Source organism: Triticum urartu, chromosome 7 (genome assembly GCF_003073215.2).
Source record: "Triticum urartu cultivar G1812 chromosome 7, Tu2.1, whole genome shotgun sequence".
NCBI classification, from domain to species: domain Eukaryota; kingdom Viridiplantae; phylum Streptophyta; class Magnoliopsida; order Poales; family Poaceae; genus Triticum; species Triticum urartu.
The window spans coordinates 27,917,067-28,061,245 of record NC_053028.1 but is presented as its reverse complement, the minus strand read 5'-3'; the positions used below and the strand labels follow the sequence as shown (position 1 = coordinate 28,061,245).

Below are 144,179 nucleotides of genomic sequence, written 5' to 3'. Positions count from 1 at the left end.
CCCACCATGGCGATAGTATACACATTTGTCAGCCTCATTAACAACGAAACCAACAGATGTCAGAGTTGTATTAAACTTATCATGCCATTGCTTAGGTGCTTGCTTCAGGCCATATAAAGATTTCAGCAACCTACACACCTTTCTTTCCTGACCATCTATCACAAAGCCATCTGGCTGTTGCATGTAGATTTCCTCATTTAGCTCTCCATTTAGAAAAATTGTCTTAACATCCATCTGGTGGACGAGAAGACCATGCGAGGCCGCCAACGAGAGTAATACTCGAATGGTGGTCAGTCTAGCCACAGGTGAATAAGTGTCGAAAAAATCTTCCTCTTCTTTCTGGTCATAGCCCTTGGCCACAAGCCTAGCCTTATATTTTTCAATCATACCATCGGGCCTAAGCTTCTTTTTGAACACCCACTTACATCCTAATGGTGTGCAACCATAGGGACGCTTAGTGATCTCCCATGTCCCGTTAGCCATGATGGAATACATCTCTCTACGGACCGCATCCTTCCAGTAGTCAGCTTCTGGAGAGGCGTGCGCTTATGAAATAGAAGTGGGAGTATCATCCACGAGGTACACGATGAAATCATCACCAAAGGTCTTTGCAGTCCTTTGTCTCTTGCCCCTACCAAGGGTTTCCTCGTCATCCTCCTCAGGATTTTCATCATGTGTTTGTTCATAATAATCCATAGGAATGGCAGGCTCAGGAGTCTCCTCAGATTCCTGTCTAGAAGTGCTTTGCATATCTCTCATAGGAAAAATATTCTCAAAAAATGTAGCATCCTTAGACTCCATAATTGTACCAACCTTCTGGTCAGGTACCTCAGACTTCACTGCTAGAAATCTATAGCTAACGTTGTTCTTAGCATAGCCCAAATTAACGCAGTCCACAGTCTTGGGTCCAAGCTTAAGCTTTTTGGGGATCGGCACATTGACTTTTGCCAAACAGCCCCAAGTACGCAAGTACAAAAGTGTTGTCCTTCTCTTCGCCCATTTCTCATAGGGAATGATCTCATTATCCTTTGTCGGAACTTTATTCAGGACATGACATGCCTTCAATATAGCCTCCCCCCACCATGCCTTGGATAAACCCGATGTATCTAACATGGCGTTAACCAAATCAGTTAGAGTACGGTTTTTCTGCTCGGCAACCCCATTTGACTGAGGTGAATAGGGAGGCGTCCTCTCATGAATAATTTCATGTTCTGCACAGAAAAATCAAACTCATTAGAGAAATACTCTCCACCACAATCTGACCGAACTCGTTTTAGTTTTTTCAAGTTGATTCTCAACTTCCGCCTTATAGATTTTAAAGTAGTGTATAGAGCCTCATCTTTAGTGTTTAAAAGATATAAACATCAATATCTAGTAGAATCATCTATCAGTGTCATGAAGTATCTTTTTCCACCTTTAGTCAATACACCATTCATCTCACAAAGATCAGAATGTATGAGTTCTAACGACGCCAAATGTCTCTCCTCCGCAGCCTTATGGGGCTTGCGAGGTTGCTTTGCTTGCACACACGAATGGCACTTAGAACCTTTGGCTAAAGTGAAACTTGGGATTAACTTCAATTTTGCTAACCACGTCATACTACCAAAACCAATGTGACAAAGGCGTGAATGCCAAACTTCTGTTTCATTAACACTCGAGTGAATATTGTTCACGACTTTATTACAAAAATCAGCGAGGGAAAAGCGGAACAGACCTCCGCATTCATAACCTTTTCCAACAAACAGTCCATATTTCGTAACAACTACTTTATTAGACTCGAATACCAATTTAAACCCTTCTCTACATAGAAGGGAACCACTAACGAGATTCTTCTTGATGGCGGGGACATGCTGCACGTTCTTCAGTTGCACGATCCTTCCCGAAGTAAACTTCAGATCGACCGTGCCAACACCATGAATAGAAGCACTCGCGTCGTTCCTCATCAGTACGGACCCGTTCCCTGTGGCCTGATAAGAAGAAAACAATAAAATGTCCGCACACACATGAATATTTGCACATGTGTCAATCCACCAATCGATAGACTGACAAACCACTACTACAAAAATAACTATAGCCAATATGGACACTAATGGCGCATTGTACATGTGGTGCGCCATTACTAAATACTAATGGCGCATCATGTGTTGGTGCGTCATTAGTGTGCAAATACTAATGGCGCACCACATCCACGGTGCGTCATTAGTAAATTTGTTTTTAAATTTTTTTCATAACTACTAATGGCGCACCGTGGGAGTGGTGCGCCATTAGTAATTATGTTGCACACATAATTTTTTTTATTTTTATTTTTTAGACTACTAATGGCGCATCGTGGGAGTGGTGCGCCATTATGGCGCACCATCCCACGGTGCGTCATTAGTAACTTGGCCACCACTTCCACCGAATGCACCCCCCCCCCCTGCGGTGGACCGCCTTTTCAATTTAAAAAATATATAAAAATGATGGAAATGCCAAAAAAATGTGATATGTGGTCTAGTTGTTGTGAAAATTACAAATATGAATTTTGACTTTATTTGCGAATTCTCTCGAGAATTTGTAAAATGGACATAACTTTTGCGTACGAACTCGGATGAAAAAGTTTTTTATATGAAAAATCATCTACTCGAAAAGTTACATCCGAACCGTTAAACATTTTCAAAAACCTAACAGAAAAAAAGATACGGGGCTTTTAAGATCTGGAGAGGCAAAAAAATTCAAAACAAAATCAAACTTACTAATGGCGCACTGCCCATGGTGCGCCATTACTATCTTCCCGCCTTCAAAATTCAAAATAAATCAAAAAAATAAAAAATAAAAAGTTACTAATAGCGCACCTGCCCATGGTGCGCCATTAGTATCTTCCCGCCTTCAAAATTCAAAATAAACAAAAAATAAAAAAAATTAGTAATAGCACACCTGCCCGCGGTGCGCCATTACTATGCCGTATATATGGCTGGGCATGGTCCTCTCCTCCTTACCTCTTCATTCTTCTCCTCCACTCCACCTCTCCTCCACTCCATCTCCCCCTCTCCTCCATTCCATCTTCCCTTCTCTCCTCCACCATACTACCCTCCTCCTCTCCGGCGATCTCCTCCTCCTCTCCGGCGACCTCCTCCTCCCTCCTTTCCTCCCCTCCCCTCCCCTCACGGTTTCTCCTCCCTCCTCTCCGGTGAGCTCCTCCTCCCTCCTCTCCGGTGAGCTCCTCCTCCCTCCTCTCCAGTGAGCTCCTCCTCCCTCCTCTCCTCCCATCCCCTCATGGTTTCTCCTTCCTCCTCTCCGATGCTCCGGTGAACTCCTCTTCGGCGACCTCCTCCTCCTCTCCGGCGATGTAGGCGAGCGCCTCTCCGGTGACCTCCTCCTCCTCGTCTCCGGTGAACTCCTCTCCGGCAAAAGAACATGGCAAAAGAATGTACAAGATCCAAAAACAGGAACAAAATTTGAAATAATATCGTGCCAAAAAACGAGCAAAAAAAGAGCAAAAAATGGGCAAAAAAAATCACGATCCAGATCCAAATTCAAATTTCAAAAATAGCAATGGCGCACGGTGGGGGTTAGACGGTGCGCCACTACTATTTTCCCACCTTCAAAATTCAAAAATACTAATGGCGCACCGTGGCCTATACTAATGGCGCACTAGTGGCCTATACTAATGGCGCACCATGGTGCGCCATTAGTAAAAAATACTAGTGGCGCACCAGTAGTGCGCCATTAGTAGGCAAAATTGGTGCGCCACTAGTAGGCCTTTTCCTAGTAGTGAACTAAAAATACAGTAAACAAATTACTGTACCCGGATGGCCCACTCTCATCGTTGCTCACAATCATGTTGGCAGTCTTGGAGTCCTGTCCTGGCTTCTTAAACTTGTTTGGGCACTTGGCAGCCCAATGTTCATCTGAACCACAAGTGAAACAACCACCCTTCTTCTTATCTTTCTTGAAGGTCTTCTTGCCCTTCTTCTTAAACTCGGTATTTTGTTGGACACCAGTCTTCCCCTTAGGCTTGTGGGGGTGGAAGTTCTTCTGCACCATACTGGCGACAGAGGTCCCTTCGGTCCCTTTTCCGTGCGAGTCCTTTGCCCTCGAATTCTGCTCCACACTCAGATGGCCAATGACATCCTCAACTGAGAATACACGCCTCTGATGTTTTAGAGTAGTGGCAAAGTTCCTCCAGGAATTGGGTAACTTAGGATAATGCAACCCGTGACAAATTTGCCCGGCAGCACACACTTGAGAAGCTCAAGCTCCTTAGCAATGCACTGTATCTCATGAGCCTGTTCCAATACAGAACAGTTTTCGACCATTTTGTAATCGTGGAACTTCTCCATAATATACATCTCACTTCCAGCATTCGTTGCGCCGAATTTAGATTCGAGCGCCTCCCACAAGTCCTTGGCAACCCGCATATGTAAGTATGCATCAACCAGCTTATCTCCGATCACGCTCAGAACGCATCCAACAAAGACGACGGTGGCCTCCCTGAACGCCTTCTCCTGTTCAGGAGCGATCGTTCCTGTGGGAGTAACACCGGCGACCCAGAACACGTTCATGACCGTGAGCCATAAGACAGTTTTGGTCTGCCAACGCTTAAAGTACGTCCCCGTAAATGGGGTTGGTTTCAGTGCAGCAGCAAAACCATGGATCGAAAATTGCCTACACATATTAGGCTTTTGGATTGTTGAGAAATTAAGCAATTGTTCGATTAATTTAATCCAATAATAAATCATGAACGTGACATAGGCAGTGCTAATGACATACTGAATTTTGATGATGTACGCACGTACTAAGCAGATAGTAGAAACATCTATGCAAACCACTAGTACTGCACACATAAAAGTAAACAAGAGCGGTGTAAATGTGTTATACCCTCCAGTAGGTCAGTCGCTTCTCGGCAACCGCATAATCGGAGTCAGTGCTCATCAGACGTTGCATCAGCTCGGCTCATTCCCGCGGCGCGCGCGCGCGTCGTGCCGAGGCGGGCGGCGGAGGAGGACATCTCTCTCAACTAGCCATGTGGGACTAAACTTTCCACCACTCAATTGACAGCATAGGCCCTTAGGAATTTTCTGAAATTATTAAATGGACCTGTAGCTCAACTAATATTCAGCAACAACGCCAAGGACTCCTTTACCACCGTCAGCCCCAGGCAAGAACTCCCCGGCTCCAGGTCTTGGGGCAGTCGATCGCCATATCAACCGACGCACCACACTCCCGCCACACGCTCAAATCGCTAGTTGCCATGGAGCCCTCGCCACCGACCAGCAGCTAAGCCATGACCTCCACAATCACATCACTTCTTCTTCGTTGTCTTTTTCATTATCATCGTTGTCTTCCTCGCTATCACAATGAATGATAAAATGTTAAAGATAAACTAATACATAAATGGATCCAGGCTTACACCCCAATTATATGGACACGTACACATGGTGACTAATTAAACGTGCTGACTGGCGTCTTTGCTGGATTCAGTCACTGCTCCTGGAGCCATTGAGCATGTCCATAACTAATCAAGCCACGTCATGGATAGGATAGATGGGGGAGGGACTTGCAAATGATGGCGAAAATAAATAAACAACCCGGCCGCTCATCCCGTCGCTAACGCCATGCCGGTTAGGTAGATGGATTATTTTTAGGTTAGAAATAGATTATTCCCATCATTTTCTGAAAGCAGAGATTTTTTTTAGGTGAACTGAAAGCAGAGATGCATAACCAAACCGTGCGTACGTTAGCTTCTTCTTTTGGGCCGTTGACCTGCTACAGTGGGTTGGGTTAGAGCGACCGAGCACTACTTGAGCGACCGAGCACTAGCTGGGAGTATATGTCAGCTGGATGAATAGTACTGGTACCACCAAATTTTGATGTTTGTTCGTTATTGTTCTATACTGGCCTAACCCGCGCGGCGGCACGCCGCGCTCGATGATCTCTCGCAGATGTGCAATCTATTGATCTAAAAGTGGAACAATGCATGCTCATTTGATGTCAAAATGACATATAGAGATAGTAAACAAACCAAGCATACGAATATATTGAAATTTTGCAAACGCAGGGATACAAAGATACAAATTAAAAGTGGCACACTCTTCAGACAAACAAATTATTCAAACTACATATTCAAACTACATACAGTTTGCTGCGGACAGAGAACTGTATATAAAGACACAAACACATTGCATAGATAAGCTAGAAGTAGCTGCTAGTGGATTAGATCATCCTAGTATATCCTCCTGCAGGATTGGTGCCTGTGGTATAATGATAAAGTGATTTTGCAAGTTCTTGCATACGTCCGACGGAAGGGTGCGTGCCTGTATATGTGATAATGGGATCGTCGCTGTCTGGGGATACATACGAAGTGGTAATATATCAAAGAAGCCATTGCATATCTTTGCCAAAATCATTGTCTGTCTTGCAAACTCGTTTTGCTGTGTGTTTACTTGCTGGCGGGCCATATTGAATTGCCATTGTTTTGTTTGAGCCTTCTCTCTTGCTGTAAATAGCCTTTCCTTTGTGACTTCAAGAACATAGTAATTATGATCATTGATAGAAATATTATAGTCTGCACAGATGCATTCTAAGGCCACCTGAGCTGATTTTTCCATTGCTTCATCTTCTGTATTAGCTGCTTCTCCTTCATATGTAATGGACGATTCTCTGAAGCTATCTTTCTGACGTGGTAGAGCAATTAGTACGGACGCTTGTATCATACCTTCATGAACGTACCAACAGGTGTACCCTTGTACTTTTAGGCCAATTGTTTAACTCACTGTTTCAAGCATTGGTCGTCTTGGAATATACACTATAAGATTCTCATCCTGCATGGAAGAGGTCGTAATATAATAAATTGCTTACTTGTAAGGAGCAAACAGAGAGAAAAAGCTAGGTGAGGCCAAGAGCTTACCGAGGTACTTCCGCTTCCATGATTAGAATTCAGTGCCGGATGTTTACCCTTCTTCTTAACTTGCTTTGCCATGGAGGACGCTCTCTGGGGATGATAAGCTTCGTCCATTGCGGTGTACTCAGTTGATATTGGTCGAGAGTGTCCAACTGGTAATATATAGAGCATATATAGATGAATGAGTCACCGTTGTGTTTCGTTGAGGCTGCCAAATGGCAAGTATTTTCTGCACTCCATTCCAGTAGGTGTCACACTCGGTTCTACGTGGAGATAGAGGGAAAGATGGACGGTTGCATGCCCAGGCTGTGTACAGAAAGCAGCCGGGTCAGACTGCAACCCTGCTAGCTAGTTCAAAGCGGTGGTCTCGTATGACTCATTTTGTTTCCAGTAGCATGCATGCAAATGATGAAAATAATTGCAAGGATGTCATATCGTACAACATAGTGTGCTCACATATGGGAATGGAAATATTATTGTTATTAAGTAAAAGAGGGATACATATTGCTGCGAAGCAGACAAATAAAGGACGGGCTTAGAAGCTCTATTTTTCTAGGAGACAAACAAGAAAAACACTTCTCTGAAAGTGGATACTAAACTTAATAAAAAATAAAGAGACATGTAATTAGGCTAAACTGATGCTGCTGTCGGCCTAGTAGTCTTGATGTTCAGATGATCCTCCAGCGGGCCGGCCTTGGGACGTGGTCGTATACCCAAACAGGAAGTACACAATTGAACCCCAGCAAACCTTCATCAAGCAAAAAAACACGACCATCTAAAGCTCTGGCATCAAGTGATTCCCAAAAGACCACTAATAGATGCATCAACCATCTGCGCCCGAACGAAACTCGTATAATTAAACAACTAAATAGAAAAAGAAACGGACACATCAGCTGGACCCCATGCCACGAGTATATTCATCAGGGTGCACGCGTGCACTGCATGCCGCAAGTATATTCTTCGAGGTGCACGCGTCCACTGCATGCCGCGGGTATATTCATCGGGGTACACGTGTGCACTGCAGGCCGCGAGTATATTCATCCGGGTGCACGCGCTGCACTGCATGCCGCTATGTATATTCATAGAATTGCATGCATGCACTGCATGCATCGGTGAATTGCCGTTCCAGTGCATACGTGCAATGCATGCCCCCGTGTGTTTCCATTCGACTTATCCTTCATCGTTTGGTCGCACATGCGGGAGTCTCGTGCGCTAAGGCCTACACGCTAGTGGTTTCTGCACAACAATTAGGCCAATAGTGCCACGTACAACCAGTAGGAGGTCGCATAAGCGCTAGCCAAGAAAGACCAAAACATGTACAGAAAATAAGCAGAGAAAACAATCAAGAACTCACCAGTTCGCACAACAGAGAGCCGACCAGCAGAAACAAAGCCATCAGACGAAGAAGAAGAACCAACAACAATGGTCGACCGAAGGCACCAGCAGCACGCAAGGGCACCACTCTTAGACGACAGCAGGAAGACGTACCACCAACCAAAGAGGCATGAGGATAACCACCAGCAGAAAAACCGGAAGGACAAACATTCAAACCGTCGACAGCTTCGGCAGATAAACTGTCTGAAGCAAACATTAGACGGACCACATTAGAGTCCTGAAAATGAGCATAAGATTGAACGGCTAGACGCAACAGCAGCACAAATATAAAATAAGTAGACCGATAGAGCAGAAAGCCAACAAGATCGCCCACTGACAGACCGAACAGCAGAAGCGAACCCGTCGACCGCTGAAGAAGAACACACACTGACAACAGAACCTACAGACAAAAAAAAAAAGCAACGATTCAGTAACCACAACAGTTAAACCACCAAGAAGAAACGCAAGAAAGCAATCATAGGCACGCACAGGCATTCACATACATGTAAAAAGAATTGAATACACTCACCAATGGTACAATCTACAGGTCGATTCCCTAATGAAATCTCCCGACGACGACTATCAACGTCCACATTAACATCTTGACATGAATCCAATCGATGAACACATACAACATGCATCAACCAATTAAGACAACGACAACCTAGACGAAGGAGCACAAAATCAGTACAAAAGGAAGCACAACCAGAGAAAGGCAAAAGAACTAACCAGGCCGAGAAGAACGAAACGGCCGGCGAGTAGCAGACCGGAGGCGGCAACCCGAATCAACTACAGCTGCCTGGCCACACCCACCAGCGAATGCCATCGTCGACGACGAATCCACGGAAGAAACGCGGCCGGCAGCGCGGCGCACACGGACAATAAGGGCCGCCCGAATCCCAGGAGGACGGCCCCGACGGCGTTGGCCGGATCGAACCGCAGCAGGCCCAGCCATCGCCGAACAGAGAAGCGGCACTACTGCTGAAAGAAGAAGAAGAAAACCGGAAGCGAACGCAATGAGCAGCGGAGGCACAAGGGCACCTGTATTTATAGGGGATGACAGTACAGAAGAATTCAAATCGGAAACGGGAAGCAAAGGCGGCGGAGAAATACCCAGAGGCTTTCAGCAGAGCGGCAACCGCCAGCGCAGAAATACGCAAAGACTTCCACCGAAGCGGCAACCGCCAGCGCAAAAAGTGGAGAAGATGCAAACGGCAGCCAACCCAGGCAAGCATACGTGGCAGAAAGCAAAGATAAAAAAAGGAAGTAGGCAGCGGCGCATGCGGAAAAATCCAAAACAGACGATAGGCAAATTGGTCTCCCCCATGCAACCAATACGAAACTGAACATGGACACCCAATCGTCAAAGGCGGTTGTATTTTTTAATGATTTCCAGCGACATGCGCTCCGCTCACCCAGGTACGTACCCAGCCAGATCCCCCACTATTACACGTGTTGCACACCCATTGGACGATTTGTTATGATAGAAAAAATTCAAAAAAACGTGGTAAACTAAACCTGGCCAGGTTTAGTATATGTATAATGTACTACTGCTATGTCTTTGGGGGTAATTTGTTTTGGAGGTTAAGTCTTTCTTGTCTCGACCCTCTTGTATAGTGATTTATCGTGTCAAGATTCTAGGCTTAGTCAATTAGGGATGGGTTTGTTTGAATTGTTCTAGTTCACCTGGTTGGTTGGCTTATACACTCATCGTTTGAAAATACTTGTCGTGGTCTTAGAACTAAAATCACGATAAGTATTTTGAAGCGGAGGGAGTAACACATTTAGGTCATCTTTACTTGCATGATTGTAAAAATGCAGGGATAAAAAAAATGAATGATTGAAATGTCATGTTCACTGAAATCCTAAGGTTTCGAGTTTGTTTGATTGCATCAAAAGAGAACTTTTTCCAGTAGGTTTGAGTAGGTATTAAATTTCTATGGAATATAATACAAATGACTGAATCGAACGACTAGTGTAGGAAAAAAAACTTACAAATTTGATTCCTCCAAAATTCTATGGAAATCCCTTGAGTCGAAGAAGCCCGGCTATATATGCACCTTTCGTCAGTATAAAGACGCCACCGATGGATACGGGAGCTTAACTTAGGGCATCTCCAACACCAACCCTTAAACCGCCCGCAATCGTCCGGACCACACGGTCCGGACGTGTTGTGTCATCCAACGCAGGTCTGTATTGGTCCGCTCGGTGGTTCGGACGTGCTTTCTCCCGAAAAATGTAAATAAAGTGGGGGGAGGGGTGGGGTTGCGGGAGTCCGGACAGCATACACGTAGGACTGCGACATCCCTGGCCCACCCAATCCCCTCCCTGTTCCATTTCCTTCCACTTCGCCATTTCTCCCCCTTACTTTGTATCCGCACCCTCCACCTTCGCCATTGTCATTGTACGGCCGCCATAGAGGCATTGCCGGACGTGTGCAACCAGCACCGACGTGTCTGCTCACCTTTACGACGACGTTGTCCACCCTGGAGCCGTTTGTACCCAGGTACACTCCGCCCCCCTGCGACGCCCTTCATGACACCACGCCGGACAGGTGCTTGGTGAAATGCCATTTAACTTAATTTCGGATGCCACCTTCTATTCGAATAAGAATGCTATTTTCTATCCGAATTTTGATAAACTCTGGCCGGCTTGCATGAATTTTGTCCGGCTAGTTCAAATAGTTGATGAAATGTATGCAAGTAACGTTAGATGACGGCCTCCAGAATCAGTGTATGTGGACATATGCCGAAACAAATTTGCAGGGCAATGTTGCAGATGCCCTTAACTGCTACTAGTAATTTGCATCTCCCTCTCGGTCGAGAAACAGAGCGTGGGGCTGGTAGTGGTTTGCTTGGGCAGGAGTGACAGTAGTCGCTAATTCCACGCTGGTTAACTAGACGGACGGACTAAGCCGGATCATCGCCTTCTTTTTCTCTTCTAAAACCAGCTAAAGCTAGTGGCCGCAGCGTACACTAGCTTCTGCCTTTCGGCCGTTGACCTGCTACATGTGGTGAAGGTCTGTCAGCCTCTGGACATATGCCAAAGTACTACTCCTATATGGCGTTGGATTTATTATACGTACTACTATAGGTCAGCATAGGTCAGCAGCATGTTGGGTTGCAGTTGGTGAGCACTATGAAATGAATATCAATATTTTGAGCAAGTTGAGTGAGTAGAGCAGAGAGCACTAGGTGTAGGTGCATGCATAGCCGCATAGGTCAGCTGGTCTTGGTTTCGGAGCCACTCGTTTGGCCGTTCCTCCCTGGCCACGGAATGGCTGAGCTTGGAAGTCGCCGGCGTCGTCGCAAGCGAAAGGCGGCCGGGCAGGGCAGGGCAGCTGCAACTTGCAAGAGAGAACGTGAGACGGCCATAAACAGAGGCAGCCTCACAAACTTTGATCAAGAAATTTTTTTTTATATAAAGTGCGAAACATATATCACTAGATTTACCATAAGATGTAGTTTCACATTATATATTTTTGCTATTGTAGATATAAATATTTTTCTCTACAAATTTGGTCAAAGTTTGCAAAGTTCGACTTCTCAAAAAATTTATAGGCACTGCATTATGAACCGGAGGGAGTAGTTGAGAAGTATTTCTTCCAAAGATCACTTTCATCTTCACAAATTATGACAAGTAGCATATGCTGCGTGTGCGTCATTTATCGTAACCTTGAAGTTCTCTTTTTCGTATATCCGTTCATTTAAAATGTTTTATCTCATAAACCATGTGTTCAAATTTTAAACCGTTTTCATCGTTGGATTCCTCGCGTCGAGATTTTCAAAACTAGATCTCATATTAATTTTTTTGACGAACTTTTTTAACAAAAAAAACAGATGGAAAAAACCACACTGAGAGCACGTTTTCTTTCCCTTTCGGAAACCCATTTCCGAGAGGTACGGTCGTGCCTCGCGCAGGAGCAAAATTGTACTTCTCGCGGAGGAAAAACCAGGCCTCTTGCTGAAGAAAAAAAGCACATGTTTTTCGTTTTCGAGAGGCACGGTCGTGCCCCCGTGCCTCTCACGGAAGAAAAAAAACCAAAAAAAACACATTTTTCCATTTCCGAGAGGTACGACCGTGCCTCTCGCGGAAGCAAAATTATGCCTCTCGCAGAAGCAAAAAAAAAGTGCGGTTTTTCGCACAATTTTGTTGTTGAAAAACTTAGGAACCCCGTGCACAACTGAACAACAAAAAACCGAAAAAACATCTAAAAACCCGAGAACGCTTGCAGAAAAATAGAAAAAATCCGGAGGGCGTGCTCTCAGTGCACCCCAAGTGACCCCTGGGGAGGCTCCCGAACAAGCGCTCCTCAAATAGTTGCTCCCGGTCTAGTCCTCTGGAAGAGATTGTGTGTGAATGCTATATCTTGCTTATAGCGAGACTAGCATCTGTTTCGCCTGTAGGGCTCGTGCGTAAGGGCGGGGCCGTTAACACTGTCACTCGCTCGCTCGTTTTATATCATGGTGTTATACATTTTAATCATTTTTCATCATTTCTTTCACCGTCTTAATCAATTTTTTGCTTTTCTTTTTAGTATTCCTTGCTTTTATTCTTTCCTTTTCGGTTAATATTGTTTCTTTGTTTTTTCATACAACTTTCATATACACCTGGAACAATTTTTATATACATGTTTAACATTTTCTAAATATGTGATTAACAGTTTTGACAACTTATATGTTTAATATCTACTTTTTCACTACACATTGCACATTTTATGTATACATGCAGAGCAGTTTTATATACACATTTAACATTTAAAAAATATATGATTACATTTTCTAAACATATATTTTAATGTATACTTTTTCATTAAACATTTCATATTTCCATATATATAAGGAACATTTATACATAGTCCCTTCGTTTCTAATTATAAGACCCTTTAGAGATTTCAATACGGGCTACATACGGATGTATATAGATATATTTTAGAGTGTTGATTCACTCATTTTGCTCTGTATATAGTCCACATTAGAATCTCCAAAAAGACTAATATTTAGGAACGGAGGGAGTACATGTTTAACATTTTTCAAATTCATGATTAACTTTTTTGAACATATATTTTTTGATGTCCACGTTTTCCATACACATTATACACTTTTTGTATACTTCAAGAACATTATTTATATACACGTTTAACATTGTCCGAATACATGATTATGTTTTTTTACATTGATATTTTTTATATCTACTTTTTCCCGTGCACATTGTACATTTTGTGTATACATTGGAAACCTTTTTCTATACACATTTAACATTTTGTAAATGCATGAATAAAATGTATAATAAATAAATATATTTTTGCTTTCTGCTTTTTTCCATAGGCATTGTATATGTTTCGTATCCGTCAGAAACTTTTTTTCTATACACATTTAATATTTTTAATGCATGATTAACATGCATGGTTAACATTTTTCAACTTTTGTATATAAAGTGAATTTTATGATGGACGTACTCAGAATATTTCCAAATATTACCAAAAATAAAAAAAGAATGTAAGATAGGAAAAAAAATATACACAAGCGCTGAAGGCCTGAGTCCGCACTGGGACGGTCCAATCGGGCGGCTGCCATCAGCGAGACATACTAGTGTCTCGCTTGAAGCGAGACATAGACGTGCCCAGGACTCTCCTCCTTTCTGGCCGTCACTATAAATGGCCGGCCCAGGTAACTTCTCTGTTAGTTCGTTTTATTTTCCTGTTTTTAATTTGTTTTTGGACCCTGGTAAGTACATGACACGTGGCACGAGCACATGACAACTCCAAACCCCTTTACGAAAAGTTTAGTGACGTGAGGATGTCAACTTTAGACAAGCATGCCAACTTTTGTGCTTCAGTTTATTTTTGACAGAAACTTGCTATGTGCCACTGGAAATTGACATCCTTGCATGACTAGAAATTGCCATCGAAAACATCAGGGCCGGCGTGAAACGTAGCTGACGTGTGGCACTTATCATTTGAGTTGTTTTTTAGTTTTTATTATATCCAAAAATATTGTAAATACATATATACCAAAACATATTATTAAATAAAATAAAAATAAAAACCTGAGTTTGAAAAGAAAATAATGCAGTGTAAAACATGAGTAAAAACACTTGTTTCAAAAATGTATGCGACATTTTTTTAAATGAATATGCAATGTAAAGATAATATTTGTGTAATTTAAAAATGATTTGTAATATGCATAAAATAAAATCATGTTGTATTTAAAAAAAATGTTCACGTGTTACGAAAATATGTCCTTGACATTTTTTAAAAATGTTTCCACAATCTGCCGAAATGTTGGCATAGTATAAAAAATGTTTTAGAACATTTGAAAAAAATGGTTGTATTTGAAAATTTGTTTAAGATGTATTTGGTTTTTTTCAAAAACATTTGTTTGAAAAATGTTAAACGTTTATAAATCAATGTTTTAAATGTATACAAAAAATGTACAATGTGTATGAAAAAAATGAAAATCAAAAAGACGTATTTGAAAAAGTGTTAAGCATGTATTTGAAAAAATATTCGTGATGTACACAAAAATGTGCAATGTGTATCAAAAATATAGACATGTGTTGAAAAAGGAAAAAAGAAGGAAAGATAAAGGAAATAAATGTTCCCGTAGTTTAGAAAAGGGAACTACCCCAACCAGGCGACCAACCGATGCTTCAACCTGCCTCTCGCATGTGAGCTGCCATGTATTATAGATCTATTGGCATGTCGGAGAGGAGGAGAGGGGTTACCCCTCTGCTCTGCCATGTCTATATATTATATGACTTTGTGTCCCTAATGACTTTTGGATTATTGATAGGTAGATCTTGGAGGAGACTTTCAGTGCGGAGGCACCATCATCTCACATTCATCTTCCTCCTCAGCTTGGGCATCATTTTCCTCAATGGCTGCTCCATGGAGGTGTGGTTCGAAGCCTCTCAGGTTAATAGGCTCCTGGATGCGGCCAGAGCCATCGTTCTCCTCTTCTCTGTTGGAGTTGGGGAAGATGACTATGTCGGCTGGTCCTTATCTATGCATTTTATCCTCTATGTCTCAATAAGAATTCTCGTTACACATTCTTGGTCATACCGTTGCTGAGTTATCCAGTTGAGTATATCCCTTATCCTCATTCCTAGTTCTTGCACTCTTTGTGTCGCTGCCTGGTGCTTAGCACAGACTTGTTGGGAGATGATCCATGTTTTCCTCCATATGTGGTGTTGGTTCCTGTCGGTGTCAAAACCGGCGGATCTCGGGTAGGGGGTCCCGAACTGTGCGTCTAGGCCGGATGGTAACAGGAGGCGAGGGACACGAAGTTTTACCCAGGTTCGGGCCCTCTTGATGGAGGTAAAATCCTACGCCCTGCTTGATTAATATTGATGATATGGGTAGTACAAGAGTAGATCTACCACGAGATTAGAGAGGCTAAACCCTAGAAACTAGCCTATGGTATGATTGTTGTTCTGTATGTTGTCCTACGGACTAAAACCCTCCGGTTTATATAGACATCGGAGAGGGTTAGGGTTACACAAAGTCGGTTACAATGGTAGGAGATCTACATATCCGTATCGCCAAGCTTGCCTTCCACGCCAAGGAAAGTCCCTTCCAGACACGAGACGAAGTCTTCAATCTTGTATCTTCATAGTCCAGGAGTCCGGCTGAAGGTATAGTCCGGCCATCCGGACACCCTCTAATCCAGGACTCTCTCAGTAGCCCCTAAACCAGGCTTCAATGACGACGAGTCCGGCGCGCAGATTGTCTTCGGCATTGCAAGGCGGGTTCCTCCTCCAAGTACTTCATAGAAGATTTTGAACACAAAGATAGTGTCCGGCTTTGCAAAATAAGTTTCCACATATTGCCATAGAGAGAATAATATTTACACAAATCTAATCTGCTGACGTATTCCGTAGTGTGACACACCACGACCAAGACTTTATCCAAGTCGTTTTATTATCCCACCTCAGCACGTCATGCGAGGCGGTTTCCTTGGCACGTCTTGTTAAAGCAAAGATCGTGTCCCCCTATTCCAGGATTCTCATCAATACGGGCGTGGGTAACCCAACCGCTTCTAGGACTCCTAGATTATAGGCAAGTCCAAACGGACACGGAGAGGATGCTTGATATTCACCCTCTTTATAAAGGGACACGGCTTTTATTTTTCCCTCCCGTGCTCAATCGAATCCTTCCCCCACCTCAAGCTCAAACGCCCAAAGTTCAGGTCAGGTACTCCGAACCTTCAGTCATGTCCGAATCTAGCCTTCAAGGCTGATGGGTGCCTTCCTCCGTCACGGAAGAAGACATCAAAAAGTTGAGGGAGGCCAGATATCTGACCGCCGAGATTTTGCATCGGCTGCCTCCCCGAGGGCAGGCCGTCCCCTCCCCCGAACCCAATGAGAGCGTCGTGTTCGTCTCCCACTTCCTCCGAGGTCTAGGCCTTGCTCTGGATCCTTTCGTCAGGGACTTGATGTTTTATTACGGGCTAGATTTCCATGATCTAGCTCCGGACTCCTTTCTTCATATCACGACATTTATTGTCGTGTGTGAGGCCTTCCTCCGGGTTACCCCTCACTTTGGCCTGTGGCTCAAGACCTTTGAAGTAAAGCCGAAGGTGATCGAGGGGCAACATGCAACATGTGGAGGTGCCTCAATACGCAAGATGATGGGAGCTCCGTGGCATAGAGGTTCCATCCCAGAGGTGTCTGAATTGTGGCAACAGGAGTGGTTCTACATCACGGCTCCTAGAAGTGCCAAGTGGGCGGCCGCCCCTATTTTCCGCTCGGGGCCTCCACCACAACTGATGTCATGGATCAGCAGAGGTCTGAGCTGGGGTCTAGCCAAGGACGTGCCTATACTGCAAAGCCGCATTCGAGATCTCTTCAATGGAGATTTCAGTTTGGTTGCGTTAATACAAGTTATGCTGGTTCGTCAAGTTCAGCCTTGCAAACGCCGGCCCCTTCGCTTGTGGGAGTTCAATCCCGAGGGACCGCGTGTCATTCAAAATTTTCTCGGCCTGACGCACGACGAGATGTACAAGTCATTCTTCGGACCTCAGGTAGAGTGTCCGGAAATCACCGAGGACGTGGGCCTGAGTAGTAACCGCGCCGCCGAACAGGTAAGGAATCTTCCGGCCGAACATACTATCTCTCCTTTGTTACGAAGTTATTTCTGAGAGTTCGCTTCTTGACCAGGACTGGCTAACAAAGGCGAAGTTGGTTCGGTGTTCGGCCCCCCTCCCTAAGGGTTTGGAAAATCTGGTATTGGAAAAGATGCTCCAGACCGCACCTTGCCCGGAGCCCTTGAAGGAAGATACTGTGGAGGATAATACGGGCGGACGCGGCCCCCAACGCTGCCCATTCTAACCGAGGGAGCGAGCGTCTCCATGAAGGAAGACGACCAGAAGAGGAAAAGGGCTGCGCCCGGGGATTCGGAAGCCGAAGCTTCCAAACGGGAGAAGAAGTCTCCCGCAGAGGGTCCTACCTTGGGGGGTGCTGTTGCCGCACAAAGTCCGCGGGGGGATCAATTCTCCCGCGAGTCGTAAGTGACCCGAAATACTTTAATAGTACAGATATGCCATCTTTTTCTTCTGAGAAAATAACCACCGCATATATCTTTGCAGTTCGGGCCTTAGCCCCTCTCAAATGAGCTCGTCTTCGGGGAATCTTCTTCTAGAGATGATGGAGAGCGAAACGCCTCCTCCGGACTCCTCCGCTCCGGAAGCGGGCGACCCCGAAGTGTCGTCGCGGAGGGCCTCTCCGAGTCCGGTGAGGCCAGAAGATAATCCCATTGACCCCCGAAGCTCCAAGTGTCTGGCTCCCGAAGAGAGCAGACAAAAGAGTCCGGCACCGTCTAGTGTGCGATCGGATGTTCTGAGGGAGTTGGTGGGGCGAGCGGCCATCTCAGATGAACACCGTGTGCTGATGAATACGGTGATGAAGAGAATCTCGTCTGCCAAAAGCGGATTGCATGAAGCTTTTATGAGTCTACTGACAGGCTTTGAGGTACGTAAAAGAATGTATGATAGTCCTGCACATGCTAGGTGTGCCCTGTGTAGATAGTAGCCCCTGAGACTCTGGTGTTCGTCGGAAAAGACGACGAACAGAGGATCATATTCCCAGGTAATAATCATACTGCCTCTATGTGCAGGTGATGGAAGCTCCGGTGGCTAGCCGGACTAGCGAGTTTGCCCATTTAGAATGGCAGTTGGATGCGACAGACGCCGACATCGAGCTTGTTAACAAAAGGCTTGACGAGGCACAGGGTAAGTGTCATTATCTAGTAAACGCAACATAGGAAGAGAAGCATGATGCCAGTATCTTTAATATGTTGTGACTGCAGATGGAGCTGCCGCTGTTGAAGCCTTGCGGGCAGAACTTGCCCGAGCCAAGGAACAAGCGAGGTTGGGTAATGCGGCTGCTTTGAAGGCGGCCGAAGAGTTGCAAGCCGAGAAGACCGCGCATGGCGAGAGCCGAGATAAGATGGCCAATATGGCCATAGAATTAAAAGCCGTCGCCGACCATTGCCGGGTTATTGAAAAGGAAAACCAAGTGAAGGCATCGGACCTTGAGAAGGCTGCTGCGACGAGAAAAGACCTCCGCTCTGCTATGAGGGCACAGAAGGAGGAGCTGCGGGAAGCCGGGGATATTGTAGCTGGGAAATCCTTTATGCCGCGGAGGAAGTTCGGAGATCCAGGGTATGCCCCTCTGGATCGGCTGTGGAGTTCGGAGGATGTGTATATGGATTTGGCGGCGAGCGCTGCCGATGCGGCCAAGTACTTCCAGGGTCATACCGACCGTGAAGTAGACCAGCTGTTTTGGAGACAATTCCATTCTCCCACGCATCCGCTTTCATTGACTGACCAATTAGCCGAATGGGCCGAACTGAATAGGTTGTCCGGACTCGCCATGAGGTCTGTTGTGGATCAACTATGGCCGAAAAGGCCAAAACCGAACAGCTATTTCAGCTTGGTGCAGCAGTTCCTTGATGTGGTGCCGCGCATTAATGCGATGAAGAGGTCGGCGTGCATAGAGGGCTCACGGATGGCCTTTGCCCGTGTTAAAGCATACTGGGCGGAGATGGATGCTACCACTGTTGCAGCGCGGGATTCGGCCATAGGTCGAATGGCTGCTGAGCACTACTTTGAAGAAGTTCTTGAGGGTGCTCTTTTGATAGAGACCCAGTGCTCAAAAAATATTATGTTTGAGTGATATGTAATCTCATTGTAAGCGAAATGCTTGTATAAATTTTTATAAGGCTATTTTTATACTTTTGCCTGAAAGTAATATGATGCCTCCTGGGCGGCCGTTTATGTATACATGTGTATAACCTGAAAGATTGCAGTCTTCGGCTTCAACCCCCACGCATATAATGCGGAGGTGCTCGCAAAAACACACGTTCACACTTAACCCAACGTCTTGGTCCTATTAAGGAGGTGATAGCGGAGCGAGCGAGGCAACCAGACTATAATGCTTTAGCACTTTCACTTAGCCATAGGAGTTTGACAGTGGTGGCTCCGCACTCTCTCGATCCCGGGGTGCGTGCATGCCTGGCCGGAAAACGGCCCTTCGTTAAGGCGGAGGAATTCTAACATTCCAATAGGTCATCGAGTAGTTGACCAGTCTCACGCTATATCATGACAGTCAGTTTTCGGCTTTCTCTACCGAGGTGCTCGTCCGGATGAACCAGGGCACAATCGCAGTAGTTCTCCTGGTGCTACCTTAGCCGGTAAAGCGGAACGTAAGGCACCAAAACACAGGAGCCGAGCAAACCCAACATTTGACCAAAGACAATGATTCGGAGCTGATGCATATACGGCCAAACTCGCGACGCCGGACACTCCCTAAGGTATTCGGTCTTTATGGTATAAACTGGGCCTAAATAATGGCCTTTGTAAGAAGCCTCTTGTGTCCAGGTACGTGCATTGTTCTGGCGTGGCCACATGCCAAGACGTCAGCATCCTTCTCAACGGTGGATATGTATCAACAAGAGACAGTAAAAAAGGTTTACGCAGGGTCTTAATCTAAAAAGAATCCTTGGAGCGGGTCCCTGCTGCACGTCTGCGCCTGTGTCTCCGTTGTGCCGTTTCCTGGACGGGTGTAGCACGATGATCGTCTGTAAAAGAGAGGAATTTAGGTGAAAAAGTTGTCGTGCAAAAAGATAAATTTTTAAAGAAACCATGTATAATTCAAGATGAGAAGAAATTGCCACTTGTCTGCGCGCGTTGAGCCCCTTGTATTGACAAATAGGGGTGTGACCGTCTATTCGGTATAAATAGTGGCGCCGGACTTGATTAGTTGTGTCTGAGGTCTTGACGACCTATTGGATGCTTTCATTGGTCCGGGCGCCTTTAGTGTGCGGCTGCCAAGGCAGCCGCACTCTCTTCGGCGCGCAGAGATCGCTTGATATTTCCATTCACTGAAATGATGCCGCGTGGACCGGGCATCTTGAGTGTGAGGGAGGCGTAGTGTGGTATTGCATTAAAGCGAGCGAAAGCTTCGCGTCCGAGCAGTGCTTGATAGCCACTTTGGAACGGAGCGACGTGGAAGGTTAAATGCTCGCGACGGAAGTTATCGGGGGAGCCGAATATAACTTGTAGTAGGAGGGAGCCCGTACAATGAGCCCCTGGGCCTGGCGTTACTCCTTTAAATGTAGTATTGCTGTGGCGAATTTTTGTTGGGTCTAGCCCCATCTCGCGGATTGTATCCTGATATATTAGGTTTAGATTGCTGCCACCGTCCATCAAGACTCGTGTGAAGTGATATCCGTCAATTACTGGGTCTAATACCAGGGCATCCCATCCTGCGTGTCGGATACTTGCTGAGTAATCGCGATGGTCGAAAGTGATCGGTTGAGACGACAAGTGGCAGGACTTCGTGGTGACAGGCACTTGGGTATGTTTTCCTTGGAGTGCCGTGTTGTTTTTTCCCTTGATCACGTGTAACGCGTTTACTGTTTTGACTTCTGGTGGAAATTTCTTTCGTTCCCCATTGTCTTGCTTGGGAGGCTCGTCCTCGTCTTCACTTGGTGTATATCCTCCCCCTTGTGTACGGCGTTGAGCTTGCCGGACTGCTTGAAGACCCAACATTCTCTGTGGGTATGATTAGCGGGTTTACCAGGGGTACTATGGATCTGACATACCTGGTCCAGAATTTTGTTGAGGCTGGACAGTTCATCCCTGGTGCCTTTAGAGGGCGGCTTTTGAACTGGCCGAGAGCTTTTGAATCTGGCGTGTACTGCCGTGCTCTTCGTGCTGTCTTCTTTATTCTTGCGTTTGTTATTGTTGCTGCGCCGTGATTTCCCGTTTCCATCTCTAACTTCAGATGTACTGGGGTCACTGGTGCTGCATCTGGCTAGCCAGCTGTCCTCGCCCGCGCAAAAGCGGGTCATGAGGCTTGTTAATGTGGCCATCGTTCTCGGCTTGTTTTGGTTGAGGTGTCTGGCGAGCCATTCGTCACGGACGCTATGCTTAAAAGATGCCAAGGCTTCGGCGTCCGGACAGTCGACAATCTGGTTCCTTTTAGTAAGAAACCTGTTCCAAAGCTTTCGGGCTGACTCTCCGGGCTGTTGAGTTATATGACTCAAATCGTCCGCATCCGGAGGTCGGACATAAGTCCCTTGAAAATTTGCCCGAAAGGCGTCTTCGAGCTCTTCCCAACTTCCAATGGAGCTTTCGGGGAGGCCTTTAAGCCAGTGACGAGCTGGCCCTTTGAGCTTGAGGGGTAAGTACTTAATGGCGTGGAGATCGTCTCCTCGAGCCATATGGATATGAAGGATGTAGTCCTCAATCCAGACCCCAGGGCCTGTGGTTCCGTCGTATGTCACTATGTTTACGGGTTTGAATCCCTCTGGAAATTCATGGTCCAGCACCTCATCGGTGAAACATAGAGGGTGTGCGGCGCCCCTGTAGCTGGGTGTACCGCGTTGTTCGGATGTTTGTTGTGTTGCATTGTATGCTGGGGCGCGCTTGCGTGGTCCATAGATGGATCTTGTTGCGCCGTCCTTTGGGTGCAAGCCCTCGCATGGGTCGCGTGTTGTATTGTGAGTGGCGTTGTATGCCGCTCTGTGTTGGTAGAGGGGTCATCTATCCGGCCAGGTGGCTGCTTTGATATTTGGTTGTGGGGGGTCTGAGGCCTCCTCATCGAATTCAGGTAGCAGTTTTCGCTTTGGGTAGCTCTTGGAGGGGCGATTGTCGCCGTACCTCGCCGCTGTGTTGAGTATTTTACTCCATCTGATTTGGAGTGTGTCTTGCGCAACCTTGAGCCTTTGCTTCTGCTTTTTAAGACTCCTCGCGGTGGCAACAAGCCTTTGACGGGCATTCTGCTGCTCCGGGTGCCTGTCCGGCGTTATGTCGTTCGGACCATTATCCTTGATAGAATTTGTTTGTTCGGTTTGATTATCCGGATTGCCGTTGTCCGGCAGTGGTTCGCCCTGCTCCAGCGCTGGGTCTGTGTGATCGTTATTTCTGTCGAGACGGGATTTGGGGCGGCGCTTGCGTCGCCGCTTTGACTGCTTCTCGAGGGAACAAGCCTTCGGTGCGTCCTTTCGCTCCTCGTCGTCATCTTTTGGTGCATCCACCATGTATACGTCATATGACGAGGTGGCTTTCCAGGGCCTAATAGGCGCTGGTTCTTCATCGTCTCCTTCATCGGCATCCATACCGTCGATGTCTTCGGAGTCGAAGTCGAGCATGTCGGTTAAATCGTCGACAGTGGCTACAAAGTGGGTGGTGGGTGGGCTTTGAATTTCTTTATCGTCAGTATCCCAACCTTGCTGGCCGTAGTCCAGCCAGGGCTCTCCTGATAAAGAGAGAGACTTTAGTGTCTTCAGAATATCGCCGAAAGGCGAGTGCTGAAAGATGTCCGCGGTAGTAAACTCCATGATTGGCGCCCAATCGGATTCGATCGGCAGGGGCACGGAGGGTTCGGAGTCCGGCTCCTTGGAGTCACGAGTCTCGCGGAGTGCGGGGCTGGTGTTCGGCTCGATTTCCGTTGGGATTGCAACCCCCAAGGCGGCGTCCAACCACCCGTCCTCGATCAGCGCAGTTGGCTCCGAATTAAGGGTCGAAGCCGATACGGGTGCGGCCTCCAGGGCACTATTCGGCGGCAGAGCTAGATCATGCTCGTCGTGACAGTGCGGCGCGCTCGGCAGTGGCTCGAATCCGTCGAAGATCAAGTCCCCGCGGATGTCAGCCGTGTAGTTTAAACTTCCAAATCTGACCTGACGGCCAGGGCGTAGCTTTCGATCTGCTCCAGATGGCCAAGTGAATTGGCCCGCAGTGCGAAGCCGCCAAAGACGAAGATCTGTCCGGGGAGGAAGGTCTCACCCTGGACTGCATCGCTATTGATGATCGTAGGAGCCATCAAGCCTGACGGCGATGACACAGAGGAACTCTCAGTGGAAGCACCAATGTCGGTGTCAAAACCGGCGGATCTCGGGTAGGGGGTCCCGAACTGTGCGTCTAGGCCGGATGGTAACAGGAGGCGAGGGACATGAAGTTTTACCCAGGTTCGGGCCCTCTTGATGGAGGTAAAACCCTACGTCCTGCTTGATTAATATTGATGATATGGGTAGTACAAGAGTAGATCTACCACGAGATCAGAGAGGCTAAACCCTAGAAACTAGCCTATGGTATGATTGTTGTTCTGTATTTTGTCCTAGGGACTAAAACCCTCCGGTTTATATAGACACCGGAGAGGGTTAGGGTTACACAAAGTCGGTTACAATGGTAGGAGATCTACATATCCGTATCGCCAAGCTTGCCTTCCATGCCAAGGAAAGTCCCTTCTGGACACAAAGTCTTCAATCTTGTATCTTCATAGTCCAGGAGTCCGGCTGAAGGTATAGTCCGGCCATCCGGACACCCCCTAATCCAGGACTCCCTCAGTTCCTTCAAACTCTGACGATGTTATTCCCACTTCTCATGTGTCTGAGCAAGTCTGCACATTCCTTGTAGTCTTTGTCTCCTCCCTTCTTCAACTTTTCCTTGCCTTTCTTGCTCCCACTGTGTTGGGGAACGTAGTAATTTCAAAAAATTTCCTACGCACACGCAAGATCATGGTGATGCATAGCAACGAGAGGGGAGAGTGTTGTCTACGTACCCTCGTAGACCGTTCGCGGAAGCGTTATATCAACGCGGTTGATGTAGTCGTACGCCTTCACGTACGACCGATCCAAGTACCGAAAGCACGGCACCTCCGAGTTCTTCACACGTTCGGCTCGGTGACGTCCTCGCCTTCTCGATCCAGCAAGAGGGGCGAAGTAGTAGATGAGTTCCGGCAACACGATAGCGTGGTGACGGTGTTGGTGAAGAACAATCTTCACAGGGCTTCGCCTAAGCACTACGGAAACTATGACGGAGGATAAACTAGAGGGGACGGGGTTACCGGCACACGGCTTGGTGTTTCTTGATGTGTCTTTGGTGCTAGCCCTACCCCTCTATTTATATGTTGAGCCCTGGGGGTCGAAACTTGGAGTAAAAGCCTCCTCAAAGTCGGTTTGACCCGAAAGGCAAGAGTCCTTCTCGGACTCCAGGGCTAGACGCCAGGGTTCCCGGCGTCTAGCCCCTAGACGCCAGGGTTCCTGGCGTCTAGCCTCTGGTCTCCTCAAAACTTCCTTTTGCACTTTCCAAAAGCCTCGTGGGCTTTCCCCTTTGGCCCAGATAAAGTGTTCTCGTGCCCAAACATTTCGGGAAACATCCGGAACCCCTTCCGGTGAATTCCGGAACCCTTCCGGAGATCAAACACTACTATCCATATATCAATCTTTACTTCAGGACCATTCCGGAGTTCCTCGTCATATCTGTGATCTCATCCAAAACTCCGAACAACATTCGGTCATCAACATACATAACTCATAGTACTATATCGTCAACGAACGTTAAGCGTGCGGACCCTACGGGTTCGAGAACTATGTAGACATGACCGAGACACCTCTCTTGTCAATAACCAATAGCGGGACCTGGATGCCCATATTGGCTCCTACATATTCTATGAAGATCTTTATCGGTCAGACCGCATAACAACATACGTTGTTCCCTTTGTCATCGGTATGTTACTTGCCCGAGATTCGATCGTCGGTATCTCAATACCTAGTTCAATCTCGTTACCGGCAAGTCTCTTTACTCGTTCCGTAATACATCATCCCGCAACTAACTCATTAGTTGCAATGCTTGCAAGGCTTATAGTGATGTGCATTACCGAGTGGGCCCAGAGATACCTCTCCGACAATCGGAGTGACAAATCCTATTCTCGAAATATGCCAACCCAACAAGTACCTTTGGAGACACCTATAGAGCACCTTTATAATCACCCAGTTACGTTGTGATGTTTGGTGGCACACAAAGTGTTCCTCCGGTAAACGGGAGTTGCATAATCTCATAGTCATAGGAACATGTATAAGTCATGAAGAAAGCAATAGCAACAAACTAAATGATCAAGTGCTATGCTAACGGAATGGGTCAAGTCAATCACATCATTCTCCTAATGATGTGATCGCGTTAATCAAATGACAACTCATATCTATGGTTAGGAAACATAACTATCTTTGATCAACAAGCTAGTCAAATAGAGGCATACTAGTGACACTCTGTTTGTCTATGTATTCACACATGTATTATGTTTCCGGTTAATACAATTCTAGCATGAATAATAAACATTTATCATGATATAAAGAAATAAATAATAACTTTATTATTGCCTCTAGGGCATATGTCCTTCACACTGGCCCTCTTGGTAGCAACCAAGTTGGGAGTGGGACTTCTTTTCCCTCCTTGACACTTGATGCATCATCATCGTTGTCAACTTGTAAAGCATGTCCAACCGAGTTGCGTCACTTCTTCTTATTTTTGATTTTCATTGCATTGGAGGTCTTTCCACCTCTCGTCATTACAAATCTCCATCCAACAATGGTGCAAACCAAATGTGTTGTCTTTCCCTCCACCTTTCTTCTTTCCTTTGCAACGCTGACCTACAGACAACAAGTGGGACACCAACACGTACGAGAGATGAAGGAAAAATTGATCAATGATCGATGGATTCCACTAGCATTGTGTGGCTTGATGTACTCATAGATATACTCCCAACGACTTGAATTTCGTTGCTCAACCCGATGATGAAACAAGACCAATATTCTTCAATGCGTCACACAACATCTTGTCTTCTTTGGCACTCTTCCGTATTGAGTTGGAACAACAAAGCCCTCATCTTCCATGTCAAGAATTTGATCTTATGATGCACATTGTTGAGATGGGAAATCTTGTGATGGAAATTCCGGTTCAACATAGATGTATTGCAAAAGAAGTTTCATCATCCACACTACATACATCAAGTGTGAAAACTGAAAAAAAGAGCACATGAAATTTAGTGAAAACTGAAAAAAAATCTATCTCCAGTCATTTCACCGAACAAGTTGGTGGTCCTAGCGGTGGTGGCGATGGGAGACACTAGCTTGACCTTGGACGGCGGCGGGAGGGGGGGGGAGAATGGACCATAGGCGATGCTGGAGGAGCCGGTGGCGCGAGGGTGGGAACGCCATCAGTGCAGCCGACGCCTTCTTTCTCACGCGAGCCGCAGCCAGGACCGATGCATCTTGCGGTGACCACTTCCCGACGGGCTTCTTTGCCTTCGGGGGAGCCTTGGCGCGATGTTCATTGTTTTCCTCATTGTATTTTTATTGTTCATCATTTTTGTGATATCTTTTTTTTTTGAGGCAAAGTTTTGTGATAGCTCATCACTCATGTCGAACGGTACCCAAATTTTTACCAGTTCTGAGATACTGGGCTTATGTTTTAGGCTGGCTCGGCCCACTTTTCATTCGAGACTACTGCGCTCGTGGAGCCGACGGTGTGATCCAGCCGCCTACTCGTCCGAAAAAAACAGAGCTCGACACGCTCGCCGGGCTCCCCCCCACCACTCTCTCCCTCCGGCGGCATCCAGAACCTTCGGCCGGCCGGCGCGGCAGCCATGGCGGACGCGTACTGGAGGTACGCCGACCTTCAGCGCCAGCAGCAGCAGCAGCACATGCCGCCCCCCTCCGCCGGGGCCCCGCAGTCGTCGCTGGCCGCCGCCGGGCAGCAGCCCCTCAAGCGCCCCCGCCCCGGCGACTACTCCGCCGGTTCGCTCCCCTCCCTCTTCCTCCCCCGCACCCTCCCGTCTACCCGATCCGTTCCTTCTCCCGCCCCTCCGGATTCGGATGCCTAGGGTTTTAGCGCCGCCGCGTCTGGTCGAATCGATCCGCTTCGCCCTGGCCTGCGCCCGGGCCGACGCCGTCCCGGAGCAGGCGCGGCGCTCGCTGCCTCCGTTCGAGTCGCGTTCGGTTGCCTGAGCTCTGCGCCGACTGTCACTGCCGCGAAATCAAGCGTATTTTGCGGGAATTTTGCATCCAGGGGCGTAGATTTCAGGCCTTCGGCCCTTGAAAAAGCGGGTAAATTTGCGCGATCTCTTGGTTTAATGGTGCTGAAATCGGTACTGTCCAGGTGGATTCATGCGCTAAGCCTCGTCGACTTTTAAAGGCGCTGCTGTGCGAGTGCAGACTGGGATTTTGCATGCTTGCGTTTCGATTTAGGATGAAGTTGGGTGAAAAGTGCAGATTTTGTTGTGAACTTTTGATTTGATTGCTTGGTTCTAGTCGTTGTTTATTACTGTGATGACGGCAAGCTGTACTGTGAGCCAACACTTCTGTTGATTAGAGTTGTCCATGCCACACTGGTTTCAGTATATCTTCTCGGCCAAATTCACTGTTTTGACCTTGCCAGAAAACTTACACAAAATGCTGTGGCTTCCAGCGTTTCTGGCCCACATATAGAAATGGCAAACCGCCGGGCGTTTCTGGCCTGGTCACGACCTGGCCGAGTAGCATTTCACCTCCTACGTGGCAGGGCAGAAACGCCAAACCACAGCGCGTTACTGGAAACGCCGTGGCCTGTGGCATTGCTGCCCCAAGAAGAAACGCCATTGCTTGTGGTGTTTCCAGCAATGTGTGCCTGTGGCCACTTGTCTATTTAGGGAAGAAACGCTGGCCGGTTTGGTGTGTCTAGGTGGGGCAGAAACGCCACAAGGCTTGGCGTTACCAAAAGGGTCAGATCGTGCTAGAAAATCTGGATGGGTTCAGATCATGCTAAAATATCCTGACAAGGTCAAAATAGTGATTTTGGCCTATCTTCTCAACCAATATCCGAATCCAGTACATTAAACAGACGGCTTGACAGAGGCAGTCAGCACTGTCTCTAATTCTATGGTTGCTATAAACCTATAAATGTTCTGGGAAAAGCATCCCGACAAGGTCAAAATAGTGATTTTGGCCTATCTTCTCAACCAATATCCGAATCCAGCACAATAAACGGACGGCTTGGGAGAGGCAGAGAACACTGTCTCTAATTATGTGGATGCTATAAAACTATGAATGTTCTGGGAAAAGGTCTGCAAAAATATGTCTTGTGACCTGTATTTACTGCTAGCTTTCCTCCCCTTTGTAGATGGACCTGGTGCTCCTGAAATGGCTGGCTATTACCCTCGTGATGAAGAAAGGCCAGGATATGCTGCCGTGAGAGATACACAGGCTCTTAATGCTTCCTATGAGCGTTTTCTGCGTACTGGGGTATATGTCATCCTTTTTCCTGATTACTCATTTTGTAAACAATACTCTCAGCTAATTGTTTTCTTATCTTCAGCAAATTCAGTCCTATGGCGCTGGACCTGCTGGTGGATCTGTCAGGCCTACCGCGGGAGCCAGTGCTGGTGGCTACCAAGCTGATGATCGTCCGGGGATGGCTGCTGGGGGCATGAATGGCAGGAATGTTGGTTTTGGTGGTGGAATGCCAGAGCCTCCCCTTCCCCCAGATGCCTCAAACACCTTGTTTATTGAGGGCATCCCTCCTGATTGTGAACGTCGAGAAGTTTCTCGTATCCTTAAAACCTACACCTTTTCTGTAACTCTCTGCACTTGTTGTCCTTCGTAATATGCCTTCATTTTTTAGCTGTGGGTCCTTCACTTTTCCACCCAGATATCTTTCGACCATTTGTTGGTTTTCAGGAGGTGAGGCTTGTAAACAAAGAACCAAGACATGTAAGTGAGCTATTGGGCGTTTGTCAGGTCTTGCCTCACATTTGATTTTCATTTATTTTTCTAACTCTTCGCTTCTGACAGCCTGGCGGCGATCCAATCGTCCTCTGTTTTGTTGATTTCACTAATGCTGCTCAAGCAGCTATTGCCATGGAAGCTTTGCAAGGTGAAATCGGCGAACTTGGCATGAATAGATACTCATCAAACTAAATTCTGTTTGCTCTTAACTAGTACTCCCTCTAAAGAAATCTAAGATCATTTAGATCACTAGTATGATTTCTTTACAGAGGTATTATGATTTCTTTTCTTTTCCTTGGAGTGCCAATTATCTCATAGTTCTACCATACACATAAATTCGAATAATTCATGTCCCAAAATTCGCATAGGTGTTTGTAACATTGTGAGGAATTGTGGTTGTTTGAATCCTTTAGCCAAAAGCCAATATTGTCAGCTTGTGTTGGTAGAATCAAACTCATTCAACTTAAGTCACTATATATCCTTTATTTTGGTGTGAAGTAATTGCCCAACATCTTTTTTGTCATCGCCCGTTGCTTCACATAGCACCTACTGGTCATTGGTGATTATGCTACTTGGTGATAGATGATGTTCAGGTGATAATGCCCCCCCTAGGTTTTATAACCTGGACTTGAGACTAGGCTTGTGCCTGAACAATCTATATAGTAGAAAATGCTATTGATATTTACCGTCTATTGTTAATACAAGATTGTGTTGTGCCTTGCTCGTACTCATGGATTGCATCCTGTCTGTCATTTTGCCACCCATTTAGCAAGGTATATTATGCCCTGATATGAACACTACCCATTAGTGATGCTTGCTGCGCTATTCTGCTGCACTTGTCCCAGAGAGACGGTTGGTGACCAGTCGCTCATTGTTAATTTCTCCGGCTAGATAGAATCAAGCTAGTCAAGGGCAATGTATGAAACGCACTCATGAAAAGAGTTTGCTGACGCCTTGCAGAAGCGAACAGCATCGTAGTACAGAAAGCATTTTCAATGAACAGCAAACTAATTTAGGCATACCATGATCTAGTGGTTATTCTGCGGCAAGGTGTTGTCTGCTAGGCACCTGCTTCGAATTGGTTAGGCATATCATGAATGGAATATTATTCATTTATTAGCTGAAACGCTTGTTCTGTTTTGCTGTTTTGCTGTCTAGATGCTTAGCTCTTGCACGCAGCATTGTCACTTAATAATAAAATACCGCAAATATGAGGCTAATCTGTTTTGTTGATTTTGCAGGCTATAAGTTTGATGAACATGACCGCAGTTCACCTCAACTGCGGCTGCAGTTTGCTCGTTTTAAGGGTCCAAGGGGGCAAGCAGGAGGACCTGGTGGTGGTGGTGGTGGCGGCGGCAGCGGTGGTATTAGGCGTTAAGTTGGGTCGATGATTCAATCGTCTCGACGGCGATGTTTGCTGAATTCGCTTAACCACAAGCTCTTGGCGGGGTGACAACGCCAGCTAATTTATTTTTTATCACCTCGTAGGTCCGATAACGTGTGGAAGTGCGACCATGATATTTTGGTTGTTGTTCTAGATATATATTTATTCGTCCACATAGTGTATTGATAGCTTTTGCTCCCTCTACCGTTCTGAAATCATTACAACCTTGGATGAAATGAACTGTTTAAATGTGGAAGAGGAAAACGACCGCGGCAACCTCAGGCTATGTCTGAATCATGTGGAATTGTGTTGTACAAACGGTTTTGCTGGTTAAAGCGTGTTGCTCCACATAATCTGCTCTAGTGTGCTGCATTATCGCCCAGCTGTTAATTTCCTTGTCCTTCGACAACAGTTTCTGCTGTTATTTCTTCTTTTCAGGTGGCAGCTTCTCTAGTTTGCACTATGGGCACACAGTTTTATTCATTATTGGCAGCATTTATCCATTATGTTTCGAGGATCAAAGAATTGGAAAAATATCATTGAATGTGTATGCAATGGGACAAAATTACTGTTCTGACCTATAAGGCTAACTAAATCCCGATTTGACCTCGTTTCAAAACAAATTTCGTTTCTGACCTTTTTTGGTGACGCCAAGATCCCTGACGTCTGGGTTACGAAGCAGACGCCAGGGGCCCTGGCGTCTGGCCCCTGGCCCGCACTGCCCGCCTGCCCGTTGACCTGCTGATGTGGCAAACGGGACAGACGCCAGGAACCCTGGCGTCTGGCCCTGGTAACTGGATAACGCCGCGGGGCCAGCCCACCCACCCATCTGTTCTTCTCCCTGCGGCGCACGAACATAGGGGGTTATCTCCTTCGCCCCTCTTCTCCCTCACACCAATCCCCCCTTGATCTACTTCATCCTCCACCCAAATTTGTGGATCTGAGGCCCCCAAGCTTCTTTGAGGTATTCTCCCCCATTCCCTCCAACTTGTTTTGCTTTTCCCCTCTCTTGTTGGATGCATTATTTCACATTAGGTGATGTTAGATTAGTAGATGGTTTCTTTGTTTTAGGAAATAGTTTGTAGTTGATAGATGATTTGGTAGGTAGTGTAGTTGGTAGATGTTTGTAGTTGTCCACCAATAGACATAGTTTGTGATTTTTTTTGAATTATAGATGATGTATGCATGTGCTAGTAAATTAGCTATATGTTGAATATATAGATGGCATAATCTTTGTTTGAATCTGAGAAGACAACTTTGGCAAGCAAATATATTTAGAAAAAATATTATATGTGTGAAGTGGTATGACAATATAGTTGAATATATAGATGGCAATTTTTTTTTTGCAAAAGAGATGATGAAATTTGATTATTGTGTGTGACATGATTTGTTCAATAGAATGGCGGATGATGATTATGAAATTTATTTGATGGTGAAATTTGGTACTCTAGATGATATGTGTGCATATGTAGAAGAAAGAAATGATGTGGTTATTTTTGAGAAGAATGGTGTTTTCATATGGCATAAACTTGGAGAAGGAAATTGTTTGATATTGTTCATGTATTCATAGATGTTTGTGATTTGTTTTGTAGGATGGCGGATGGTGATGGACCTTGGTATGACGGATTAATCGATGAGTGGGATAAGGAGCATCGTGCTCGTGCCATTGAGAATGGACAGGTAAGAAGCAAGAGTGGGTCAATTTTCGTTGTTTCTCATTTGTGTTCTTGTATTGATTATTAAAACATCACTTTATTTGCAGGTTGTAGTTGCTATGCGCATGAGGGGTCATTCCGCTGATGACTTTGATTACGACCCGCGGTATGAGCCTTACATTCGGAGATTGGGTCTTCTCCCATTCGTGTTGCAGTTTAAGCGACGCGCTCCGCCGGTGAACCACGCGGCGCTGACCGCACTTGTGGATCGTTGGAGGCCGGAGACTCACTCGTTCCACCTTCCATGTGGGGAGATGACGATGACCCTACAGGACATGGCTATGATAAGCGGCCTTCCTATCAACGGACAAGCTGTTACCGGTCGTGTCAGCGTGGGTAATTGGCGAGAACGGACTGCCGATTTAATTGGCGTTCAGCCCGAGGGCCCTCAGGAAGGCAAGGCCGATACCGCGAAAGTGAGGCATTCTTGGCTAAAAATGGTCAGAGGAAACACCAATCCGTGCCCTCAGGATGCCAATGACGTGGTTGTGCAGCAGTACGCGCGGGCCTATCTTTGGTATGTACTAACCAAGGTAGTCTTCTCAGATGCAACCGGGAACTCAGCCCTCTGGATGTTCTTGGAGCTACTCAATAACTGGGATACCCAGTATAGCTGGGGTTCGGCCGCACTAGCATATTTGTATTGTCAGGTAAGAGATATTTGCAACCATTTATCTTGCATTTGTCATGCGCCTCCATATCTAACATGTTTGTTTGATTGCAGCTTGACTTGGCGTGTCGGAGAAAGAGAGATACATCCTCATTGTCTGGGTTTGTTTGGAGCCTATCCGTGTGGATGTGGGAGCGGATCCCGGTTGGACGGCCCGATTTAAAGAACCCCCTCATGGCAAACCCACGGGGTAATCATGACGGGTTGCATGATGATGATCCATATCGGCGCCCTACGCTTGCTTACTATTGGGAACAAGTGACAGTCTACACAGGAAGCTCGCATGTGCGATACAAGTGCTATATGAACGAGCTGGACACCTTGACTGCTGAGCAGGTTTTGAGAAGTTCGATGAGATAAAATTTAGTCAAGAATAAAACTTATGTAGCTAACAATGTATCTCTTTGTTTTGCAGGTATATTGGTTGCCTTATGTGGAAGATCGTGACTTTGATCTTAATGAGATGTGCACGCGTGATAGCCATCTTTGGCGGGCGAGGTGCCCAATGATATGCTTCTTCGCAGTCGAGTGGCACTTTGTAGACCGTGTGACAAGACAATTTGGAAGAAGACAAGGTATTCCAATTGAGGAGAGCAAGGAGGAAATGCTATCTCTGCATCGGTAAGCAAGCATGCCTTGAGTATGTAGTAGAGCATTGAATAAGTCAATGTTTGCTAATGCTTTGTCCCGTGCATCATTTGTAGGTTCGATCGAAGGAACAATCAGGATATATCGGATTGGGCAAACAAACACCGTGCATGGATAGAAATTTGGAATCAAAGAGACACACTAGTGCAATCAGAGAATAGACCTCACAATCAGTTAGCATATCAGAAGTATCAAGTATGGTATGCGGATCGTTACCTGTTAAAGCTGAAGCCAGGTTGGACTCACGAGGAGTGGTCGGAGTTGGTGTCTGAAGAACCGGAGACTGCAGAAGGTTATCATACCTTCAACACGGGTGTGAGAGACACCAGAGGGGCTCATGTTGACTACGCACCGATGCATGACGAAATGGTAGTCTGTTTGACCTATTACTCTAACATACTTGCATCATGTTGTCTTCTTTCAAATACATAAGTTTGGTGTGTTCATGAATTGCAGGGCAGAGAGTTGCTTCTGTGCGTCAACGATGCCAATGTTGCACTGAGTCATCCACCTGGTGGTGCATTATCTGAGAGGACTCTTAGGAGCACGATGGAGGTGTGACCAATATATTATAAAAGTTTCTTTTCACGGATTATTTATTTGCATCTCATATCATAGCATATTTTGTGTTGTTGCAGAAGTTCAAGAAGCGGTTTCATAAGATGGCAGCAATGCTTTCTTGCCATGGTGCTCAGTCCACTGACGTGTATGCACCTGGTAGCCGCGCCGCCACAGCTAATAGACGGCGTTATCTCCAGAACGATGAGGACACGAAGGAGTTCCATGAAGAGGAGCCAGCACATCAAGAGGAGCCAACACATCATGAGGAGCATGAGTATGATGCAACACATCAAGAGGATCATGAGTATGATGTTGATGCTCCACAACCATCACAGGTTACACAACCGACACAAGGCAATGCTCGCTCTAGGAAAGGCAAAGCCATAGCTAAGACACCAGGCAAGAAAGGTAGAAAGAAGACATGGAACACACAATTCCATAGTCCGGAGTATCCTCATCAGCTTATCCCAAGAGGAATGCAAAGATATAAGAGACCAACATTGAGCGCGGAGGCAGGAGGCATACAACTCGACACGGAGCGTTGAGGAACGCACACTACCACGGAACGCGGGAGAGCGACTACCGAAACGGAGGAGACACATACCACTTAGCAACCATCGAACGTACGGGGAGATGAAGTGCGCTTCATATGATTTGAAGGTAGAATGAAACCCTACTACCACAACCGCCGAAACATGAACAGGTGGCGTTTGTATGCATGAACTTGGTGTCGTGGTAAAAACTTCTTAGGTTGTCTTGAATTTGGTGTCTTATGTATGCACTTGGTGTCTTATCTATGCTTGAATTTGTCGTGATGAAAAATCCGTGAACTTGTTCTCGTTTGTATGCAAGAATTTGTCGTGGTGAAAGTTCTGTGAAATGAGCTATAATCTGTGTTGTATGAACCTTCATATGAATATATATGTGTTATCTTCTTGTATCAAACAGCAAGTTCAAGATTACAGGGGCCCAGACGCCAGGGTCCTTGGCGTCTGGTTTAGCCAGGGGACCAGACGCCAGGGTCCTTGGCGTCTGGCTTCAAGTCAGGTGACCAGACGCCACAGTCTCTGGCGTCTGGGGGTCGACTGGATTTGAGGGGGGTTAGGGTGCTGGATGAGGGAGTGACGTTGGCAGGGCTAGAGGTGAGAGTGAGTGGATATGAATGAAATGAGAGGGGTAGAGGTGGAGATGAATGGATGAGAGGGGTAGAGGTGGGCCCAAAGAATCTTATCCACTCGAATCTTATCCATCAGACAGATAACTGCAAAAATGCTAGGACCCAGACGCCATGGACCTTGGCGTCTGGGTGTCCATCAGACACATCAGGTTTGTCTGGTCTCCTGCGTGAGCAAAATGAGCCAGACGCCACGGGTCCTTGGCGTCTGGTTGTGGGAGCCAGACGCCATGGTCCCTGGCGTCTGGGGTGTCCATCAGACACATCAGGCATTTCTCTGGTCTCCTGCGTGAGCAAAATGAGCCAGACACCACGGTCCTTGGCGTCTGGAGTGTCCATTAGACACATCAGGCATTTGTCTGGTCTTCTGCGTGACCAAAATGAGCCAGCCGCCATGGTCCCTGGCGTCTGGGGTGTGACCAAAATGAGCCAGACACCAAGGACCAAACTGGATAAGGACCCAGACGCCATGGACCTTGGCGTCTGGGTGTGGACCTGGTGTTTTTGCACACACACTAGTGTCTGTTGTTAATGTTTTTTCTTAGCAACTTATTGCACACACTGTTAAATATGAACAAAGCATGCTAGTCTCAACCAAAAATATGAACAAAGCATACTAACTACTCTCGAATGACGAACATAGTTTGCACATAATCTCAAATAGTCTCGAATTACAAGTTCATCACACACGATGTGTCGAATGACATAAATAGTTCATGATCACGCAAGGTCTCGAATGACAAGTTCATCACACACAAAGTCTCGAAAGTCCATCATCGATGTCGCTGCCTTTTCCATTTGTCTACTGAGTAGTACGGGGCCACTTTCCCTTCTTGTCACGTGCCTCGTCCTCCTCTTGTGCATCGCGAGCCCTTGCAAGTTTTCTTGCCCTCTCTTCTTGACGAGCCTCCTTCTCTTTGTGTGTCCTCTCTTCCTCATGCTTCTTGCGCTCACGAGCCTCCTTCTCACGATGCTCCCGCTCCAATCCCCGTGCATAGGACTCCTCGAATAGGCGCTGCCTCCGTAACCAATCTCGACGTTGGTCCTCTTGGACATCTTTTGGTACCTCGTGATCTATCCAAGTGAAGTACTTGCAAAGTGGAGGAGGGGACTACACATAAACCATATTTTTGTTAGACATATGAGTGACAACTTGTTGATGTTTTTTGTATGTACACCTAACATACCGGTGGTATGTCATATGCGTTAGTTGGCCTTCGACGATCATGTGCATAGTTGGGACACACGAAAAACCTTCTACCTTCTGTCCATGACTTGTTGCGGTCAGTGGACACCTTCAGCTTGCAAACATCACCACACCAACATGATGGTGTGGGCACATCCTTCTCCTTCTCCTTGTCCAAACTGGCCTCCATCCACGTCTTCGGCATGTCCTCTTGGTCCGCGCACGCCGGCCTCGTCCTGGAACCGGATGAAGCCATGCCTACAAAAAGAACAATTGTTAGCACAAGACATAAAGAGAGTAAATGCGTAAATACAGTAAATGAATAAATGCTAGGAATTGTATGAACAAATAATATACCATTATTATTAGATCAACCATCTGGATTAAGCAAATAACCGAAGGCCGATCCATCATCAACCATTCCTCTATACCACCACCACCACCTCTAGCACTTGTGCTTCCTCTCGGACCACCACCACCTCTAGCACTTGTGCCTGCTCGGCCACCACCTCTAGCACTTGTGCCTGCTCAACCACCACCTCTAGCACTTGTGCCTGCTCGACCACCACCTCTAGCACTTGTGCTACTCGACCACCACCTCTAGCACTTGTGCTAGCTCGACCACCACCTCTAGCACTTGTGCTAGCTCGACCACCACCTCTAGCACTTGTACTCCCTCTACGAACACTAGCACCTCTAGCACTTGTGCTCCCTCTACGACCACCACTACCACCTCTGACACTTGTGCTTCCTCGACCACCACCACCGTCACCTCTTCCACCTCGTTCACCATCGGTGCCGCCTCCACGACTTGTTTTTCTTTTTTTGGTTTTCTTATTCTTGCATGTCCGCTCATTGTGTCCCCCTTCACCGCACACCCCACAGTTGATAGTGTCAGGAGCCTCCATGAAATGACCGCTACCAAATTGTTTCATGCCAGTGTATCCAGCCAGGTCATCCATATCACCCCTGAACCTCTTAGTTCTCCTTCTACCCTTCGTCTCCACCTTCAGAAGAGGGTCTGGCCTAATATGAGGGCCATGGTACTCAGGCCACTGTGATTGGTCCAAGAAAGGGTGAAATCTTGGCGCCCATGTCAACCTAGTAGCTTCCACATGGAACTCTTGCATCCTCACGGTTTTTCCATCATTAACATGTATGTTTCTCGCCTTCGCCGCCGTTATCAAATGCGAGCATGGCCAATGATACTTACTAGGCCTCTCGCACTGGCACCACCGAGTCTTCAGTTTCACCTCAAATGCAGCACCACCATATTGTCTACCGTCTCATGTTGTGCCACCTGGCTCATCAATTTGATAGATCATTTCAAGTCTATCGAATATGATAACTTGTTGCCGTGAAGACTTGCTTGCTTGTAACTGCAACCATTCATCAACCTTTTCCGGATAATCCTTTTTTTCACCTATCCATTTTGCAGTCTCTTCAGAATGCCTCTGAAAGTACTCATTAAGCTTGAAGAAGGTGTACTCCACTATTGCAGTCACCAGCAATGCACGAGCACCCTTCAACACATTGTTGAAACATTCTACGAGATTGCTCGTCATGTCGCCATATCGCCAACCACCATCGTCATGAGCGCGTGCCCACTTGTGCTTCTCGCTTAAATTCCTAGTTAAGAACTCTTTTCCCCCTTCGTTCACCGCTGCAAAGAGTTTGTTGTACCGAGCATCGAAACCTTGGGTGGTGAAGGCCACACATACATGGGTAAGGTCTTTGCTGAGCTCCTTGCTCTTACATGCCCGGTAAAAGTTGGCCACGAAATGCCTCATGCACCATCTGTGGTGAAGCTTTGGAAATCCTGGAATAACAATGTCCATTGCCTTGAGTATGCCATGATGCCGGTCCGATATGATGCATACCTCCCTAGCCCCAATCACGTTGTGCCTAACATGACCCATGAACCACTCCCAGTTGTCTTGGTGCTCGGAAGGCACCAAAGCAAATGCACACGGCAACACGTTGTCGTTTGATGAGTGCGCCATTGCTACCATTAGTGTGCCCTTATATTTACCGGTCAAGAACGTGCCATCTATAGACAAGACCGGACGACAATGCTGAAACGCCTCCACACATTGTCCATAACTCCAGAAGGCACGGTGGAACACTCCCTCGTGATCCTCGACCACATGAAACATGCCCGGGTTCCTATGTGCAATCGCGGCCAACAACCTTGGGAGCTGGTTGTATGCTTCTTCATAACCACCATACAACATCCTAATAGCATTTGCCTTTGCCTTCCATGCCTTCCCATACTTGACTTCATAACCAAATTGTTTTTTCACCGTCCGCATGAGAAACCTCACTTTCACAGTGGGATCAAAGGCTATGTCTTTCATCCATTTGTATCCGAGATACTCAGATGTGAGTTGACGGTATGTCTTTCTAAGTCGTTTCGATGGAGGTTTGCATCTATGAGTGGTATCACAACTTTTCAACACCCATTCTTCGGTTTCTTTAAGCTTTCTTGCACGAACCTTCCATGTGCATTCCTTTTGCTCACACACCACGGTGTAACGCAACTTCATGTCGGAGTGCTCAACATAAATTGGCCTATGGTTTCGAATGGCATAGTCAGCCAACCAAAACTTCAGCATAGGCAAGCTCAGAAACTTCAATCCTTTCTTCAAATAAGCATTCTCGTCCTCATTCTCCACCCTTGGTTCTCCTGGATCCGGGCATGGTGTTGGCTCAATCGCCGTCATTCTCATTCCACCGTCAACAACAGCTTTATGGGCAAGGCTGAGATCTTTAAACAAGTGAGTTCTTTTTTGTAAGCCCGTCAGCTCAAAGTGGATTTGGTTCTCCTCCTTTGTGAATCCATCCTCGTCCAACTGTTCAACTGGACCCTCGTCATCCGAGTCATACGCATATTGATGCCTAAAAGGCAAGTCACGATCCATGTCCTTTTGTGCTATGTACGCATCCAAGTCACCAACATCATTACCATGAAACCCTTCCTCTTGCTCTTCGTCGTCATCATAAACATCTTCATCCTCTTGAATTACTTCGTCACTAGCAATCACCTCAACTTCATTTGCTTGGCTAGTTGGTGGTTGGCTAGAAGCATTGGGGGCATACAACTCAACCTCATTTTCTTTGATAGATGGTACACGGGGATGTGGTGGGGGATAAACATTGGGGGCATCAACCACAACCCTATGCTCAACAAGTGGCACCATTGTCCTCTCGCTCATGTCATCCATTGGGGAAGAGACATGCCGGTTCAAATCAATGGTAAACCGAGGAGATTCAACCTTGGTGGCAAACAATTCAAGTGACTTGTCTTCCGATTGGGATACTTTTTCCTTGTATACATCCCAATGCAAATCCGAGGTGATAGGCATACTTTTCAAGCGAGATTTGGCTCCAACTCCAACATCATACCTTCCTATTAACTTAACATCAACATTGGTGTCCATCCACTCTAAGACTTGTCTCACTTTTGCAACAACATCCTCATAGCTAGGGCTTGTATCAAAAACCAATGGTTCCTCACCCGTGTCGGCATTGTTACTCAAGAATGCCTCCTTGTCCATGTAATGAACATTAACAAGTCTCTCCATCTAAAAATAACATGAATGGATTTAAGACTTCAATGAGAATTGGTGTGTTTATCCAAATACATCTAATTCTATCCAAATCATATCAAGACTAAATTATTGGTGATGTCCACAAAAGTATCACTAATTAACACACACTAAGCAAAGTTAACCCTAATCACTAACTAACCCTAACCCCCAATCTTTCTACTCAACAAGCATATATTCCTACTACACACCATGCATAGCACTATATTATCAAAGTTAACCAAGCCATTCACACTAACATAAGGGAGAAAACATGAACTAGGGTTCCACCAACATGTATAAAATGCAACCAAAATAACAAGATTTGACAAAAAATAATTGGATGATTTGGGGGAGATTAACAAGAGCAACAAAGTGATGGAAAGATCCACCTAAGGGATGTACCTTTTGGAGAGGATTTGAGGGGGAGCTTGAGGGGTAGGAGAGAGTGTGAGAACTCCAAGTGTTCTTCAAGCTCGGGTTGTGGATTGGGGAAAGTGTGTGGGATGGGTCCCACACACTTTCCCCAAGGGTTATTCCGTTACCAGGGCCAGACGCCAGGGTCCCTGGCGTCTGGCCCCTTTGCCACGTCAGCAGGTCAACGGGCACGCGGGCAGTGCGGGCCAGGGGCCAGACGCCAGGGTCCCTGGCGTCTGCTTCGTAACCCAGACGCCAGGGATCTTGGCATCACCGAAAAAGGTCAAAAACGAAATTTATTTTGAAACGAGGTCAAATCGGGATTTAGTTAGCCCTATAGGTCAGAACAGTAATTTTGTCCTATGCAATGAGATGAAATGAAATATGTATAGCTTCTTGCTGTTCGGTAAACCAGCACGCCTCATCAGTCCTGTGTTCTGTTATTTTTCACCAGGGTCGCTGCGGTGACTGCCCTCCTTTGTTCCAGTTTGCTCTCGAGCACTCGTGGCAAATTGTTCAGAAACGCGCGCGGACTATTGACTACATATAGTATGAATTTGATTAATGGCGGTTTATTGTTCGTATGATACACAGGGAGGACTAAAAGATTTTAAACATACTGCAGAGTAGCAAAAAATATAACTAATTGATGGCTCTTTCTTCCTTTTTGAGCAATAGTCGACAAGTACACGAGGGGGATTTACATGACAGGGCAGAGGGGCAAATTGTCTTCATCTACTTTATTAAACCATCAGACGAGGCCTCGACCACGTTCAGGCTACCCGGTGACGAGACGAATTACATCCACGCCTATCTCGGCACCGAGCACCGGTGCCGCTTGAATTGCGCCAGGGCGGTGGCCATTGAACTCATGTAAAATTGGCCAATCTAGTCTTGCTGCTCTGGTTTGCAGCTGCATGGTTGAAAGTCGAAATCTTATGAAATCTGCAACACTCCGACAAGCGGGGAGAGGATGGCCCACATCTCCTACCAGTTTCTTCTAAAATCTCAGCTTGTCAGCAAGTCATAAAAAAAAGCTCATCGTGGAATATGTAGCACCTCATGGCCTGACAACCAACATAGGAAGGACTGATATCAAATGGTTTAGATATAACAATGTATATATAGTGGTGAGCAATGGCCACCAGAACGTCTAAGTAAAGCACAGGGTAAGCGTGATGCCACTGAATGGTGTAACTCATGCCTCATGAGGAACAGCAATACAAGCATGACCAGTGGGTCGATCATTATGTTGTCTAGAAAATTTATCATTATGCAAGAAGGGCATGAAGGGAGTCGTGATATGTTGTATCACACGGCTGATGTGAGCACCGAGAGGATACCTGAACTGGAATAATATAGATTAGCGAGTCGAGAAAATTCCCTCACAAAAACGTAAAACAACTCCAGAAATTCAGTAAGACTCCCTAAATCGACGGTGTACCTCCACTAATCATTAGCATATGGTTCTTTCTAAGAGTAAATGAAATAATTGATAAATATGATTATGCAGAGGAACTAAAGTGGATGAGTTATCCGTGATGAGCTAGGGACTACAAAACCTTCATTTCAACAGAAAATGTACTGCTTGTTTGCCATTGCCATGCATTAACTAAGCAATACATACATGATGATAACAAATCACGACATGCACATCTGCTTCGTGGTCTAGTTTCGAGTTGACGCTCATGCTCTAGGGTGAGTTCTCTATCATCTATTGGTTAGGTACACTTCGAGCCAGGGCAAGGGGGTCTCTTCAGTGATAGACGGATGGCACCATGACGAGGTCCATCTTGCTTTGAAGAGAAGAAGGCATATTTTTCAAGTCGTTTGCCATTCCCAAATCTAGGTATTGTATTCGCTTCAACCTTGGTCAAGGCGCGCTCTTGTGTTTGAAGATTTTGATATTCTCAAGGTGTGTGTGTGTGTGTGTGTGTGTGTGTGTGTGTGTGTGTGTGTGTTTCTTTACTTGATGTTCGTTTGTAACTAATTGTGGTCTAAGTAAGATGTTCTTCTCAGCACCTTGTATCGGATGGGTTGCCTCAGACTTTATGTTTCACTCGCGAAAGAGAAATTGACATCAATAGAAATCACCATGAGCTAGCAAAGTTTGCTAACTTTTTTCCCATCGATTGTTTGTTTGATTAATCTATTGACTGAGCTACACAAATTATAAGCGCTTACCACAATACTATTATTACTTGATCAATGAAACCAAACAAAATAAAATCCAAAGTTTGTCGTTTCTTTGCTCTTCATTTTCTTTTTCTTGAGTACAAAAGTTGGACAAGCTAGAATCAGAGGTTGTGTATACGATAATGCCTTCTTAGAAGGCTTGAACCTAGTTTTGTATAGTTCCTTGTCCATTGTTCTCAATGGTGTGTCATACGGAAGTAAAAAAAGATGGTCCACGAAGAAAGACTTCGGTGATGGTCCTTCAGTTCAGTCAACAGAACTACAAACAGTGTTCTATTGTTCAATTGTTTAGCTTAAAAAGCAAAGCCCTGTTATCTGATCTTCGAAGGAGACAAATCTCTTAGTTGAGTCTAATAAATTCATAAAATTTTATGATTGGAGTAACATACTAGCTACCTGGTAAATTCATAATACATTGGTACTAATTGGTTGCCCATGTGTCGGTGTGTTCTTCATGAGGAACTGCATGCACGCAGCCACGGAGCTGGCGTCAATTTGCCTGCACAACGCGTTCTCGCAGAGGAGCTTCAGCTTCTCCAGTTCAAACCTGTCCGGTGTTGTGAGCAGCCGCTCCACATTCTCTGGCAGTGCCGTCTCGAGCTGCGGCGGTGGTGACTCGGTCTAGATGAACTGGAGGAGTGCTTTGAACACGTCGGCGTCCATGTCATTCATGAGCAGGAGTAGATTTTTTTTAATAAAGGGCGGATTTTATTAGCTCATAATGAAGCATCAAGAGGATACAAATACAATAAGCACACACCCGGCCTCTGCATAACTACGAGCAGGAGTAGATGGTCAGTGATGGCGTTGTTTGAGGCGAGGGTAAGATCTGCCTTAGGATGGGCGACCGGGCCTCGTGCACCCACGATCGTCTGTCCATCACCGAGGTGGATCGTCACGTCCACTACTTCCGCGAGACTAGGCTTATGTCGCGGCATCTCCTTCATGAGGAGCTCCAACAGGCAGAGGGGCACACTGTCTTCAACTACTTGAAACCATCAAATAGGCCTGGTCCCATTTGAAGGGCCTGGGGCAAGATAACAAAAAGGACCCTAAAGCCACATAAATGTATGTTTTTTCATTTCAACTGCAAATAAATATTCATTACACTATATTTTATGTTTCCTCGTCATCTCGACTATGAAAAAAAAAACGGGTGTGGCGTTGTCTTTCAGCCTTTTCTATGCTTTTTCTCGTTAGCATAGTCGTTTATGATCTTTTTCTCCGGGTAGATCTACTTTGAAGGATTCCTTGGTACCTTGTATTGTTCGGCGTGTATCTTGTCTCGTGTTTTATCTACTATCTATACCTAATAATAATATTAAAGGACGGAAGATGTCGGAGTAAATGACCACGGGTAGCCTAGCCGGCTACCCCTGGCCTTTCTGAAAAAATTACGAGTCGATCCAGCCCTCAAGAATCCAAGATGTGGGGCCGCCTTCCCCTTGCCGGCTGTCTCCCAGGCCGACTATCGGAAGGCGGCCCGGCTTTAGCCCTCATGAAGAAAGCCGCGGGAGGGCCGGCTCCAAGAAGCCGGCCGCAAGAAGCTGACTCCCACAAAGCGGTCAAGATCGCACCCTCGAAGTCTGTATCCACATAACGACGATGTGATGGGGCGTGGCTACAGGAAAGCCTGCCACCCCCGAATCCCGGAGCACGCCTGGCACAGTGCGCCGTACGGGGCGGCCATGGCCCATCCGGCGCGACACTGTTGCCATGTTGACCCTGATGCCACCCACGACGGGCTGTCAGCGCGGCCCACGGGCGGTGGGCCCCTTCAGGCAGAGAGACACCCGAAGGCGGCCAGGCCTCCCCCAGTCGGCCCAAGACGGGGCCGGCTCCCCACAGCCGGCTTGCTTCCTCTCTCGAAGGAGACGCCCCATTAAGGGGACAAGACGAGGCATGGCTACAGCGATCGCCCGCCGGGCGGCGGCACTGTAGCCACGCTTACCTCGGCGAAACCCTCGTCACCAGGTTTGAGGCAACAGTGACCAGCCGCCGACAAGGCCCTTGACAGTGGGGCCTGCCTGTCAACCAAGGAGCCGGCAGCCGGCGGGGCCCAGCAGCCGGCGGGCCCCAGCAGCCGGCGCAGAAGCCAGCGAGCGTAGTCATAGACGGCTAGGACCCACGCCCAGCCGGATTACCATTGTACCACCGGGGGGCGGGCCTATATAAACCCCCGGGGCACCCATGCAAAGGGTTGATCTGAGCTAGTTTTAGACACCACATAGAGAGGAGAGGAGAGCTAGCCGTGCCCTTCTTCTTCTTCTCGCCAAGCAGCTCGAGGAGCATCTTGTAGCCACTCGTTCATCTAGTGATCATGCGGAGACCCCGCAGAGCAGCAGTAGGGGTGTTATCTCCACGGAGAGCCCCGAAGCTGGGTAAGATTCGCCGGCGTGCATGTCTTCGCCTCATCCCGCTTCCAGGCACCGGCGACGTCTTACTGGCTCCCACAATGATAAGCCACCTGTTGGCATATGTCGCACCTACCACCCGATATTTGGCGCCCACCATGGGGCCAGGTGCACCATCGTCCGGAGACCTATTCTGGACGGGAACCCTCTTCCTCCCTAGCGAGCGTAGCCAGCCCGGCACGCCCGATGGCGCTTGCCATGATGCGCTGCAAGGCGTCGCCAACGTCTGCGCAGCGAGCGGCCTCGCCGATCTCCTTGACGAGACCCTCATCTCCGACGAGCTCGCCTCTAACGCGGGCACCGACCACCTCGTCAACCTCCTCGGCCAGCTCCACGTCTCCGGCGAGCTTGCTGTGGACTTGGAGTCTGTTGGCTCCACCGATCCGATGCCTGTCGACTCCGACACGGCCTCGCTCGACGCTTTCCCCACCGACGTCACGATCTACAACGACCCTCTTCCCCAGGCCGATGGCTGCGACGGCGCCACCACCGAGGTGATGGTCATCGGTCACGGCGGCGCTTCTGGCGAGAACGTCCTCGACGCCCCGCATGCAGCGGTCCACGACGTGTCCATCCCCCTCCCGGCCGATGCCGACGCTGAAGCACTGGAGGCTCGCCGCCTCGCCCTCCTTGCGGAGGGCCGGAAGTTGACTTCCATGAGACGCCTCACCGAGGCCCACCAGCGCGAAGCCGACCGCGCCACCTTTGGCACGCCGCCCCCAGGCGGGCCAAGCCGAGCCGGCGTTGTCAAACAGCGCGGCGCTGCCCTCGCCGACACGCTACGAGTCGACCGCCCAGTCTACGCCACTCCACTCGAGAACCTGCGCGCCGCCCAGGCGGCCGTAGACGAGCTAGATGGACTGGGGGCCGAAGAACTCCCCCACATGACCAGACGCATCCAGCAACTAATCGATGCAGCCGCACAGCGGCACGAAGCCGACGCCCGCGCGGAAAGCCCTCCCCCGCGCCGAGAGCACGGCGTGACGTCCCGGACGCCGACTGCGGGTAAAACCCGCGCGCTACACGAGAAGGAGCCGGCTGCCAGCCGAAGCCGAACCTGGACCTCCATCGAGCGAGACGCAGAAGGCCGTCCTCGGGCCGTGGAGTGGCGGGGCGACCCGCCTCCGCCTCCGCCTCGCGGGGAGAGATATCCCACCCCACCGCCTGTCGCCCATCCGACTCTCAGCGGTCGACTAGGTCGCCGCGAAGGAGTCGGCGAGAACGACGCCCGCCATCGGATCGACCGCCTAGCGCGATCCCTGGCGCTAGAAGAAGAAGATGATGTCGGCCCGCCTTGCTTCGGCCCCCGCATCCGCGACGAGCCTTTTCCCAAAGGGTTCTCGCTCCCAAGAGACACGCCCAAATACAACGGCTCCGTGAAGCCGGAAGATTGGTTGATCGACTACTCCACAGCGGTTCGCATAGAAAACGGCAACAGGCGCATTGCCGTGAAGTACGTGCCCCTCATGCTGCAAGGCACGGCGCGGACCTGGCTTAATAGCCTCAGGCCCTACAGCATCAACAGCTGGCTAGACTTCACGGGGGCCTTCGTCCGCAACTTCACCAGCACCTACAAGCGGGCCCCCAAGCCCAGACAGCTCTCCTTGTGCGTACAAGGCCCCGCCGAATCCACTCGCGACTACCTCACGCGTTGGGCCGAGCTCCGCAACTCTTGCGAAGGGGTGCACGAGGTGCAAGCCATAGAATACTTCACCGCCGGATGCCGAGAAGGCACCCTCCTTAAGCACAAGCTCCTCTGCGACGAGCCAACTACCCTCGACGAGCTTCTGGTCATAGCGGACAAGTACGCCACCGGCGACTCCTCAATGAAGACTGAACTCCGGGTAGATGCGTCCGGGAAGGTAATCAACCCGGCGCCCAAGACGTCGGCTGGGGACTCCGGCTGACGCCCGTACCAGAACGACCACAAGCGCAAGGGCCCCGTGCCGCTCTCCACCAGCCGGCAGGTGGCCACAGTCGAGGACAAGAAGCCCGAAGGGCGGCCCGCACCCAAGAAGCAGAAGGGCGGCAGGCCGGCTTGGCAGCCGGCTTTCTCCTACGAGCAAACTCTCGACACCCCGTGCAAGTTCCACAGCGGCGCGAAGCCATCCAACCACACAACTCGGAAGTGCCACTGGCTCACCCGAATCTCCAAAGGTGAAGGGCTCGCGCCGCCTCCGCCTGCTGGTCCGCCGCCTCCGGCTCCGCAGCTGCCGACCGCTCGGCCAGCAGTCGGAGCTATGCACGATGAGTTCCCCGACGAGCATGCCGCCTATGTCGTCTTTACAAGCCAGCCCGAAGGCCGGCGTAGCAGACGCCGAGAGCACCAAGAAGTCAACGTGGTCGCTACCAACCCCGCCGAGCACATGCACTGGTCAGAAAAGCCTATCAGCTGGAGCCGGGCCGACCACCCAGAGGTGATGCCATATCCCGGCTCTTATGCGTTGGTTTTGGATGCCACCCTTGCAACAGACAGACGCGCCGCCCGTTTCTCCCGAGTGCTGATAGACGGCGGGAGCAGCATCAATATCCTATACCGTGACACCCTGGAGAAGCTGAACGTCAAGACGAAGCAACTCATGCCTACTCGGACTGTGTTCCATGGCATTGTACCTGGCCTCTCCTGCGCCCCCATTAGCAAGATCAAGATTGATGTTCTCTTTGGGGACAAGGATCATTTCCGCCGAGAAGCAATCTGGTTTGAAGTGGTGGACCTGGAGAGCCCCTACCATGCACTGCTTGGCCGTCCTGCCTTGGCCAGGTTCATGGCTGTTCCCCACTATGCTTACCTCAAGATGAAGATGCCGAGCGCCAAGGGCATCCTCACCGTAGCCGGCGATTACAAGAAATCTTCCGAGTACGCTGCAGCCAGCAGCCGGCTGGCCGAGTCCCTTGTGATTGCCAAAGAAAAGAAGATGTTGGACCGAGTCGTGGCCATGGCCGGCAAACACCCGGCCCTGCCCCCCGATCCCAAGGAGTGTGATGCCCAAGGATCTTTCCAGCCGGCCAAGGAGACGAAGAAGATACCTCTTGACCCCGAGCACCCAGAAAGGTTTGCGTCATCGGGGCAAACCTAAACAGCAAATAGGAAGGCGAGCTCGCCGACTTCCTCTGTGAGAATCGGGATATCTTTGCATGGTCCCCTAAGGATATGCCGGGTGTTCCGAAGGAATTCGCCAAGCACAAGCTACACGTCCGAGAAGGCGCAAAACCAGTCAAACAACCCCTCCGCCGACTGTCGGAGGAGAAAAGAAGGATTGTGGGAGAGGAGATAGCCCGGCTTTTGGCAGCCAGCTTCATTATGGAGGTTTTCTTTCCAGAGTGGCTCGCCAACCCGGTCCTCGTGCTAAAGAAGAACAACAGGTGGCGCATGTGCATAGACTACACGAGCCTCAACAAGGCCTGCCCCAAAGATCCCTTTGCCCTGCCAAGGATTGATCAAGTGATAGACTCCACGGCCGGATGCGAGCTGTTGAGTTTCCTGGATGCTTACTCAGGATACCACCAGATAAAGCTAGATCCGGTTGACCGCCTGAAGACCGCCTTCATCACGCCATTTGGAGCTTTCTGCTACCTGACTATGACATTCGGTTTAAGAAATGCCGGTGCCACTTTTCAGCGTTGCATGCAGAAGTGCCTCCTCAAGCAGCTCGGCAGAAATGCCCACGTCTACGTAGACGACATTGTGGTGAAGACGGAGAAGCGCGACACCTTGCTGGAGGACCTCAAGGAAACATTTGAGAACCTGCGCCGGTTCCAGATCAAGCTCAACCCCGAGAAGTGCGTGTTCAGAGTGCCAGCCGGCCAGCTCCTAGGCTTCCTGGTCTCCGAACGCGGCATCGAATGCAACCCAATAAAGATCAAGGCCATTGAGAGAATGGCGATTCCCACCAAACTTCGAGACGTCCAGAAGTTCACCGGGTGCTTGGCCTCCCTGAACCGCTTCATCAGCCGGCTCGGAGAGAAAGCCCTCCCCCTCTACCGCCTCATGAAGAAGACCACTCACTTCGAGTGGAACGACCAAGCCGAGCAAGCTTTTCACGAGTTGAAGAAGATGCTGGCCACGCCGCTTGTCCTGGCGGCGCCGACTGAGAAAGAGCCCATGCTCCTCTACGTTGCTGCAACCAGCCGGGTGGTCAGCACCGTCATCGTAGTCTAGCGCCCAGAAGAGGGCCGAGCCAGCCGGTCCAGAGGCCGGTGTACTATTTGAGTGAGGTGCTGTCTACCTCGAAGCAGAACTACCCGCACTACCAGAAGATGTGCCATGGCGTGTACTTCGCCGCCAAGAAGCTGAAGCCCTACTTCCAAGAGCACCCCATCACGGTCGTATGCACCGCCCTGCTTGCCGAGATCATAGGCAGCCGGGATGCATCCGGACGGGTGGCGAAATGGGCCATCGAGCTGGCCCCCTACACGATCTTCTACCAGCCTCCACCGCCATCAAGTCCCAAGCGTTGGCTGACTTCCTCGTCGACTGGGCCGAGACCCAGTACCTACCGCCAACTCCCGACTCCACTCATTGGCGCATGCACTTCGACGGGTCCAAGATGCGCACTGGCTTGGGAGCCGGCGTCATCCTCACCTCTCCCAAAGGCGACAAGCTCAGATACACGCTGCAAATTCACTTTGCCGCCTCCAACAACGTGGCCGAGTACGAGGCGCTCATACACGGGCTCCGGCTTGCCAAAGAGCTCGGCATATGCCGGATCCTATGTTACGGCGACTCGAACTTGGTAGTCCAGCAATCATCCGGCGACTGGGACGCTAAGGACGCAAATATGGCAAGCTACCGATTCCTCGTTCAGCAGATCAGCGGGTACTTTGAAGGATGCGAGTTCCTCCACGTACCGCGAGCCGACAACGAGCTAGCTGATACCCTGGCTCGAATAGGCTCCACTCGGCAGGCAATACCAACCGGTGTCTCTCTGCAACGCCTCCTCAAGCCGTCTGTCAAGCCATCTCCAGAGTCCGATTCCATCTTCGTGCCGCCTGACCCCGACGCGGCCGGGTCCGGCTCGAAGAACCAAGCAGGTGACCCAGGGACTTCGATAGTCGGCCCGGGGACGTCAGTAGGCGGCTCGGAGACTTTCGTAGTTATGCCCGACCCGGGGACTGCTACACCCGGCTCGGGGACTGCGGTAGTCGGCCCGGGGACTGCACCAACACAACAGGCGGCGGCCGACTCCAGCATTTCACCACCCAGCCCGCCCGCCCTGGTCGCAGTAGCCGTGTTGGCAATAGAAGAAGTCGCAGCTCCATCATGGGCTCAGTCCATCCTCAACTTCCTAATAAACCAAGATCTGCCGGCTGACGAAACAGAGGCAAGACAAGTTCAACGCCGAGCCGGAGCATACACAATCGTTAACAGAGAGCTCGTCAGGTGCAGTGCCACTGGAGTCTTCCAGCGATGCGTCGAGCAAGAGAAGGGCATTGCAATCCTCAGAGACATCCACCAAGGAGAATGCAGCCACCATGCGGCCTTAAGATCACTCGTCGCCAAAGCTTTCCACCATGGGTTCTTTTGGCCGACTGCTTTGGATGACGCCAAGGAGTTACTTAAACATTGCAAAGGGTGCCAAGTCTTCAGCTCCAAGCAACACATGCCGGCTTCGGCACTCAAGACCATTCCCCTCACTTGGCCCTTCGCTGTTTAGGGACTGGACATGGTGGGCCCATTCAAGACGGCGCGCGGCGGCATGACACACCTGCTTGTCGCCGGGGACAAATTCACCAAATGGATTGAGGCAAAGCTGATCAAGAAGCTGAATGGGCCGACTGCCGTGACATTTATCGCAGATATAACAACTCGCTACGGCGTGCCACACAGCATCATCACCGACAACGGCACGAATTTCGCCAAGGGAGCATTGGCACATTTCTGCGCGACGCAGGGCATCCGGTTGGACTTAGCATCCGTTGCCCACCCGCAATCAAACGGCCCAGTCGAGCGAGCCAACGGCCTCATCCTTTCTGGCATCAAGCCCCGACTGGTCGTACCACTGGAATGTTCGGCCGGCTGTTGGCTCGATGAGCTGCCGACCGTCCTCTGGAGTCTGCGCACTACCCCAAACAAGTCAACCGGCTTCACTCCTTTCTTCCTCGTGTATGGTGCCGAGGCGGTCATCCCAACCGACATCGAGTTCGACTCGCCTCGGGTAACCATGTACACAGAGGCGGAGGCCAAGGAAGCACGAGAAGACGGCGTCGACCTGCTGGAAGAAGGCCGACTGTTAGCCCTCAGCCGGTCCGCCATCTACCAGCAGGGCTTGCGCCGCTACCACAGCCGGAAGGTCAGACCAAGATCTTTCCAAGAAGGCGACCTCGTGCTCCGGCTGATCCAGCGAACAGCCGGCCAACACAAGCTCTCGGCCCCTTGGGAAGGCCCCTTCGTCATCAGCAGAGCGCTGGGAAATGACTCCTACTACCTGATCGACGCACAGAAGCCGAAGGCACGAAAGAGAGATGACTCCGGCAAAGAGTCGGAACGACCATGGAATGCCAACCTCCTCCGAAGATTTTACAGTTGAAATGCAGTATGTATCATGCTAACTTTTGTACTAAGTACGAGACAATAGGCCCCCCGAGGAGAGCTCGGGGACTGCCATCTTTTATCTATAAAAGAAGAGTATCATGCTTATGATCATGTCATTACATTACTTTTTTCGTCCGGCACCGGGTTCGACTAGTCGGCCCGAGGACTGGCCGCCTTGAGTTATATTAGAAGTCTTACCCGCGGTCAGACAAGTAGTGTGCCGGCACCCAAGCCTTCTCTTGCCAAAAGTCGCAGTTCGAAGAACCGGCTGTCCGGCTGGCAAGAGTTAAAGGCAGGAAAGGACGCCCACACGAAAAACGGCTAGGGACTAACGGACTAATATAACAAAAGCTGGTTTTTCTCCCACCACCGACCGACTACCAGAGTAGCCGGCCGGTCGACTTCCATTCACCTCGCTTCAATCTAAGAAAGCTCGAGTACTTGCCTTCCCCCAAAAAAATAAAATAAATATAGCCAAGTTCTTGCTTAGCCGCAGGCTGCAGAGCAGCTGCCGGTTGGGAAGACAGCAGCTAGGGGAAGGCGGCAAAGGAAACAACTTAAAGATAAAAAGCATACGCGAATGGAAGCCAAACACACACACGATCATATTTACACAAAAGGCCTTCGAAAGGCCAGCATTCAACATAGTTTGAATACACCCCCAGTGGGTGGAACTGCACAAGTTTAATAAAAATTGTTCAAAGAGTAACAAGCAGGAAAAGCAAGGACGGCAGATTAAGCCAAGGGAGCGACTGGCGAGTCGGGCAGGTCGGTAGAGACGGCAGTGCTGGCTGGAGGAGTGGCCGGCTGGCGAACCTCGGCATGATCACCACCTCCCGCAGAGGGCGCGCTAGCACGCGCCTCGTTGCTGGAGGCACGGTCAGTCTGGGGCTGGCTGGCCGCTTCACCAGCCAGCTCGACGTCTTCGCCTTCCTCCCCTTCGTCGTCTTCACCTTCATCGCTGGAAGCGATCTCCTCCGCCGAGTCCTCACCCGCTGCCGGGTCCAGCCCGAACCATTCCTCCGGCTGGGCAACGCCGTCGTCATTTATCTCAGGAGCAAAGACGCTGATGTCAGTACACTCGGCGATCGTCGAGGCACGCTGAGCGATAGCCGGCCGCACCTCCTCCATCTCCTCGTCGGCCTCCAGCCGCCAGGTGTGCAGCCAGTCCAGGTTCAGCCCGGGATACCAGGCTCAGATGAACTCCAGCGCCCGCCCAGCTCCAAGCCAGGCCGCCGATGCCTTCCAGGCCTCGAAGCGGCCAACCGCAACCTCCAGCCAGTCGGCAGTCCGACTCAGGGTGCGGGGAATCATTTCACCTGGCCAGAGGGCAGCCAACACCTGCGCCCCGGCGCGCTGGAGGCGGCGGAGCATGCGGTGAGCCGGCTGCAGCCGGGCTTGAACCGCCAAGAGTTGCTCCTCAAGCGTCCGGCTCGCGTCCGGCGCGATTTCATCCCCCGCCTGCCGGCGCGCCTCGCGGTGGACCTCGATGGTCTGGGTGGCAAAGACGGAGTAGCTAGGGAAGTAGTCTGCACAAAGAACAAAAAGCAACACAAGTCAGAACACAAATCAGGGGGCAAGGGGCAAGCAAGGAGTGAGGAAGGCGGCTTACCATCGATCAGATCCTCAATCCGGCCGAAGCCCTCGCTCAGCGCTTGTTTTGCCTCAGCCCAGCCCGCCGCTTCGGTCTCGAACTCAGCTTTGAGGGCGTCCTCGCTGTCCTGCGCCTTCTTCAGGGCCGCCTTGTGGCTCTCCTCCTGGTCGGCCAACTTCTTGGCCAGGCGGTCACGCTCCAGGACCAAGGCATTGTACTCGGCTTCCTTGGCGCGAAGGGCGGCTGGGCCCCGCTGAGCTGCCCCCTCAAGTCGGCATTGGCTCCTGCAAGCATGAAGACAAAGGAAAAATCAATAAGGAAGAAGTCGTCAGGGAAGATCCGACCCGACTGCTCAGCAGTCGGCCCGAATCTCGGGGACTACACCCAGTGGGTGCACTGACGCGCCCCCACAGGAGATGAACGAGACAAAGCACGCACTCCGGCTGTTGGTCAGGTCCTCGGTTTTCCGGCCCAGCTCCTGAGCCTGGGAGTTGAAGGCAGCAACGCGGAGGTTATGGTATTCCTGGAAGATCAGACAGGATGCAAGAATAAGATAGTTGTCAGGACCTAGTAAGTTCCAAGCCGCCTGCTCAGCAGCCGACTCGGAACTCGGGGACTACACCCAGCGGGTGCGCTGACGCGCCCCCACGGAAGAAATAAAAAAAGCAAAACAACCAAGGCCAGAGGGCTCACCCGGATGACGGCCCGCGTCGCGAGGAACTCTTGGGTATATCGCTGCAGCGAAGCGGCCTGGGCTTGAAGCCTGCTCCGGACCTCCTGGGCCGCCGTGTTCAGCTCGGCCGTCCCCCCGCTAGGCGTCCACTCGGACGTGCTGGCGCTGGCCGCCTCCAGGGCCTCCGCCGTCTGGCTGGCGCCCGCAGCTCGGTGCGGTTCCGGCGCGGAGGTAGCTCCCCCTGCGTGCCGGCGAAATGCCGGCTGCACCTCGAGGCCGGCCCCTGCCTCCGGCTCGCCCCCGGCCGGCTGCTCTGGCGCCGCGGCTGGTTGGCCGCTTTGGCCCGCTCCAGTCGGCGCCGTCTGCGACGCCTCCTCCACGAAGACCACGTGGTCCTCCCTCCTCTCCATCACCGGCGGGTCTTGGTCGACCCCCTCCGACGGGGGCACGGGGATGTCGGGGGCCACGGCGTGGAGGGGAACGACGAGCAGCGGAGGCTGGTTGTGCGAGGCCTCTGCCTCCGTCTTCGCGGCTGCCGCCTCCGCCCGGGCCTTGGCCGCCGCGTCGGCCTGCTCCTTCGCCGCCTGGGCGGTCCTTCGCTCCGCCGCCTCCCGTGCGTTCCGCTCCGTGGCCTCCATGAGGTCGGCGCGGGGATCCACGCGGCGGGAGCCTGAGGACCCTCCAGTCGGCCCGACTACGGAGCCACCAGGACCTCGCTCGAGGGAAAGCGGTGCCCTGCCCGGCAAGCAAAGAAAGGTTTAGAAGAGCCTCAATTGAAGAGGACAACAATAAAAATGCAAGACGTTTGACGACTTACGCCGAGATCGCCTGCGGCTGTTTCACCGCCTTGCGGAAGCAGGCTGCCTTCACGGCCGCCTCATCCCGCTTGGTCGCCGCCGTGGAACCCTTGGATTTCTTCGACCGGCTGCCGTAGAAGGTCGACGCGGCCCGGCGTTTCTGCGCGCCGCCACGGGCAGCCGGCGCGGCAGACGGGCCCGCGCCTTGATGATCAAGCGCCGGCTGGCGGTGCGGGGCGGCTTCGACCTCGTCATCGTCCGCCCAGTCCTCGAGGCCGGCCCCGAGCCCCGCGCCTCCTGCCTCGTCGCCTTCCCCCACGATGGCATCTTCCATGGCGGCCGCTCCCAAGTCCAGATCATCGACGTCGTCCACCGTGCGGTCGGGGAGGAGCTGGCGCTCCACCCCTGCGGCCCCGGCCATCGGCGGAAGAAGATGGTTCTGCTAAGGACAAACCAATTGATCAGAAGTCGGCCATCATGAGGCCGGCTACAAAAAGGAAGAAAAAAAGAAAAACTTACGGCAGGCGGAGGGTTGGCGCGAGAATACGGCCCCTTGCCGTATCGCCAATCCTCGACGAGCTTGCAGTTGGAGATGTAGTTCACCATGTAAGACACCTCGGCATGAGGCATCTCCTTGGTGCTCAGCCGGCACGGGTCGAAGCGGCCGCTCATCTGGCAAATCATGTGAGGCCGGCCTTGGAGCGGAAGTACTCGGCGCTCCACGAAGGCGGCCACCAGGTCGGCTCCGGTCAGGCCCTCCGATTGGATCATCACCCGGAGCCGGGAGACGGCTGTGTTCCCGGCCTGAGACAACGACCTGGCCCGGTAGCTCCACGAGGGTTGCCTCCCAGCCGGCGGGCCGGCTACGTAAGCCAGCAGGTTGATGAAGTCGCCTTGCTGGGCGACGTTCTTCACGTAAAAATAGGACTTCTGCCAGAGCTTCACCGACTGGATCAGCGGGATGGGCGGGAACGGATTGTTCTCGCCCGTCCGCCTCATGGCAATGAAGGCTCCGCAGGGGGCGGGCACGCCCGCGACAACGGTACCGAGCTTGCTCTGGAAGAATTCTCCCCAGAGCTCGAGAATGGGGAGAACCCCAAGAAAGCCCTCGCACAAGGTGACGAAAGCCGACAGCAGCATCACCGCGTTGGGCGTGAGGTGATGCGGCCGGAGGTGGTAAAATTCAAGAAAAGCACGAAGGAATCTGCTCGCCGGGAGGCCGAAGCCGCGCAGGCAGTGCGAGCGGAAGATTACCCGCTCGCCCTCCGCCGGTGCCGACGAAATCTCCCTCGCCAGCGCACGACGAACCCGCACGTAGTTCTCGCCCGGCAGACGCCGCGTCCGGCGGAGGAACTCAACATGGTCCTCGTGGACGTTGGAGCCATCCCACGAGCTCGACAACGCCATGGGAACGACGCGGCGAGGAACAAGACGATGCGACGGCGGAGACGCGCACGACCCCTCTATGGCGGGACCAAAGGAACCGAGAGGTCCGACGGCGGAGCGGCACGGCAATGGGTCGCTGCGGTGGCGAAGGGAAGAAGAAGGAATGTGAGAAGGGGCGGAGCGAGGGAGAGTGTGCGAGCCTCTGCCGCTCCCCCTCCTCCCCCTACTTATAGACCCGCGCGGCGGAGCCGAGGAGGCGTGGTGTGGGGGAACGTGGGATCAACAGCGCCCACTCCCCCACGTCCCGCGATTATTGTGCCCTGATGGCGTAATAAAACCGCCGCAGGAAGGCGAGCGGTCCGTTGTGGGCCGCAGAAGATCTGCGCTCGGGCCGAGGCCTAGGAGTGGCGGGCCCGGGCCTACGGCGGCGTCCCATTGCGCGCGTGCGTTGGCAGGTTTTCCTTGCCACGTGGCCCGCGGGATGGCGCGCGGTTAGCTCGCAAGCCGACCCACGTTCCCGCCTACAAGAAACAGAGCTTTCCGAAGACGGCGTGCATAAGCAAAGCCGGCTCCTCAGGATAGGAAGCTGACCAAGCTTCTCGTCCCTTTGTCAGCCTCAAAGCTCGATCAGCTTCGGGGACTACTGTCAGAGTAAATGACCACGGGTAGCCTAGCCGGCTCCCCCTGGCCCTTCTGAAAAAATTACGAGCCGATCCGGCCCTCAAGAATCCAAGATGTGGGGCCGCCTTCCCCTTGCCGGCTGTCTCCCAGGCCGACTATCGGAAGGCGGCCCGGCTTTAGCCCTCATGAAGAAAGCCGCGGGAGGGCTGGCTCCAAGAAGCCGGCCGCAAAAGGCCGACTCCCGCAAAGCGGTCAAGAACGCACCCTCGAAGTCTGCATCCACATAACGGCGATGTGACGGGGCGTGGCTACAGTAAAGCCTGCCATCCCCGAGTCCCGGAGCACGCCTGGCACAGTGCGCCGTACGGGGCGGCCATGGCCCGTCCGGCGCGGCACTGTTGCCATGTTGACCCTGATGCCACCCACGACGGGCTGTCAGCGCGGCCCACGGGCGGTGGGCCCCTTCAGGCAGAGAGACACTCGAAGGCGGCCAGGCCTCCCCCAGTCGGCCCAAGACGGGGCCGGCTCCCCACAGCCGGCTTGCTTCCTCCCTCGAAGGAGACGCCCCATTAAGGGGACAAGACGAGGTGTGGCTACAGCGATCGCCCGCCGGGCGGCGGCACTGTAGCCACGCTTACCTTGGCGAAGCCCTCGTCACCAGGTTTGAGGCAACAGTGACCAGCCGCCGACAAGGCCCTTGACAGTGGGGCCTGCCTGTCGACCAAGGAGCCGGCAGCCGGCGGGGCCCACCAGCCGGCGGGCCCCAGCAGCCGGCGCAGAAGCCAGCGAGCGTAGTCACAGACGGCTAGGGCCCACACCCAGCCGGATTACCATTGTACCCCCGGAAGGCGGGCCTATATAAACCCCCCGGGGCACCCATGCAAAGGGTTGATCTGAGCTAGTTTTAGACACCACATAGAGAGGAGAGGAGAGCTAGCCGTGCCCTTCTTCTTCTTCTTCTCGCCAAGCAGCTCGAGGAGCATCTTGTAGCCACTCGTTCATCTAGTGATCATGCGGAGACCCCGCAGAGCAGCAGTAGGGGTGTTATCTCCACGGAGAGCCCCGAAGCTGGGTAAGATTCGCCGGCGTGCATGTCTTCGCCTCATCCCGCTTCGAGGCACCGGCGATGTCTTACTGGCTCCCACAATGATAAGCCACCCGTTGGCATATGTCGCACCTACCACCCGACAGAAGATTTCATAGTTCTCCATAGGTCATCCCTTTATATCTGTTGATTTTGTTTTAATGCTAAAGATAGACGGTTGAGATTTAAAAATAGATCTACATTACGTTACTTCAGATATAAGGCACGTACACAACCCAACACGTATTCGTCTATGAAGATTCCTTTTTTAACAGTTTATGAGAGTCCGACCTATACACAAGCACACACACACAAAACACACAATTCAAGTACGCAGTAAGGAAAGGTTAAGAGAAAGGGCACAAAATGCATCAAGGTAAGAACAACCAGAGGCGGTTGCATCTGACGTGAGCACCTGGAGACAAAAGAGCACGACCAAGTGCTCCAAGGGGGCGGCCAGGAGCGAGCAACACATAAACGTAAAGGCTGGAGAGTAGGCCATCGGGCTCGTCAGAGGCGCACGTGTACCCGGCGGACCACTCAGCTGACGGTGCAAGCACAACACGATGATGATGGATGGAGCTGTCATATAAGACCCCGGAAATCGTAAAGATGCAGCAAACCATCGGTGCCATCGTCGTAGGGTCGTCATGTCCACGTCAAGCTCTCCAACATAGCCGTCCAGAGTGCGCCAATGATGCTGCCCACTACCTGCTACGTGCACATGCCATGACTTCGGCCGACCATGCCCGGCCATGCACGGTTACGCTGGAGTTGCTTCACCAACTTGAACGTCGAACGAAACACTTCACCACGCGGAAGCTGCCGAAGACAAGGATGAGGAGCTCGACACCATGACGCCGCGTCGCTGCTTGCTGTCTGCTTCATCATGCCGGATGCCGATGAAGATGAAGACACGGAGCTTGGAGTCAAGACGCACGCTCTTCACTTTATGAAGCCGGTGTAGGGTGGACACTGTCCGGACCGTTCCGGTCCCTCACCGAGCCACCTTTTGGACTGGCTGCCGGTAGTCCAGACAGGACAGGACCGACCAGCCGGTCATGTTTTCAGGTACCGACGGGCGACGACGAAGCCCGGGACGGATCGAGCAAACCAGCCAATCACCACCGGCGGTGACGTGCACGGGTGCAACGGCAATGTAGGTGACGTGCACGGGTGTTGTGGCAAGGTGGGCGACATGCACGAGCGCTGGCGGGCCAGTGGGCGGAGTGCTGTTTGAAGTGCAATGAGCCGCGCGAATGTTTTTTGTGTGGGGGAGCCGCACGGATGTTAGCCATGAACATGCACATGGTTGTTCATTAGCAGTTTTTCTTGTTGCATGCAAGTAGTGTAGTCCGTGCATGAGCCTACATTTTCTTTGTGAGGGCCCTGCTGAGATTAGTGGATGAAACCTGACATGAAGTTAGTCTAAAAAAAATGTAAATTTTTGTTTTGTTTTGAAAATAACACATACAGATAACAGATTAGTTGAAAAAGCAAACAACATATAAGTTGACCTCCGGAGACGCACACCATTAATAGATGCATATACTTCACTAAGAAAATATGTATATACAACTCTGCCACATGCATGTGTATCAAACACAATCTGATTTCTTACATAATCAGCAGCAGACAAACATCCAAAAGAAAAAAACCAATACCAGAAAAGCACAACGCACGCACTATGAGTCTCCTAATTGATTTCTATTGCCTCAAATTGACTATTTTAGGATCACCTCACTTGATTTCTGTCTAGCACATAGACGCTCATTCATTTTCACGCGGACTAAGCAAGACTCGAATAATATGAAACTTAGGTGACAAAATTGACAAAAAAAACCGCAATAAAGAAAAAGGAGAAATGATCACACATGTGAAATATTTCTGTCAAAACAAATACATGACATGCGGTGGTATGAACACTTACCGGGATGGTAGACAGCCAACAAATTGAAAGAAAGCCTACAACAAATATATATACATATATATATATATATATATATATATATCATTAGTTTTTAGTTCATTTTTTTATTTCTAAAAATATAGACACCAATTAGGTTAAAATTAAGGTTTGAACTACAAATATGAGAATTTTAATTTAAAGACTTATATATTTAAAGTTCTCATAATATACGTCTAATTTTTTTGATCTGTTTTTACAAAATAAAATCCCTCAAAATCAAATAACAAAATGATTGTTGAAAACATTTCATTCATGTGTTCTACATATCTTGATAAGGCTAAATTTTCCATGAATTGTGGATGTAAATAATTCTCAATAAATCTTAGTACGGGCCAATTTTTCTCTACCATTGTAACACACAGGCTCGAAAGTTTCCATAATTCTTTTACTCCGGATCATAACCCATGCTCTAAGTTTCATGTTTTGATCCTCAAATCATGCATCTTTTTATTTTGTCATGAGCGACCGTTGTCATCTGACATAGTTCCTCGACCTCATCAACCATGCTCCATAGGAACTGGTATGCTTTTCCGTATAAATGCACGGGCATTTATGCTAGTTGTTCACCAAAAGACAGATACATAACTAGAAGGACCCTTGTTATGGAATATGAAAGACATATAAGGACCGAGTTTCATAGCAGTCGAAAAAATGTTGGGGCATCTGATTATCTTCCATTAAGCAAGTTCTACAAATTTATATTCATTTGCTGCTTTGAAATTGCATCGTGTATCTTGGTGAGTAACTTTAGTGATTTGGCTTTGCATAGATTTATACAAAGATTTCCTCATATTGAGAATCGTGTGCAGTGGTAATTATGCATTTAGAAGGAAGTTTTTTCTTGGGAAGCAAAGGTAGTAGATTTTGATCCAAATACAGTAATAATTTTATTTGTCAATTGCTTGTGTCATATATGTATGTGGCTTATATTTGATTGACAATACGGTGAAAACTTTATAGGTCAGTGTCACATGTAAATATAAATCGTATCATTTTCTATTTTCAAAGATCAATATTGCATGCCAGAAGTTTCACACCAAAGTAAAGGTGAGGGAGCAAAGCGAATTGTACACGACGGCAGGTAAACTATCGAGTACCAAATAAACTCTCAAATTTATTTTATAATATGCATTGCAACATATGAGATTTTTTGCACACACGATTTTCATGAACAACAGATGTGTTTTGCACATAATTGAATACACATCAACTTTTCTTCCGTTGCAATACACGGGCATTTGTGCTAGTACTATCTAAATAGGAGCTCCCCACTACAAGTAATTCTTTAGCTTCTCCTTAAGCCACGTCACCCCAATTAATTCTAGCCGTCGATCAAGGCTTGAAGTATAGGTAGCCTTCTGATTAAACACAACCACCTTTGTTCACCTCGACACAATTCACCGGCATAATTTATTTTTGACTTCCTGATGAGCCTCGCAATTAGTACAGTTTGGAAGCGAAAGAAGTCCACATAACCCCCTGGGGTTTCACAGACTGCCCAGTTTACCTCCTAAGGTCTAAAACCAGCTATTTAACCCCCTAATCTTTCCTAAACCAGGTGAAAATCACCCCTAACACCAATTAGAATGGTTTTTCAGGCGGTTTTGTTGGACATAGTAAGATGCAACTCGTTTATGATATGCAGCTCTGCACCCAGCCTCGTCCATCCTCCTCTGAGCGGCGTCGTTCCACTCGTGGGTGCTCGCCTAGTCGCACTATTCTAATTAGAGATTTAGGTGAGCTGAAAATTAGAGATGCTTGGATGGGCCTTAGGATTAGCGAGAGAGAGGGTTAGGTCGTCTTAGGAGGGCAGACTGTGGCTGTGTAGAGAGGCCATGGGCTGAGGTGAGAGGGAAATGAGAGGCCTGACAACAAGTTTATTTGCCAAAACATCTGACGATTAAACCGGCTATAGTGCCGCTATAGTATAACGGATGGGGTATCAAACGACTTCCAAATGCGATGAAATTTTGACAGGTGGTCTACATAGAATATAATAAGACCGCATGCCAACTTTCAACCCATTTCGAGAATGCTTTATTCTCACTTGGGAAATAATTATTTAACGATGCCATGGATGCATGCAAGTGTGGTTGATCTTGAAACAGTCAACGACAAGAACGGGGAGAATCGGCAACTACGAACAGATGCATGTTTTGAAAGAAAAAATGACAAGAACGGAGTGCCGATGCAATGCGAATGGTGCAATGATGAATGCAACAAACAAATAATAAACGCGACTATGATGAAAACATGGAAGGCATTTGGAGCGTGTCGGTCTCTGGCTGTTACAATGATCTCGAAGGCACCGGCGGAGCTACATGTTAGCAAAATAGGCTATGGCCCGCCCATCCTGTAGCATGTTTAATGGACATTGATGGGTATACTGAGTCGTGCTAGTAAAAATAGCAAGCCTTCTTTGTACTGGCCCGCCCAAGTATTTTGTTGTAGCTACGCCACTGCTTGAAGGATGGGATTCCGGAGGCCCGCTCTCCCGTCCGGCCTTCCATGCGGCCGGCGGGATGGGATCGCTGGAGATAGCACAACGAGACGACCAGTGGATGGCGGTTAGGGTTGTGCTAGGAGGGAGTAAGTGTGTTGGCTGCACTGGCCAACACGTTGAATATATATGCGGTCTGGTAGGGAGTTGTGGGCCTAGGCTTAGGCCACGATCAAGTCCACGAAAAGCTCATGGTCCAACGTCTTGTACAGTGACATTTCCGTTAGCAACTCGTCAATTAACCTGAGATTAATTAACCATTCCTGATAATGTTTGGCATGCATGTTGTGATGCTAACATTTAAGCATTGTAAGAGAATGTTGACATGATTTTTCCTGCATGAAACATCCTTTTTATCAGACGTGTTGCTTAGCTTATGTGCATCCTCCTGAACATAATTATCCTATATATGCACATCAGAGATTGTGTGCTTATATTTTAGTTACATGGTAAATCGTTGTCCTCTAAACTTTGCATATGCATACCACAAATTTCAGGTGCAACGCGCGGGGCATCTTCTACTTTAACATAAAAACAGGAGCATAGACCTTGCAAATGGTCCATGAGTCGGCACAGTTTCTTCTAAAATCTCAGCTGATCCGCAAGAATACATAAAAAACATAGCCTAGAGTGTAGCACCTCATGACATGACAACCAACAACATAGAGCAAACGAAAGTATATCAAATGGTCTAGATTTATAGCAAGGCATATATACAGTGGTGAGCAATGTCCATATAAGTAAACCACGTGATAAGTGTGATGCGGCCAAATTGTGCAAGTCATGACGAGTAACGATACAAGCATGACCAGTCAACCATAACGTTGTCCAAGAAAATAATGCAAGAATCGCATGATTATACCATGTGCATTGAGGCGAACAGAGTGAGTTGCCATAATATAGATCACTCCGCCCCCTCTTTCAAATCAGTAAGGAGCATCTCAGCTATTGCAATAGTCTTGAAATAGTCTTTGTTTGTACTCCCTCCGTTCGAAATTACTTGTCGTAGAAATGGATGTATTTAGACATATTTTAGTTCTAGATACATCCATTTTCGAGACAAGTAATTCCGAACGGAGGGAGTAACTGAGAATGGAATATGGTCTCTAAAGATAAGCGGTTGACCAAGGATTAACTGAAGTTTCATAAAACGATAGTCTTGAAATAGTCTCCGCAGATGATCACGGAGAGGAATCTGAAGTACATGGAGATAGCTAAAGATTCAACGTCACAATTAAAACCGAACTGCAAACAATGTGCTAATGTTCAACTGCATAGCTTTAAAAAACTAATTTCTTTTTTTCCGATAAAAGGTGTTTTTCATTGACCCATAATAAAGCATCGAGAGATACAATCATCAGGAGTATACACCCGGCCTCTGCATAGCTAAGATGCACACAGCCAACACACGCACACACACAAAATCACGCCAACAAATAGCAAAGTCAAATAAGACCGAAACTAATGCCTAGACGTATAAAGAAAAAGAAGAAAGAAAAAAAATATCCTGAAGCGATCAAAACAGCGATCGATGATGCACCTCAGCAACCATCTGTACCAACCAACTTTTGACAACACATAGGCTACGAGAAAGGTTCTTCAAAGACGACACCTCCATGAAGGGAACGACATGCAAATGCCGCCGTCGCCTGATCCAACCAAGGAAGGTCAGATCGTGGGTTTTCACCCTAAAGATCACGGTCAACTCCAGGCAATGCCTACATCAAGGTAACGACACAAAAGACGCCGCCATTGCCAAGTATAACTAAGAAGGGTCAGACTTAGGGTTTTCACCCCGGAGCTCGAGACTGGGTACTTGAGAAGTACCACCCAACCGAAGTCATTATATGATGCCACCTCCACTTGCCACAATCCTAGCCGCTGCTTACGCGCATAGTCTGAGTGATGGCCATGCAGGGCGAGCAGATGGTCAAGCCATGACAAAATTGCTCACCACCACACAACGAAGTCAACGATGAGGAAGGATGGTCGCTGGCACTGCCAAAATCCCATGTTCGGGACAATCCAGAGTACCCGCACCGTCCTCACAAGTAGTGGCCAATGGCTAATCAGAACCAGACAACACCACCGCACGCGGCCACCACCTCCGTCATCCTCATCCGCAACAACAAATCATACAGAGGGAAGGACACAAATACCGTCATGCATCTACGCAGTGAACGGATCATCTGAGACGTGAATGACCACGGAATTGCCAGTCCACAAGGGAACCATCGACAGCTCCGCACCACCTGCTGCAGATCTAGATCGATCTGACTTCGGCGGACATCACCATTGCCGCCAGATTGGATGTTCCTGTTGGAATTTGCTAGTGGGCTTTTGGTCCAAAGCCCAACTAAAATTCTGAAATTCTCTTGGCCCATTTATGCACAAATGTGAGTGGAATGAGTGAGGCTAAAGTTTAGTCCCACCTCATAAGTTGAGAGAGAGAGAGAGAGTTGCACCTCTTTATAAGGTTAGCTCTTCTACCACTTGTATGAGCATGATAAGAGGAGACCTACACGCGCTCCTCCTCCTCGCTCGCCTCGCCACGTCATGCCTCGTCACGACGCGCCGCGGGTTGCGGGATTGAGCCGAGCCGAGGACAGAACTATGCACGTTGTCTATATTTTTGCTGCTCGGGAAAAAATAATGAGTCATTAATTAATAATTAATGGACGCGTTAATTACTGAATCGTTTCCGATTCTTTTGGATCATGACGACTCGGACGTGGGGTTTACTCCCATGACCTACCCGGCCCGCACTATATAGTCAGGCAGACGTCTACCCTAGCCGCCGCCGCTTCGTATGGTTTCTCACCACCGTTCCAGATCATTGCGCCGCCAAGCAAGTCTTCTCCATCCCTCCTTTCGGCGTGCACCGGGAGAAGGGACAGAAGGCCTCCGGAACCCCGCCTCTCGTAATCCTGTACGGGAGAGGGGCGATCAGGTTTTTGAGGAGCGCACTCGCGCGACTGCTGGCAGCGACGACTTCGCGAACGACGACTTCTTCCCCAACCTCGGCAACATCATCCTCGACGACATGGGCGACAACGTCAACGCCGGCGGTGCTGCTCCCGCTGCACCGTATGTGATTCTATCCTTCCTGTTCGAGATCGTGGTTGAGTTCATGTTTCTAGTATGTGCCCTAGATGTGATCTGTTCATCTGCTATGCTAGTTCGCATGATTAGTTTAATCTCTGCTACTGTAGTCATGATTTATCTTCTATTTATTCAGATTAAATCTCATAGTAATTTGCTCATATTTCCAACAATCCAAAAACCTGATTATTGGCAATTTACTCCGAGTGGTTTTGCTGCGCTTCTGAAGCCACCTGCCTTTAAGGGGGCGCAATATAAGAGGTGGCGCACCAGAGCAGTCTACTGGTTTTAGACCATGGGCTGCTATGACGCCACCAAGGGCAAGCCTGAGGGCGATCTTAATCCAGCACAACTGGAAGCTTTTGAGAAGATGGATACTCTCTTTAAAGGCGCTCTTCTGAGTGTTCTGGATGATTCCATTATGGATTCGTCTATGTTGTTTGAAAACGTCAAGGACATGTGGGCTGCGCTCGAGGCCAAATTTGGTGCCTCGGACGCCGGCAACGAGTTATACGTCATGGAGCAATTCTATGACTACAAGATGACTGATGAGCGCTCTATTGTACAACAGGCTCATGAGATACAGTCACTCGCAAAAGAACTTGAGTACTTCAAGCGTGTGTTGCCGGACAAATTTGTTGCCGGAGGAATCATTGCCAAGCTTCCACCTTTGTGGAACAATTTTGCTACTTTCCTGAAACACAAGAGACAAGAGTTTTCCGTTGCGAATCTCATTGGTACTCTTGATGTTGAAGAGAAGGCGAGAGCAAAGGACACACGTGCTCGAGTTGCTGAGGGAGCTTCTAATGCCCACATGGTACAAAAGAAGAATTTCCAGCCCAACAAGTTCAAAAACAACAAGAACAAAACTCACGGCAAAGGCAAGTTTGATACAAAGAACAAGCCATCACATTCTACCAACTTCAAGAAGAATTCTCATAAGAAGGAGAAGGGACTTTGCCATGTTTGCGGTGATCCTAATCACTGGGCTCCGAAGTGTCCTAACCGCTTTGAGGAGCGCGAACATGAGAAGAGCGGCAAGTCCGCTAATGTTGTCATCGGTGATACTGATATGAAGGAATCAGGGTACGGTATCTTTCCTACCATCCTTTCAATATTTCAATCCCCTGATTGGTTAATTGACACCGGTGCCAATGTACATGTTTATGCTGACGCCTCCATGTTTTATTCTTACCAGACCACATGGACTTCTCCCATGCTGATGGGGAACGGGTCACATGCCATCGTTCAAGGTGTTGGTACGGTCGATCTGAAGTTTACTTCGGGGAAGACCGTGCGTCTGAAGAACGTTCATCATGTGCCGTCCATCAATAAAAATCTCATTAGCGGTTCCCGTTTATGTCGAGATGGTTTTAAGTTGGTTTTCGAATCCAATAAAGTTGTAATTTCTAAGTATGGACAATTTGTTGGAAAAGGCTATGAGAGCGGAGGCTTGTTCCGCCTGTTTTTGTCAGATATTTGCACTAAAGTTATTAATAATGTTTGCCACAATAATGAGTCTGATATTTGGCATTCACGACTTTGTCACGTTAACTTTGGTTGCATGACGCGTCTAGCCAATATGAATCTGTCAAAGGCTCTAAGTGCCAAGTATGTGTGCAAGCTAAGCAACCTCACAAGTCCCATAAGACTGCAAAGGCAAGAGACTCGGCGCCACTAGAGCTTATACATTCTGATCTTTGTGAGATGAATGGCGTGTTGACAAAAGGTGGAAAGAGATACTTCATGACGTTGATTGATGACTCCATTAGATATTGTTATGTGTATCTTATGAAATCAAAAGATGAGGTTTAACTTTCTTTAAAAACTATAAAGCTGAGGCAGAGAACCAACTTGATCGAAAAATTAAATGGCTTAGGTCCGGTCGTGGTGGAGAGTATTTTTCCAATGAATTTGATATGTTTTGTGCGGAACATGGTATAATCCATGAGAGGACGCCTCCCTACTCACCTCAGTTAAATGGGGTAGCCAAAAGAAAGAACCGAACTCTAACTGATATGGTTAACACCATGTTAGACACATGGTCTCTCCAAGGAATGGTGGGGGGAGGCGCTAATGACTGCATGTCATGTCGTTAACCGAGTTCCTAGAAAGCATAAGACCATGACTCCATTTGAGGAATGGGAAAGGAAAAAATTTAAACTCTCTTACCTATGTACTTGGGGTTGTTTGGCGAAATTCAAAATACTAATTCCCACGAAGCACAAGCTTGGACCAAAAACCGTGGATTGTGTTCTTCTGGGCTATGCTTTTCATAGCATTGGATATAGATTTTTGATAATAAAATCTGAGGTATCCGACATGCATGTTGGTATGATTATGGAGTCGAATGATGCAACTTTCTTTGAGGACATATTTCCTATGAAGGATATGTCGAGTTCATCAAATCAGGAGATACCTACTCCATCAAGTGAGGAATTCGCTGTAATTCCTGAACCCACCATTGCGATGGAACACATTGAGAATCCTATTGAGGGTGACAATGGAACTCCTGTGAGGAGTAAGAGACAGAGGACTGCAAAGTCTTTTGGTAATGATTTCATTGTGTACCTTGTGGATGACACACCCAGGACTATTTCAGAAGCCTATGCATCTACTGATGCTGACTACTGGAAGGAAGTTGTTCATAGCGAGATGGATTCCATCTTAGCTAACGGTACCTGGGAGATCACTGACCGTCCTTATGGGTGCAACCTGTAGGATGTAAGTGGGTGTTCAAGAAGAAGCTTAGACCTGATGATACGATTGAAAAGTACAAGGCACGACTTGTGGCCAAGGGTTATACCTAGAAAGAAGGTGAAGACTTCTTTGATACTTACTCACCCGTGGCTAGACTGACCACAATTCGGGTGCTACTATCACTGGCTGCCTCACATGGTCTTCTCGTTCATCAAATGGACGTTAAGACGGCTTTCCTCAATGGAGAGTTGAAGGAGGAAATTTACATGGATCAGCCAGATGGTTTTGTAGTACCTGGTCAGGAAGGAAAGGTGTGCAAGTTATTAAAGTCTTTATATGGCCTTAAACAAGCTCCTAAGGAGTGGCATGAGAAGTTCGAAAGAACATTAACTATTGCCGGCTTTGTAGTAAAAAATGGTGACAAGTGCGTGTACTATCGCCATGGTGGGGGCGAAGAAGTTATTTTTTGTCTGTATGTCGATGACATACTGATCTTTGGAACCAAACTTTATTTAATCAAGGAGGTTAAGGATTTCTTATCTCGCTGTTTTGAGATGAAGGATCTAGGAGTAGCCGATGTTATCTTAAACTGTTGGAAATATGCCTTAGAGGCAATAATAAAATGGTTATTATTATATTTCCTTGTTCATGATAATTGTCTATTGTTCATGCTATAATTGTGTTATCCGAAAATCGTAATACATGTGTGAATACATAGACCACAACACGTCCCTAGTGAGCCTCTAGTTGACTAGCTCGTTGATCAAAAGATAGTCATGGTTTCCTGACTATTGACATTAGATGTCATTGATAACGGTATCACATCATTAGGAGAATGATGTGATGGACAAGACCCAATCCTAAGCATAGCTCAAAGATCGTGTAGTTCGTTTGCTAGAGCTTTTCTGAATGTCAAGTATCATTTCCTTAGACCATGAGGTTGTGCAACTCCCGGATACCGTAGGAGTGCTTTGGGTGTGCCAAACGTCACAACGTAACTGGGTGACTATAAAGGTGCACTACGGGTATCTCCAAAAGTGTCTGTTGGGTTGGCACGAATCGAGACTGGGATTTGTCACTCCGTATGACGGAGAGGTATCTCTGGGCCCACTCGGTAATGCATCATCATAATGAGCTCAATGTGACCAGGTGGTTGATCACGGGATCATGCATTACGGTACGAGTAAAGTAACTTGCCGGTAACGAGATTGAACGAGGTATTTGGATACCGACGATCGAGTCTCGGGCGAGTAACGTACCGATTGACAAAGGGAATTGTATACGAGATTGATTGAATCCTTGACATCGTGGTTCATCCGATGAGATCATCATGGAACATGTGGGAGCCAACATGGGTATCCAGATCCCTCTGTTGGTTATTGACCGGAGAGTCGTCTCGGTCATGTCTACGTGTCTACCGAACCCGTAGGGTCTACACACTTAAGGTTCGGTGACGCTAGGGTTGAAGATATATTAGTATGCGGTAACCCGAAAGTTGTTCGGAGTCCCGGATGAGATCCCGGACGTCACGAGGAGTTCCGGAATGGTCCGGAGGTGAATAATTATATATAGGAAGTCCAGTTTCGGCCATTGGGAAAGTTTCGGGGGTCACCGGTATTGTACCGGGACCACCGGAAGGGTCCCGGGGGGTCCACCGGGTGGGGCCAGCTATCCCGGAGGACCCCATGGGCTGAACTGGGGAAGGGAACCTGCCCCTGGTGGGCTAGTGCGCCCCCCTTGGGCCTCCCCCTGCGCCTAGGGTTGGAAACCCGAGGGGTGGGGGGCGCCCCACTTGGCTTGGGGGGCAAGCCACCCCCCTTGGCCGCCGCCACCCTTGAGATCCAATCTCTAGGGCCGGCGCCCCCCTAGGGGCCCTATATATAGTGGGGGGAGGGAGGGCAGCTGCACCAAGTCCCTGGCCCCTCCCTCTCCCCTCGTAACACCTCTCTCTCTCTCTCTCGTTGGAGCTTGGCGAAGCCCTGCCGAGATCACCGCTGCTTCCACCACCACGCCGTCGTGCTGCTGGATCTCCATCAACCTCCCCTTCCCCTTGCTGGATCAAGAAGGAGGAGACGTCTTCTCAACCGTACGTGTGTTAAACGCGGAGGTGCCGTCCGTTCGGCGCTAAGTCATCGGTGATTTGGATCACGACGAGTACGGCTCCATCAACCCCATTCTCTTGAATGCTTCCGCTCGCGATCTACAAGGGTATGTAGATGCACTCCTTTCCTCTCGTTGCTAGAAGACTCCATAGATTGGTCTTGGTGATGCGTAGAAAATTTTAAAATTCTGCTACGTTCACCACCAGTGGTATTAGAGCCAGGTCTTATCTTGATTCGGCGGCATCGTGGGATGAAGCGGCCCGGACCGACCTTACATGTACGCTTACGTGAGACTGGTTCCACCGACTGACATGCACTAGTTGCATAAGGTGGCTAGTGGGTGTCTGTCTCTCCCACTTTAGTCGGATCGGATTCGATGAAAAGGGTCCTTATGAAGGGTAAATAGAAATTGGCATATCACGTTGTGGTTTTGGCGTAGGTAAGAGACGTTCTTGCTAAGAAACCTATAGCAGCCACGTAAAAACTTGCAACAACAATTAGAGGACGTCTAACTTGTTTTTGCAGCATATGCCGTGTGATGTGATATGGCCAAAAGGATGTGATGAATGATATATGTGATGTATGAGATTGATCATGTTCTTGTAATAGGAATCACGACTTGCATGTCGATGAGTATGACAACCGGCAGGAGCCATAGGAGTTGTCTTAATTTATTTATGACCTGCGTGTCAACATAAACGTCATGTAATTACTTTACTTTATTGTTAAACCGTTAGCCATAGTAGTAGAAGTACTAGATGACGAGACAACTTCATGAAGACACAATGATGGGGATCATGATGATGGAGATCATGGTGTCATGCCGGTGACGATGATCATGGCGCCCCGAAGATGGAGATCAAAAGGAGCAAATGATATTGGCCATATCATGTCACTATTTGATTGCATGTGATGTTTATCATGTTTTTACATCTTATTTGCTTAGAACGACGGTAGCTTAAATAAGATGATCCCTCACATAATTTCAAGAAATTGTTCCCCCTAACTATGCACCGTTGTGAAGGTTCGTTGTTTCGAAGCACCACGTGATGATCGGGTGTGATAGATTCTAACGTTCGAATACAACAGGTGTAAGCCAGATTTACACACGCGATACACTTAGGTTGACTTGATGAGCCTAGCATTTACAGACATGGCCTCGGAACACGGAAGACCGAAAGGTCGAGCATGAGTCGTATAGAAGATACGATCAACATGAAGATGTTCACCGATGTTGACTAGTCCGTCTCACGTGATGATCGGACACGACCTAGTTGAGTCGGATCATGTTTCACTTAGATGACTGGAGGGATGTCTATCTGAGTGGGAGTTCATTGAATAATTTGATTAGATGAACTTAATTATCATGAACTTAGTCTAAAATCTTTACAATGTGTCCTGTAGATCAAATGGCCCACGCTAATGTTGCCCTCAACTTCAACGTGTTCCTAGAGAAAACCAAGCTGAAAGATGATGTCAGCAACTATACGGACTGGGTCCAGAACCTGAGGATCATCCTCATAGCTGCCAAGAAAGATTATGTCCTAGAAGCACCGCTAGGTGACACACCCATCCCAGAGAACCAAGACGTTATGAACGCTTGGCAGTCACGTGCTGATGATTACTCCCTCGTTCAGTGTGGCATGCTTTACAGCTTAGAACCGGGGCTCCAAAAGCGTTTTGAGCAACACGGAGAATATGAGATGTTCGAAGAGCTGAAAATGGTTTTCCAAGCTCATGCCCGGGTCGATAGATATGAAGTCTCTGACAAGTTCTTCAGTTGTAAGATGGAGGAAAATAGTTCTGTCAGTGAGCACATACTCAAAATGTCTGGGTTGCACAACCGCTTGACTCAGCTGGGAGTTAATCTCCCGGATGACGCGGTCATTGACAGAATCCTTCAGTCGCTTCCGCCGAGCTACAAGAGCTTTGTGATGAACTTCAATATGCAGGGGATGGAAAAGACCATTCCTGAGGTATATTCAATGCTGAAATCAGCGAAGGTGGAGATCAAGAAGGAACATCAAGTGTTGATGGTGAATAAAACCACTAAGTTTAAGAAAGGCAAGGGTAAGAATAACTTCAAGAAGGACGACAAGGGGGTTGTCGTGCCCTGTAAGCAAGCTGCCGGGTAGAAGCCAAAGAATGGACCCAAGCCCGAGACTGAGTGTTTTTATTGCAAGGGAAGTGGTCACTGGAAGCGGAACTGCCCCAAATACTTATCGGAAAAGAAGGCCGGCAACACTAAAGGTATATGTGATATACATGTAATTGATGTGTACCTTACCAGTACTCATAGTAGCTCCTGGGTATTTGATACCGGTGCAGTTGCTCACATTTGTAACTCAAAGCAGGAGCTGCGGAATAAGCGAAGACTGGCAAAGGACGAGGTGACGATGCGCGTCGGGAATGGTTCCAAGGTCGATGTGATTGCCGTCGGCACGCTACCTCTACATTTACCTACGGGATTAGTTTTAAACCTCAATAATTGTTATTTAGTGCCAGCTTTGAGGATGAACATTGTATCAGGATCTCGTTTAATTCGAGATGGCTACTCATTTAAATCCAAGAATAATGGTTGTTCTATTTATATGAGAGATATGTTTTATGGTCATGCCCCACTGGTGAATGGTTTATTCTTAATGAATCTCGAGCGTAATGTTACACATATTCATAGTGTGAGTACCAAAAGATGCAAGGTTGATAATGATAGTCCCACATACTTGTGGCACTGCCGCCTTGGTCACATAGGTGTCAAACGCATAAAGAAGCTCCATGCAGATGGACTTTTGGAGTCTCTTGATTACAAATCATTTGACACGTGCGAACCATGCCTCATGGGTAAAATGACCAAGACTCCGTTCTCAGGAACAATGGAGCGAGCAACCAACTTATTAGAAATCATACATACTGATGTGTGCAGTCTAATGAATGTTGAGGCTCGCGGTGGCTATCTTTATGTTCTCACCCTCACTGATGACTTGAGTAGATATGGGTATGTCTAATTAATGAAACACAAGTCTGAGACCTTTGAAAAGTTCAAGGAATTTCAGAGTGAGGTTGAGAATCAACGTGACAGGAAAATCAAGTTCTTGCGATCAGATCGTGGGGGAGAATACTTGAGTCACGAATTTGGCACGCACTTAAGGAAATGTGGAATAGTTTCACAACTCACGCCGCCTGGAACACCTCAGCGTAATAGTGTGTCTGAACGTCGTAATCGCACTCTATTGGATATGGTGCGATCTATGGTGTCTCTTACCGATCTACCGCTGTCATTTTGGGGCTATGCTTTAGAGACTGCCGCATTCACTTTAAATAGGGCTTCATCGAAATCCGTTGAGACGACACCGTATGAATTTTGGTTTGGGAAGAAACCTAAGCTGTCGTTTCTAAAAGTTTGGGGATGCGATGCTTATGTGAAGAAACTTCAACCTCAAAAGCTCGAACCCAAATCGGAAAAATGCGTCTTCATAGGATACACTAAAGAAACTATTGGGTATACCTTCTACCTCAGATCCGAAGGCAAGAACTTTGTTGCCAAGAATGGATCCTTTCTAGAGAAAGAGTTTCTCTCGAAAGAAGTAAGTGGGAGGAAAGTAGAACTTGATGAAGTATTGCCTCTTGAACCGGAGAGTGGCGCAGCTCAAGAAAATGTTCCTGAGGTGCCTGCACCGACTAGAGAGGAAGTTAATGATGATGATCATGAAACTTCAGATCAAGTTGCTACTGAACTTCGTAGGTCCACAAGGACATGTTCCGCACCAGAGTGGTACGGCAACCCTGTCTTGGAAATCATGTTGTTAGACAACGGTGAACCTTCGAACTATGAGGAAGCGATGGCGGGCCCATATTCCGACAAATGGCTCGAAGCCATGAAATCCGAGATAGGATCCATGTATGAAAACGAAGTATGGACTTTGACTGACTTGCCCGATGATCGGCGAGCCATAGAAAATAAATGGATCTTTAAAAAGAAGACAGACGCAGATGGTAATGTGACCATCTACAAGGCTCGACTCGTCGCTAAGGGTTATCGACAAGTTCAAGGGGTTGACTACGATGAGACTTTCTCACCCATAGCGAAGCTGAAGTCCGTCCGAATCATGTTAGCAATTCCCGCATTCTATGATTATGAGATATGGCAAATGGACGTCAAAACGACATTCCTTAACGGCTTTCTTAAGGAAGAATTGTATATGATGCAGCCGGAAGGTTTTGTCGATCCTAAGAATGCTAACAAGGTGTGCAAGCTCCAACGCTCAATCTATGGGCTGGTGCAAGCATCTCGGAGTTGGAACATTCGATTTGATGAGATGATCAAAGCGTTTGGGTTTACACAGACTTATGGAGAAGCCTGTGTTTACAAGAAAGTGAGTGGGAGCTCCGTAGCATTTCTCATATTATATGTGGATGACATACTGTTGATGGGAAATGATATAGAATTCTTGAAAAGCATAAAGGCCTACTTGAACAAGTGTTTTTCAATGAAGGACCTTGGAGAAGCTGCTTATATAATAGGCATCAAAATCTATAGAGATAGATCGAGACGCCTCATTGGTCTTTCACAAAGTACGTACCTTGACAAGATATTGAAGAAGTTCAATATGGCTCAGTCCAAGAACGGGTTCTTGCCTGTATTGCAAGGTATGCAATTGAGCACGGCTCAATGCCCGACCACGGTAGAAGATAGAGGAAAGATGAGTGTCGTCCCCTATGCCTCGGCCATAGGGTCTATTATGTATGCCATGTTGTGTACCAGACCTGATGTAAACCTTGCTGTAAGTTTGGTAGGAAGGTACCAAAGTAATCCCGGCATGGAACACTGGACAGCGGTCAAGAATATCCCGAAGTACCTGAAGAGGACTAAGGATATGTTTCTCGTTTATGGAGGTGACGAAGAGCTCATCGTAAAGGGTTACGTCGATGCTAGCTTCGACACAGATCTGGATGACTCTAAGTCACAAACCGGATACGTGTATATTTTGAATGGTGGGGCAATAAGCTGGTGCAGTTGCGAGCAAAGCGTTGTGGCGAGATCTACATGTGAAGCGGAGTACATGGCAGCCTCGGAGGCAGCACAAGAAGCAATCTGGCTGAAGGAGTTCATTACCGACCTAGGAATCATTCCCAATGCGTCGGGCCCGATGACTCTCTTCTGTGACAACACTGGAGCTATTGCCCTTGCCAAGGAGCCCATGTTTCACAGGAAGACCAGGCATATCAAGCGTCGCTTCAACTCCATTCATGAAAGTGTTCAAAATGGAGACATAGATATTTGTAAAGTACATACGGACCTGAATGTGGCAGGTCCGTTGACTAAACCTCTCCCTAGAGCAAAACATGATCAACACCAGAACTCAATGGGTGTTCGATTCATCACAATGTAAATAGATTATTGACTCTAGTGCAAGTGGGAGACTATTGGAAATATGCCCTAGAGGCAATAATAAAATGGTTATTATTATATTTCCTTGTTCATGATAATTGTCTATTGTTCATGCTATAATTGTGTTATCCGGAAATCATAATACATGTGTGAATACATAGACCACAACACGTCCCTAGTGAGCCTCTAGTTGACTAGCTCGTTGATCAAAAGATAGTCATGGTTTCCTGACTATTGACATTAGATGTCATTGATAACGGGATCACATCATTAGGAGAATGATGTGATGGACAAGACCCAATCCTAAGCATAGCTCAAAGATCGTGTAGTTCGTTTGCTAGAGCTTTTCCGAATGTCAAGTATCATTTCCTTAGACCATGAGGTTGTGCAACTCCCGGATACCGTAGGAGTGCTTTGGGTGTGCCAAACGTCACAACGTAACTGGGTGACTATAAAGGTGCACTATGGGTATCTCCGAAAGTGTCTATTGGGTTGGCACGAATCGAGACTGGGATTTGTCACTCCGTATGACGGAGAGGTATCTCTGGGCCCACTCGGTAATGCATCACCATAATGAGCTCAATGTGACCAACTGGTTGATCACGGGATCATGCATTACGGTACGAGTAAAGTGACTTGCCGGTAACGAGATTGAACGAGGTATTGGGATACCGACGATCGAGTCTCGGGCGAGTAACGTACCGATTGACAAATGGAATTGTATACGGGATTGATTGAATCCTTGACATCGTGGTTCATCTGATGAGATCATCGGGGAACATGTGGGAGCCAACATGGGTATCCAGATCCCGCTGTTGGTTATTGACCGGAGAGTCATCTCGGTCATGTCTACGTGTCTCCCGAACCCGTAGGGTCTACACACTTAAGGTTCGGTGACACTAGGGTTGAAGAGATATTAGTATGCGGTAACCCGAAAGTTGTTTGGAGTCCCGAATGAGATCCTGGACGTCACGAGGAGTTCCGGAATGGTCCGGAGGTGAATAATTATATATAGGAAGTCTAGTTTCGGTCATTGGGAAAGTTTCGGGGGTCACCGGTATTGTACCGGGACCACCGGAAGGTCCCGGGGGTCCACCGGGTGGGTCCACCTATCCCGGATGGCCCCATGGGCTGAAGTGGGGAAGGGAACCAGCCCCTGGTGGGCTAGTGCGCCCCCCTTGGGCCTCCCACTGCGCCTAGGGTTGGAAACCCTAGGGGTGGGGGGCGCCCCACTTGGCTTGGGGGGCAAGCCACCCCCTTGGCCGCCGCCCCCCTTGAGATCCAATCTCTAGGGCCGGCGCCCCCTAGGGGCCCTATATATAGTGGGGGGGAGGGAGGGCAGCCGCACCAAGTCCCTGGCCCCTCCCTCTCCCCTCGTAACACCTCTCTCTCTCTCGTTGGAGCTTGGCGAAGCCCTGCCGAGATCACCGCTGCTTCCACCACTACGCCGCCGTGCTGCTGGATCTCCATCAACCTCTCCTTCCCCTTGCTGGATCAAGAAGGAGGAGACGTCTTCCCAACCGTATGTGTGTTGAACGCGGAGGTGCCGTCCGTTCGGCGCTAAGTCATCGGTGATTTGGATCACGACGAGTACGGCTCCATCAACCCCGTTCTCTTGAACGCTTCCGCTCGCGATCTACAAGGGTATGTAGATGCACTCCTTTCCTCTCATTGCTAGAAGACTCCATAGATTGATCTTGTGATGCGTAGAAAATTTTAAAATTCTGCTACCTTCACCAACATAAACATCAAGCTGTAGAGAGATGAGAATGGTGGGATCACACTGCTTCAGTCTCACTATGTGGAAAAGGTCTTGAATCGTTTTGGGTATAGCGACTGCACGCCTTCTCCAACTCCATATGATGCTAGTGTGTTGCTTGATACGTCTCCAACGTTTCTATAATTTTTGATTGTTCCATGCTATATTATATTCTGTTTTGGAAGTTAATGGGATTTATTATAGACTTTTATATTATTTTTTGGGACTAATCTATTGACTGGAGGCCCAGCACAAATTGCTGTTTTTTTTGCCTATTTTAGTGTTTCACAGAAAAGAATATCAAACGGAGTCCAAACGGAATGAAACCTTCGGGAACGTGATTTTCGGAACAAACGTGATCCATAGGACTTGGAGTCCACGTCAAGAAATCAACTAGGAGAGCACGAGGCAGGGGGCGCGCCCTCCACCCTCGTGGGGCTCATGTTGCTCCACCGACGTACTTCTTCCTCCTATATATACCTACGTACCCCCAAAATATCAGATATAGAGCCAAAAACCTAATTCCACCACCGCAACCTTCTGTATCTGTGAGATCCCATCTTGGGGCCTTTTCCGGTGCTCCGCCGGAGGGGGCATTGATCACGGAGGGCTTCTACATCAACACCATAGCCTCTCCGATGATGTGTGAGTATTTTACCTCAGACCTTCGGGTCTATAGTTATTAGCTAGATGGCTTCTTCTCCCTCTTTGGATCTCAATACAAAGTTCTCCATGATTCTCGTGGAGATCTATTCGATGTAGTCTTCTATTGCGGTGTGTTTGTTGAGACCGATGAATTGTGGGTTTATGATCAGGTTTATCTATGAACAATATTTGAATCTTCTCTGATTTATTTTATGTATGATTGGTTATCTTTGCAAGTCTCTTGGAATTATCAGTTTGGTTTGGCCTACTAGATTGATCTTTCTTGCAATGGGAGAAGTGCTTAGCTTTGGGTTCAATCTTGCGGTGTCCTTTCCCAGTGACAGCAGGGGCAGCAAGGCACGTATTGTATTGTTGCCATCGAGGATAACAAGATGGGGTTTATATCATACTGCATGAGTTTATCCCTCTACATCATGTCATCTTGCTTAAAGTGTTACTCTGTTCTTATGAACTTAATACTCTAGATGCATGCTAGATAGCGGTCGATGTGTGGAGTAATAGTAGTAGATGCAGGAAGGAGTCTGTCTACTTGTCACGGCCGTGATGCCTATATACATGATCATACCTAGATATTCTCATAACTATGCTCAATTCTATCAATTGCTCAAAAGTAATTTGTTCACCCACCATAATACTTATGCTCTCGAGAGAAGCCACTAGTGAAACCTATGGCCCCCGGCTCTATTTTCCATCATATCAATCTTCCAACACTTTGTTATTTCTTTTGCCTTTTATTTTACGTTGCGTCTTTATTTCTATTTATCATAAAAATACCAAAAATATTATCTTACCATATCTATCAGATCTCACTCTCGTAAGTGACCGTTGAGGGATTTACAACCCCTTATCATGTTGGTTGCGAGGTTCTTATTTGTCTGTGTAGGTGCAAGGGACTCGTGCGTGATCTCCTACTGGATTGATACCTTGGTTCTCAAAAACTGAGGGAAATACTTACGCTACTTTACTGCATCACCGTTTCCTCTTCTAGGGAAAACCAACGCAGTGCTCAAGAGGTAGCATTGCTTCGAAGGAATCAACGGATTGCTAGAGATCAACTGAGGTATTCTCAGGTTATTGGCTCGCTTATGTATTTGGCGAGTGCCACGTGGCCTGACATCTCGTTTGCTATGAGCAAGCTGAGTCGGTTTGTGTCAAAACCGGGAGATGATAATTGGCATGCGCTTGAGAGAGTTATGCGCTATTTGAAAGGCACTGCGAGCTATGGGATTCACTACACCAGGTATCCAAGGGTACTGGAGGGTTATAGTGACTCAAACTGGATATCTGATGCTGATGAGATTAAGGCCACAAGTGGTTATGTTTTTAGACTTGGTGGTGGCGCTGTTTCTTGGAAGTCTTGCAAGCAACCATCTAACGAGGTCAACTATGGAAGCAGAACTCACGACATTAGGCACTGCCACTATTGAAGCAGAGTGGCTTCGTGAGCTCTTGATGGACTTACCTATGGTTGAAAAACCAATACCCCCTATCCTGATGAACTGTGATAATCAAATTGTGATCGTCAAGATAAACAGTTCTAAGGACAATATGAAGTCCTCAAGGCATGTGAAGAGGAGACTAAAATCTGTCAGAAAATTGAGGAACTCAGGAGTTATTACGTTGGATTATATCCAAACGTAGAAAAAATTGTCAGATCCCTTCACAAAGGGTCTATCACGTAACGTGATAGATAATGCATCGACGGAGATGCCGCTTGAGTTGTCCATAGTGGTAACCCACTCTATGTGATCGGAGATCCCGTGAAGTAGAAGTGGGAGACAAGCTATTGGTCAGCTGGGAGGAGAATATCCCTATATTAACTATCCCACTCCGTGAAGATGCAATACCCTCCTGATCTGCATGGCAGGTTGATACTTATCTTAATATGTTCCAAGTGGCTTATTCGGGTAAGTAGAGATGTTGTCATGCAGAACGTCTTCTGAGGAACACACCTATATGAATTTAACTATTAACGTCGCAGTCTGTGAGAATTGGGTGTTCTCTAATAAATTCATGAAAAGGCCCTGGAGTACAACGTATACGCTCCACCCGCGGGGAAGCCTCGCGGCAGCCCAGTATCGGTCAAGAATTTGTGTGAAACTAGTCTTGCAAAAAACTTGTAGTTCAAGGCATAGTCCACTATTCAAGTTGTGATCTAGTGTAGCATAAATCTCTAAGTGGAAGTTCAACTTCACAGTCTCCACTAAGCACCGGTATATAAACAATGTTTTGGAACCAAATGGTGAGATGTGCCAATGAGTCTTTGTGGGGGATTGTTGGAATTTGCTAGTGGGCTTTTGGCCCAAAGCCCAACTAAAATTCTGAAATTCTCTTATGCACACATGTGAGTGGAGTGAGTGAGGGTAAAGTTTAGTCCCACCTCATAAGTTGAGAGAGAGAGAGAGTTGCACCTCTTTATAAGGTGAGCTCTTCTACCACTTGTATGAGCATGAGAAGAGGAGACTGATACATCTCCAACGTATCTATAACTTTTGATTGTTCCATGCTATATTATATCCTGTTTTAAACATTATTGGGCTTTATTATACACTTTTATATCATTTTGGGACTAACCTATTAACCGGAGGCCCAGCCCAGAATTGTTGTTTTTGCCTATTTTAGGGTTTTGCAAGAAAATAATATCAAACGGAGTCCAAACGGAATGAAACCTTCGGGAACATGTTTTTCGGAGCGAACATGATCCAGGAGACTTGGACCCTACGTCAAGCAACGAACAGGGAGGCCACGAGGTAGGGGGGGCGCGCCTACCCCCCAGGCGCACCCTCCACCCTTGTGGGCCCCCTGTTGCTCCACCGACGTACTCCTTCCTCCTATATATACCTACGTACCCCCAAACTACCAGATACGGAGCCAAAACCCTAATTCCACCACCGTAACTTTCTGTATCCACGAGATCCCATCTTGGGGCTTGTTCCGGAGCTCCACCGGAGGGGGCATCGATCACGGAGGGCTTCTACATCAACACCATAGCCCCTCCGATGAAGTGTGAGTAGTTTACTTCAGACCTACGGGTCCATAGTTATTATCTAGATGGCTTCTTCTCTCTTTTTAGATCTCAATACAATGTTCTCCCCCTCTCTTGTGGAGATCTATTCGATGTAATCTTCTTTTGCAGTGTGTTTGTTGAGACCGATGAACTGTGGGATTATGATCAAGTTTATCTATGAACAATATTTGAATCTTCTCTGAATTCTTTTATGTATGACTGGTTATCTTTGCAAGTCTCTTCGAATTATCAGTTTGGTTTGGCCTACTAGATTGATCTTTCTTGCAATGGGAGAAGTGCTTAGCTTTGGGTTCAATCTTGCGGTGTCCTTTCCCAGTGACAGTAGGGGCAGCAAGGCACGTATTGTATTGTTGCCATCGAGGATAACAAGATGGGGTTTATATCATATTGCATGAGTTTATCCCTCTACATCATGTCATCTTGCTTAAAGCGTTACTCTGTTCTTATGAACTTAATACTCTAGATGCATGTTGGATAGTGGTCGATGTGTGGAGTAATAGTAGTAGATGCAGGCAGGAGTCGGTCTACTTGTCTCGGACGTGATGCCTATATACATGATCATACCTAGATATTCTCATAACTATGCTCAATTCTGTCAATTGCTCAAAAGTAATTTGTTCACCCACCGTAAATACTTATGCTCACGAGAGAAGCCACTAGTGAAACCTATGGCCCCCGGGTCTATTCTCCATTATATCAATCTTCCAATACTTAGTTATTTTTATTGATTTCTATTTTACTTTGCATTTTTATCATAAAAATACCAAAAATATTATCTTATCATATCTATCAGATCTCACTCTCGTAAGTGACCGTGTAGGGATTGACAACCCCTTATCGCGTTGGTTGCGAGGATTTATTTGTTTGTGTAGGTGCGAGGGACTCGCACGTGGCCTCCTACTGGATTGATACCTTGGTTCTCAAAAACTGAGGGAAATACTTACGCTGCTTTACTGCATCACCCTTTCCTCTTCAAGGGAAAACCAACGCAGTGCTCAAGAGGTAGCAAGAAGGATTTCTGTCACCCTTGCCGTTTTATTCGCCCTCTTTTCCATTTGCTTTAATGTCTTACTTGGCTCGTTTGCTCGTTTGGTTGGAAAAGTTGTTTATTTATTACTAAACAGAGAACCTAAGATCTATGGATCCTCATCCACTTGCTAATCTTTTTAAGCGATCCAATTATGATGAATCAATTGTTAGTGAGTTTTGTGCACTAGATTATCTTTATGAAGTTTTGCTTGACATTCGTGAATCTGAAAATTGCGATGAAGTACTTTATGAAGTGATTCACAATAGCTCTTTGAATGAAAAGCATGATTGCAATGATTTTACTATAAATTCTCTTGATGTCAATTGTGCTAATAATATGCAAAACCCTAAGCTTGGGGATGCTAGTTTTGCTATGTCTACTACTTGTTGCAATGATCATGATTGAGGTGATTCTTCTTTTGATCTTGAAAATTTATTTAAGCCCCATGATGAATATGATATTGATAATAGTGTTTGCAATATTATTGAAAGTAGGTTTGGAAGAGTGTCAACTTTAGATCCCACATATCTGGAGAAATTTCAATCTTATGAAATTTTTGATAAAAGTGGGTTTGGAGAGGTCATGACTTTAGTTAATGTTAATCCCACTATTTTGGAAGAGTGTCAACTTTGCATGCATGTGGATCGTGTTGAAAATATTCTTTGTGATAGCTATTTTGTTGAATTTTCTTATGATCCCACATGTAATTATTATGAGAGAGGAAAATATGATTGTAGAAATTTTCATGTTACTAAATTACCTCTCGTTATGTTGATATTGCTATTGTTTCTTTTCGATTCCTTGCATATGCTAGTTTTTCCTTGATATGATAATTTGTTTGCCTATAAGATGCCTATGCATAGGAAGTATGTTAGACTTAGATGTGTTTGTCAAGTGTTTCATGATGCTCTAGTTGTGCTTCAATTCTTGTCTTTCATGTGAGCATCATTAAAATTATCAATGCCTAGCTAGAGGCTTTAAAGAAAAGCGTTTGTTGGGAGACAACCCAATATTTTTACTTGCTGTTATTCAATAAATAATTTATCTAGCCTATGTTTTGGTTGTGTTTTTTTGTGTTTAATTAGTGTTCGTACCAAGTAGAACCGTTGGGAAGACTTGGGGAAAGTCTTTTTAATCTTGCTGTAAAAAACAGAAACTTTAGCGCTCACGAGAACTGCTGTCATTTTTATTTGGAAAGTGCTATTTAGTTAATTATTTTTGAAGATGATTAATAGATAAATTCCTCACGTCCATAAGTTTATTTTAGAATTTTTGGGGTTCCATATCTTGCGCTAGCTACAGATTACTACAGACTGTTCTGTTTTTGACAGATTCTGTTTTTCTTGTGTTGTTTGCTTATTTTGATGAATCTATGGCTAGTAGAATAGTTTATAAACCATAGAGAAGTTGGAATACAGTAGGTTTAACACCAATATAAATAAAGAATGAGTTCATTACAGTACCTAGAAGTGGTGTTTTGTTTTCTTTCACTAACGGAGCTCACGAGATTTTCTACTTTAAGTTTTGTGTTGTGAAGTTTTCAAGTTTTGGGTAAAGATTTGATGGATTATGGAATAAGGAGTGGCAAGAGCCTAAGCTTGGGGATGACCATAGCACCCCCAAGATGATCTAAGGACACCTCAAAGCCAAATCTTGGGGATGCCTTCTCTTTCGTCTACTTCTATCGGTAACTTTACTTGGAGCTATATTTTTATTTACCACATGATATGTGTTTTGCTTGGAGAGTCTTGTATTATTTGAGTCTTTATTTGTTAGTTTTCCACAATCGTCCTTGCTGCACACACCTTTTTGAGAGAGACACTCATGATTCAGAGATTGTTAGAATACTCTATGCGCTTCACTTATATCTTTTGAGTTATATAGTTTTTTCTCTAGTGCTTCCCTTATATCTTTTAGAGCACGTTGGTAGATTTGTTTTATAGAAACCATTGTTCTATCATGCTTCACTTAGATTATTTTGAGAGTCCTACAAAACTGCATGGTAATTTTCTTTAATTATTTGAGGCATTCAGGATTAATAAATAAATTTTTCTTATGAGTGTGTTGAATACTATGAGAAGTTTGAAACTTGACAATTGTTTTGAGATATGGAGATGGTGATATTAGAGTCGTGCTAGTTGATTAGTTGTGAATTTGAGAAATACTTGTGTTAAAGTTTGTGATTGCCGTAGCATGCACGTATGGTGAACCGTTATGTTAAGAAGTCGGAGCATGATGTATTTATTGACTGTCTTCCTTATGAGTGGCGGTCGAGGACGAGCGATGGTCTTTTCCTACCAATCTATCCCCCTAGGAGCATGCGCGTAATACTTTGCTTTGATAACTTGTAGATTTTGCAATAAGTATATGAGTTCTTTATGGCTAATGTTGAGTCCATGGATCATACGCACTCTCACCCTTCCACCGTTGCTAGCCTCTCTAATACCGCGCACCTTTCGCCGGTATCATACACCCACCATATACCTTCCTCAAAACAGCCACCATACCTACCTATCATGGCATTTCCATAGCCATTCCGAGATATATTGCCATGCAACTTTCCACCATTCCGTTTACTATGACACGCTCCATCACTGTCATATTGCTTTGCATGATCATCTAGTTGACATTGTATTTGTGGCAAAGCCATCGTTCATAATTCTTTCATACATGTCACTCTTGATTCATTGCATATCCCGGTACACCGCTGGAGGCATTCACATAGAGTCATATGTTGTTCTAAGTATTGAGTTGTAATTGTTGAGTTGTAAGTAAATAAAAGTGTGATGATCATCATTTTTTAGAGCATTGTCCCAAGTGAGGAAAGGATGTGTCACAGCCCTATAATACCTGAGTGGAATAGTTGCATATGCACTCATGCATCATGGCCAAAATTTCTGAAAGTTGAATTGAGGTTTGTTGAAACCCTTAGAAACCAGTTCAAAAATAATCAACATTTAATTCTCATCAAATGGGTCCAAGGAAATGTTCCTGTTACTCTGTGAAAATATTGGTACGAGGTAAAATTCAAACCAATATTTTTGGAGTCACAGAAATATTTATTTTGGGCATTTGAATTAAATCATAATGTATTTGAATTGGCTTTATTTTTGTTATAAAAGAAATACATGCCCAATAATTTTGGAAATTGTTGTGGGGCTCTAGAATAATATCTCTAGTCCATACAATAATTTACAGAAGCAAATAAATTTGTTTAGTACCCCTACTAAATCAAAACAAACAGACAGAAAATAGAAAACAGAAATAAAAGGAGAGAGAGAGGTTACGTGTGCATCTTACCTGGCGCCCACCAACCGGCCCAGCTCCCTCATGCTGGTCCAGCACTGTGCGGCCCAACTCACTAGCCTCCCCCCCTGTCGTCTTCCTCGCGACAGAAGGACGCCGAGCGTGTGCCCCGTGCGCGCGGCCACGCGCCCCGGCGACCTCCTGCTTGCCGCTCCCCCTCGGCGCCTGGACGCCTCTGGGAGACGCCACGCACCCCCTGGACCTCCCTCACTCTCCCCCGAGCTTTCCCCCTCATCTGTCTCGCTCTCCTCCCCACAGCCGAGCGCTGGCATCGCCAACGACGCCGTTTGCCACGGCCACCGTGCTCCCCTCGCCTCGCCAACACGCCAAGAAGCCCCGCCTCGTCCCCCTCTTCCTCCTCACCAAGACGGAAGGCGCCAGAAGCCCTGGATGCCACCAGCTATGCCGTTCCCCTCCTCGGCCACCGAGGATCGCCGCCGTCTCCGCCTCCCCGAGCTCGCTGAGACCGTCTCCGACCCCATTGTGAGCTCCGCCATCTTCTCCCCTACTCCCCGCGCTCGTACGCACCCTCTAGCCGCCTCCTCTACCGGAGTCGAGCCGCTCCACCGCACGAGCTCGACGCCGGCGTCACTCCGGTGACCCTTTGGTCACCGCTGGTACCTAACGCACTCCCGCACTCCGCAGTGCCTCGCTAGTGCCTCTGTTCGCCCGCTAGCACGCCGCAGAAGCAAAACGACCGACGCCCGAGCTCCGGCGGCTGCCCAAACGTTCGCCGACGTCGTTCCCGGCCACCGCACGCTCAACCACCTGCACCGTTGGACGCGGCACTCCTCCAGCTGGCCGTAGGACCAAGCCACGCTCCCAGCCGACGCCTGTGGCGCCGTTCCGAGCACCTCCGCCGCTCTGTTTGGTCGCCGGTGACTAACCCCGGCAGCCGCTAACGTGGCACCATCATTAGGGCCTAAGCACCCTACTGATTACCCCCTGGAGTCAATGAAAACCGGGCCCCACCGCCCAACTAACCGATTAACTAAAATAGATTAGGTTAGTGTAAATTACCTGTTTAGATTAGTGCTAACCCTGTGGACCCCACGTGTCATCTTTGACTTTGGTCAAGTCAACGTTGACCAGTCCCACTTGTCATCCACCCAAACCAGCCTAAGACACTGACGTATGGGTCCCACAGGTCAGGTTTGACCTGGCCGACCCAGTTGACCTGCTAACGTCATAGTGATGCAATGCTGACATAGTTAATAATTTTCTGTATTTAAAACAATTCAGAAAATCCAGAAAATTGCCTAAACTTCCAAAAATCATAGAAAATCAAACGTAACTCCAAATGAAATAAATTATATATGAAAAATGATCAGAAAAACCCAATCTATCCATCTGTACTGGTTTCATGCATGTTTAAACAAGTTAACATGCTGTTTAGTGCAAAACATGATAAAGCACTATTTAAGTTCACAAATGAGTTGAACTTTGAATCTTTGGTTCAAAATAGCTCAAACCCATCTGGTTGTAGTTGCATTAGCCCAACAAACTCATTTTACCATGTCATGATCATGCATCATATTGTGCATTGCATTGATTGTGTTTCTTTCTCTGTTGCCGGTGTTGTTCCCCCTCGGTAGACGTTGTTCCGACGTTGTGATCGTTGACACTGATGAAGACTCAATGCTATCTTCAGAAGTGCCAGGCAAGCATAAACCCCTTGTTCATTATGATACAATCCCACTCTCTCGCTCCTGCTCTCTTTTACTGCATTAGGACAACAACGATTCAACTGTTACATGCTGCGGTAGTTGAACCCCTTTCCTCTGCATGACCTGTCATGGCCACAGTAAATAGATGAAACCCACTAGTATGAGTAGGAGTTGTTTGAGCCCTGATGTGCCTACTCATTCATGCGTGTTTGTCATGCCTGCTACTGCTTAGAGTTGAGTCAGGTCTGATTCATCGGGGATGAATTGGAATGGTGATGAACATGTCCTACTATGTGTGAGCTAAGTGTGTGAATACGATTTGGTAAAGGTAGCGGTGAGAGGCCATGTAGGAGTACATGGTGGGTTGTCTCATTGAAACCGTCCTCAGGAACTGAGTTCTGTGTTTGTGATCCATGAAACAACTACTACCACACATTGGGCCCTGAAATATGACCCCGCTCGACTTATTAACCACCCTGTCCTCTGTCCAGGAGTTGCAACTAGTTTCTGGTGTTTGTAGGATATGTGTTGGAGGTCGTGCATAGCGCTGACCCTAGGGGTGGGCTATGATGCGGTAGATACACCGTGGCACGGTGTACCGGGCGCCCGTTTGGTGTCTCGGGAACCCTGCACACATCGTTTGGGGGCGAAACTCCGGCCGGATCTCCTCGCAGATGGAACCCGAATAGGCGATAAACCTGGACTAGAGACTTGTGTGGTTAGTCAGGTCGTGGTCTACACCCACGTCGGCTTTCGCTTGAAGTCTGCCGAGCACATGTCGTGTGCAGACGCTAAGTGGTGGAAACATGTGTGAAGAAGTACACCCCTGCAGGGTTATAAATGATCTATTTGAATAGCCGCGTCCACGGTAAAGGACTTCTGGGTTGCCTATAACAGTTCATAGACAAGTGGAAGTGGATACTCTAAAATGCGCAAGATAAGCGTGAGTGCTATGGATGGCGTTCTCGTAGGTAGACGGGAGCGGATCCATAGTGGTGTATTGATTGGTGAATATGTGGACTCATGTGCGCCACCTCAAAAGAGTTGCTTGCAGTATTAGTTCAGGTTAGCCACTGAGTCAAAGCTGGCTTGCTGCAGTTAAACCCCACCATCCCTTTGTTGATAATGATGCATATGTAGTTAGTTCTGATGTAACTCTTGCTGGGTACATTTGTACTCACATTTGCTTAGTTTATGTTTTTGCAGAGAGACTTCAGTATCGCTAGTAGTTTCGTGTGGAATTCGACGTTTATCTTGTTACCTTAGCTACGATCTTGTGCCCTCGGCAGGATCTGGTAGATAGTCAGGCTTCTCAGCCTTTTTCATTGGTAGATGTCTATACTCAGACATGTTAAGCTTCCGCATGTGCTTGTTGCTTGTATGCTCTGAATGTTGGGTCCTGAGACCCATGTTTGTAATATCTCGCTCCTCGGAGCCTAATGAATAAATATTTTGAGTCGTAGAGTCTTGTTGTGATGCCATGTTGTATTTACACATATCGAGCATATTGTGTGTATGATTGAAATGCTTGGTATGTGTGGGATCCGACAACCTAGTTGTTTATCCTTGGTAGCCTCTCTTATGGGGAAATGTAGTCTTGTGCTTCCATGAGCCATAGTAGTCCGCTACAGCCCGGTTCACCGGAGTCCTGCTAGCCCAGCACTACTGCTTCGGAACACTTGACTGGCCGGCATGTGATTCACATCGTTCCTGTGTCTGTCCCTTCGGGGAAATGTCACGCGATGACATCTGGAGTCCTGCCTAGCCTGCTACAGCCCGGTTCACCGAAGTCCTGTTAGCCCAGTGCTACAGCCCGGATTCGCACGCTGCTGACCGACATGCTCGATGCTGGTTTACGTATGCCTGTCCCCTTAAGTTAGTGCCACTTTGGGTTCACGACTAGTCATGTCGGCCCGGGTTCTCTGTGAAAGGGTTTTCATAACTTGCACCTCCCGGAACACCACTGCAAGTGAAAAGTCCGTGGAGATGTAATCTAACCATTTATGACATGGTAAGGTCAAAGAAGACAAATAAATTTGCCATTATCCCTTTTAAAGTGATGCTTTAGAGACTGTGGCTTTTACACTGAAAAGAGCTACATCGGGTCTGTTGAAATGAAGCCATGGTATGGTACGCCCAACCATGTTATATCTTTTCTTAACATTTGGAATATGGGGCTTGTGTAAAAGGTTACAAACCTATTCCAAATCAGACAAGTGCTACTTTGTAGATTATACCAAAATGTTGGGTATTCCTCCCTCACTATACCGAGGCAAATAGTTTTGCCGCGAAACGGTGTGCTTTTAAAGAGAATGGTTCTTTCAAAAGGGTGAGTGTGAGAATAGTGCAACTCGACGAGATAAATAGTATCTTCATCATCAGATCAAAGGAAAGAGACCTTGGAAGTAATTCCAGAGTTTCCTACTGCGACTGATACGGAAGCCTCTACAATAAAACGTATGAACTTCGGTCGAACTTGCAGCTGAACCATGTAGGCAAGGCTTGTGCAAACCTCTCAGGTGTGCAAACGAGATATTGTTGTTAGAGAACATTATACCTACGATACACAAGGAAGCGTTGATGGGCCCTGACTCAGGAATTGGCTAAATGCCAATACAACCCGAGTCAGTTTCCATATAAGTGATTCAAGATTAAAACCTTGATACACCTTTCGTAAGACTTAGAGTCTAACGAATATTTATGGAACTTAAAACTGATATGGATAAAAATGTTTTATCCATAAAGCTCGACTTGTTGAAATAACAAGTTCAAGAGTTGACTACGATGAGGTTGTTTTCATCGTAGCGATGCTTAAAGTCGGTTCGGGTTGAACTAGCAATTAATAAATATTTCAATCATGAGATATGAAACATGGATGACAATAGGATTTCCATCTGATGGAAATGAAACCAAGGACTTGCATGTGTTACAGTCCAAGGCATTTTGTCTATCCATAGGATGGTAGTAAGGGTGCAAACTTCAGAGTTCCAGCGATGGACAGAAGAGAGCAAAATGGAGTTTGAATCTTCGTGCTTTGATGAAATGGTCAAAGGGTTCTGACTTCATCAATGAGTAACGAAGATGCTTGTAATTCAAGAAAGTAAGTGGGAGCGTAATAATATTTCTAAAAACCTTGTGTGCTTGACACATTGTTAATTGGAAATAAATTTCTTGACACGAATTAGGACTTCATTTGAAATTGTTTTTTATGAAGTGCTTAGGCTAAATAGCCTCAATATTAGGCATGATGATCTATGGAGATAGATTTACCTAATATGGCTAAGCAATGAATACATATTGACAAAGTGCTAAAACCTATTTAGCATTTAAAACGCCAAGGAGTGATTCTTGACTAAGTCACATGGAAAGAGTTTTTACAAGACTCGGTTTCCCAAAACACTGATGAGTAAAATACATGATGGAGATTTCACACACCTTCGTGTTTTGGATTAATCATGTATTCTATGGTATGTAAAAACAACCAGATATATCCAATACTCCCAAGCTGTTGCGAGTATAGATACCAAAGTGATCAAAAGTACTGATCATGGGACAACAGTGAAAAATGATCATTGAGTACTAAAGTAGCACTAGTGACATGTTTTCTCGCAAGTGGAGATCATGAAGAGTTCATTGTAAAAGGTTACATCTAAACAATCTTCATCATTTCTCCATGCGAATTTCGATTTAAATTGAGGGTTTTGTGTAACACACAATATGGTGGTGCAGTTAGTTGGAAATTGTTCCAAACAAGTTACTGTGGCGAATTCTATAACAGAGGCAAAGTATGTTGCCGCTTTAGAAGCGACAAAGACAAAGACGTTGAATCATATAGTTCATTCATGAACTTAGTATAGTTCCCAGAAGGCTTTGGTCAATGGGACACTATTGCAGATAGTTGCTCCATAACTTAGTTAGAGGAATCAGGTTTCGACCAATGATTCACATATATACAATGCCAAGTCTGCACAAAATAAGAATTTTGTGAAAGCGTGAAAACGCGAGGATATGCAGAGATACACACGGAGCTGAAATTGACAGATTCGATGGACATCAGGCTATACCACATGCGAAGCATTTTTTACACCAGTATGCCATAGGTGTAAAGTGCATTAGCATTAACTAGATTACTGACTCTAGTGCAAGTGGGAGTCTATAGGAGATATGCCCTAGAGGCAATAATAAATGCTATTACTTATCTCCATGTTCATAATTATGTTTATGTTCCATGCTATAACTGCTATGGTTCTCGAGTCTGCAATAACCACGAGGCTCGGAGGAAGACTCATATGCACGTGTGGAATAGTAAACGGTAAAATGTATTCCTAGTCTGGCCTCTAAGACTAGCTCAAGTATTGCATGATGGTTTCGTTTTCCTGATCATGGGCATGTCTATGCCAGCAACCTTGAGGGCACAATGTTAAGAGAACATTTGTGTTGAATCGACCCGGATTGATGTTATGCTAAGAGATTCATTCGTCACAAGTTAATGGTACATAACACAGAGATGGTTAACGTTTTCATGATTCCTTAGACCATGAGAGTATCGAGTTTCTTCATGCTTGCTTCATGAACTTTGGGGTTTGTTAAACGTCATCCGTAAATGGGTGGCTATTACGGCGGCTTACGGGTTCATGGAAAAGTGTGTCAAGTAACTTGATAGCTCAAGATTGGGATTTGCTCCTCCGATGACGGAGAGATATTCTCGGGCCCTCTCGGTATTACGGTATCCATCATCGTCTGGCCAGACACAGTGTGATTTGATCACTGGGATGCCGCAACACGGAAACGAGAAACGAGAACAAAACCGGTAACGAGGTAACTTGCATGGTGGACAAATTGTTCGTCCATGGGGATGCAATAAATCTCACCTCGGGTGTTTGTGACATATCGCGAAGCAACATGAATAGCTCACTGTAACTGGAGGTTAACTCAAATATTCATTCGTGTGGGTATAGGGGTCAATATCCACGGCTCCGATGTTGATCATTGATCGGAAGAGGTTCCAGGTCATGTCTATACTTCACCGAACCTATAGGGTCACATGCTTAAGGGTCATCTATCTGCTGAATACTAGACAGGGAGTCTGAGGGAAAATCATCGAAAAAGTTTTGGACACCGAAAAGTTTCGGACAGCGGAAAAGTTCCGCAGAGAGAGGTCACCAGATGAGTTTTGGTGAAACCGAAAAAGTTTTTTCGGGGTATGCCATTAAGTCAAAATGGTTTCGGCACATGCCTGATAATTCTTGGAGGGTGCCAGAATCATTCTGGAAACTTTTTGGAATTTTCAAAAAAAACGGAAATGTTCCGGAGCTGCTGGAACCGGTTTAGATGCTTTTCGCAGATGAAAATCACTAAACTAGAATTGTTCCAGAACGCGTTGAAAATCATTATGGTGGGTACTGGAAATGTTCTAAGCCCACATAAATATTTTTAGTTCGAACAGACGCTGAAAAATGTCGTCATGAATAGTGAAAGTGCTTTTTGGGATATTTTATGGTGAGTCACCTTTTGGGATATTTCCAAAAGGCTTCTGGAAGGGCTTGGGGGCCAAGCATGCTCCTCATGGGGGCCCCAAGGGGGTTGGCCGGCCACATGTGTGGGGCTCCATGGAGCTCCACTTCCCTCCCCATTATGCCCTTCATGTGTGACATTTGCATGGGCATTTTGGGTTTTTGTGAGCCATCCCTACCCCTTGGCTTTCCTATAAATGGAGGAGTGGGCAGCCCAAACCTCATCCCTTGCTCTCATAAACATGCCATGCATTATCTGGCTTCTTCTCTCCCTCCCACGAAAAGAGTTTCGTAGAGCCGTAAGGCTGTCTGGGTTCCGGCAGGAACTAGTTCTGGACGGCGAAGCCCTGCCGGATAGATGACACCGTATGTGTGCAACTCTGTAGAGAGATCGTAGTTTCGGTCTTAGTTCGGGAGTGCCTCCCGAAGGGCTGTCCGTGTGACCGTCCGAATTTCGAAGATCCTCCCGAAGGGCTGTCCGAGTGACCGTTCGAGTTTCGAAGGTCCTCCCGAAGGGCTGTCCGCGACACCGTCCGAGGGGTTGTTCGACCGCCTCCCGGAGGGCTGTCTGAGGAGCAGATGAGGGTATACATCCTCGCGGTTGGGAGGTTCTAAATCCTAGCTGCGGGGATCTGCACCGCCGATCGTCATCGACTCTAGTTACCGCTGCGCTACGAGTCGGTAACGAAAAAGATCAAACCATGTATGCAGTCTCCATAGTGGTCCTGGGCTGGTGCGTAGGTCGGAAATTTTTTGTTGTCTGTCGCGTTACCCTACATCATTCTCCTGATTGGTTGATTGACACGAGTGCTAATTTGCATGTATGCGGTGATATTTCCATGTTTTCGTCTTATCAGACCGCAGGGACTTCCACCGTGCTGATGGGCAACGGTTCAAGTGCTTCTGTTTGTGGTGTTGACACGGTTGATCTGAAGTTTACTTCAAGGAAAACCGTGCGACTGAAGAACGTGCATTATGTCCTCTCCGTCAATAAATTTTTTTTTTGCGGATATTTTCTGTGTAGAGATGGCTACAAGCTTGTCTTTGAGTCGAATATTTTTTTAATATCCAAGTATGGGACCTTTGTTGGTAAAGGCTATGAGTCGGGAGGCTTGTTCCGTTTATCCTTGTCAGGTGTTTGCAATAAAGTTGTTAATTATGTTTGCAACAATAGTGAATCAAATGTGTGGCATTCACGTCTCTGTCATGTTAACTTTGGTTGCATCTCGCGACTAGCCAAATTGAACTTAATCCCTAGTTTCACCATTGTCAAGGGATCTAAGTGTCAAGTTTGTGTGCAATGTAAGCAACCTCGTAAGTCACACACGACTGCATAAATGAGAAATCTTGCACGACTAGAGATCATACATTCAAATTTATGTGAAACGAATGGTGTTTTGACAAAAGGTGGAAAGAAATATTTCATGATGTTAATTGTTAACTCCACTAGATACTTCCATGTGTATCTTTGAAATCTAAGGATGAGGCTTTGAACCTTCTCACGACTAGCTATAAAGATGTTCGTTCTCCCGCCCCTCCGGATTCAGATGCCTAGGGTTTTAGCGCTGCCGCGTCTCGTCTGGTCGAATTGATCCGCTCCGCCCTAGCCCACGCCGCCCCGGAGCAGGCGCGACGCTCGCTGCCCCCATTCGAGCCGCGCTCGGTTGCCTGAGCTCCACGCCGACTGTCACTGATGCGAAATCAAGCGTATTTTGTGGGAAAGTTTGCGTCAAGGGGCCTAGATTTTAGTACGCCTTCGACCCCTGAAAGCGGTGCCTCCCATGGTAATTTTGCGCCATCTCTCGGTGTAATGGTGCTGAAATTGGTGCCGTCCAGGTGGATTCACGCGTTAAGCCTGGTCGACTTTTAGAGGCGCTGCTGCGTGAGTGCAGACTGGGATTCTGCATGCTTGGTTTTGATTCAGGATGAAGTTGGGTCAAAAGTGCAGGTTTTGTTATGAACTTTTGATTGCTTGGTTCTAGTCGTCGTTTATTAGTTGTGATGACTGCAAGCTGTACTGTGAGCCAACACTTTCGTTGATTAGAGTTATCCATGCCAAGCTGATTTCAGTATATCTTCTCGGCCAAAATCACTGTTTTGACCTTGCCAGATAACGTTAGCACAAAACGCCATGGCTTCCGGCGTTCCTGGGCCACATATAGAAACGGCAAACCGCCGAGCGTTTCTGGCCTGGTCACGACGTGGTCGACAAACCACAGCGCATTACTGGAAATGCTGTGGCCTGTGGCGTTGCTGCCCCAAGAAGAAACGCCATTGCTTGTGGCGTTTCCAGCAATATGTGCCCGTGGGCAGTTATCTTTTTAGGGAAGAAACGCTGCCCGGTTTGGTGTGTCTAGGTGGGGCAGAAACGCCACAAGGCTTGGCATTACCAAAAGGGTCAGATCGTTCTAAAAAATCTGGAAGGGTTCAGATCATGCTAAAAAATCTGACATGGTCAAAATAGTGATTTTGGCCTATCTTCTCAACCAATATCTGAATCCAGTACATTAAACGGACGGCTTGAGAGAGGCAGTCAGCACTGTCTCTAATTCTATGGTTGCTATAAACCTATAAATGTTCTGGGAAAAGCATCCCGACAAGGTCAAAATAGTGATTTTGGCCTATCTTCTCAACCAATATCCGAATCCAGCACATTAAACGGACTTCTTGAGAGAGGCAGAGAGCACCGTCTCTAATTCTATGGTTGCTATAAAACTATAAATGTTCTGGGAAAAGCTCTGCAAAAGTATGTCTTGTGACCTGTATTTACTGCTAGCTTTCCTCCCCTTTGTAGATGGACCTGGTGCTCCTGAGATGGCGGGCTATTACCCTCGTGATGAGGAAAGGCCAGGATATGCTGCCGTGAGAGATACACAGGCTCTTAATGCTTCCTATGAGCGTTTTCTGCGTACTGGGGTATACGTCATCCTTTTCCCTGATTAATCATTTTCTAAACAACACTCTCAGCTAATTTTTTTTTCTTATCTTCAGCAAATTCAGTCCTATGGCGCTGGACCTGCTGGTGGATCTATCAGGCCTACCGCGGGAGCCAGTGCTGGTGGCTACCAAGGTGATGATCGTCCGGGGATGGCTGCTGGGGGTATGAATGGCAGGAATGTTGGTTTTGGTGGTGGAATGCCAGAGCCTCCCCTTCCCCCAGATGCCTCAAACACCTTGTTCATTGAAGGCATCCCTCCTGACTGTGAACGCCGGGAAGTTTCTCGTATCCTTAAAACCTACACCTTTTCTGTAACTCTCTGCACTTGTTGTCCTTCATAACATGCCTTCATGTTTTTAGCTGTTGGTCCTTCACTTTTCCACCCAGATATCTTTCGACCATTTGTTGGCTTTCAGGAGGTGAGACTTGTAAACAAAGAACCAAGACATGTAAGTGAGCTGTTGGGCGTTTGTCAGGTCTTGCCTCACATTTGATTTTCATTTATTCTTCTAACTCTTCGCTTCTAACAGCCTGGTGGTGACCCAATCGTCCTCTGTTTTGTTGATTTCACCAATGCTGCTCAAGCAGCTATTGCCATGGAAGCTTTGCAAGGTGAAATCGGTGAACTTGGCATGAATAGATACTCTCCAATCTATATTCTGCTAAATCATTTGTTCTCAACTAGTATGGTTTCTTTTCTTTTCCTTGGAGAGTGCCAGTTAATTATCTTATACATCTACAACATGCATAACGTCGAATAATTCATGTCTCAAAGTCTGCATAGGTGTTTGTAACATTGTGAGGAATATTGGTAGTTTGAAGCCTTTAGCCAAATGCCAAAACTGTCAGTTTGTAGCAGAATCAAACTCATTCAACTTAAGTCACTATCCTTTATTTTGGTGTGAAGGAATTGACCAACATATTTTTTAGTTATCGCACGTTGCTTCATATATCAGCCTACTGGCCTACTGGCCTACTGGTCATTGGTGATTATGCTATTTGGTGGTAGATGATGTTCAGGTGATAAGGCTCCCCTAGATTTTATAACATGGACTTGATACTAGGCTTGTGCATGAACAATCTACAGTAGAAAATGCTATTGATATTTACCGTTTATTGTTAAAACAAGATTGTGCCTTGCTCATACTCCTGGATTACATCCTGTCTGTCATTTTGCCACCCTTTTTAGCAAGATATATTAAGCCCTGATATGAGCACTACTCATTAGTGATGCTTGCTGCGCTATTCTACTGCCTTATTCCAGAGAGATGGTTGGTGATCAGTCACTCATTGTAAATTTCCGCGGCTAGATAGAATCAAGCTAGTCAAGGGCAATGTATGTAACATACTCATGCAAGCAGTTTGCTGACAGCTTGCAGAAGCGAACAACATCATGGTTCAGAAAGCATTTCCATTGAACAGCAAACTAATTTAGGGTATGCTATTCTGCATGATATAGTGGTCATTCTGAGGCAAGGTGTTGCCTGCTAGGCATCTGCTTCGAATTGGTTAGGCATATCATGAATGGAGTATTGTGCATTTGTTAGCTGAAACGTTTTTTAATCTATTTGATTGTTTTGCTGTCTAGATGCTTAGCTCTTGCACGCAGCATTGTCACTTTGCGAATAATAAAATACCGCAAATATGAGGCTAATCTGTTTTGTTGATTGTGCAGGCTATAAGTTTGACGAACATGACCGCAGTTCACCTCAGCTGCGGCTCCAGTTTGCTCGCTTTAAGGGTCCAAGGGGGCAAGCAGGAGGACCTGGTGGTGGTGGCGGTGGTGGTGGTATTAGGCGTTAAGTTGTTGGGTCGATGATTCAATCGTCTCGACCGCGATGTTTGCTGAATTCGCTTGACCACAAGTTCTTGGCGGAGTGACAGCGCCAGCTAATTTATTTCTCATCACCTCGTGGGCCCGATAACGTGTGGAAGTGCGACAATGATATTTTGGTTGTTGTTCTAGATATATATTTATTTGTCCCCATAGTACTAGTATTGATAGCTTTTGCTCCCTCTACCGTTCCGAAGTCATTACTACCTTGGTCTCGCAAGGTGATCTCCTGGACGAAATGAACTGTTTAAATGTGGAAGGGGAAAACGACCGCGGCAACCTCAAGGCTATGTCTGAATCGTGTGGAATTGTATTGTACAAACGGTTTTGCTGGTTAATGCGTGTTGCTCCATATAATCTGCTCTTGTGTGCTGCATTATCACCCAGCTGTAAATTTCCTTGTCCTCCGACCACAGTTTCTGCTGTTATTTCTTCTTTTCAGGTGGTAGCTTCTCTAGTTTGCACTATGGGCACAATGTTTTATTCATTTTTGGCAGCATTGGTCCATTATGTCTTGAGGATCAAAGAGTTGGAAAAATGCCGTTGAATGTGTATCCAATGAGATGAAATGAAATGTGTATAGCTTCTTGCCTTTCCTTTAACCAATAATCCTCATCGGTCCTGTGTTCTATTATTTTTCACTAGGATCGCTGCGGTGGCTGCCCTCCTCTGTTCCATTTTGCTCTCGAGCTCTCGTGACAAATTGTTCAGAAACGCGTGCACTATTGACTACATATAGTATGAATTTGAGTAATGGTGGTTTATTGTTCGTATGGTACACAGGGTGGAATAGAGGATTTTTAACATACTAGAGAGTAGCAAAAAATATAACTAATTGATGGCTCACTTTAATTTTTGAGCAATAGTCGACTCGACATGTACATGAAGGGGAGTTACATGACAAGGCAGAGGGGCATACTGTCTTCACTTGCTTTATACCCAAGCCTCTATATCCGGCAAGGTTTTCGCTTTAAGATTGATCCACTTGGGTGAAAATGACCCATGGTGAATTGTGGATGTGGCACGTGTTATTATTTTGGTACACGGCAGTGTACAAACGCCTTGTGTATTCAGCGGTTTGTTTCAAAAAAATTGAACTGGTGTGACGGTACGTTTGGTTGCTTTAGCAATTTAGATTGGACGTGGGCCCGGCTGTTGTGGTTGTTCTTCCTATGTGCTTCCTTCTATTTCTATTGGCCATTGGATTTTGTTTGTATGCATGCCGGGTCAGTTCTGCCGTTGCTGTTTGCGGTGATTCTATTGAGCCGCTGTTGGTCGATGTGTGCCGTCGCTTTCTGTTGTCCAGCCGTTGTTGATCAATTCGTCCAGTCGCTATCCCCGCTCTTGTCGAGGTCTGTCAGGGAGGAGCAGAATGTCGCTGTCTGTACACAGTTCTAGCGCTGCCGCTGTCGATGTTGCTTCCGGAGGTTGCGGTTCTTTTTGATCGGTGCGGGCTCTCTCGTGCCTTCCGGAGATATTTTCTTTTCTTTTGGTGCTTTCATCGGTCTTGTGCGAGGCTATAAATAGGTTCCTTTGCTTCCTTCGGTAGTACTTGTGGTTTCCGTATGTGTCTTGTACGTGCGTTCATTCGATGGTGAGTTGTAATGGTCCGCGTCGTCCTGGCCGGCCTTCTCGCTTGCGGGGGTCTACTGTCAGTCGGCGAGGTGGTTCGGGGCGTGCTGGTGCTCCGGCTGTTTCGGTGGATGGGTCTATCGTTTTGCAAGGTGTTTCATCTTCTCATCTTCGCTCGCCGTCTCGGTTTGGTCGCTCTATGCGTTGTTCGTCTTCTGTGCGTGGTTCTTCTGGGCGATCTCCGCGCGGCAGAACGCCACGGGGCCTCTGCCGCCGGGGACGACGCCACCGAAAGCTCCTCCCATCATCGCCGTACGTCCACCCGGGCGGCGCGTTGCCGTCCTTCATTGTCCCCTCGCTGCTTCCACCTCTGGCGGGCTCGCAGCAGCCTGCTGCGGCCCCCAGCGACCACGACGCGCCTGGGTTCAACCACGTTGCGCCTGCTCCTCTCCTGTCGCCACACCTCCCGCTCTCAACGACGTTCACGAGATGGACACATTGACCGGGACGGGATGGGACGTGCGTCGGAGAGGCGTGCACCGCGGAGGCATGGATCAGCGCACGGAGGTCATCTGTCGTGACTTCCGTCCGCCCGGGGCTCGGCTGCGTGCGCCGCGAAGCTGGAGGCCATGTCTCCATCGGCCGCCTTGCACCGGGAGCCACCCTTACCATCGTTGTAGCCCACGCCGACTGGCAGCTAGCGGATACGGTGAGCGTCCGCCATGCCATCTCCAGGGCCACGACGCTCCCGACGGCGACCATCGCGTGCAGCAGAGCAGTTGGCCCATCGTCGTCGTCGTCGACATCGTGTCTGCACTCTGCAACTTGCCTTCTTAAGGCGAAGGCGCACCAGGGGAGGCCATGCTAATATGCTATCAAGTAAAACTCGATGCATGTAACAATCATCAGGATGCAAACTTAATCAATTGAACTCTCTGGAACTCGGGGTATTTTCGTCGGGTTGCATGCGTGCACTGCATGCGGCGGGGTATATTCATCGGGTTGCATGCGTGCGCTGCATGCAGTGGGGGTATATTCATCGGGTTCCATGCGTGCACTGCATGCAGCGGGGTATATTCATCGGGTTGCATATGTGCACTGCATGCTCTGTGTAGACTTAGTATTTCTATCAATGATCATAATTACTATGCCTTAAAGTCACAAAGGAAAGGCTGTTTACAGCAAGAGAGAAGGTTCAAACAGAGCAATGACAGTTCAATATGGCCTGCCGGCAAGTAAGCACAAAGCAAAACGAGTTTGCAAGACAGACAATGATTTTGGCAAAGATATGCAATGGTTTTTTGGATATATTACCACTTCGTATGTATCCCCAACACCCAGACAACGACGATCACATTATCACATACACGGGCGCGCATCCTTCCGTCGGACGTATCCAAGAACTTATAAAATCACTTTATCATTTTATTACAGGCACCAATCCTGCAGGAGGATATACTAGGATGATCTAATCCACTAGCAACTACTTCTAGCTTATCTATGTAGTGTGTTTGTGTTTTTATATACAGTTCCTTATCTGCAGCCAACTGTATGTAGTTTGAATAATTTGTTTGCCTCAAGAGTGTGCCGCTTTTAATTTGTACCTTTGTATCTCTACGTTTGCAATATTTCAATAGCTTCGTATGTTTGATTGCTTCAATGTCTCTATATATTATTCTGAGATTAAATTAGCGTGCACTGATCCACTCTTGAATCAGTAGATTGAACATCTACGAGTGATCATCGAGCGCGGCGTGGCGCCGCGCGGGTTAGGCTAGTTAAACCATCAAACGAAGCGTCTTACATGCACACGCCTCACAGCATCGGGCATTGGTGCCGCTCGGCTTGCGCCGGCGGTGGCCATTGAACTCATGTAAAATGGGCCAATCTAGTCTTGCTGCTCTGGTTTGCAGCTGCGTGGTTGGCAGTTGAAATATTGTGAAATCTGCAACACCATGATAACGGGAGACAGGTTGGTCCACATCTCCTTTCAGTTTCTTCTAAAATCTCAGCTTGTCAGCGAGGCACAAAAAAGCTCATTGTGGAATATGTAGCACCTCATGGCATGGCAACCAACATAATAAGGACAAGGTATATATAGTGGTGAGCAATGGCCACTAGAACTTCCAAGTAAAGCACAGGGTAAGCATGATGCCACTGAATGATGTAACTCATGAGGAAAAAAAACATGACCTGTGTGTCAACCATTATGTTGTCTAGAAAATTGATCATAATGCAAGAAGGGCGTGAAGGGATTCGTCCGATATGTTGTATCATACGGCTGATGTGAGCACCGGGAGGATAGAAGACTGGAATAATCTAGATTAGCGAGTCGAGAAAATTGCCTCACAAAAAAAAAACATGTCCAGAAATTCAGTAAGACTCCCTAAATCGACAGTGTATCTCAACTAATGCATGCATTAGCATATGGTTCTTTGCAAGAGTAAATGAAATAATTGATAAATATGATTATGCAGATGAACTAAAGTGGATGGAGGTATCCGTGATGAGCTAGGGACTACAAGACCTTCATTTCAACAGAAAATGTACTGCTTGTTTGACATTGCCATGCATTATCTAAGCAATACATACCTGATGATAACAAATCGCGGCATGCGCATCTAGTTTGTGGTCTGGTTTCGAGTTGACACTCAATGCTCCAGGGTGAGTTCTCTATCGTCTACCGGTTCGGCACACTTCGAGCTAGGGCAAGGGGGTCTCTTCAGCGATAGCAGGATGGCACCATGACGAGGTCCATCTTTCCTTGAAGAGAAGAAGGCATATTATTCAAGTCGTTTGCCATTCCCAGATCTTGGTATTGTATTCGCTTCAACCGGTCAAGGCGCGCTCTTCTGTTTGAAGATTTTGACATTCTCAAGGTGTGTGTGTGTGTGTGTGCGTGCGTGTGTGCGTGTAACTATTTGTGGTCTAAGTAAGATGTTCTTCTCAGCACCTTAAGCTTGTACCTGATCAGCCGCCTATGACTTTATATCCAAAGCCGGGCGAAATACCCTATGTTTAAAAGCCAATTTTCACTGGTGAAATAGAAATTGACATCAATGGAAAACACCATGAGCTAGCAAAGTTTGGTAACTTTTTCCCATACGATTATTTGTTTGATTAATCTATTGACTGAGCTACACAAATTAAAACGTTGTCGAAGAACTACAGACCATAAAATCATAAGAAGGGAGACGAGACGCTAGACGCTACGCTAGTACTTCAATCGCACATGTGCCTTCTAAACCCCTTCACCGCCCTTTATCAGACTGATTCGACACACACGTGTATGATAGTCAGGAGCATCCGTTCCAACTCAGGCGACGGCATGTTCTTGTCGAGTAGATCCAGTAGGACAGAGGGGCCAAGTTTCTTGAGCTGCTCCAAACCATCAGATGACGCCGCCACTGCTTCCAGGTTATCGGGAGAAGAGAGGATGTGCATGCACGCCTTCCTCAGCGCCGGGCAGCCGTGCCGTTCGTCCAGCGCCAGGGCGGCGGCCACGGAGCTCACGTCGATCTTCTTGCACAATGCCTCCTCGCAGGCGGACTTCAGCTTCCCCAGCTCGTACGTGTCCGCCGCCACGAGCAGCCGCTCAACGGTCCTTGGCGGCGCCGCCTCGAGCTGCGCCGGCGGTGAGTCGGTGTAGATGAACCTGAGCAGCGCCTTGCATACGTCGGCGTCCATGCCGTCGTTGTGTAGTTCAACGATGTTCATGCCCGTTGTCGAGGCGAGGGCGAGATCAGACTTAAAGACCGGGGATCGGGCCTCTAGCACCCACCGGTGCGCTGCGATCGTCTGTCCGTCGCCAAGGTGGATCATTACGTCTGCTGCTTCCGCCAGATGCAAGCCATGATGAAGCTCGGACGGCGCCGGTTCCGAATTGAGTTCCTCCGCGACCGCCGCAACCTCGTCGGTGGTGCGCAGCCCGAGGTCGACTGTGACGTCGCAGAGGACCGACAGGCAGTCGTCCTTGAGGTACTTGTCCCTGTCAAGATCTTTGTGTTTCATGAACTTCCTCCAGCCCCAGTACCCATCATTCGTCTCAAAGCGGTGATTTTCCATTATTTGGGTGCACGACGGCTCCCAGGACTTGTCGAGTATGCTCATCTTGTACGTCGCCGTGACATCACCGGCTTTGGCGTGGCTGTCGTGCTGGAGGTGGAGGGAGATATGGCCCACCGAATCTTTGATTCTGCCATTGCGGAAGCACCTGATACGCCAGTCGTGGCCGCCGACGCGAAACGGGCTTGACAAGACGGCGACGCCATTGGCCGTCTTCTCTCTGAGTCGCGTGAACTCCTCGATCCGGAAGACGTGAGAGCCGACTGCCGGCGCCGTGCGGAGGGTGGAAACGGTGATCTGCTGGCGGCCGGCGCAGCGCATGGCAGACAAGATCCCGGACGTGGACATGATGCGGCCGCCCTAGGGCTCTTGTAGATCGTACTTTCGGTTTGTATACGGCGGATCAACACGGCATGCGCCCGTGTCCTATATGGCTACTTCAACCAATGTGCTAAAAAAACGAAAAGTCTAACGCCCACACGTGTGGACGTTTCCCAACTCGCCCACACGTCTGGATTGTCGTCCAGTGCCTTTTGCACGAATCTTGGCACGAAAAGATTGATTTTTTGTGCCACGTAGGATGGGGCTGGTGTGTGGGCGTTGAAAAGTTTGTCCACACATCCGCACCACGCTGTTTGCCAGCTGCGTTGTGTGGGCGAACTAGTTTCTGCCCACACAGCCACCACCTAGGTCATGCGCGTATGGGCGAACTGCTTTTCGCCCACACGACACTCCTATGTTGTGGACGGCAACTGCAGTTACGCGAACGTGGCAACTCGGTACACACACACGGCAACTGTGATTCTCTGCTACACGGCAACTGCAGTTATGCGAACGTGGCAACTCGATACACACACATGGCAACTGTGATTCTTTGCTACACGGCAACTGCAGTTGCGCGTACGTGGCAATCAGATAAACACACATGGCAACTGTGATTAACAATACATGTCAACTATGGTTGGACCACACGTGGCAACTAGGTAAACACACATGGCAACTACTGTTTTGACCATATGTGGCAAGTAGTTAATCACACACGGCAACTACGGTTTGATTACACGCGACAACTACCATAAATTAGACATGACAACTATAGTTAACCAAAACAGATAGAGTTGCCATGCTTTTACAACTACACTTGCCATCCCGGATAACTACATCTGCCAATCAGGATGGCAACTAAATAGTCATCCCGCGGGGTACCTAACGTAGCTGTGTCATGACGTGTGGGCATTTTTGCTTCGTGCCACACGCACGGAGTGAAGATGAGTAGTACTTGTTGGGCGTGTGGCACGAAGTAGCCGCTCCCACACGTGTGGGCAATTCCAATGTTCGCCCACACACAGCCCGTGTGGGCTGCCTCCTACTCACACCACACATGATGTGTGGGCGCATGTCGTATATGCCACACGTGTGACAATTAGCGGCGTCTTAAAAAAAAGGTCCAGATCCAATGTCAACAAACCGAAGAGAGTCCTTACTTGGGCTGCAATCCATTAGCACATTTTGTTCCGTGGGAGTCTCACCAAAATTATTTTCATGAGACAACCTTTTCTCTTAAAAAAACTCTATTTGCATGTTTATTTTGTCATTGGAAAAAATAATTTCTATATCCTGTTTTGCCATTCCTCAATCACCTGAAAAACGCGAACCAACTTGTGGTTGGATGGTTAGAGAAACTGTGGTATTCCCACCCCACCGGAGCTCAAATCCGGGTGCTCGCATTTATTCCTGGATCTATTTCAGCATTTCTGACGATGCGCATTCAGTGGGAGGAGACGTTCCCGTCGACGACGAGGTGCCTACAGTGACTTCGTAAATTTCAAGATAATATGTCGGCTCAGTCTTTTATGGTGCTCGTAGGGGTAGGATGTGTGTGTGCATTCATAAGGATAAATGTATGCGCATGTATATAAGCGCTTGCGTCTGTATTGTGTTAAAAAAAATCACAAAGTACACCAAGGCCGAAGCCGGCCGCTGCGCTAAGCACAACGAGACGTGGGGTCGCCGGTGTCGAATCAAATGGCAACGGCCCAGAGCACGGAACGACCCAGAGCCGTATCCGGGAGTTGGTGGTTGATTGTTCGGGTCCGTGGCAGGGTGGGCGCATGGGCCTGTCGAAGCCCGAGAAAAAAATATGTCGGCTTGCTATGATGTTCCGGATTTAAGAAAAAAGATTTTGCTTTCATCTACGGTTTAGGTTCAACACGGTGATAAGAACACCTATTACTTTCATCTACGGGCTAGCCGTCGGAGAAGAAAGAACAGAATAAAAGCCCTTCGGTGCCAGGACGGGCAAATGACAGAAGAAGTAAAAGAGATGGAGGCGATGGCGACAGCTTTCTATAAGGATTTATATACTTCCAATGAAGTGCATGATATGCACCAGGTTCTTGATACTGTCCCATGCAAGGTAACAGAAGAAATGAATTTAAATTTGACTGCACCATACAGCCAAAAGGAAGTGAAGGAGGCCTTTTTTCAGATGTACCCAACAAAAGCACCTGGAGCGGACGGCTTTCCGGCACACTTTTTTCAGCGGCACTGGGTGGTTTGCGGGGAGGAAGTGACGAGAGCAGTCATAAGAATTGTGGAGGGCACGGAATCAGCCGAGTGCATCAATGAGACTACGCTGGTGTTAATTCCTAAGGTAAAGAATCCAACCCTCCTAGCGCAATTCCGCTCGATAAGTTTGTGCAATGTGTTCTACAAGATAGCATCAAAAGTTATTTCGAACCGTCTGAAGCTTGTTTTGCCTGATATTATTTCGGAGGAACAATCGGCCTTTGTGCCAGGGAGACTAATTTCGGATAATATTATTACTGTTTATGAATGTCTCCACTTTATGAAAAGGAATAAGGCAAAGAAAAATCAACATTGCGCTCTAAAACTTGATATGGCGAAAGCATATGACAAAGTTGATTGGGAGTATCTGAAAGCTATAATGCTAAAGTTGGGTTTCAGGGAAAGATGGGTACAAATAGTTATGGGAATGGTAAGCTCAGTGAAATTTTCGGTTCTGTTTAATGGGAAGAAACTTGAGCAGTTCAAGCCATCTTGTGGTATTCGACAGGGTGATCCAATTTCACCATACCTGTTCTTGATTGCAGCAGAGGGCCTTTCGTGCCTGCTAAAATCTAAAAGTGAGTCATCAAACCTTCATGGATTGCAAGTGGCACCCTCAGCGCCACCGGTAAGCCACTTATTGTTTGCAGATGACAGCCTGTTGTTTTTCAAGGCTGATGGTATGGGTGCTAATGAGGTGAACCAAGTGTTGGATGCTTATTGTGAGAGTACTGGCCAGAGAATCAACTATGACAAATCATCAATTTTCTTCAGCAAGGGGGTCCCGGAAGCTGTCCGAGATGAGATTAAAGGGCTACTCAATGTGCCAAATGAGACTCTGAACGAAAAATATTTGGGAATGCCTTCGTACATTGGTGCTTCAAAAAGTGGTGCCTTCAAATACCTAAAGGACCGGCTTTGGAGTAAAATTCAGGGTTGGATTGAGAGCACAATGTCCACGGCAGGAAAGGAGGTATTGGTTAAAGCAATGGCTCAAGCAGTTCCTGTGTATTCTATGTCTTGTTTTAAACTCCCAAGAGGCCTATGTGAGCACCTTAACATGCTCATAAGGAAGTTCTGGTAGGGCAGCAAGGACGGGCACCACAAACCGCATTGGGTTTCGTGGAAGGAGATGACCCAACCGAAATCTATGGGGGGTTTGGGTTTTAAGGACTTCGAGCTTTTCAATATGGCAATGTTGGCGAAACAGGCCTGGCGTATCTTACAACAACCTGAATCTCTAAGTGCTCGGCTGCTTCAAAGCATTTACTATCCAAACACCACTATATTGGAGGCGACTATAGGTAACCATCCGAGTCAAATATGGCGGGCTATCCTGGAAGGAAGAGATGTGATGAAGCAAGGCTTGATAAAGCATATTGGCAATGGTCAAAGCACAAAGATTTGGGAGGACAATTGGTTGCCTAGGGACGAAATGCTTCGACCATATGGGTGTATATCAGCAAACCCTCCGGAACTGGTGTCTGAATTGATAGACATGACATCGGCAACATGGAATATAGAGCGTGTGAGGCAAGTGTTTATGCCAATGGATGCCGCGGTGATCTTGAACATTCCTATATGCACACAAAATGTGGAAGACTACTGGAGCTGGAACTTTGAACGCTCGGGTCTGCTCACCGTGAGATCGGCGTACAACATGTTGGTCGCAACAAGAAGGAGAAGGGAGGCTTGGCTCGAGGGTACAGCCGGGTCCTCAAGTTCAAACAGAGAAGATGGATCATGGAAAAGGCTGTGGAATACTCAGGTACCAGGGAAAATCAAGATGTTTCTTTGGCGGTTATCAAAACACTCTATCCCGACGGAGGATGTACGAGCTCACAGACATATGTCGAATACAAGCTCGTGCGCGCTGTGTGGAGGACCTGATTCATGGAGGCACTCGCTCCTAGAATGCACGGTGGCAAGGTGTACCTGGGCACTTGCTGACGAAGAGGCTACGAACAGTCTAATAGCAGCCGTTGGACCTAATGCGAAGTGTTGGCTATTCTCGCTGATGGAATCGGTATCATATGCGGAGTTCATTAAGATATCAGTAACACTTTGGGCGATTTGGTCTTCGCGAAGGAAAGCAATTCATGAGGGCATATTTCAAAGCCCGTAAAGCACGCACTCTTTTATTCAGAGATTTTTGAGTGACTTGGAAATCATCAAAGAAAGAAGCTCAGGCCAAAGGAAAATTTCAGCACCTCAAGCGAGTAGAACAGCTCGCTCATTAGCACCACCAGCGGGATTAGCCAAGATTCATGTTGATGCTGGGTGTCGTTCGTGGGGAGGCACGGCAGCAGCAGTGTGTCGAGATGACCTTGGGAACTACCTTGGGAGTTCTGCAATTGTACTCCGAGGCATCACAGACCCGGCTACGCTTGAGGCAATCGCGTGCCGGGAAGCGCTAGCACTGGCAGAGGACCTGAACGTCCATCGGATAGTCATCTCATTTGACTCAAAGCAAGTGGTAGGCGATATAAAGTCTGGAAACCTGGGAACATATGGTACGGTTATCAAGGAGATTCATAGTAGAGCTCTTCATTTTATGTGTGATTTCATGTATGAATGCCGCAGATGTAATGTTGAGGCTCATAGTTTAGCAAAACATTCACTCTCTTTAGGCCCGGGACGCCATGTGTGGCTAGGCCAATCCTTTAACCCAAGATGTATACCACAAATTGTGGCTTTTGATCATTAATAAAGCTTGGGTTACCCCTTAAAAAAAGATTTTGCGTTCTACTAGTTGCCAGATTGAAAAAGCCCTAGTTACCAAAAAAAATTGAACCTATTTGCCATGATGTTGCGGATTTAAGAGAACATGTTTTGCATTTTACTAGTTTGCCAGATAAAAAATGCCCTAATTACAAGAATAATTTGAACCTATTTGACATGATATTCCGGATTTAAGAAAAAGCATTTGAACTAGTGATAATAAAAAATGCCCTACTTACCAGAAAAAGGTGCACCGCACCAGAAAAAAGCATGCCACAAGTTAGATTTTCCCTTTACATGGAATATAACCAACCCAATCCCTGCAGCTTGTTCTAAAGCCTGAGGGGGTCCAGAACCTAACCAAGTCATGGTTCTACCCTCCAAACGAGCAAAGTTTTCTAGACTATGACTAACCTTATTAAGGCTGCGATTTACATGAGTAATGCAGTTTTCACGAAGAGATAAAAGATACTTAATCTCCTTTATGATTGATGAGTAGACCGATCTGTCAATCGCCGTGTCCTGGATCAACTTTACCACCATAATTGAATCCATCTCAATCACCACAGGGAGCTCAGTTCTCTGGATAGTGAGAGACAGGCCTTCCATACATGCACATAGTTCAAATTCTAGCGCATCTCGACAAGAAAATAATTGCCTGCACGAAGGAAAAATTATAGAGCCCTTCTCGTCCCTTAGAACCATTCCCGCTCCAGCAGTTCCATCGCTTCCAAAAGACCCATCCATAGACAGTTTCACCCAACCTGAACTTGGAGCAGACCACTTGGGACCATCTGTGATAAGTGCATCATGCATTGTCGTGGTACCCAAAGTGATGTAGGATTTTCCTTTACACACATCTCCAGAGAGATCAGTTTTTATTCCAATGAGCGAATCCAGATAACTCACCAAGAATCGTCGAGACGCTTCCATGGGCGGAGGGGGTTTATGATGGACTATCTCGTTAACATGCCAAGCTCTCCATAATGTCATTAGCATCATACATCTTTCCACCGTTTTTTTGTTCCACCACTTTCGTCTAGTTTTTTCAACCGGTTATTTTTAGTCCCCCATCACCCTACCGGTTTATGTTTGCTTCACTATTTCCTCGTAAACAAGCACTTTCGTACCATACAAAAAGTCACAGATCTAACTTTCCTAATTTATCTGGATACATCTCATCAATGCAATTTGCTTTAGGGAACAAATAACAAATTTTAAGAAAACAAATAACAAATTTTAAGGAAACAAATAACCCGCACATCTCTCCCCAGGAGAGAAAAAAATGCAGTTATCTTCTCCCGTGCTCCTGATTACCTGCCTCTTTTTCAAGAACATTCCTCATGCAAACACATCCAGGGTTCCTCCATGGCCGCTGCGGTGCGCCTCCTCTTCGAATCACCATGCACTGTCAACAACGAACTCATGCGTCACTCTTTGATCCCATCTCGCGGCTCGTTCAGTGTGCGCCGCCGCTTGACGCTACACCCCACCGCGCCTTCCATGCCTCATGGACATGCAGCATTGCCGTCGGCCCTCTGCATCACCGACCCGCATGCTCGCTGTACGCATTGCCGTAGAGGTGAGCGCGGCGGCCGGGGCTTGAGAGCGAGCCTGAGAGGCTGTGGCCGGCCGTACGAGGGCAACTGGCGGTGGTGAGTCTTTACAGATGGTGAGCGTCTACAGGTTTGCACGCGAGCCGGCGGCTACAGGCAGAGGGTGCGGCGTCTGCATGCGCGCCTTGTTCCGCTTCTGCGTGCGTGGTGTGGACGGCGTACGTGCATGCTGTGTTCTGCCTTCCCCCGGCATGTGTGTCGTGATCTGCTCCGGCCGGCCATGCACGACATTCATGCTTAACGTGGTCCGATTCTCTACAACAAAAGCACTACAAAACATCTAACGGTTTTAGTTCTGGAGTGACATTCACCTGGTTATAGAGCTTCACTAATAATGCTAAATTGTACACATGGATTGATTCTTGCTGATGCTCTTTCTCACCTTCATGGTCTATATAAATGTTACACAGGGACGGATTCATTTGCTCACTACAGTTGATGCTCTTTCTCACCTTCATGATCTAGGCAAACTTAAGAAGTAGGTACTGAAAACTGGCCAGAAATTTCATAGTTAGTTCCATGTTATCAACCGTGTCCTTATAGGTATTCACTAGCACATATGCCCGTGCGTTGCAACGGAAGAATGTTTTTGATGCGACCACTAATTTATGCATCAGTGTGGCATGACAACACCCTCAAAAGTAGGGAGGCACATGCCAAGCTCAATAAGAAATAAATAGCACATATGCACATGCATTGCAACAGGAGAAAACAATTTATCCTCTAATGTGTGCATCAGGCATGACAACATCCCCAAAAGTAGGAATACACATGGCGAGCTAGAACTAAATATTATGATTTAATCTTCATTAAATGCAACGCATGCATGCATGACCACCAATTAAGTAGAAATGGTTACATGTATTGGTGAATTTCCTTTGAACCTTTGCATGCAACAAATTTATGCAGCGCGAAATCTAAATAGGTGAGGAAGAGAAATGAAAATAGGACTAACAAACAAAAAAATAGTGAGATAAGCCCAACAAACCAAAAAGGGGGGACAATATGCATTATACTCCACAGTTATGGTATATACTCTATCATGTGCATTCTATCTCAAGCATCGACGGTAAGAAGCATTTATGTTATACATCCTCAGTTTATATATCTTAGAAAATCAATGATGTGCTCGGCGTATATATTTTAGAAAAATGATGGAGTGCATATTTCATGAAATTCATGTTAAATACTCTAATGCGCTTTCATGTATAGTACACACTCTACAATGCAGAGCCCATAGTCTTTTTAAATTGAAGTCAGTCAGTCAGAGCACGTCCACTACAACGGAAAAAAATGATGTATCCATTTTATTGTTCACCAACGTGGTATGACTACATCCCTACATCCCTTGGATAGAGAGGCTCATGGCGGGTCCAGATAAAATGCATATGGTGCTTAACCTCCATTAAGTACGATGCTTGCACATTGATCACTAACATCACAATCCAGATCCAATTGTGCAGTTTAAAACTTTAAAATTTTGCTTAATTAGAACATCTATAGTCGGACCTCTCAAATTCGACTCATAAGCCCGGGCGGGCCGCTCGGTCACTGACAGGTCGCGAAATTTTGACCCAGACAGGCGCCTCAAACGGCCCTCAAACGCACGGGCTGACAGGCACCCCTCATATCCAGCCCAAATATGAGTCGAATATTGTGGCACCCAAGCGCGTCCGGGCACGTCCGCCACGTCGGACTGACACTAGTTGAAAAAGGCCCATTTGTCCCGGTTCATAAGGCCCATCTATCCCGGTTGGGGAACTGGGACTAAAGGGTCGTTACTAATGCCCTAGGCCTTTAGTCCCGGTTCTTATACAAACCGGGACAGATGGGCCTCCACGTGGCCGCTCCGGCGAGCCCAGGCAGGAGGGCCTTTGGTTCCGGTTGGTAGCACCAACCGGGACCAATAAGCTTCCACGCGTCAGCATTTCAGCGGCTGTTTTTTTTAAAGTTGGTGGTTTAGGGGTTTTGGGGGTTAATTTAGGTTGGTATAGGTAGCTAATAGAGAGATGTGTCCTCTCTTATCTCCGTGCTACTGCTACTGCTATGCCTAAACATGACTTAGATTGAAATGAGGCAACATGTGGTGCATGTCGAAAGAATACTAATCCTAACTTGATCAAGTTTGGATTATACTACTTTCGACATGCACCACATGCATGTTGCCTTCAATTCAATCCAATCCATGTTCATTTCATCCACAGATATATAATAACTCTTCATACTCGCATCATGCATCATCATAATAAGAAGTCCTATTAATCATCATCATACAACTTCTACTCGTTATTAATAACAAGTCATACGATCATCATCCTGATAGTCATCGAACAAACCCTACTTTGTTCTTAGCACATGATCATCAGTATTAGGTAGGACCTAAATACCCTCTTTAAGGTAAAATAGTATAAAACAATATAGACCCTGACTCTCCATTATGGAGAATGGAGATCATCCTGTCTCCAATTCTTGCGCTTCGCTTCCTTTTGCTTCCAAGAACCTCCTTACGACTGTCCATACATTTTTTCCATTTATTGATTAGCATGTCTCCACTTCTTTGAGAAATCCGGTATGGACAGTTGAGATTCGTAGGATGACCTGGATATATGTTCAAAACACGAAGGCTGCCATTCTGATACATCAAATGAGGCACACAATCCTTTGGGATTCTCTGTTGAAAAATATAGTAATAACTTCATAGTTAGCAATGATGTACTAGTTTTAGAAGTATGCAAAAGATGGACGGATGTCGTAATAGTAAAATATCTTATCAGGGTATCTCCATGGTAGTTACCGTAGTTCAACACGTGCACTAGTGGCACGTATTGACCATAATGTTGAGGAGTTTGATTGTAGATATTGTAATTCTCAATATCAATACAAAATCCGACCACATGATTTTTCTCCTGATAAGTTAATTCGGAGCCATCGGTGTAGTGGGTTTTGTCTACCATGTTCCACACATTGTTTGAACAATCAAAATAAGCTGTCAATGGAAATAAGATGTCAACTATTTTGAAATAAACAATATAAATTAGCTAATAACTATGTTTGAGAAACTCACATAGCGGTAGAACTGGAGGCGTATCAACAAGGACCCAAATGTCCATATTGTCTTGCTCGATTTCAGGATCACCAAGATCCACGGTGACAAGCATACCCTCATCAAAACCATACATCTTACAAAATGCTTCCCAATTTTTGCAACCAAAATGGGTTACGCTCTCACCATTATACAAATTTACTTCAAAATCCACATCATGATGGGTTCTTAGGTGAATTTTCTTCGTTTCAAAATTTTCATGGTCTTTAAAATCCATCCTCTCCAAGACATAGCGTCTTGCATGGCATGGGATAAGCTATACTCGAATTGTAAATGATGAAAATTACACGTTGAAATAGTTGAAGTCATGCTTAATTATGAAAAAAACACTTGTCGTCGTTGCGTACCGTTTCGACATCGAAGGTCTCCTCGAGCTTAATGCTGAAGCGCCGATCATCGTCCAGGTGAGGCCTGTCGCACAAACCTCGATCGTCGTGGCACCACCCGCACTCCCCCGGGAGACTTTCGTCGTCCGATGATGACATTTCCTACGTTCATAATTCAAAGATTAAACTTGTACAATTAAATATATGTACTACAAAAACTAAATTAGATCATTATTATTCATCACGGGTTGACTATCGGTTTGTGGAGTCTTTTCTTGAAAACTCTCAGCTCACGTGGTGTATACATTCGACCGTTGGTGATGGTCGCTCCTCCATTTGTCCCCGAGTGCATTACACCAAAATGTCTAGCACACGGGAACGAAGGAGAAGCGACCCCCATGACAACAGTCGGGATTCTTCGTCCTCTCATATATATATATGGTGGAACTCTCACTCACTGATTCCTCTCTGACATTTGCGACCGTCGATGGTGGTAGCTCCTCCTTTCGTACCCGAGTGCATTACACCAAATTGTCTAGCACACGGGAACGAAGGAGAAGCTACCCCCACGACAACAGTTGGGATTCTTCGTCCTCTCATATATGGTGGAGACTCAATAGACTTAAAGTCAACCCGAAATATCGTTTAATTATCTTTCTAAAAGAGGATTTGGCTGGTCTCACCTCGATGTCGGAGGGGGTCGGTGACGGGGACGATGACGGGGATGATGGAGGGGCCGGGGGCTCCTAGATTTCTGCGAAAACAAAAACCCTATAAGTTATCAACTAATCATATGCATATGCCTTGCATAGCGCTCTCCAATTTTAGCATTCAAAGTAGGAGTAGTTTTCCAATTTGAGCATTCAATAAGCAAAATCAAATCGCATGTAGCGACCCGACCTCGAACGGTCAAGCCTCTGTGTATCTGTGCCATCCCTGGATCGGTATGCTGACACACACAGTACATCAATGTATATATCAAAGTGCAATCACATGTATAAATAATATAAAACTGATAGATACCTCATAAGTCTCAGCGGAAATAAACACAAGGGTGTGGAGTCCATCAACGCCAACGACAAGTTGAGTGTAGACTGTAACCCTACAATGACTCTTACTCGTCGTAGAAAATTCCTGCAACATAAGACGTTGCAGCCCTGTAGGTCAGTACATTGAATGTACTGGCAAGTCACATCATAAGAATAATGAACCTATTTGTACATGCAATTTGACTGGTGAAAATCTCTAAGTTTAGTTTTTTTGCATAAAGCTAGTTTTTTCCCTAGAATAAAAGACATTATTCGACCACTACTGTATAGCATAGGATGAGTTGGTAAACCCAACTTAATCGATTCCGAAAGTTTCATTTAAAACCCAACTGTTTAATTAAGAGTGATGAGATCTCCCAGCATTTCCACTACTAGATGCTCAAGTTGTCCGTAACCGGGGACACGACTAATCGATTAGGTTTTAACACTCTGCAGAGGTTTGCGCACTTTTCCCCACAAGACTCGATCGCCTCCCTTGAAGTTCTCGCACTGCCCGGCGTTTGAGAACAGGATGACCGAGACATAGTCTTTTGAAAATGTTCCCCCTTAACCCACAGATAGGCCGGTACACCTACGTCATTCTACATCTGCTAGCCCATCCCGGAAGGGGTCACACTAACTACTCAACTAAGCCAGAGCCCATATTGGCTTGTGGCTGCACACGTAAGTTTCTAGACATGAGAATACGATTGATCTCTTTGAGCCTGGGCGGCCGACCACTAGTTGTGCACCACCATGGATTAACCATGCATGCTCCCACTGTACTTCGCCACCATTCAAACCAAATACCGCCCAGGTAGTTCATTTACAAGTCTTGGCCCTGATTACTACTTTGTCACTCATCTCTCACAATGAACACTTCCCAATCCACGTCTACATTGGCGAGGCAAAACTAAACTTACGCGGTGGTGACAAAGGTATATGGTTCAAACCTACCTCAGTTAACTACTAGGTAACGACATAGCCATCTAGCAATAATAAATCCTACCATGCAATCCTACCTCAAAGGACTAAGTGCATAATAAAAACATAGGTAAATGGAAGAATGGTCAAATGTGAACTTGCCTGGTAATAGTTGATGAAGATTATATCGCTCTCAAAAATTTACTTAATAGAGCTATTCGTCACTCTCCGATGAAAATCTATAAGGTCAAACATTGCACTCACATAAGCAATCATTTCAGAGAACCAAGAAGAACATGCAAAGCAAAAGTCTTGGAAAACCAAATGAACATTCAACACACTTAACTAGCATGGAAATATCCTAAATGCAAAACAACATGTGACATAGGGTGCAAAGATGTGATGTGTACTAAAGTGCATACATGGCATAATAGTAAAACTATCATGGACAGAATCTAATGTGTGAAAAATATCGTGAGATAGGTCCAAGTGATAGGGTTTGGCAACGGTAACACGGTGCAAAAAGAATCACATCAATGTGAGCTACAGTTTAGGAGATATGGCCATTTGAAGTTCGAATTCAAATCTGAATAAAGTTCAAATTTGAATTTGGAAAAAGTTTACAAACATGATGCTCCTGAATAGATCTAATCAATACGAAGAATTTGCTGTTGGTTTCATCGAATTTGGACCTGTGGGTAAAAAGTTGTGGCTATTCTAAGTTTAGGGACTAATCTGCTAATTATAGGGACTAAACAGTGAAGAAAACTATCACCAACAAGTCCCTGGCCACGTGGCGCACTGTGAGAGGCCAGAGAGTGTTCACTTCGGTAGCTATACGGTGAACGGCCACTAAATAATAAAAACAACTACCGCAGCTAAATAAAAAAACCAGAGACCGGTTTTTTTCACTAAAACCGCACGGTTTAATAAAACCTTGGTTAACCGTTTTAAACAAAAAAACAAACAGAACGGGGAGGCAGCTCACAGCGAGCGGCAGCGTAGGCGTCGGTGACGTGCAGGGGACGGCGGCGCGGCGTTGGGCAGCGACGGGGCGACGGCTACGGCGGCCTCCGGTGGGTTCCGGCGGCGGCGAAGTAGACAGAGGGGTGCGGCATGGCGCAGGCGACCGGATGGTGGGGTCGGAGGGCGGCGGGGTGGCCGGCGTCGATCGGAGGGAGGCGGCGGCGTTCGGTGCTCCGGCAAGGGCGCGTTTCGTCGGGGCGGCGTCTCCGGGAGACCTAGGCGGCAAAAAGATGTCAAACGGGTGCGGGACGGCAAGGGATCAATTTTTGACAAAGAGGAGAGGGCTTGGGGGTTCCACCGACGACGGAATCAACGACGGAGAGCTTCAGCTCCAGCAAGATCCAAATGGACGAGGCGGCGTCTGTGAGGAGCGAGGGAGCGAGCAAAGTGGCAGAATGGAGAGAGGGGGTCACGGGGGTTTTATAGGCGCGAAGAGGGGCTCGGGTTCGCGGCGGATAGGCCTTATCCCGGGGCAATGGCGCCGGTGGTTGCGGGAGCGTGAGTGCGTGCTCATCCAGCGGGAGGAGCGGGAGGTTGGGGGTGACCTGGGGAGCGGGCCCCACTGGCAGAGGCGGTGGGAGAGAGCGAGCGAGAGAAGAGGCGGGCGAGCGTGCGGTGGCCTTCGGGCGCTGGGGCTGGGCCGGTCGGGTGGCTCCTGGGCCGAACTGGCCGGCTGGTTCGCCCCTGGGCCGAACACTGTTTCGGTCCAGGAGGTCTGTTTAAAAAAAAGGAAAACTGCAGCAGAAGTAAATTAAATAAAAATAACACATAGTCATATCATATACCAAAATGATCATAAAAATACCAAGAATAAGGTGAACTATTTTCCAAGTTCAAATAAAATCCAAAATAAATCATAAAAGTCAAACAATGCTACTGTTGCATTTAAAATCAATAAAAATCATTTTTCAAATAGCCAAATGATTTCAAAGTTATTTTCTCCTAATTTTCTATTAAAGGGAATCATTTTACCCTTATTTCCATTTATTTATTTTTAGGAGAAAATATTTTGAAAAGAAACTCAAATAACTCCCAGTTGGATTTAAATTTGGAATTTCAAACAACTTCGAATGGAAAATGGGTTTCAAATAACTTCAAAGTGACTTCCATTTTATTTCTTTGAAACTTCGAACTCTCTTTCTTCAAATATGAAGAAGTCATTTTATCTTCCCTCATGAACTCATTGAGCTGCTTAAAGTTCCTAAATTTAAAATATTACAAAATGGAATTCAAATCATTTTCAAACCCCTTTTCATTTCTTTAAATGGAAGAAGTCGTATCATCTTCACTCTAGGGTTTTGTGATGAAATTAATTTGAATTCAGGAAGATCAAAATGCAAGATGCAAAGTTTTGGGAAAGTCCTTTTATTCCCTCTCATTCAACTTTCAAAAAGTTTTCAATTTCCAATCATTTTCACACAATCAATCACACAACAATCAAACAAACAATCATAATAATTTATTTAATATAACATTCCAAAATTTAGAATTTTGGGATGTTACAAACTACCACCCTTAAAATGAATCTCGTCCTCGAGATTCGGAGAGGCTAGAAAGAAGGTTAGGTTTGGGGGGTCTCCTTGAAAATCCGGTCATCAACACATGGTATGGGGTGCTACCACCCTTAGAAGCATGGTCACGGTTCCAACAAAACTCATGTACTCCATCCTTTGCGTTGGCGGTGTCGGTCTTCTCATATTCTCCGAGATAACTCCTTCACTTTTGCTCTTCTGGTAAGGGCATGGCCTTTTCCTCAAAATCAAGAGTCCTTGCATCAAAATAGGATCCTTCTGAGACTTGACAGGTCTGGCGCCAATGCTAAACAACTATCGAAAATCTCATGGTGGTAGACAATTACTGGTTCTCCTACACGAAATTGGTCTGGGTTGAAGCTCACCGCATAACCTACGATTGGCAACAGGTGCCGGTACAGGGTTTCCATCATCCTGCCATTCTAAGGCTTGTGGTTTGTCGTGTCGACACTCTTCTAGGGTTTTTAAGGCTCTCTGATTTTCCATCAACATATGATAGTCATGATAGAAGTCCCCGGTATGGGGGCCAATCCATCCCTTACTTGAATCATTACTACATACGCAGATAGTGAATCACGTATTCTAACACTTGGGCATCCTCACAAGCATTGCAGAACTTCTCTTCTCCATGGATTGGGTCCGATTAATCCATTGGTCCTGCAAGCCAAACAAAACCTCTATCGTTTCTTCACAACTCTTGGGTTTACGTAACCTCCTATGGAACGTCTGCTGATGAACTCACAGCTTCTTCCAGAATTCTTTTCTTCAACAAGATTGTGCTTGTTTCCTTATCAAATCCTAGGTCCTGTGGGTTATGGCCCACTTCAACACTTGTATATCTTTAACTCATCCTTGGAGTTACTATTGTTCCATATTCCAACATTACATCTCATTTAAATCCAATAGTACTTCATTACTTCATACTCTTGGGGTAACCATCATAACTAAAACCAAACTCCAACTCATTTGTCCAAACTCCACTCTATGGAATACATTTCCTTTTCCATTGTTCAAGTGTTCACACAGACAAGTATCGCCAAAAATGCACTGGTTCATCCATAATTCATATTCTCTTCATATCAAATCTTTATTATACCCTTAACCACTACTCAAAACTCAAATTTCACAAGTACTCTATTACAAAAGCTGCCATCCACATAGTTTGGTATGGTCAAGCATTACTTCCATCTTTATTCATTTGCCCTACTTGAAGATGCTTCAGTCCCACTAGAATTGTGCGATGTGATCCTTCAAATCATCGATGTTTTGCTTCATCGTGGTGGCCATGAGCTTCATCTCCATCATCTCCGCATGGACCTCTCTCAGGTATTCCTGAGTGTGACGAAGTCTTGCTTCAAGTATTTCGCCAATCTGACGTATGGCTTCCATAGAAGCTTCAGGAACAGAGTCGAAGAATGTTGCTCGTGGTACTCGAGAAATGAAAAAGTATTGCCCCATAGTCTTTGGGCAAACTCCCTTCACACGGTGGAGGTGTGCCTCCACATACCAAAGTTCAACTCCATTCTCCATGAAAGGATAACCCTTGTAGACTGCATCTCCTTCAAGATGAATATGCTTCATCATGTCCTTCAGGATTTTTGGGTAATCCTGACCACTAGTCAGGGTCATGATCGTTTCCGTGCCCTTGAGAAAAGACTCGTAAAGGGTTGTCATCTGCAGGCATAAGATAGAAGGGGTACTCAGTATAATGTATGTATTTCCTCGGGTGAAATGTGGTTGTTTTTCTGGGAAAAGTTTGGGCTCAGCTTGTCCATGGGTTCAAGGTTTTAGTCTGGGTGAGATAATGAGAGAGGCCCTCACAATCAACAAACAACTCATAACATTTCATATGAGATTCCAAACACCTCAACTTTTATTGCTTCATGAGCTATTACAATTCCATTTCACAACTCAACTCAACATCCCCAATGAAAATAAAAGCGCGTTCCAACTTTATTACATGCTTTATATCAAGATCTCAACTACTCTGCTCAAGCTCTCCTCGGGTCTGAACATTCTCCGGCAAAATGTCCTACTCCTTTGCAGCATAAACAAATGACTTCAGACAAATCCAGGGGCTTCCTGGTGGTTATCTTGGCTCCTTGGGTTCTTGGCTTCCTTGCTGGGCATTTGCTAGCGTAATGACCTAAATCCTTGCACTTGTAACAAGTGATTTGACTCAGGTCCTTTTCTGCAGAAATTGGGTTGTTCTGGGGATACATGCTCTTTCTCTTCCTGGACTTCTTTGTTCCGAGTAATTCTTCTATCTCATGTGGATCAAACTCCACTTCTTCTATCAGGAAGTCTCCCAGATACTCTTGGTTTTCCTTCATGCAATATTGTGAAAAATGTCCTTCTTCTCCACATGAATAGCAAGCATTGGAGTAAAATCGGTTTAGGCTTTCTCCATCAGGGTCGTCAACATCTTCTTTCATCATCTATTGGGTCCAAGGGTTTTGCGATGAGATAAGAGGGATAGAGAGATAAAACAATACACACAATATTCTTTTGAAAATAAGTTTTATTTGTGGCTATCGGGAAAAACATCAAACAATGACAGCTCACAAATATCGCATCTAACGTGAGTCTACAACAGGGGTTTGGTCCTCTAAAGGTCATATAAATCTTGGAACAATGATGCTACACTTACGGGAAATAGGTACGCACTCAAGTTACGGACGCAACGTGGCTTCATACAGTTGGAAGACTTAACTCATTTGCTCCGAAATTGTCTCCCGCCGTTGCATGGCTGCATACCACATCAGTCCGTAGGCTGAATCCATCGGATACATCCCGTAAGTGTAGCATTATTGATCTTGGAATATGTCAGTGTCTTCAAATTCTTCAATTCTTCAGAGGCTTCGACTGTTGTAGCTTCAGTTCTTCTAGTGTATGGTGAAGTCTGATATCTTGTCGTTCTCGGAGTGGCTTCAGTTCATCCTCCGTGTGGTCCAAAGGGAACGGGGTTTTGTCTAACTAAAAAGGGAATATTTGATAAAGCTCAGAAAAGAAGAGAGATAAAGGATCTTTTTGAAAATTACGTTTTAGAGAAATCATTTCCTATGGGCTTTCCAGTTTCTAGGGTCACGTCCTACAGTCAACATGTGCTCTGATACCATCTCTGTAGCGACCCGACCTCAAACGGTCAAGCCTCTGTGTATCCGTGCCATCCCTGGATCGGTATGCTGGCACACACAGTACATCATGTATATATCAAAGTGCAATCACATGTATAAATAACGTAAAACTAATAGATACCTCATAAGTCTCAGCGGAAACAAACACAAGGGTGTGGAGTCCATCAACGCCAACGACAAGTTGAGTGTAGACCGTAACCCTACAACGTAACTCTTACTCGTCGTAGAAAATTCCTGCAACATAAGACGTTGCAGCCCTGTAGGTCAGTACATTGAATGTACTGGCAAGTCACATCATAAGAATAATGAACCTATTTGTACATGCAATTTGACTGGTGAAAATCTCTAAGTTTAGTTTTTTTGCATAAAGCTAGTTTTTTCCCTAGAAGAAAAGATATTATTCTACCACTACTGTATAGCATAGGATGAGTTGGTAAACCCAACTTAATCGATTCCGAAAGTTTCATTTAAAACCCAACTGTTTAATTAAGAGTGATGAGATCTCCCAGCATTTCCACTACTAGATGCTCAAGTTGTCCGTAACCGGGGACACGGCTAATCGATTAGGTTTTAACACTATGCAGAGGTTTGCGCACTTTTCCCCACAAGACTCGATTGCATCCTTTGAAGTTCTCGCACTGCCTGGCGTTTGAGAACAGGATGACCGAGACATAGTATTTTGAAAATGTTCCCCCTTAACCCACGGATAGGCCGGTACACCTACATCATTCTACATTTGCTAGCCCATCCCGGAAGGGGTCACACTAACTACTCAACTAAGCCAGAGCCCATATTGGCTTGTGGCTGCACACGTAAGCTTCTAGACATGAGAATACGATTGATCTCTTTGAGCCTGGGCGGCCGACCACTAGTGGTGCACCACCATGGATTAACCATGCATGCTCCCACTGTACTTCGCCACCATTCAAACCAAATACCGCCCAGGTAGTTCATTTACAAGTCTTGGTCCTGATTACTACTTTGTCACTCATCTCTCACAATGAACACTTCCCAATCCACGTCTACATTGGCGAGGCAAAACTAAACTTACGCGGTGGTGACAAAGGTATATGGTTCAAACCTACCTCAGTGAACTACTAGGTAACGGCATAGCCATCTAGCAACAATAAATCCTACCATGCAATCCTACCTCAAAGGACTAAGTGCATAATAAAAACATAGGTAAATGGAAGAATGGTCAAATGTGAACTTGCCTGGTAATAGTTGATGAAGATTATATAGCTCTCAGAAATTTACTTAATAGAGCTATTCGTCACTCTTCGATGAAAATCTATAAGGTCAACCATTGCACTCACATAAGCAATCATTTTAGAGAACCAAGAAGAACATGCAAAGCAAAAGTCTTGGAAAACCAAATGAACATTCAACACACTTAACTAGCATGGAAATATCCTAAATGCAAAACATGGCATAATAGTAAAAATATCATGGACAGAATCTAATGTGTGAAAAATATCGTGAGATAGGTCCAAGTGATAGGTTTTGGCAACGGTGACACGGTGCAAAAAGAATCACATCAGTCGGAGCTACGGTTAGGAGATATGGCCATTTGAAGTTCGAATTCAAATCTGAATAAAGTTCAAATTTGAATTTGGAAAAAGTTTACAAACATGATGCTACTGGATAGATCTAATCAATACGAAGAATTTGCCGCTGGTTTCATCGAATTTGGACCTACGGGTAAAAAGTTGTAGCTATTCTAAGTTTAGGGACTAATCTGCTAATTATAGGGACTAAACAGTGAAGAAAACTATCACCAACAAGTCCCTGGCCACGTGGCGCACTGTGAGAGGCCAGAGAGTGTTCACTTCGGTAGCTATACGGTGAACGGCCACTAAATAATAAAAACAACTACCACGGCTAAATAAAAAAACCGGATACCGGTTTTTTTCACTAAAACCGCCCGGTTTAATGAAACCTTGGTTAACCGTTTTAAACAAAAAAACCAAACAGAACGGGGAGGCCGCTCACAGCGAGCGGCAGCGTAGGCGTCGGTGACGTGCAGGGGACGGCGGCGCGGCGTTGGGCAGCGACGGGGCGACGGCTACGGCGGCCTCCGGTGGGTTCCAGCGGCGGCGAAGTAGACGGAGGGGTGCGGCGTGGCGCAGGCGACCGGATGGTGGGGTCGGAGGGCGGCGGGGTGGCCGGCGTCGATCGGAGGGAGGCGGCGGCGTTCGGTGCTCCGGCAAGGGCCCGTTTCGTCGGGGCGGCGTCTCCGGGAGACCTAGGCGGCAAAAAGATGTCAAACGGGTGCGGGACGGCAAGGGATCAAATTTTTGACAAAGAGGAGAGGGCTTGGGGGTTCCACCGACGACGGAATCAACGACGGAGAGCTTCAGCTCCGGCGAGATCCAAATGGACGAGGCGGCGTCTGTGAGGAGCGAGGGAGCGAGCAAAGTGGCAGAATGGAGAGAGGGGGTCACGGGGGTTTTATAGGTGCGAAGAGGGGCTCGGGGTCGCGGCGGATAGGCCTTATCCCGGGGCAATGGCGCCGGTGGTTGCGGTAGCGTGAGTGCGTGCTCATCCAGCGGGAGGAGCGGGAGGTTGGGGGTGACCTGGGGAGCGGGCCCCACTGGCAGCAGTGGTGGGAGAGAGCGAGCGAGAGAAGAGGCGGGCGAGCATGCGGTGGCCTTCGGGCGCTGGGGCTGGGCCGGTCGGGTGGCTCCTGGGCCGAACTGGCCGGCTGGTTCGCCCCTGGGCCGAACACTGTTTCAGTCCAGGAGGTGTGTTTAAAAAAAACAAAAACAAAGGAAAACTGCAGCAGAAGTAAATTAAATAAAAATTACACATAGTCATATCATATACCAACTAGTACAAATGCCCGTGCGTTGCAACGGGCGAAATTGCTCAAAAAGTGCAATGGGCGAAAAACACTTCAAACCTGTTCGGTGCGCCATTACACGCCATTTCCTATATTAATTTCTGATAAACATCAGTAATAAGGTTACACTATTATCGTTTTTCGGAGCATGAGTTGTGGACATGAAGAACCCACCTAAACGTCTTTCATTCGGTTTTATTTTATGCTTTTTGGAAAACCATGAATATTCCTTTGTTTTCTTAAAAAATGAAAAAAAATTAATTTGTGTGTTCTTGTTAGAACTGAAACATATTTTGAAGACGAACATTTTGAACAAATGATTTTTTTGGAACACAATTAATATGGATTGGGGGAGTATTAAGATTTTAAATTCTTTGAACAATTTTGAATGTATTTTTGGAAATGGGCTATCTTTTGGAAATTTTGAGAGTTTTTTAAAGCATGAACATGTTGAAAATTGTGAATATTTTTTGAAAGCATGAACAAAGTGAAACACTATTTTTTTTAAATGCACTCTCAGTGTCCGTATTAAAAAGGATTTTTGGTGTCCACTTGATCACAAACCATCCCGAAGATGGCAACCAAAGACAATGAGCTCGGCGAGAAAAATGTAAAACTAATTTGTAATTCCACAGAAATGACCCTTGCAGAATCCATACAAAACGCAATCGAGCCAACCATTTTATAATGATATATTTAGAAGAAACTAAATGACGCTGCATGTTGTTTCAGAATCACGTTTATATTCTCTCCCATAGAATAATTACTTAAGTTCTTTCAAGACAGAACCATACAACAAAATGTTTCAGATGTCAGAATACTCTGAATCAGTTTATACACTCTGAAATATAAATGCAGGCCATATACATCCCGCTTCTGCAGCTAACCTAGCAAGTATTACACTTCTAGAACCAAACTTGAAAGTGAAATAGCACATAATTAGTAAAGAAGTAACCTCCATTTGAAGGCAATTGCATGCATTTGTGAATCCAAGCATAGTTATCTTGAAGAAATAATTCTGCAAATACAATATGGATCAAAAATTCAGAGATCTCATGAGAGGTGGACTGATGCCCAATATATCGGGAAACAATATGCATGTTTCACCATGTAGCTAGAACTGAAGCAAATTATCTAGAAGGAATAGAAAGAGAAATTAGTTCATGATCAAGGGACCAAATTGGTAAACAATACTATTATATTGAAAATAAACATCAACATCCGTAAATTTCACAATGACACAACTATAGTCTTGTGCCATATTCGGTTACACACCATGAAATGGAAGAGAACCGTACATAGTGATGAACAGTTGGCTTTGCCTGACCGAGCATCCGGAAATAAAATTTGCAAATTTTGGCAAATTTCAAAAAAAAATTGAAGTAAACATCGGAGCTTCAAAAACATAGTACAATGAAATGGATAGAAGAAGATTGCCAGCTAACTTTAAGGATCTTGTCAACTGCAGCATAAAACCAAAGTTGCAATAAGCTAAATTACGTAAAATAAAGATAAAAGTAACCAAAGTAACATGTTCCTTTCTAATCCCTATTTATAAGTTTTGTCACATCTCACTACTGGCAAGGAGGGTGGGATTTCCAGAACTCAGCTGCACTACTGCTTATAAGACAATTAAGCAGAGACCATATGTGGCTTCGGTCCAGGATTTGGTTTAGCGCCAAAACAACGCTTGGATCCGTGAAACAAACAATTCATCTCAGCAAAAGCAGCTACAAATATTTTTATTGGGTCATGTAAAGAGAATGGGCAGATAACACCAATCAGTTCAGGATTGATCCAAGGCCACACAGAACTGTCCCGAGATTCACTGCTGCCAGAATGGAGCAGATGCATTTAGTTAAGCATGAATATTTGCCGTGTGATTCCACAGTATGCAGTGTACGTACTTTAGTTAAGTATGGATATATATCTGAACTTGCAGAATATACATTGGTCAGTGCTATTATTTTTTATTCAAATTTTGTGTTCCACCATGATATAGAAATTGCATATAAAATACAGTTCAAAACAGGTGATGTAAATGAAATTACATATATTTATCACCGTTGGATGTTCAGTAAGTGTTCATAAATATATTTTATTTACCATATATTTTTACACAAACACAACATGACAACATCCGGTTGGTGCCGCCCGGTGGCGAGGAGGCAGCGTTTTTGTTAGCACCAATAACTGGAGATGCACACTACGGCGTGGATTGAGCTACAATGGGTGTGGGATCCAGGAGAGAGGATGAATGGGAGCAGTAAGGAGGGAGCGTGTGGGAGTGGGGGACCCGTGAGGGGTGATGGAATAGAGGAAGAAAATCCTTTTAATATAACCACTGTTGCTCCTTATATAGGTGCAGCTACGACCCATGCACACCTAACGCTAGGTTACAGACAAAATCATGGTATAAGCACAGGGGTTCTTATAGAGCAGACATGTCCAGTTCCTAAAGATTGCTTCTATTTTATCCTTAAGATGTTTAGTGCCATTGGTATTTAGAGCATATCGGTTCTGTGACATAAAGAAAAGCATGATCTTTGGTATACTATAGAACAAACATAATCACTATTCAGAGCTTGAAAAACATCATCTTGAAGAATGATTTTTTTTCTTCAAGAATTCGCCACAAGAATCCTGTAGAAAACACTCCGATCCAATATGAGGTCGGTGGAACTACATACATGACATGACAAAGAACAGATCACTCACCTAGGATTGCTTTTAAGTAGCAAGCGGCCTTCAGCGGGATGTAGTCCAATTGGTCACCAAAGAATCTAAAATCGACACAACACAGGTTGTTATTGTGGTGGACGGCAACAACACCCTCCCTAACGTAGATATCGCCGCAAGGTGCATTGGTCTGTCCGCTGCCACCACCCATCGTGGCAACATCAGAATGATGGTGACTCGGGCCTGGTTGCCCCTGGACTGGAAGAGCCTGATGGCGTGCGCCTAGAAAAATATCAAACTACATCTTAAGCAATGTCTACATTCCACCAAAATGGAAAAAGGATGCAAACAGAAATTTAGTATAATTGCAAGGAAATATGTGCTAACGAATTTTATGCAGACTAAGTGCACAATTAGGAAATAAAAAATACAAGCAGTCAAATACATGACCAAATAGCCGTCAAGTTCATTGACAAGAAAACTTGTAGAAATGAAGATAACTTTTAGACAGTCTAAGCAGCGTGGACCCCATATATAATACATGAAAGAAGAGCAAGCCCATCTAAGTTCCTGACCCCTGAACCACAGAGGCAAGCTATTGTTGTAGCAAGACAAAATGGAGCTGCAAAGCAGGTTAAATTGCAACTCCACATCCAAACTTAGCATGGCACTACATCTTTCTTGTTCAGAAGTAATTGAAAGATATCCAAACATTGGCTAACATACTTTCAGAAAAGCGCAGTCCCGATCATACTCACAAATAGAAGTTTTAGTTTCCAACTGGCAGTGATTTCCCCCTACCACAAGCCTCTGCCTACAGCTTTAAACTGAACCAACAAGTTATCATGTCATTTATTTACAAAGTAATGCTTAGAAGACTAATTTCCCTAGGGCAAGAGTCCAATATACTTTCAGAATGTGCAGTTTAGATTATCTTTTCTAGTACCAATTCTGAACATAGCACGACAGTTTAGCTCCTGTTATTTAAGCTCACAGTATTTAAACCGAGAATTGCTTGCATGTCATGAATTTTTTTTGTAGTCGTAATCCCAGTAGCATTTACTTGCGCATTTAGGAATATCATAGTTAAAGCTAAAGAGGAATTGTCCTAGCATAATTTACATTTCAGAAGCTTACAGTAGTAATGTAAATACAGATGGTTGAGAAGGAAGGAAGGAGCAGATGCTGCTGCTCCAGACCGAATCAAATCAAGGTGGTGCATTGTAGACCCTGCAATCTATCCATCCATTCAATTCCTATACAATCAAGTATTTGCACAGAAGGTGCAAACAGTCCACTGTAGACACTGCAGCAGAGAATAGATAGAGCTTCACTTGCAGAGCAGAGAATCGAATGGAATCCAACAGAGAGGTGAAGAAAAGAAGAAAGACCTGCAGATGGTAAAGGCCTCAAGGATGACGACCTGAAGATGGTGAGGGAACCCCATCACCATCAGGAAGAAGAATGCTTGAGCTACTGGTCCATGGCGATGTTGGGTGTGTGCCTGCGTGAGGGAGAGAATATCATCAGGGAAGGGGTGGAAAGAAGAGCAGAACCCTGGCGTCGGCACTCCCCTCTCCTCACGGGATTCAAGTGGTCGCCGAGGGAGAAGGGAACGGGCAGAGGGGTTATACCGCCGTCGTCGAGGTAGCCACCACCGTCATCATCGCCGTCGGTCACCATGGCCCGGCGGCTAGGTTATCCAGCGCGAGGAATGAGGGAGGGAGGGCGGATCTGACCGCTGCCTGAGCTGCCGCGGCCACAGAGAGAAGGAGAGGGGTCGCCGCGGCCATGGAGGCCCGCCTCCAACTACAAGGACTTTGCGCTGCCATGACGGATCCCTCCGTCTCCCGCGCCCGTCTGCCATCACCCGGCTCCGGCGAGCATGCCTGGGTCGCCGCACCGCCCTCTTTTCTCCCATCTTCTCTTCCTCACCACCCTGTCTCTTTTCTTCCATGGATCCGCCCGGGAAGCCGCGGTCCGGCCTTCCTCGTCGTCACCGGCGACCCCTGCCTCGCCGCCCGCCACTGGATCCGCCTCCCCAGCCCCTGCCGTGCACAGATCCGCCCCCTGCAAGCTCCAGCCGCCTCGCCCCCAGCCGCTCGAGCCACCGCGTTGACGTAAAAAAGACCGCGGGTTGAATATACCAAACTACAGGGTCCTTTTTGTAAAGTGAAACGTTTTCCCAAATTAGCCACTTAAAACGGGATGCGGGTTGAATAAGCAAAACTACAGGGACTTTTTTGCAAAACTGATGGCGACGTACAACCAGAAGCAATAGCTGGTTTATTAGTGGGTAAAGAAATGATCATAAAAATACCAATAATAAGGTGAACTATTTTCCAAGTTCAAATAAAATCCAAAATAAATCATAAAAGTCAAACAATGCTACGGTTGCATTTAAAATAAATAAAAATCATTTTTAAAATAGCCAAATGATTTCAAAGTTATTTTGTCCTAATTTTCTATTGAAGGGAATCATTTTACCCTTATTTCCATTTATTATTTTTAGAAGAAAATATTTTGAAAAGAAACTCAAATAACTCCCAGTTGGATTTAAATTTGGAATTTCAAACAACTTCGAATGGAAAATGGGTTTCAAATAACTTCAAAGTGACTTCCGTTTTATTTCTTTGAAACTTCCAACTCTCTTTCTTCAAATATGAAAAAGTCATTTTATCTTCCCTCATGAACTCATTGAGCTGCTTAAAGTTTCTAAATTTAAAATATTACAAAATGGAATTCAAATCATTTTCAAACCCCTTTTCATTTCTTTAAATGGAAGAAGTCGTATCATCTTCACTCTAGGGTTTTGTGATGAAATTAATTTGAATTCAGGAAGATCAAAATGCAAGATGCAAAGTTTTGGGAAAGTACTTTTATTCCCTCTCATTCAACTTTTAAAAAGTTTTCAATTTCCAATCATTTTCACACAATCAATCACACAACAATCAAACAAACAATCATAATAATTTATTTAATATAACATCCCAAAATTTAGAATTTTGGGATGTTACATCGCAAAATAAAATAGTATTCAAATTAGGATGCATTCAATTATAAGCAAAACTACATCATCTCCATGCGTCCATACATCGTCGAATATTATCACAAATACACCTCGAATACTATCATACATATAGCATCGCCAGTACAGCTAGAACCGTAGCGCCCGACGGGTATCGGCGCGGGCGGTGGACACCCAAAGGGAAGGAACCATCACAGGATCATAGCTCCAGTGAGATCCCTGAAGAACCTGCCATGTATTGTCGAACCTGCCCTCCAACGCAACCATGTAGCGACGGACGTGCTGGTCCTCCTCGCTGACACGGTGACATACCACCTCCGCGGTGTCCGGAAGCCTCAGCACCGTCACTGGCCCACATGACCGCCACCAAACAAGGATCGGGTCAACGACAGGCTGGCTCCTCACCAACCTACGCCCCCCGGAAGGTAGCACCTCCCAAAACCGGCCCGGGAGGAGCCCAGTCCCGGACATGGCCCCTCTCATCAAGCCGGCCTCCTCCGCCGAGTCTACGACGAGGATGCGGGATAGGCATCGTCGATGTCGATGCGGGAATAATTGCTTTAACTAAAAAACAAACTAGTTCTATTAATTTCCCTACTATAAATAGAATAAAGTAGTACTTACTAAAAATAAACTAGCTAGTTTAACTAGTTCTATTATTTTTTGAACTAATTCTATTAAACACTTTCTAAGTAGTACTTACTAAAAGTTATCGGGGAGGGGGGTACGTATATCGACAACGACATACCCGATAAAAAAATAAGAAGAGGAAGAAGAAGAAATAAAAGAGGAGAAGAAGAAAGGAATAGAGGAGGAGATCGAAGAAAAAAAGAAAAAAAGAGGAGAAGAAGAAAAATAGAATAATATATTATTCTATTTCTTCTTATTCTCCTCTATTTCTTCTTCTTCTACTCTTTTTTTTCTTCTTTTTCATCTTCTTATTTATATCTCCTCTTCTTCCTCTCCTCTTCTTCTTATTCTTCTTCTTCTCCTTCTTTCTATTCTTATTTTCCTTTTTTCTCTCCTTTTTCTTCTAAATATGAACATACATAAATGACTTTGATCATACACAATTTCTATGAACAAAAAAATCATAAAAATTCTATGAACAAAATTACAACAGAAAAAAATCATAAAAATTCTATGAAAAAAATTGATATATTCTTTGCATATGAACATACAAACATTTGCATATTCAATAATAATATCACCAAAAAAAATCTAAACCACACATCTAAATTACAACAACTAAATTAACTACACATCCAAATTAATACAACTAAATTACAAATTTAAACTACACATATATAATAGCTAGGGGGTGCGGCGGCAGCAGCGGCGGCCATTACAGGGAGGAGGAGGGGATCGGGTGGTGCTCACAGGGTGCGCGGTGACGGCGACGAGGAGGCAGCGTCGGGGCAGGGGCGGCGTGGGGCGGCGACGGCATGGGCTCGAGGGCGGCGCACGGCATCGGCTTGGGCTTGGGGGCACGGGCGACGGCGGCGGGGCAGCCTGGCGGCGTCGAGGAGGTCGGCGTCGTCGGGCGGCAACTGGCGATGAAATCTGAAAAAATGCTAAGTGCCGGCTTATATAGGAAAAGCTTTAGTCCTGGTTCGTGGCACGAACCGGTACCAAAGCCCACCTTCAGTCCCGGTTGGTGCCACCAACCGGGACCAAAGGCCTCTTTTCAGCAGCCCAAAGGGCGGGAAGTAGAGGCCTTTGGTCCCGGTTGGTGGCACAAACCGAGACTAAAGAGGGGGCATTGGTACCGGCTGGTGCCATGAACCGGTACCAATGTTTGCCTTTAGTACCGGTTGGTGCCACGAACCGGGACCAAAGGCCTTTGCTTCCCGCCCCAACCGGGACTAAAGGCCTTGTGCTGCCCGCATCTCGGCACGAAAGTTTAGTCCCACCTCGCTAGCTGAGGGAGCTTGAGAGTGGTTTATAAGCCCCACTCCCGCTGCCCTCTCGAGCTCCTCTCAAATGCAGGCTTTCGGGCCTAAACACACTGTATTTTTCTGTGGGCCTATTGGGCCTTCTACGGGCCTGAATCCTGGCCCATGGGTGGGTTTCTAGTCGTATTCAGGCCGTGGTGGCCCAGTAGGTGGTGTTTTTTTATTTTTCCCAGTTTATTTCTTTTCTTTTTTGCTTTATTTATTTTATTTTGTTTCTACTTACAACAAAATACTTATTTATTTTATTTTGTTTTGTTTCTAATTACTTATTTATTTTATTTTATGATAATTCTTTTTGCTATTAAAGTTTCTAACAAAAAAAGTTCTTTATGAAAAATCTTTTTTGCTTTTAATGATTTTGAACAGAAAAAACTTTGATAATTTTAGTTGCATCAATTTTATATAATTATAGTTTCAGTAATACTAGAGGTTGCTTATAATGTTTTGAACAGAAAATACGTTGATAATTTTAGTTTCATAAATTTTATTTATGTTATTAAAGTTTATTTTATTTTGTTTCTACTTATATATTTTATTAAAGTTTATTTTATTCTGTTTCTAATTAATTATTTTTTATGATATTTGTTATTTTCCATGCATTTACTGTTTATTTTGAGCTATAAGACCCAGAAATTGAAAAACACTAGAAATGAACTCTGAAAAGGTTGAAAGTTGGCATGGTATTATCATTTCACCCACATAGCATGTGCAAAAAAGTAGAGAGGGTTACGGCAAAAACTGGATGCACTTGGTGTACAAAACGGACAATTTGTTTCGAAGTATCAGGATTTCATACGGAAACTCGTCTATTACAACATGCATTTCAAATGAACTACGAAAAGGTTGAAAGTTGGCATGGTATCATCATGATAGTTGTGGAGAAAAAGTCTACACATTTTTTTGCTTGTGTGCTTTGCTTATTGCACCGTAACCATGGATAATCTTCATCGTTTATCAGGATGCTTGGGTCAGCCTTGACTTTGAAGGGAGGAATTTTATGAAACTTTTCATAATCTTCAGACATGTCTGTCTTGCCCTCCACTCCCACAATGTCCCTTTTTCCTGAAAGAACCATGTGGCGCTTTGCCTCATCGTATGATGTATTTTGATGGGGAACGTAGTAATTTCAAAATTTTCCTACGCACACGCAAGATCATGGTGATGCATAGCAACGAGAGGGGAGAGTGTTGTCCACGTACCCTCGTAGACCGTAAGCGGAAGCGTTAGCAGTCGTACGTCTTCACGATCCGACCGATCAAGTACTGAACGTACGGCACCTACGAGTTCAGCACACGTTCAGCCCGATGACGTCCCTCGAACTCCGATCCAGCCGAGTGTTGAGGGAGAGTTTCGTCAGCATGACGGCGTGGTGACGATGTTGATGTTCTACCAACGCAGGGCTTCGCCTAAGCACCGCTACAGTATTATCGAGTTGGACTATGGTGGAGGGGGGCACCGCACACGGCTAAGAGATGATCAACTTGATCAACTTGTGTATCTAGAGGTGCCCCCTGCCCCTGTATATAAAGGAGCAAGGGGAGAGGTGGCCGGCCTAGGAGGAGGGCGCGCCAAGGGGGGAGTCCTACTCCCACCGGGAGTAGGACTCCTCCTTTCCTTGTTGGAGTAGGAGAGAAGGAAAGAGGGGGAGAGGAACAAGGAAAAGTGGGCTGCACCCCTTGTCCAATTCGGACCAGAGGGGGGGGGCGCCTCCTTCCTTTTGGCCTCTCTCCTCTATTCCCGTATGGCCCAATAAGGCCCATATACTCCCCGGCGAATTCCCGTAACTCTCCGGTACTCCGAAAAATACCCGAATCACTCGGAACCTTTCCGATGTCCGAATATAGTCATCCAATATATCGATCTTTACGTCTCGGCCATGTCAAGACTCCTCGTCATGTCCCCGATCTCATCCGGGACTCCGAACTCCTTCGGTACATCAAAACTCATAAACTCATAATATAACTGTCATCGAAACCTTAAGCGTGCGGACCCTACGGGTTCGAGAACAATGTAGACATGACCGAGACATGTCTCTGGTCAATAACCAATAGCGGAACCTGGATGCTCATATTGGCTCCCACATATTCTACGAAGATCTTTATCGGTCAGACCGCATAACAACATACGTTGTTCCCTTCGTCATCGGTATGTTACTTGCCCGAGATTTGATCATCGGTATCTCAATACCTGGTTCAATATCATTACCGGCAAGTCTCTTTACTCGTTTCGTAATACATCATCCCGCAACTAACTCATTAGTTGCAATGCTTGCAAGGCTTAACTGGTGTGCATTACCGAGAGGGCCCAGAGATACCTCTCCGACAGTCGGAGTGACAAATCCTAATCTCGAAATACGCCAACCCAACAAGTACCTTCAGAGACACCTGTAGAGCACCTTTATAATCACCCAGTTACGTTGTGACGTTTGGTAGCACACAAAGTGTTCCTCCGGTAAACGGGAGTTGCATAATCTCATAGTCATAGGAACATGTATAAGTTATGAAGAAAGCAATAGCAACAAACTAAACGATCAAGTGCTATGCTAACGGAATGGGTCAAGTCAATCACATCATTCTCCTAATGATGTGATCCCGTTAATCAAATGACAACTCATGTCTATGGTTTAGGAAACATAACCATCTTTGATCAACGAGCTAATCAAGTAGAGGCATACTAGTGACGCTCTGTTTGTCTATGTATTCACACATGTATTATGTTTCCTGTTAATACAATTCTAGCATGAATAATAAACATTTATCATGATATAAGGAAATAAATAATAACTTTATCATTGCCTCTAGGGCATATTTCCTTCAGTCTCCCACTTGCACTAGAGTCAATAATCTAGTTCACATCACCATGTGATTTAATACCAATAGTTCACATCACCATGTGATTAACACCCATACTTCACATCAACATGTGACCAACACCCAAAGGGTTTACTAGAGTCAATAATCTAGTTCACATCGCTATGTGATTAACAACCAAAGAGTACTAAGGTGTGATCATGTTTTGCTTGTGAGAGAAGTTTAATCAACGGGTCTGCCATATTCAGATCCGTACGTATTTTGCAAATTTCTGTGTCAACAATGCTCTGCACGGAGCTACTCTAGCTAATTGCTCCCACTTTCAATATGTATCCAGATTGAGACTTAGAGTCATCTGGATTAGTGTCAAAACTTGCATTGACGTAACCCTTTATGGTGAACCTTTTGTCACCTCCATAATCGAGAAACATATCCTTATTCCACTAAGGATAATTTTGACCAATGTCCAGTGATCTACTCCTAGATCACTATTGTACTCCCTTGCCAAACTCAGGGCATGGTATACAATAGGTCTGGTACACAGCATGGCATACTTTATAGAACCTATGGCTGAGGCATAGGGAATGACTTTCATTCTCTCTCTATCTTCTGCCGTGGTCGGGCTTTGAGTCTTACTCAATTTCACACCTTGTGACACAGGAAAGAACTCTTTCTTTGACTATTCCATTTTGAACTACTTCAAAAACTTGTCAAGGTATGTACTCATTGAAAACTTATCAAGCGTCTTGATCTATCTCTATAGATCTTGATGCTCAATATGTAAGCAGCTTCACCGAGGTCTTTCTTTGAAAAACTCCTTTCAAACACTCCTTTATGCTTTGCACAATAATTCTACATTATTTCCGATCAACAATATGTCATACACATATACTTATCAGAAATGTTGTAGTGCTCCCACTCACTTTCTTGTAAATACAGGCTTCACTGCAAGTCTGTATAAAACTATATGCTTTGATTAACTTATCAAAGCGTATATTCCAACTCCGAGATGCTTGCACCAGTCCATAGATGGATCGTTGGAGCTTGCATATTTTGTTAGTACCTTTAGGATTGACAAAACCTTCTGCTTGCATCATATACAACTCTTTTTTAATAAATCCATTAAGGAATGCAGTTTTGTTTATCCATTTGCCAGATTTCATAAAATGCGGCAATTGCTAACATGATTCGGACAGACTTAAGCATAGATACGAGTGAGAAACTCTCATCGTAGTCAACACCTTGAACTTGTCGAAAACCTTTTGCGACAATTCTAGCTTTTTAGATAGTAACAGTACTATCAACGTCCGTTTTCCTCTTGAAGATCCATTTAATCTCAATGACTCGCCGATCATTGGGCAAGTCAATCAAAGTCCATACTTTGTTCTCATACATGGATCTCATATCAGATTTCATGGCCTCAAACCATTTCGCGGAATCTGGGCTCATCATCGCTTCCTCATAGTTCACAAGTTCGTCATGGTCTAGTAACATGACTTCCAGAACAGGATTACCGTACCACTCTGGTGCAGATCTCACTCTGGTTTACCTACGAGGTTCGGTAGTAACTTGATCTGAAGTTACATGATCATCATCATTAGCTTCCTCACTAATTGGTGTAGTAGTCACAGGAACAGATTTCTGTGATGAACTACTTTCCAATAAGGGAGCAGGTACAGTTACCTCATCAAGTTCTACTTTCCTCCCACTCACTTCTTTCGAGAGAAACTCCTTCTCTAGAAAGTATCCATTCTCAGCAATGAATATATTGCCTTCGGATCTGTGATAGAAGGTGTACCCAACATTTTCTTTTGGGTATCCTATGAAGATTTACTTCTCCGATTTGGGTTCGAGCTTATCAAGTTGAAACTTTTTCACATAAGCATCGCAGTCTCAAACTTTAAGAAACGACAGCTTAGGTTTCTCGCCAAACCACAGTTCATACGGCGTCGTCTCAACGGATTTAGATGGTGCCCTATTTAACGTGAATGTAGTTGTCTCTAATGCATAACCCCAAAACGATAGTGGTAATCGGTAAGAGACATCATGGATCGCACCATATCTAATAAAGCACGGTTAGGACATTCAGACACACCATTACACTGTGGTGTTCCAGGTGGCGTAAGTAGTGAAACTATTCCACATTGTTTTAACTGAAGGCCAAACTCGTAACTCAAATATTTTACTTCTGCGATCATATCGTAGAAATTTTTATTTTCGTTACGATGATTCTCCACTTCACTCTGAAATTCTTTGAACTTTTCAAATATTTCAGACTTGTGTTTCATCAAGTAGATATACTCATATCTGCTCAAATCATCTGTGAAGATCAGAAAATAAGGATACGTGCCGCGAGCCTCAATATTCATCGGACCACATACATCAGTATGTATGATTTCCAACAAATCTGTTGCTCGCTCCATTCTTCCGGAGAACGGAGTCTTAGTCATCTTGCCCATGAGGCATGGTTCGCAAGCATCAACTAATTCATAATCAAGTGATTCCAAAAGCCCATCAACATGGATTTTCTTCATGCGCTTTACACCAATATGACCTAAACGGCAGTGCCACAAATAAGTTGCACTATCATTATTAACTTTGCATCTTTTGGCTTCAATATTATGAAAATGTGTATTACCACGATTGAGATCCAACAAACCATTTTCATTGGGTGTATGACCATAGAAGGTTTTATTCATATAAACAGAACAACAATTATTCTCTAACTTACATGAATAACCGTATTGCAATAAACATGATCCAATCATATTTATGCTTAACGCAAACACCAAATAACACTTATTTAGGTTCAACACTAATCCCGAAAGTATAGGGAGTGTGCGATGATGATCATATCAATCTTGGAACCACTTCCAACACACATCGTCACTTCACCCTTAACTAGTCTCTGTTCATTCCGCAACTCCCGTTTCGAGTTACTACTCTTAGCAACTAAACCAGTATCAAATACTGAGGGGTTGCTACGAACACTAGTAAAATACACATCAATAATCTGTATATCAAATATACCTTTGTTCACTTTGCCATCCTTCTTATCCGCCAATACTTGGGGCAGTTCCGCTTCCAGTGACCAGTCCCTTTGCAGTAGAAGCACTTAGTCTCAGGCTTAGGACCAGATTTGGGATTCTTCACTTGAGCAGCAACTTGCTTGCCGTTCTTCTTGAAGTTCCCCTTCTTCCCTTTGCCCTTTTCTTGAAACTAGTGGTCTTGTCTACCATCAACACTTGATATTTTTTTTTGATTTCTACCTTCGTTGATTTCAGTATTACGAAGAGCTTGGGAATCGTTTCTGTTATCCCTTGCATATCATAGTTCATCACGAAGTTCTACTAACTTGGTGATGGTGACTAGAGAATTATGTCAATCACTATCTTATCTGGAAGATTAACTCCCACTTGATTCAAGCGATTGTAGTACCCAGACAATCTGAGCACATGCTCACTGCTTGAGCTATTCTCCTCCATCTTTTTAGCTATAGAACTTGTTGGAGACTTCATATCTCTCAACTCGGGTATTTGCTTGAAATATTAACTTCAACTCCTGGAACATCTCATATGGTCCATGACATTCAAAACGTCTTTGAAGTCCCGATTCTAAGCCGTTAAGCATGGTGCACTAAACTATCAAGTAGTCATCATATTGAGCTAGCCAAACGTTCATAACGTCTGCATCTACTCCTGCAATAGGTCTGTCACCTAGCGGTGCATCAAAGACATAATTCTTCTATGCAACAATGAGGATAATCCTCAGATCACGGATCCAATCCGCATCATTGCTACTAACATTTTTCAACATAATTTTTCTCTAGGAACACAATAAACTGGGAGCAACATCGTGAGCTATTGATCTACAACATAGATATGCTAATACTACCAGGACTAAGTTCATGATAAATTAAAGTTCAATTAATCATATTACTTAAGAACTCCCGCTTAGATAGACATCCCTCTAATCCTCTAAGTGATCACGTGATCCAAATCAACTAAACCATAACCGATCATCACGTGAAATGGAGTAGCTTTCAATGGTGAACATCACTTATGTTGATCATATCTACTATATGATTCACGCTCGACCTTTTGGTCTCAGTGTTCCGAGGCCATATTTGCATATGCTAGGCTCATCAAGTTTAACCTGAGTATTCTGCGTGTGCAAAACTGGCTTGCACCCGTTGTAGATGGACGTAGAGCTTATCACACCCGATCATCACGTGGTGTCTGGGCACGACGAACTTTGGCAACGGTGCATACTCAGGGAGAACACTTTTATCTTGAAATTTAGTGAGAGATCATCTTATAATGCTACCGTCAATCAAAGCAAGATAAGATGCATAAAAGATAAACATCACATGCAATCAATATAAGTGATATGATATGGCCATCATCATCTTGTGCTTGTGATCTCCATCTCCGAAGCACCGTCATGATCACCATCGTCACCGGCGCGACAGCTTGATCACCATCGTAGCATCGTTGTCGTCTCGCCAATCTTATGCTTCCACGACTATCGCTACCGCTTAGTGATAAAGTAAAGCATTACAGCGCAATTGCATTGCATACAATAAAGCGACAACCATATGGCTCCTGCCAGTTGCCGATAACTCAGTTACAAAACATGATCATCTCATACAATAAAATTTAGCATCATGTCTTGACCATATCACATCACAACATGCCCTGCAAAAACAAGTTAGACGTCCTCTACTTTGTTGTTGCAAGTTTTACGTGGCTGCTACGGGCTTAAGCAAGAACCGTTCTTACCTACGCATCAAAACCACAACGATAGTTTGTCAAGTTGGTGTTGTTTTAACCTTCGCAAGGACCGGGCGTAGCCACACTTGGTTCAACTAAAGTTGGAGAAACTGACACCCGCCAGCCACCTGTGTGCAAAGCGCGTCGGTAGAACCAGTCTCGCGTAAGCGTACGCGTAATGTCGGTCCGGGCCGCTTCATCCAACAATACCGCCGAACCAAAGTATGACATGCTGGTAAGCAGTATTACTTATATCGCCCACAACTCACCTGTGTTCTACTCGTGCACAACATCAACGCATAAAACCTAGGCTCAGATGCCACTGACGGGGAACGTAGTAATTTCAAAATTTTCCTATGCACACGCAAGATCATGGTGATGCATAGCAACGAGAGGGGAGAGTGTTGTCCACGTACCCTCGTAGACCGTAAGCGGAAGCGTTAGCACAACGCAGTTGATGTAGTCGTACGTCTTCACGATCCGACTGATCAAGTACCGAACGTACGGCACCTCCGAGTTTAGCACACGTTCAGTCCGATGACGTCCCTCGAACTCCGATCCAGCCGAGTGTTGAGGGAGAGTTTCGTCAGCACGACGGCGTGGTAACGATGTTGATGTTCTACCAACGCAGGGCTTCGCCTAAGCACCGCTAAAGTATTATCGAGTTGGACTATGGTGGAGGGGGCACCGCACACGGCTAAGAGACGATCAACTTGATCAACTTGGGTATCTAGAGGTGCCCCCTGCCCCTGTATATAAAGGAGCAAGGGGAGAGGTGGCCGGCCTAGGAGGAGGGCGCGCCAAGGGGGGAGTCCTACTCCCACCGGGAGTAGGACTCCTCCTTCCCTTGTTGGGGTAGGAGAGAAGGAAAGAGGGGGAGAGGAACAAGGAAAAGTGGGCTGCACCCCTTGTCCAATTCGGACCAGAGGGGGGGGCGCGCCTCCTTCCTTTTGGCCTCTCTCCTCTATTCCCGTATGGCCCAATAAGGCCCATATACTCCCCGGCGAATTCCCGTAACTCCCCGGTACTCCGAAAAATACCCGAATCACTCGGAACCTTTCCGATGTCCGAATATAGTCATCCAATATATCGATCTTTACGTCTCGGCCATGTCAAGACTCCTCATCATGTCCCCGATCTCATCCGGGACTCCGAACTCCTTCGGTACATCAAAACTCCTAAACTCATAATATAACTGTCATCGAAACCTTAAGCGTGCGGACCCTACGGGTTCGAGAACAATGTAGACATGACCGAGACATGTCTCTGGTTAATAACCAATAGCGGAAGCTGGATGCTCATATTGGCTCCCACATATTCTACGAAGATCTTTATCGGTCAGACCGCATAACAACATACGTTGTTCCCTTTGTCATCGGTATGTTACTTGCCCGAGATTTGATCGTCGGTATCTCAATACCTAGTTCAATCTCGTTACCGGCAAGTCTCTTTACTCGTTTCGTAATACATCATCCTGCAACTAACTCATTAGTTGCAATGCTTGCAAGGCTTAACTAGTGTGCATTACCGAGAGGGCCCAGAGATACCTCTCCGACAGTCGGAGTGACAAATCCTAATCTCGAAATACGCCAACCCAACAAGTACCTTCGGAGACACCTGTAGAGCACCTTTATAATCACCCAGTTACGTTGTGACGTTTGGTAGCACACAAAGTGTTCCTCCGGTAAACAGGAGTTGCATAATCTCATAGTCATAGGAACATGTATAAGTTATGAAGAAAGCAATAGCAACAAACTAAACGATCAAGTGCTATGCTAACGGAATGGGTAAAGTCAATCACATCATTCTCCTAATGATGTGATCCCATTAATCAAATGACAACTCATGTCTATGGTTTAGGTAACATAACCATCTTTGATCAACGAGCTAGTCAAGTAGAGGCATACTAGTGACACTCTGTTTGTCTATGTATTCACACATGTATTATGTTTCCATTAATACAATTCTAGCATGAATAATAAACATTTATCATGATATAAGGAAATAAATAATAACTTTATCATTGCCTCTAGGGCATATTTCCTTCAGTATTCGCTTCCTTATCTTTTCTTTTTCTCGGTCTGGTAGACATGTCCTTCACATAGATAACCTGTGCCACATCATTGGCTAGGACGAACGGTTCGTTAGTGTACCCAAGATTGTTTGGATCCACTGTTGTCATTCCGTACTGTGGGTCTACCTGTACCCCGCCTCCTGACAGATTAACCCATTTGCACTTAAACAAAGGGACCTTAAAATCATGTCCGTAGTCAAGTTCCCATATGTCCATTATGTAACCATAATATGTGTCCTTTCACCTCTCGGTTGTTGCATCAAAGTGGACACCGCTGTTTTGGTTGGTGCTCTTTTGATCTTGGGAGATCATGTAAAATGTATTCCCATTTATCTCGTATCCTTTGTAAGTCAATACAGTCGAAGATGGTCCCCTGGACAACGAGTACAACTCATCACAAACAGTTGTGTCACCTCTGAGACGTGTTTCCAACCAACTGCTGAAAGTCCTGATGTGTTCATATGTAATCCCGTCGTCACACTGCTCCGGGTGTTTGGAGCGCAGACTGTTCTTGTGTTCATCGACATATGATACGTCTCCAACGTATCTATAATTTTTGATTGCTCCATGCTATATTATCTACTGTTTTGGACCATATTGGGATTTATTTTCCACTTTTATATTACTTTTGGGACTAACCTATTAACCGGAGGCCCAACCAAGAATTGCTTTTTTTTGCCTATTTTAGTGTTTCGAAGAAATGGAATGTCAAACGGAGTCCAAACGGAATGAAACCTTCGGGAACGTGATTTTCTCACCGAATATGATCCAGGAGACTTGGATGCCACATCAAGAAAGAAGGGAGGCGGCCACGAGGGTGGAGGGCGCGCCCCCTGCCTCGTGGGCCCCTCTTTGCTCCACCGACGTACTCCTTACTCCTATATATACCTACGTACCCCCAAACGATCAGATACGGAGCCAAAAACCTAATTCCACCGCCGCAACCTTCTGTATCCACGAGATCCCATATTGGGGCCTGTTCCGGAGCTCCGCCGGAAGGGGAATCCACCACGGAGGGCTTCTACATCAACATCATAGCCCCTCCGATGAAGTGTGAGTAGTTTACCTCAGACCTTCGGGTCCATAGTTAGTAGCTAGATGGCTTCTTCTCTCTTTTTGGATCTCAATACAATGTTCTCCCCCTCTCTCGTGGCGATCTATTCGATGTAATCTTCTTTTTGCGGTGTGTTTGTTGAGACCGATGAATTGTGGGTTTATGATCAAGATTATCTATGAACAATATTTGAATCTTCTCTGAATTCTTTTATGTATGATTGGTTATCTTTGCAAGTCTCTTCGAATTATCAGTTTGGTTTGGCCTACTAGATTGGTTTTTCTTGCAATGGGAGAAGTGCTTAGCTTTGGGTTCAATCTTGCGGTGTCCTTTCCCAGTGATAGTAGGGGCAGCAAGGCACGTATTGTATTGTTGCCATCGAGGATAACAAGATGGTTTTTTTTATCATATTGCATGAATTTATCCCTCTACATCATGTCATCTTGCTTAAGGCGTTACTCTGTTTTTATTAACTTAATACTCTAGATGCATGCTGGATAGCGGTCGATGAGTGGAGTAATAGTAGTAGATGCAGGCAGGAGTCGGTCTACTTGTCTCGGACGTGATGCCTATAAACATGATCATACCTAGATATTCTCATAACTATGCTTAATTCTGTCAATTGCTCAATGATACGTCCATTTTGCATCATGCTTTTATATCGATATTTATTGCGTTATGGGCTGTCTCACAATACTTATGGCTATTATCTCTTATTTTACAAGGTTTACATAAGGAGGGAGAATGCCGGCAGCTGGAATTCTAGGCTGGAAAAGGAGCAAATATTAGAGACCTATTCTGCACAACTCCAAAAGTCCTGAAACTCCACGGAATATCTTACAATAAATAATAAAAAATCCTCACCAAAGATGAAGGCCAGGGGGCCCACACCCTGTCCACGAGGGTGGAGGGCACGCCCCCTACCTCGTGGCCCCCCTGGTGGCTCTCCGATGACCATCTTCTGCTATATGAAGTCTTTCGTCAAGAAAAAACAAGAAGCAACCTTTCGGGACGAGACTCCGCCGCCACGAGGCAAAACCTTGGCGGAACCAATCTAGGGCTTCGGCAGAGCTATTTTGCCGGGGACACTTCCCTCCGGGAGGGGGAAATCATCACCATCGTCATCACCAACGCTCCTCTCATCGGGAGAGGGCAATCTCCATCAACATCTTCACCAGCACCATCTCATCTCAAAACCCTAGTTCATCTCTTGTATCCAATTCTTGTCTCTAAGTCCGGGATTGGTGCTAGTAGGTTGCTAGTAGTGTTGGTTACTCCTTGTAGTTGATGCTAGTTGGTTTATTTGGTGGAAGATCATATGTTCAGATCCTTTATGCATATTATTACCCCTCTGATTATGAACATGAATATGCTTTGTGAGTAGTTACGTTTGTTCCTGAGGACACAGGAGAAGTCTTGCTATTAGTAGTCATGTGAATTTGGTATTCGTTTAATATTTTGATGAGATGTATGTTGTCTAGCCTCTAGTGGTGTTATGTGAACGTCGACTACATAACACTTCACCATTATTTGGGCCTAGAGGAAGGAATTGGGAAGTAATAAGTAGATGATGGGTTGCTAGAGTGACAGAAGCTTAAACCCTAGTTTATGCGTTGCTTCGTAAGGGGCTGATTTGGATCCACATGTTTCATGCTATGATTAGGTTTACCTTAATACTTTTGTTGTAGTTGCAGATGCTTGCAATAGAGGTTAATAATAAGTGGGATGCTTGTTCAAGTAAGAACAGCACCCAAGCACCAGTCGACCCACATATCATATTATCAAAGTACCGAACGCGAATCATATGAACATGATGAAAACTAGCTTGACGATATTCCCATGTGTCCTCGGGAGCGCTTTTCCTTATATAAGAGTTTGTCCAGGCTTGTCCTTTGCTACAAAAAGGAT

At 46.5% G+C, this 144,179-nt stretch overlaps 3 protein-coding genes and 1 long non-coding RNA gene across 19 annotated transcripts; 1 reads left to right on the top strand and 3 right to left on the bottom strand.

The window, feature by feature from the left end:
* Positions 1 to 6,101: 6,101 nt before the first annotated feature.
* On the bottom strand, positions 6,102 to 9,309 carry LOC125525541. Of its 12 annotated transcripts, XM_048690543.1 has the most exons (7): positions 8,984 to 9,291; positions 8,784 to 8,918; positions 8,597 to 8,654; positions 8,235 to 8,458; positions 6,887 to 7,032; positions 6,702 to 6,800; positions 6,102 to 6,630 (listed from the first exon to the last, which is right to left on the bottom strand). In XM_048690543.1, exons 1-6 carry the CDS (start codon positions 9,207 to 9,209, stop codon positions 6,744 to 6,746), a joined length of 846 nt encoding a protein of 281 aa, XP_048546500.1. In that variant the 5' UTR covers positions 9,210 to 9,291; the 3' UTR covers positions 6,102 to 6,630; positions 6,702 to 6,743. The 12 variants fall into 12 exon arrangements, 11 of the variants coding, with proteins under 11 accessions (XP_048546500.1, XP_048546501.1, XP_048546504.1 ...); XR_007291352.1 differs by having other exon boundaries at positions 6,102 to 6,800; positions 6,887 to 7,109; positions 8,577 to 8,654; positions 8,984 to 9,309; XM_048690544.1 differs by having other exon boundaries at positions 6,102 to 6,800; positions 6,887 to 7,109; positions 8,984 to 9,305.
* Positions 9,310 to 27,045: 17,736 nt separating this feature from the next.
* LOC125521028 (nuclear speckle RNA-binding protein A-like) lies at positions 27,046 to 97,796 on the top strand. 2 transcript variants are annotated; one of them, XM_048686083.1, is made up of 6 exons: positions 27,046 to 27,332; positions 95,462 to 95,583; positions 95,659 to 95,890; positions 95,993 to 96,054; positions 96,136 to 96,217; positions 97,281 to 97,796. In XM_048686083.1, the coding sequence occupies exons 1-6, from the start codon at positions 27,182 to 27,184 to the stop codon at positions 97,406 to 97,408; spliced, it is 777 nt and encodes a 258-aa protein (XP_048542040.1). In that variant the 5' UTR covers positions 27,046 to 27,181; the 3' UTR covers positions 97,409 to 97,796. The 2 variants fall into 2 exon arrangements, with proteins under 2 accessions (XP_048542040.1, XP_048542039.1); XM_048686082.1 differs by lacking the exons at positions 95,462 to 95,583; positions 95,659 to 95,890; positions 95,993 to 96,054; positions 96,136 to 96,217; positions 97,281 to 97,796 and adding exons at positions 28,693 to 28,814; positions 28,888 to 29,119; positions 29,221 to 29,282; positions 29,364 to 29,445; positions 30,539 to 30,978 and having other exon boundaries at positions 27,060 to 27,332.
* Positions 97,797 to 102,275: 4,479 nt separating this feature from the next.
* On the bottom strand, positions 102,276 to 103,424 carry LOC125518222 (BTB/POZ and MATH domain-containing protein 3-like). Its single transcript, XM_048683137.1, has one exon. It carries the CDS (start codon positions 103,422 to 103,424, stop codon positions 102,276 to 102,278), a length of 1,149 nt encoding a protein of 382 aa, XP_048539094.1.
* A 21,198-nt stretch (positions 103,425 to 124,622) lies between these two features.
* Positions 124,623 to 128,715, bottom strand: LOC125524240. Of its 4 annotated transcripts, none has more exons than XR_007290635.1 (4): positions 128,213 to 128,715; positions 127,970 to 128,082; positions 126,618 to 127,884; positions 124,623 to 125,033 (listed from the first exon to the last, which is right to left on the bottom strand). It is a non-coding gene; the product is annotated as an uncharacterized LOC125524240 (long non-coding RNA). The 4 variants fall into 4 exon arrangements; XR_007290634.1 differs by having other exon boundaries at positions 124,623 to 124,917; XR_007290636.1 differs by having other exon boundaries at positions 124,623 to 126,860; positions 127,305 to 127,884.
* Between the last annotated feature and the right edge of the window lie 15,464 nt (positions 128,716 to 144,179).

Excerpts from the sequence above, each read along its gene's own strand:
- LOC125518222 (XM_048683137.1), bottom strand. The coding sequence starts at position 103,424 with ATGTCCACGTCCGGGATCTTGTCTGCCATGCGCTGCGCCGGCCGCCAG.
- LOC125525541 (XM_048690543.1), bottom strand. The coding sequence starts at position 9,209 with ATGGCTGGGCCTGCTGCGGTTCGATCCGGCCAACGCCGTCGGGGCCGT. Across the intron at positions 7,033-8,234 it reads GCTCTCTGTTGTGCGAACTG|TTGGACACTCTCGACCAATA; the intron begins GTGAGTTCTTGA and ends ATATATTACCAG. Across the intron at positions 6,801-6,886 it reads ATGGAAGCGGAAGTACCTCG|GATGAGAATCTTATAGTGTA; the intron begins GTAAGCTCTTGG and ends TCTTCCATGCAG.
- LOC125521028 (XM_048686082.1), top strand. The coding sequence starts at position 27,182 with ATGGCGGACGCGTACTGGAGGTACGCCGACCTTCAGCGCCAGCAGCAG. Across the intron at positions 28,815-28,887 it reads AGCGTTTTCTGCGTACTGGG|CAAATTCAGTCCTATGGCGC; the intron begins GTATATGTCATC and ends TCTTATCTTCAG. Across the intron at positions 29,446-30,538 it reads TGCCATGGAAGCTTTGCAAG|GCTATAAGTTTGATGAACAT; the intron begins GTGAAATCGGCG and ends TTGATTTTGCAG.